Below are 117,336 nucleotides of genomic sequence, written 5' to 3'. Positions count from 1 at the left end.
AGGCACTTACCAGTGATAAAGGTAAATATTGGCTCTAAAAAATGTCAGACAAGCTATTACACCTCTGTGTTGCAAGCAAGCTGTACAGATTATTAGCTATTATTTTGTTTTATTATATCTAGTATTTAATAGCTGGGACTGCGTGTTTAAAAGATAACATAAGTGATGCTATCAGAAGGTATGGTCAGTGCAAATGGCAAGCAATCATCCATTTTCTTCATCTCGTAACTATGGCTGGAGGGTGTTCATCACTAAAGTAGAAGAAAACTTGCTTCAAGGTCAGCGCAGTGAAGGATTGTGAACAGAAACCAACACAGCAGAAACTGAAATGTAATGCATCATGTTCTCAGTCCCAGATCAAAAAAATACTAATACCGGTTTCTGTACAGTAACAGAGAGGCACTTGCTTGAGATTTCAGCTTTGCTACTTAACATGTTAAGCAGAGTTCCAGCATGTTACATAGACCAGACACACTAGTTTTACCAGTGTATGTGAAGAAAATGAGGACACAAAATTTGCCTGTACACCACCAGAAGGAATTGAAGGGTACAGGTTTTGGGCAAAATCCTAAGTCTTAGTGTGGGGCTCAGTGTGTGGTCCCTTGGAAGGGGAAACCTAACCCTAACCCTAAGCAGCATTCCTCACAGAAATCATAATTCCCTATGACAGAAAAAATTCTTGCTTAATGTGCACTGTATTAATTTGATGATTTCCACAGTTGATAAGTTTCATAAAGGTCAAGAAACCATTAACATTGGATGTACACTGAAATCACTTCTCTGTCCAAGAAACACATCAGACCTCCAAAAGTGAAAAAACACACAGGACAGACAAGACCACAATCTGTTGATGACACTAACTGCTACCTCATGATGCCTGGGATTTAGGAATAGAACAGAATAGAACAGAATAGAATAGAATAGAATAGAATAGAATAGACCAAACCAGGTTGGAAGAGACCTTCAAGATCATCGTGTCCAACCCATCATCCAACACCATTTAATCCACTAAACCATGGCACCAAGCAGCCCATCAAGTCTCCCTCTAAACACCTCCAACAATGGCAACCCCACCACCTCCCCGGACAGCCCACTCCAATGGGCAATCACTCTCTCTATGAAGAATTTCTTCCTAACATCCAGTCTGAACCTCCCCTGGCACAACTTGAGACTGTGTCCTCTTGTTCTGGTGCTGGAAACTGACACATTAAGTTTCTGTTCAATTCTGCACAATGAAATGAAATAGATTTACCATGGTCACATCATTATAACTCAGTTGATACAATCCAGGGGCTTAACTATTGTTTAGCTCTCCAAGAACCTAAACCACTGAGTCTTATTCTGGGTGAAGGTAAGTCACTTTTCCTAGGATTGAATTTCTTGTTGGTTAAATGGTGATAATAACGATGCTGAACTGTTTACTAATGCTCTGAATTCATATTTCCCTTTTAAACAAGTAAAGGTTGGGAGGAAGAATTATCTTTATTCATTGGGTTTGAAGGAATTGGGCAAGGATCCACTCACTGCTCCCCTAGACTACTTGTATGACCTTTAGAGTCTGCTGAGAAAAATGTCATGTATCAGCTAGGTATTACTGCTATTTGCTGTAACAGCAACTAGAGTCTGCAGTGAGTGATTTGGACTTCTCAGCAGTGACTGTTGTACAAAAAGGTAAGAGATAATTAGGAAAAAAAGGAGGAAACCAGAGAAATCTCACCATGCTAATATTTATGTTTGTGTATATTAGCAGTCTCAGCAGTGGAATGTGCTATTGATAACCAAACGTCTAGCTCATGCTAGACAGTACTGTACAAGAATGCTGTGACTAAGGCAGTTTTAAAAGAGAATTTTAAATAAAACAAGAATATACTTTACAGAGACTTTTTTTTTTTCTAATAAAACCCCCTGATATTTTCAAGACAAATTGTTCTCACGCAGTTTCTGATATTCTTAAAAGTCTAAATGTGATCAAACCACTTTGAGTTGTGTACTCACAGAGTAGATACATTTCCTGTCTTGCAGGGGATTTCTTCATAGAGAAGAAAGTTTCCTAAATTTTAATAACCCCTGTGGTGACTGATTTCTAGCCGCAATGTATTTCTAAAGAACCATTGCAATTGTCTCTGCTCATGAAGTTGTCACTTCTGATGTCCCAGAAATCACCAGTCCGACTTAGATTTCTTATGCTGCTTATGCCACTGCTGGCCAGTGCAGTGCAAAAGGTCAAGGGGCATAGTTGTAAAGATATGCCAAGATGAGAAAAATCAGTTTGGGAGCCCAAAAGGCAAAAGTACTGATGCGAAAGATTATACTAAATACAACCAGTTGCCTTATGGCACTTGAGTCTTCCAAGGACAAGACTGTGAGGTTGCTGTTGAGTAATATGAAATAAGATCTTCTGGCATGTCAGAAAGAATAAGATTTAATTTTTTTCCCCCTCAATCCTTCTAATTACAGTTTCCTTGGGTGAAAAATGTTACAATGTGTATCTCTATAAAACACATTAAAAATATTTCTATGGCTAACATTATAGAATGAGTGAAAAACCTGCTGACTCTTAGACAAATCTGCATCAATTCTGGCACTCTGACAAGGGCAGAATATCTTTGGGGAAAAATAACTTTTAAATACATAAATGTAGAGCTTAAATTGTGGGATAATGAGGGGAATCTCTCACTTCTGATAAAATAGTCCTAAACTTCTAGTCAAATTGTTAGAATTATATTAATTTTTGGTTTTTTGGTTTTTTTTAATGTAGATATATACACACACATATATATAGTGCATAAGTTGTACCAGGGGAGGGTTAGATTGGACAGTAGGAAAAATTGCTTCATGGAAACAGTTGTCAAGCATTGGAATAGGCTGCCCAGGGAAGTGGTGGAGTCACTACCCTTGGAGGTATTCAAAAGCTATGTAGATGTGCTGCTGAGGGACATGGTTTAGTGGTGGACTTGGCAATACTAAGTTAATAGCTGGACTCAATGATCTAAAGATCTTTTCCAATCTGAACAATAGAATTCTATGATTTTTTCAATTTTCTCCCCAATGTCATGCAGTTGTTCTTGCTGCCATAGCTTCAATGTTAATATGCACTTAATCTTTGTTGTCTGGTCACCTACTAAAAGAACAGAATTCATGTAGAGGGTGCCATATTACATAATTTCCTGAGAAGTGTGAACACTGCCACAATTCATCCTAAACTTTGTAGAAATCAAAGGAAAGTTTGGGTTTGGCACCCACTTCCAACTTTCCTTTTACCCCCCCCCCCCAACAGTGAAGTGTAGTTGGAGCTTAGGTACAACATTCCACTCCTCAGTTGCTGCACCCTCTGCTAAGTTTTGATTTATGAAATTTTACTTAAGTCTGTTAAATTGTTTTCACAGGCTTCAATAGCAAACCATTACCCTTCATCTACTGAAAACAAACTACAAGATTATCTAAAGACAATTTTTCTGATACAGTGCTTATTCGTACCTAGTACATTTAAATATCTTCAGTACTTGAAAACAGTGTGCTCAGTGCTACTGAGACAGAAGCATAACAACCATTGTCACCAACGTATCTTCCAACCCCATTTCATCTACACAGCTGGAGTACACCTCTGATTTTCTATGAATGTATTTGGCTGAGAGCAAGCCGCAAGCTTCAGCACAGCTGGGGTGAATCAATCTCTGTATTTGTGGCCTGAGCTGTAACCAAAATTTCAAATGAGTCAGAGTGAGCACCCCATGAGTGATGCTCATCTCAGTAACCTCCAAAACTTTGTTCCAATATCCCATGGAGGAAAATTACGAGCTATTCAAATGTGTGAGTGGCAGTTATGTACCTAACCTAGAAGCCTGATTTTAAATAGATTTTTTCAGCTTGTGATAGATGCAGAGCTCTTCATTCTGCTTCACTACATTCATTTGCCACCTTTTTTCCTCTTTCTTCCACAAAGTAATTGTCTTATTATATGGACATACTTAGTTTGCCAGTAAAGGTGTTTCTTATACACCTGTTTTTCAAGCTGTGTTTACTTAGATAGAGATGTGCCCCTTGAACAAAGAATAGTAAGGTGAGTGAATCTGATGAATGGGAACGTGATGGCCAGATCTTTCTTCCTTAACTGTGGTTAACCTCTTTAATGTGGGTGCCTAAACAAATATAGGTCTTGGATCACATAGGCTGAAATGTATTAATTTTAGAGTCTCGATATATCTTCTTAATATATCATCTTCCATCTTAATAAATCATAGAAATATGTGATATTAGAAGAGTCTTTGAGCTAGAATTTCCTTGCAGATTCCCTCTATTTTGCTTAACATTCAATTACCTACTTTTGCTTCATTCTTGATTTTTGCCAAGACTTGTTAGGGCTAGTTACAGGGAGCATATTCAGGGCAAAATCAAGATGACAGATTTTTCTGTGCCACAAGGGACTGTGGGTTTCAAAAACACAAAAAGCTTGTGGAAAGATTTAGTGGCTGCAGGCAGCCTATGTCAGGATTACAGAGCAAGAGTCCTGGGACAGCAGTGCCCCAGAGCTGTGACTTGTAACAACTGTATATGGCCTAAATGCCAAACATCTCAACCACCACCCACCTCCCCCCATTTAGTCATCTCAGATTTACTCAAAGGAGACAGTAAAACACTGAAAGGAATAACCAAGTAGCAGCTGCCTTCATGCCCATTCTGAGCACCTTATCTGGAACTAACATGCCTTTGGATTTGACTAAAAATAAGCTTTTAGAGCAAAAGTGTTTTGTTACTCTCTGATCTCTGTAAGATCTTGTATAACACTGCCATCACTGAACTAGATCTTTGACATGACTATTATAACCACCATGGGTACTCACCCACTCCCCACCCCTTCTCCCTTTTTTTTTTTTGCTATGTCTTTTAATATAGTTTTACTTGGACTCGATAAATTAAAAAGAAGGTAGGAAGGTAAAAGAAGATCCCAGCATTTGCTTTGATTATACTGTGAAATTACCTCAGGTTCCACATTGATATCACACCTGTAAGTAGCAGTCCTTCTACAAGAATCCAGTAAGTGAAGCAGTAATTTGCAAAGACAACAAATGAGGAGGGAAATAAGGGCTCATTCAGTTTCACTGGGTGAAATTTTTCAGATAACCGATGTTTAGTCTTGTGTCATTTGTGATCTAACAATGCTAACATCCCTCATTGTAAAGAAAGCAGTAGTTGTGTGTCTTTCATAGATCGTGATTGACACATTTTGGTGCTGTTTAAGGACTTGAAATGGTAAGATATTTAGTATTACAGCAAAGGACAAGATATTTCTGACTAGATCTTTTAGAATGCTGTTTTTTCCTGGTGCATGAAAGGGGATCACCACTAGTAAGTGCTGAACAAATATTGGAATTTAGTTTTATTAGATCATAACTAATTAATAGGTACTTTGAATATCAAGGTTCTTGGAGACCAAGTTTTTATGAGGAAATAACGCACAGTTTGAGAAACCAAAATGAGGTTGGATTTGATGATCTTTGAGGTATTTTCCAACCTTATTGATTCTATGATTCTATGTACTTCTAGTCTAAAGCAAACACATTGCACCATATAAGACTGAGCTACCAGTATAAAAATAGCCTGTTAAAATCTGAAATACAGAATTTCACTGGCTGTACTCACAAGGTTTTCTTTCTGCAGATTTAAAAAGATACAGATGTACTTTATTTTGTGCAGTATATTGCTCTAAAAGGATTCTGATGAGGATTTTTATTTCAAAGTGAATAAAGGATATAAGATGCTATGAAAATCAGTGTGCACGTCTAAATATGATGACTAAAATGGAAGGCTGATAATGTAGTAATATTTTTAATGTAGTATTGAATGATTCACAGAAAATAAGTGAGTGTTAAAAAAGTCCTGCTCATCTTCCATGAGTTAAAATTTATTGCAAATGTTAGGTATATACTGCTATATAAAACAAACTCTCACATCTGAAGTCTGTCTTGTACTTTATACTGAATAGTATGAAAAATGTACTATGTACAAAAGACAGAAAAATGAGCAGTGAGCCCTGCCAGGGAGAAGAAGTAAAAAAAAGGAGCACAGAATTGGATTTCAGAGATGTAGCTGGAAAGGAAAGTACTAAGAAGTGAAAAAAACCCTATGTGAAAAATAAAATATAAAAAGGCAGAACAAACTCCTGTCCCCCAATAAAGAGATCTGAAGATGTTCATGTACATTCCAGGGCTTTATTATTTAGCTGTATTTCTGTGTCTTCATTTTTGATTCATGTTGAGAAACCAAGATCTAATTAGTGATTTCATCTAAGAAGTCAGGCGCTTCTCCAGCTACATCACAAACCTTTTGTTATTGTAGTAATTGAGCCAACATCCATATAATTCAAATTTTATTTAACTCCTAATTTATTTGGAGGAAAGACATCTGGAAAAAAGAAAAAAAACACTCCTGCACCTTAATCAAGGTAATTGCCAAAAATTGTCCAAAAGATATGATGAGAAACTGCAACTCTAATTAGGAAAATCGGTTTGAACCATCCAACTTTAGACATGCATTCAGAGCTGGAAATTATGCAGGATATAGCTGTGGGCTTTTTGTACCTCAGCATTGAAAGGAGATTTGAGTACCTTAATACGATTTGCAGATTGCTAGAATGATGCTGAGTCATGTGGGAAAAAAGTGCATGCTTGAATCATGCTGGGATAGAACTGAAAGGTTTTTAGTGAAATAACATTTTCAACTGCAGAGATATAGAGGATTTCAGGGAGGTTCAGTGGCCCTATTCATAACTTCAGTGGCAGTTTTTAAGTAAAAATCTATCTTCATAATCTTATGAGGTGATTAAAGACAAAGCCTCAATTAATGAGGATTGTTATAATATGATTTGAAGTGGATTATAGTATCGTTTTACTTCCTGGGCTTAGATGATGGAAATAGCAGATGAGTGCAGATCCAAGTAGGATCTTTTCATTTAGCAAAGAAAGGAAAACCTACAGAAAAGCAAGAGAGAAGATTACTATCATGATGTGTAGGTTTATGCTGCTGCATACTGACCAGGGTAGGGATTTGGGAATTACAGCTGAAAAGGTACAAATTCAAACCAATGCACTGCTGTCATGAAGGATGAAAATGGATATCAGAATCAAAGCACCAAAGGGATAGAGGTGGAATACGTATAAGAAAAAGAATTGTTGGTTTTCTCTTTTTTACTACCACATACAGCACCAAAATCTTATTCATCTCAGAATGAGAAGAAAATTGAGACCAGGAATGAGGCTCCCCAACAGTAACTGAGTAGTGTAACTAAATGTACATCACATTACTTCATACTAATCAGAATTAATTTTTTAAATACATTAAGCTAAAAATAATGATAAAGTGTCTCTGATAGAAAAGGTTAAAATGTGTGGCAGGAACATGGATATCTATGCAGCAGTTTAGCCAACTGAACATAAAACGATATGTTACCTGTTTCATTATGAAGCAGTAATCAAGCAAGTTAACCAACTTAATGTTATGCAGCAAATTCAAATGAATTGCCTGCTGGGATATTTTCTGTAAAGGCAGAATTATTGTTTATAAAAAAAAAAACCAACAAAAAACACATTCCTGATCCAAACTGAAGGAAATTGATCTGCTCCATCATCAAATCCTGCTGAAATGCAAAGTGTAAACCCCTAAAGAGTTAATTTTTTTCCCTTTTGCAGACTGGTGAGAAGCACAGAAACAAACCAGCCTTGTAGTTTTCATCATATGCCATCATGATCAATGACCTCTTGATCTCGAGATACTGTAAATGTTTATTTAGATATAATTGTTTATGTGGTCTGCCTTGGGTGAAATGTGAGTTTCTGTGGGCATAATAGATAGTTGAGACCACCACACAATACTGTGCCATAGTTGAAACAGGAACCATCCACATGAGAAGTCTTTAGGAAACTGACAGATGAGAGGAGGGCAGATCAGGACAATTGAGAGAAGCAGATTTTCTGAGTCTTGCTCAGTGTCTCCTCTATATGATGCTGTCTCCCCATCATACTTAGAATATAAAAGTTATTTCTTAGGTTCTCCTTTTTTTCTTTCCTTCCTGTCCCAATTACTGGTTTTCTACTAGACAACAGACTGGAGTCATGCTTTCCAGCTTTGCTAGAACAATCATCCAAATATTTGAAAGGGATTGTATACAATCTCTATGTAAAATTAATTTCCCTCCCCCTAAAAGACCCTTGCCACTCTGAAATACAAAATAAGTCTCTCCTGAATCCCCACAATAATGAAAGTGCTACATCCAATGTTATAAATAGATCTAAGTGATCTCAGCTCACTTGTTGCATCACTCTACCAGATAATAAAAAAAGGATTATCATAAATGACCTGAAAATCTGTGTTAACCCACAATGTCTCCAATGTTGTTATAGGGTAAGAGAACTTAAAGTAGTTCCATTGGTAACACATATTCATAAAAGGAAAATCTGTACTTGAGGGAGTTCCTTTTTCTAGGTGTTGGGGTTTTTTTTTCTCTCTCCCCAGGTCTTATTTATCTTCTAGAACAGGGATATTCCTAAAAAGCAACAGATCCTGTCTACAAACAAACAAATTCTTTAAACACTTCCTTCTGAATTTTTATTTTAAGATACCAGAAGTCAAGGTTAGTTCTAAGGCATTTTCTTCAGCATGTAACAGAACCCAAGTTCCTTGTGCAGTCACACTCCAATTACTTTGTGATTGACAGCTGTCAGGCTGGTTCATAATCAAGATACTGTATAACAGATATTTAAAGAGACTAAAGAAGAAAAAAAGCCACAGAAAAGTGAGTTTTAGTAAGTATTCAGGCTACTCTTAGTTCATTGAGACTTTTTTTGTTGCTGCCTCGTTGATTTCTAACGCAGGCATGCAAAGTTGTCAGCTTTTCCATACCAGAGAAGCCTCTAGGAATGAAAAATTAAATGAATTCACTTAACAGAATTACATACTTCAGAAAGATTCTGCAAAAGAGAGTAAAATATTGAGCACAGCATATGCAAAGACAGCAAATGTATGCAAATATGTAAACACACATGTCTAAGTAGAAGTTTACCAAAAGTGGAAAGAGATCTTAATACTGGAAATGAACATTTCTAAAATTGCAAGTGCCTTGCTCTGCCAGATTTCTGACGATGTAATATTCTGTTTATTCAAACAAAGGGGAGCTAGCAGCAACTGCCACCTGTTCATCCTGAGTGTCTCATAATTCATCCCTGAGATTATTTATTTTCCCTCCATTTATTTTTATTTCTATCACAACCAGGGCCCAGACCGAGGACACGAGTGTGGTCTTGGTGAATTTCCAAAGCCAAAGTCCAAAATTAGTACCATCTGTTTTGACGCACAAAAAGAAGCTGTACGTTTAAGGATCAGTGCAGCTAGCAATTGCCAAACACATTTTCATATCTTCTTTAACTCTCTGCCTGCAACAGTCCACAATGTTTAAATTGATGCATTTTAGCAGTTCAGTGCTCTGAATCTGGCCACCAATGACTGGTCTATGAGAACCAGGTCACTCCTCAAAGGAAACAGAAAAGCTGTCATAGAGTAAAAAATGCAGTTAACACAATCTTATGCTGGACTGAGAATAATGGCTATAACTATGACTTCCTTTACTTAAAAATCACTTCTGTGCTAGCCCCGCTCTTCCATGCATTCTAATGTGGAGAGAATAGACTAGACTAGACTAGACTAGACTAGACCAGAATAGACTAGAATAGAATAGGAATAGTATCACATTATCAGTCAGGGTTGGAAGGGACAACATGGATCATCTAATTCCAACCCCCCTGCCATGGGCACCCCACACTAGATCAGACTGGCCAACAGAACGGAACAGAACGGAACAGAACGGAACAGAACGGAACGGAACGGAACAGAATAGAATAGAATAGAATAGAATAGAATAGAATAGAATAGAATAGAATAGAATAGAATAGAATAGAATAGAATAGAATAGATTAGAATAGAATAGAATAGAATAGAATAGAATAGAATAGAATAGAATAGAATAGACCAGACCAGGTTGGAAGAGACCTTCAAGACCATCACGTCCAACCCATCATCCAACACCACCTAATCAACTAAACCATGCAACCAAGCACCCTATCAAGTCTCCTCCTAAACACCTCCAATGATGGTGACTCCACCACAAACAACTAAGTATTCTGGAAGGTGACAACTGCACAGTTTGGGAATGACCTTGTCTTATTGTGTTGATTTCACTGTGCTCCTAATTGTAGCGTCAATAGTCATAATTAAAATGTCAGCAAGAAATTAAAAATGCTCCTACTCAGCAATACAAATAAACCCCTGTTTATTCAAGCAGGAGAAGGGTTTTTGACACAAAATATCTATCTCACCCATTTAATGAGCTCATTTTCTAGGGAGGATTAACTGATAGGATATTTGGGTGAAACATAATTACTCTTCGTGAGATAAAGTAACAAATTAGGGTAGAATGTGTGGATTAGTAAATAAGTAATTTATTTTTTATAATTAAAACCCAAGTTAGAACATCAAGTAAGATGGGTTGTGTTATCATAGACAGCAAACTACATTTTTCCCAGCATTCCTAAGTTTCAATATGTTAATTTATAACCCAGAATGTAAGGGCATTAAAGGAAAAGGAGAGGATATAGTTAGAAAATAGGTTAAAAAATGCTTTAAGTTTTCCTGATAAATATTTACCTATGAAGCAGGATTTATATTCATGTTTCAAAAGTGTTTGAGCTGAAGAGGCCCTATTATTTTCAGAATCACAAGAAGACTGTTCTGTTGTTTATGTGAATTTATTTTAAAGAGGTAAGTCTGAAATAGCTGAATCTATATAATCACAAAAAGATAGTAAATATGGATTGCATAATTGTTCAAAACCACTAGTAATACTTCAATATCACTATGCATCAGCGTTCAGTATCTAGTCACAAGGCCAGAAGCCTTAGGCATCAATTCTGAAATTTTCCCACAGTTTTCTTGCTGCAATTTTCAAGCCCTAACTTTCATGAAATGTTTCAGATCAATGAAGGCTCTTGTTTTAGTGAGATCACCTACGTTCAACTTGGGTTTAAATTGCATTTCCACAGATGGAATGCGTAAAGCACAGCACTATGGGACAAACACCAAAGCATGCTGACAAAAAAAATGGGAATTTTTCCTGTTCAGTTTCATCTGAACTGAAACAGACCCATAATTTAAAGCCTACTCCATAACAGCATTAGTAGTCATGCACTTAGAGCTATCCATGCCTTGGTTAATTTAGGACTTAAAGCAAACAGAAGAGATATAAGCATCCAAAGCAGCTGCCATTTTGCTCTTTCCAAGGAGTCAGAAGGACCATGCAAAAGCAGGTACACCCATTGTCAGTCAATAACACAAGTTCATTTCCTAAAACTCACTTTGAGGTACTCTGTTAGCATTTACATTTGCAATCAAGCTGTTAGTTGTCAGTTCTGAAAACAAGTGCATAAATAATGATTGATCATGTAAATTAGAACATCTTATAATCTACATACAGTTTAAATATATCATAGCCTTCAGATGACCCATACCAAGAAGCTTGGGAACGTCATACTGCTCCCAGTGCCCTGTACTATTAGAATCCAAGGCTGCAGTACTGTTCCAAAATCCCTTTGATCTGCCACACTAACCACTGCAGAAAGGAGATACCTGCTGCCTTTTGGCATCAGGAAGACTGCAGGTTTTTTAAATCCTCAGTTATTTAACTTCAGATTTTTTCCTCCTTCTGGTGTTTTTCCTCAATAAACACTGATTAACCTACTGTGACATACAAATATTCAAATAATGTTAGCCATAAAGGGTATAAAGACAAAGGGTGTATTTGACATTCACCTCTTCCACTGAAACCTTGATCTCTAAATGACCACATAATCTAGATGCTGCTTCACTCTGATATTTCCATACATTGACTCTAAAGCTTCTCTGAGTTTAATCATCCTTGTTTGTTTTGGTCCTTGCAAGTGGATGTAATGTCCCGAAAAGTAATTACTGAAGTTGCTGGTCTGTTTGATTCGTTCAAGAGATGACACAAAACTGGATGTCAGACATCATGTCTGTATTAAACAAACTATTGGCCAATCAGTGAAGTTGCAGAAAGGGAGGCAAATGATTGACTTACAGTCTGTTTTCACATTGTTACCTTCCTTCTTCACATGTAAACATAAATCAACCTTACATGTTATTGTTTAGCTTAAATCAGTTTGCATACTCTAGTCATATTTGGCTGCATCCAACTGGAAAAATCTTTTTTTTTCTGTTTATTTTATGGTGAGCAACAACTCCCCTACTACAAAATTTCATTTCAACAACTGTTATTTTGCATTCTTCTGCTGCTTCTTTGCCCTAAAGCTTCAATACTCTCTTTTCAGATTTAGCTGGAGCCACTCAAAAATGCCTGATGTTTATACCCATAGAACTTGTTTTCTTAAGGCTTCATGCTTGACAACAGCAATTACAAATAAAGAAGAAGAGTACAATCCAGACACCATAGAGAAGGTAAAACAAGGACCACCTTGGGTTTTGGCTGTTCCATTACCATACTCATTTCAAAGTCTACCATAACCCTTCAGTCACCAGTTCTCAGAGACAGCAGCCCATTCTTGCAGACTGTGACACATTGTATTACTAGGTACCTAAACCATAATAAAATGCATACAGCTTCTTGCATATAATTCTTTATTGGTGAATGATCCTATTCTTTGATTACTGTCTTTTTTTTTCCTGTCTCATATGCAATGTCTGTTATGTAATTACTTTATATTCTCTTCTCGGATCACAGAAATGCTATGTCTGTAAGGAGCTGCTGTAGGAACTCATTAAGAACACATTCTTTCCATTATCTACATTTTATTTCCTACTTTTGCTGAAGAATTACTAGTGTGTAATTTGGAAAAGTAACTTCCAAGTGTCCCATCTTGATTTTCTACCTTAACAACTTGCAATTAAAAATACAGTATACTACCAAGCTAAATACCTTACACAAGCCAAGTAAGACATCGGAGTTCTGAGCAAACTTTACTTTCTGTAGCTCTTTAGAAAATGGTATTAAATTCTTTAGCTATTTGAAAGTCTTATTTTTGTTCTGAGGAAAATCTCCTTAAACTGGAGTATATTCTGCAAATTCTTTCCTTTGAAGTGGTGTTCTCTGCTTTTGCCAGATATCTCTCTCTGGACATCATAGACTATTTTGCTCTTTTGTTGGGGAAAAGCAAACATACATTCCAACCAATTTTAGTTAGGAACTCCCCCAAACAGTTACAACATATTACCTTATTTTAGAGAGAATCTTTGTTTGCAAAATCCAGGCTGCAGGTCTAGGTTTTTCCCATGGCACAGTTTATCTTGTGTATATGGTGTATTCTTTTTCTTTCATTACACTGAAGAACTTTATCATAAAGAGCAAAGCTGCACATTACAAGGTGTGTAATGATGACATGCTTGCAATAAAGAATTTCTTATCAGATAACTGTATAATGTCTTGCCCTCCAGAGAAGTGAACCTGCAGAGATAGGCTGCAATGCAGTTATTTAGACTGTACGTGCCTATGAAACCTTCCCTGATGAACTCCTTATAACAGGTACAAAATCCCATCTTGAGCATAGAAAAGCAAATTAAGCAAATGCCAAACACAGAGGAAGGGAGTAATGACAATTGATTAATGGTGATATTGTTGTTAACAAAAATCCTAATTGAATATTGGGCAGAGTTACAGAATCAAACAGATGTGTCAGTGACCTAAAACTGATTAACCTGATTTCTCTGACACTTTCTGTGTATGTATGGGAAGGCATCCATTGATTTAGTACAGAAATCATGATTTCATGTAAAAAAATAATAAATAGATTCTAAATTTTTTTTTTCCCTCCTCAGCCATGGTTTTATTTGGGACAGCAAGATCTGCACAGGAAACAACTTTAATTTCTCCCAGTATTATGATAATTCAAAAAGATAAAGAACATCTAGTCACCCATCTTGCCTAACAACTGCGATGAAAACCACTAGCAAGGCTCCAGGTTGAAAAATTGTTACCACTAGACTCAATACCACCAACAGAAAGACCCTGCCTATGAGGGCCAAGAGCTGCCGCCTTGAAGGAGCACAGAAGGCTGCTGGCAAGACCTGGACTTGTCAACCCAACACCACCATGCCTACTAAATATTATTTCAGTGCTTCTGTCTTTGGTGAGGAAGGAAAATCAGAAATCAGAAAATTTAATGGATTCAGAAAATTTCAGACATATCTTTTGTGATCTTTCTGTGCCCCAAAGCCCTCAAATACATGATTGATAGTCATAGTTCTATGAGTTTACAGTGTAATATTCCTATTTATAATCTGAAGCAGAATAAGTTAGATGAGGCTGAGCAATCAGTGACCCTTTTCAAAGTGTTGTTATTCTTCACTGATGCGGTCTGCTCCCTGCTATCTCAATGCAAGGGAAATTCCATTGACTTGACAGCCTTTTTCAACCCTATCTCCTGGATTGATATAGCTCACCTCTGATTTTTCAATGAAAGGGACTTTTCAGAACTAAGATTTACTGTCAGCTCTATTCAGGGTGGAGGGACCTCATCGCATCTCATTATAGGCTTGCTGAAGCACACCAGCTTGTAAAAGTCATGCCAAACTTTACAATTCAGAGCCCCACAGAATCACAGATTGCATCAAGTTGGAAGGGACCCTCAAAAGTCATCTTGCCCAACTACCCTGCAGTGGGCAAGGAGACCTCTGAGAGGCTGCCCAGGGCCACATGTCTCTTGAATGATACACTAACAGCGTTCTCTGCTTCCCCATTGTTAAAGGGTGAGTTGGGGGTATAAATGAAATTATTTTACAAATGTGTTTGCCAGTGGCTAATAAATCACTTGAGTGTGTGACCCTGTTAAATTTGAACTTCCCCTCAGAAGTAAAGAAAAGTCCTTTAAGATCTGTCTGTGGATTTTGCTACTTTTACCATTCTCCAATTACATGTGGTCCTTTCCAAAACAGATCTTTCTTTAGTGTCAGCACTGGTTTTATCTCATGATACTACAGATTCAGAGCAGAAAGCAGTTCATTGTTCATTAATCCTGACTGAAACTGCCACATCCCTTTAATAGCTATCACTAGGAAGAGATCCACCATTTCAGCAGTTTATAAATATCAGAAAAAAAAAAAAAGAAAAAATCAATTTTAGTTAATTTGAAGAAATGTAGCAAAATGTAGCCAATTAATCATGTGACGACATTATGAAAAGACCAAAGCATCCAAGGCTGCAGACCATGTGGATTGTTTCTAATATTGAAATTATTGCTAATTTAAGTCAGTGTCTTCAGGAAAAAAACTATTGCTTATTAATATTAATCCCCTACATGAGATTGTTTGGTGAAAATGGTGATTCTACTGAAGTCAGCCACAAATTATCTCTGACTTTGAGTGAATTTTGTGCCTCAAAGATGATTGCATGCATACATTTGTAACGTTATTCCTGAATTTCCTGTATGTCTGTAGGAATAGGAAGTATAACAGGTAGACTGATCTTCATATTTCTCAGATGGTCCTTCAAAGATTTTTATGTCTTTGAATATTTAACTTTGAAGTGTTTAGATTCAAGGGAGCAAACATGATTATTCTCTGAGAGACTTTAACCATCTTAGGATTTTTTTTCAGAAGTGTTCTACTTATAGCAGTAAGCTAATTATATGCAATTAGAACATAGCAGAAGACTCAGAATAAGAGAAGCTGATAGAAAGCTACAAAATCAAAATAGAAAGAAAGCATAGCTATATTTAAATACAGAGTTCCATCTCACAGTCTTGACTTTTAAACCCTCCATTGCATAAAACAATGGCATGATTTAACATTGCCAAAGGAATATAAATTGATACACATGTATATTTTCAATGAATTAGCTTACAACTTTGTGTCTGCTTTTTGTGAATATTCTAGCAAGTGGCCTAATAGAAAAAAATACTGCAGAGGCTGCAATGTCAATATGAACATTACAGAACACTAATAAAAATGTGATTGTCAAAGGAGAGTCATACATCTGAACATCACTTCAAAGCAGTTCTTGGTATTTTCCCTATTGAAAGAGAAGTGTGTCTGTATCTAAGTATTTGGGGTCAGAGCAGTTGGATTCAAAAGCAAGCAGAACTCAAGTGACTTCACCACCTCCATGTCAATTTTTTAGAAATTCACTATTACTTTGCTTTCCTAACACAGTTTTACCTGAGTCCATCCCAGGTACTAGTAATGGGATACACACTGTGTGAGAGATTCAAAAATGACCTAGTGAGGTAGCCAGTTTTGAGAACCTGAAAACCATGTATTAAAATCCGCAAGCCAAACTCCAGCCATTCACTTACACCCCAAAGCTTCATGATGTTTGCTGTGTAACCACATGCATTGTTGCCCTCCCTCAAAAAAGTCCAAACTATTGTAACTCACATAAGAAAAAAACCCAACCTATTTGTACAATTTCACTGATTTCAAAGAAGACAAACTCACTAAACCCACTGAAGCCTCTACTCCACCACTGCATCTCAAATAATGACATGAGAGGAATTACAAAAGAAGAAAAACTAGCATGGTAACTTTCTTATTTAGGCTGAATACAGACATTTTCAACACTGCATTTAAAACTAATACTGTCCTTTAAAGTTCCTACAACATATATAATTATAGAAACACAATTTTTCTATTACCATTAAGAAAGAACCTTGGGAAACAAAACAAAGACCCTGCTGTTGGCAGAGAATGTCTCTGCTGCTCTTCGCTCCTTGATGCATAGGCTGGTATTGAAAAATGAAAACAGTAGCCTGTGGGCTGGGAACGTCATCTGTCTTCATTAGCCACCATCTCGAGTGCTATGGACTCGGAGATAGCCTGAGGGGAAACAAAGTGCCACAGAAAAATCTCTTCCAAATAAATCACATTTTTAAAGAAACGAGTCAAGCACTCAAAGAAATGGCAGGCAGCTGCTAGTGTTAAAAACAGAAATCCAGCCTTTACTTTATATGTGTACTTTTCATAGCTTTTCAGCTTGTAATGGGGAATTATTGCCATTTGGAAAGAAAAAGCAACCAGCAATAACAACTCTATTTGGCACCATCTTATGTCACAAATGGGAGTTTATTGGAACAGGTATATAGTTTACTACTCTCAACTTGAATCAGTAAAAACACTCTAGATGTAATCATAAGTACATGATAAAAGGATTTTAGCACTGCACAGTTTGATGTCTGCTTGCTCTTGATCCACGTTCCCAGAAAATTTAAATTATGGTGTTTGGTCAGCAAATGATTCTTCTTAAAAATCCTTCATGTTTTCATTGTAGGAAAGCTAAATGAATGAACACTGCTTGATGGCTTCACAGAGTGCAATGGGACCACCATAACATTCAAGCTTGACTTTATGTAAAATGTGAGGGCACCTTACTGAGGCATTTTTGCCTCAAGCATATGATTTGTTTAGAAAGAATGATTTTTTCCTCAGAAATTTTAGGTATCTATTTCTGGTTAGAAATCAATCCCAGAAACTGTAAGATATGAAGTATCACCTTGCCTTCCAAAATAAGGTTCTCTAGAGATTAACTATCTGCCCCAATAAAAAGTCAGCCCTGATTTCCATCCTAGGTTTATGCAGTCACATTTCCCACATATTAGCTCTACTGGATTATTCCCCTAATATTCAGATTTTATACATATGCTTAATGTTTCTCTCACAAATATTTCCATCTACTTTTTATTTTCAGAAGTGACTTCTTTTAACTCCTTTCAATTATCTCATGAAAAACAAAACAAAAGGATTAGCAAGCTTTTTCATGTACAAAAGATTAAAACTCTCAAAAGTTCTAATAAAGTGTTGAACAAGATGTAATAAGTTGTGCACTTGCTTCCATTAAAAACAAAACAAAACAAAAAACCTAACCATTGTTTCTCTTAGATTTTTATTTCCATTCTGTTTGGTAAAAAAACCAAACAAACCCACCCTTTTCTAACTGATATAAATCTTGGTACACTGACTGTAATTTTGGCAGCTCAATATTAGATGTCTAACTCCATTTAGCTGCCAATCAAACGCTGAAAGTTTCTGCTTACTCACGACACTGAGCATAGCTTTAGGATTCCTTTAAAGCAGTCCAGCTTCCAAATTCAAGTGACTGTGCTGTTCCTTGCTTTGAGGAAGTCACTAAAGACCAGAAAGTTCTCTGAGCTGGAGATCTCTCATTTACAAGAAAATGTAGGCTTGCTGCTCATGATGAAAAATTGTTATTTGGAGAACATGTTCTCTGGCAGCCAACAGAAACATGGCTTGCCTCTAATAACAAACAGTTGTCATTTCATGGACTGAGAATGAGCTGTGCTGAAAAAGCCCCAAACCCCCAAATCCTAACTTTGTGTATTTTAGCTAATGTGATAGTCACCTCCGTATGACTATGTTTCAATGCTCAGCACAGACACACTACCTACTCCCACACCCAGCATGTGGCTGTGGAGATGTTTGCTTGATAGCTTAAACACTGCTTATTGCAGAATTGTCCCTCAACATTTTCTAGTGTTCAAAAAAAAAAAAAAAAAAGACAAAAAATCTCTACTGTACTACAAATGGGCTAGGAACCATCTTCAGACATTCAGTAAAGAGTCACCATCTTTGCTGTACTCCTAGTTTGTCAGCTCAAAGTGTGTGAAACATCACAACCCAGCAGTTTGTTTTGCTGAATGAAGTCTTAAGCTTAATTTTCAAAATAAGACTGGATAACCTCCCTTAGTTTAATGAAATCAAGTCGGATCTGACAAAAATACAGAATCTGTCAGGAAGAGGAAGTTTTTACTTTGTTAAAAAATAAATAAATTATCCTTTCTAACATTATGACAAACTGCCAAAACCAAGATGAGCTTCTAAAACATCAGTCTTTTTGAATCATATTTCCCCAAACCCCCAGATTAAACCAAGAATCTTACAGTGCAGCACTCCAGAAATAACTATTGCTGTAGTTTGCAAAAGACTCTGAGAAATACTTTCCTCTACGTATGCCTGGCTCTTTTGGAAGCCTGCTGTTTCTAAAAGTAAGGAATCTGGTCTGAGAATGGGTAAGATAATATAATTTGACCATAGCTTCACTTATTCCGCAAACAAAACTATCTGCTAAATCATGTGTGAGTTACTGACTGACAGCAGCAGCAGAAACAGGTTTGTCCTGGCTAGTGGCACTGCACAGAGCTGTTGGGAATGCTCAAGAATGAGATCGAGGCACAATGAATACAACTTCTTTCAAAATTACATTTAATATTTTTAATCTAAGATTCAACCATACTTAATGTAAAACTTTGCTTTGCATCTATAGGTTTTTTTCCTATTTAGATATTTAAAATATATATATAATCATTCTTTGCAACATCTAAACAAACTATTATTAACCAGAATTTTATATGAACTAGCCACAAGCTTTGCACAGCCTGCATCTTTCATTACTTTGGCTGCACCTTTTTTTTCCACCAGTCACAAATTCCTGCTGCAGTTAGGAAAAAATGGCAACATCATGATTTCTGTTCCCAGCCAATCTGTAGGGTGGGTGCAGGACTGGCTTCATGTCAGCTAACTCGTGATGTGCGTTTGAGCTCTCAAGACTGAGAGAAAGCTCAGTAAAAAAAAACACAGTGCAGCACAGAAAGAGTAGAGCAAACGTGTTGCCTATCCTTAGAGGGTTGCAGTTTCCTTGGGGACCCAAGAGGAGACTAACAGAACTTGCTTTAAACCAAGAAAGCAGTTTGAGCGTGAGTCTAGAGAATAAATACTTAAAAGATATAAAGGACAAGTAAATACAAAAGGGTAAGCTTTAGACATATTATGCCTCATTCAGAATCACAGAATCATCTCAATTGGAAGAGTCTTCTAAGATCATTGAGTCCCACTGCCAACCTAATACAACCATGGCCATTAAACCATGCCCCAAATTGCCATGCCTACATGTTTTTTGAACACCTCCAGGGATGGTGACTCTACCACTTCCCTAGGTAGCCTGTTCCAGTGCCTGACCACTCTTTCAGTAAAGAAATTTTTCCTAATATCCAATCTAAATCTCCTCTGGCACAGAGAACCCCAAGTTCACAGTTTCAAAAAAAATTATTCAGCACTATGGCAAAACTGTTGTGAAGCCTACACAGGGTTTTGCTCATTCCGAGTTTCTCACTGTGAAAGATAAAGTCTAGGGGATCCCACTCAAAGCTTGGCCCAGACTGAGTCTTAGCACGGAGATTTTATCATGAAGACATGCAAATATCATTGATAAGACTTTGTGCTATGGGATAACTGAGATATACCTCTAGAAACAAGAAAGCATGGCATGCTTAATGAAAGCACACTACAAACATTTAGACAATTAATCACTTTCCATAAACTAGGGCAACTTAGAATGATGTTTGCTACTTGCTAGACTGACATGCAATTAAGTGTGTTTCTCACTCTATGCATGTATTTACCCAAATAAGTCACTTCAAAGGCAGCTTTAGAATGTCTAAATAAGTGGAATCAAAGGTTAGTGTGTGAATAGCCGAAGAGAAAACAGAACAATCTGGACAGATCTCAGCAGATCAAGTGAAAAGTGAGAAGTCTGACAGGTTGGCTAAAGCAACAAGTTCAGGAGCTTTCTAGTACACTTTCAGTTCTCTATTTCTGGCACTGTCTTCTATGAACAGCAAAAAAAATATTCAGCTGACAGTTAAGTCCAAAATCTCTGTCCTGTACATCCCTCATTTAGTCACTTTGGGTGAAGAGGGATTCCTTTAAAGGGGAGTGAGATGTGAAGAGCCAGCTTATGCTCTTTGGAGAATCAATCAGATTATTTCATTGTCATTCATATGCCTAAAACATAGTATCGCATGGTCCTTTGTAAGCCAAGACCTACTCCTTTTACTCTTGCAGATATTGCTATTAAATTAAAAGAGAAAGAAGTTTGATAAAAATCACACTGCACAGAACACCCTTTTGGCAAAAGGAGTTCTCTGAAGTACTTAGATTCAAAGTTTGTAGCTTTACTTCTACCACACTGAAAGCTGAAGCAACAGCTGTCCTGATTTTGGCCACTATTTGTAAAAATGGTACAGCAGTACATATAGACCTTAAATGTTGTTTATTGTCATGCAGGAAGTGATTATACAGCAAATACCTTGACTTGACACCGCTAGTGGCAATTGGAAGATTTTGCTTGTCTCAGCTCCTTGCCAATTGACTTCTGTTCTTTATAGAACAGAAAAGCCCAAAGCCAGTCACTTTGTTGTCAGGATGCTGGTTGAGGAAAGATACCAAAGAATACCATGCAGGGTATGCTGGAAATGAAAATAATTTATTTACAGAAAGTTAACTGTTGTTGGAACAGTCATCCCCAGCCATGCCTTGTTTCATGTTTGTGCAGTTCTAAATGGACGCTTGTGTAAAATAAAACGCTTTTCCCCAAAACTATGCTGCAAGGTTCTGAGAATTAGTTGTACAAGTGCTTTGAAAATGGGCAGAAATAATAGATGATTGGTGAAGAGGAGGGTGACAAAGAGAGAACAAAGTTAGACTATAAAGTCAAAAGGGAAGACTTGGAAAAGGTCCTTTGCACAAATGAAGAACGGAAAAAAAACCAAAATAAACTGTCCTAATAAGAAGTTATTTGTAAAAATAACCCTAATTTTTCATGCTGCTTGGTAGAGATATAAAGATGATCTTAGGGTGAACTGGTAAGTGAGAAGTACTTTGCAATTAAGTACCAATGGAAGTTAGTAACTAGTAGATCCCACTCTATATGGTTAGTTTTGAAATGAAAGTAAGTCATCTACTGCTTTGTTCTAGAATTGAAGTGACCCACTCCAGTACTAGAATTCGACAAGTTAATTGTAGCAAATATTGGTTTAATTCATGCCTTTAAATTAATAGATTAATTAATTGAACTTACATCTAAGCTATACAAATTTGTTCATTTAAAATTGTTTACCAAATGGTTTATGTGCCATAATTACACTGAATAAAATGTAAATGTTTAAGTTCATCAACTAGGCACCTTAGACATATTGACTCTGTAAACAGAATGACACAAATGTACCTTAATTTTGTTGGAAGTGGCCTTCTCCTAAAATGACTAGAGAGGAAGTTTATGTGCCATTCAAATTCAGGTGATTAAAATTAAACAAATGAATTCTACTGCAAGTCACTCCCTCTGTGAATGGAGATTGAAGAACAGAGATCCTTTCTCTGCAAGAGATCTAGCAAGTTGTAAGGCCTAAAACTTGGTAAAAATGAACACTGAGGAAATCCATATTAGATGTACCGCATCCTTATTCAAAGACAGAAAAATTATACCTAATGGTTATCCTTTATTGTATTTGTGAAGAATGCATTAACACTATTTCTCAAAGACCTAGAGCTGTGGTTGTTGAAGAGCCATGAGCTGATGGGACAGTGTAACCTGCCTTGTCTGAATTTGGTCCTTCTTTCACCTTGTCCTCTGATATATTTATTTAAATATCAGACCATTAAGGAGACAACTAGACCCTGTCATAGCTCAGAGTCAGTTCTCTGGATTTCAAAGAAAAGTGAAAACAGAATTGGGGCTACTGTGACTTAGCTGAAAATCACCAGCTGTCTTCAAACTCTGACAGCAACATATGCCATTTTTAGATGTCACAGCCACCCTTCTGGAATATGCAATACCCAAACATATATATAAATTTTGGCCAGGGAGCTAAAAATATCCATAGAAAAAAAGTTAGTGAACAGATTCGGTTTGTGTTAAGTCTGCTTTCTGTCTTGCACAGCTCTCGATACGCAAATTAGATAGTGATTATCTAAATAATGATATACATCACAGGATTCCAAAAAGAGGTGGAGAATCTTGCCATAAAGCCATAAACACTTCTTTTGACAGCCTTCAGTACAAAGACATCAGGTATGAACAGCTTTGTGATGATGTCCATCTGTTAAAATAGCCCCTCAGAGATTATCACAGCTGGATGTGAAACAGCAGTCCCTAGGGAGCTCTTATTTACACCTGTGATTGAAGTGCCCAGCAGTAACATTGTGATAGAAAACTGCTTTTGCCATAACTGCCATCTGTTTCTCTGCCAAGTGTAGTTCTACTGATTCAGACAGCCCCTAAAACTTACCATACTCTTTTGTACAAAATATGAAAGTCTTCAGTCATAGCTTATAGAAATTGCTTAATAATAATTCATTAGCTTACAATAACTATTTTAATAAGCTGTGATTATTTCCAGTGTATGTCAAGGTGCCTTTGCTCTATATTAAAATGAAGGAAAACAAAGAAACAGAATAAAAGCCTAACTCTGTCTCCCTATCAACCTTTACCAGGCTGCTGTACCCAGCCAGCCCATTCTTTTATTAGCGACAGCTCGAATTAAAACACGTTCATCTGTTTGTTGAGAACATTTTGTCAACTTAGATTAAGATTCTGTTTTGTCATCCTTACCCAGCCCAGTGAGTAGAGGCATGCGTTCAGCTGAAAAGGTGAAATAGGACTGGAATCTATAGGACTGGAATCTATGACTTTATTAAAAGCCAAATACTGTATATTGAAAATAGCCTGACCATCTTTTCATTGTGTAAATGCATACTGCACAGAGATTTGACTTTGCAAAAGAGGGTAGCTTTGCACTTGAGTGACTTCATGCTAATACAGTCATAAAGAAGATTCATTTGTGATCAGTTCGTATGTTACTCTGCCATTCCACCCAGACACCCACTCAAAATAAAACGCCACCAGCTTTTGCACACATCTGAAGAGCATTAGCACACTTCAAGTCAGGGAAGTGTGCTAGGGACTTCACTCTGGAAAATCATTTGCAGAAGAAAATTATACTTTTCTCTGCAAAATTGCAAACAATATTCTTCCAAATAAATATGTACAAAAGCCTTGCAGTATCATGACAAGATCTTTCAAATGAGGCAACGCAGAATAACAAATGCCGGGATTTTTTTATATATATACATTTTTTTTCCCCCCTGTTAGCTCCAGTAGGAGGAGCTCTTGTAGTATTTGGCCTGGACGGGATTCCAGTTTCTCTAGAAACATTCAGACTAACCAGTACCCAGTAGAAAGGGCCTTAACGCAGCTTGAATAAGCCAAAGTGAATATGCTTCAGGAAGTGCGACTTCACCCATACAGCTTTCATTAATATTAACCACAGACAACAGTCTGACCAGTAAAAAGCAAAAGCCCACTACAACAAAGAGTGCTGCTAATGTTTTTGTGTTTCAAGGCACGAGACATCTTCAGACACTCCCGGAACCAGCCTTAAAAAAGCATCAGATATAGAATACATTGGTAACACAGAAAAATGCTAAATCATGAAATACAAGCAGAGTGACTTAGAGACCATACCTTTTGTGTGACAACAGTGAAAAGATATCTCCAGGAAAAAAAATTGAATGACATGTCCTCACATTACAACATATAAAATAGTATTGCAGGGTCCAGTTTCTGGGATGTTTGCTAACCCTATCATTTTCTTTGATGGCATTGAATTGGCAAAGTTCAGTGGATAACAGTACAAAGGTGTTTCTGAGACATGAAATGAAATTCATCCAACTCTTACCAAACAAAGCACAGGAACATGTGTGCAAAGACTAATTTCTGCACACACTAACCATAGCATAACCATAGGATCACTACATGCTGAATGCAGGAATGAGACAAGTTTGGTACCAGAACAGATTATTTCAGCACTACGGCCTTAAGCAGACTTAAATTTTTTTTATGGTTATTACAACCAAGCATATCTTTCTCTACTCATTTGACTTACACAAAATCTGACACCTCACGAAGGAGGAATGGACCCCAAATATTAACTTCTGAGCACCTATGGCAAGTTGCTTCAGAGGCACAACTGTGTGTAAATCAAAGGACAAAAGACGGAATTCTAGGTTCATTTAACAGTCAACTAAGAGATATGTAAATGCCAAGATACATTCTCCAGGGCTGGAAAACTACTTAAATTACCTAAGGAAGGAAGTGTGAACCTCCTCTTGTGTCCAACATGTCAAGATGCAGCAGAAGTTACTTAAAAACAAATGCAATGTAATATTTAAAAAAAATAAAAAGTAATTCATAAATGTTTCAGCTTTGGTGGTGGTTATGTTCAAGGAAATACTTACCTCCATGGTCTTTCTTTTTAGGTAAACTTCACATGAGTGTCATGCTGGTTTTTCAGTAAAATAACATATAGTATACCGTTTAGATACACCGCATCTTAGAGCTGTCCAGTCTGCTGAAAACAATACGGTGACATTTTGGCTAGTGCTTCAGTTTTCAAACTTCCTCATCATAAGTTTGTTACAATAAGGATTAATACTAAGGAAGAACAGTGTGGGGTTAAAAAAAAAATAAATCAAAATGCTGGAAGCTGTTATAGTGATGCTTCCTGTCTTCCCCTGCCTTGTTTATTTTTCTTCAATTGTTTCTGATACTGTATTCAATTCTGTAGAAAAATTTCAAGGCAACAGACAGTTTAATTTCAGGCTCCAAATAAGGGTTCTGTTTCCATATCATAAATACTGAAACACAGACCTGAGCTAGCTTAGCAGAATGATGAATAAATGGGACAAATTGCAGGTGAAATTTGATTTAGCACTTCAGTAGTCCCAACGTGTGTGCTTCCCATAAGTAATGCATGATTTATTCACACAACTTAATTCCTATTTTGATTATTCCACAGGAAAATGTTCTAATATGATTATTACTTCTCCCTAATTGCATAGGTATAATTTGATAAAGAAAGATTTATGTCTGGACAAATATGTAATGTCTGCATGGTCTACACATTCTCTTCTTTAAAATTACTGGCTTATATATTATGTGTGGTGTGACCTTGGGACATAGAAATCCTTTGCAGTGTGCAATGCAGCAAGGTCTACTGCTTTGTTCTTCCAGACCTTTCACACCACCTAAGTGATGCTTCACATTGTTCCTGGGAAATATCTACAGGCTAAGATGGAGAATGAAAAATTAGACCAAGTGTCTCACAGCACTTTGTTCGGCACCTGCCATCTGCTATATTTTACTAAATCTCCACAGATTTCACAAATTTCAGTGATTTAATCTAAAAAGGAAAGTAATGAAGGGCAAAATTTTAACAGCTTGTCCCAGCCACTGATTATCTTGTTCTTTTGTTGTGTTTTGTTGTTGTTGTTGTTTGTGTTTGTTGTTGTTGTGGTTTTTTTAATAGTATGGGTATCTTGTAAATAAGTTGTGGGATTTTCATTTTTTTTTTTTAATATAGTCTTTTAAAATACATTTTAAACACACCTCTTAATCTTCTGCATACTAAAGAGGAAGCAACATTTACAGCAAGGAAAATCTGAAATCAAAATCTGCAATACTGAAGGTCTCATTTCAATGGGGGGAAAAAAAATATCATCTTGTATCTGAAATATTTATAAGCAATCCTGCAGAATACATGTACATTTCTTTTCAAAACCAATAAAACTAAACAATTTTTAAGTGATTCTGTTATTAGACCAAAAAAGGAAAAATGACTGAAATTCTAGCCCTTCTACTGAATTAATTTACTCTTGTTGGGTCATAGTAAATTTTTAATGAAATTTTAATAGAAGTTTTATTGTCTAGTGTATATAAATAACCACAATGTTAATTACTTTCAAATGCCCCATTAATTTTAAAAACACCAAATATATTGGCTGGGCATAAATTATTAATGCAATTCAGTAATCTGAACATCATTTCATAGCAAGTGATGAAGAATGGGAATTGCCTGGGTGCTATTTTTTCCCTTGATTTAATGTTTCCTTTGAAAATCCTGGGTCATTTTATGCTTGATAATGCTTTTTCAGAGTCACCTTTTTCATTTATTAAATAAATGTTTCACAGAGACAAGTCTAACGAGGGATTGTATGTTGTGAGACAAGTTAAAAGAATAGCTCAGTTATTTCTGTAATTAAGGCTCTTCTGTAATTAGATTTATATATAGTATATGTAGTGCCATCATCAAACATAAATGGAAGTAAAATCTCTAGTCAAAGGAACACTGGAAGAATTATTTAGATTTATCCAAACCCCTTCAAAAGCAAGAGGACGGTGATATGCTTATGTTCCTGGGCGCTAAAAAGCTTTTGACAGAGAACTCTAAACTACAGTATTGAGAACTTTGACAGAGACTTAGAAATATTAGGACAATTCCGTTAGGAAATATTAGGCCAATTCAAAGACTGCCTCTAAGAGCAAACATATAGTCAATTACAGGTCATATTTATAAACTTAATTCAAAGACATTTTACATAACAATGCTTCACATTTCATAGGTTCTGAGTCTGAAATGCTTGAGGACAAACTAGCAGTAGTTAGTCCATCAGCAGCCACAACATTTTAGGAAATTACCTTTGTGTTCTCGTGAACCATTTTGTGAAGTAAATTAAGGATATTTATCCATGACATTTTTCTCAGTAATAGTTTTCATACTTCAGAGTTGATTTGGTAAACTTTATATAAAGGAACAGTTGACAGATAGATCTGTCTACTTGAAAAATGATGAAAATACGAGTTTAGACAGAGGTGTGAAATCCCCAAAGTAGTCTGCTTGAAGAAATTGTGCAAATAAGATCACACCCAACAAAACAGCAGAAAGGTGACAGTAGAAAGGTGTTAGTGTTTTGTATTCAAATAATGGCATTTATTTCTGAAAGATTAACCCCCAAGAGAATGATAGCCATGCAAGGGAACATTTGTTCAAATATGTAGATTAGAGGCTGACATCAAGGTGCAGGATGTGATGACTGATCTCTTAGCGATGACTGACAGCTTACAGAAAAGGTTTTTTCCATCTGTTTAGTGAAAATAGAAACAAGTATTTTCTATTTGGTGAAACAGAAAAGAGACAAGGTACATGGTAATGAAAGCAATTACTGAGGCAAATCTCTTTTTACACTGGTGTTCTAGACCGTGGGTTTAGGATAAAGGAGAGGATTACAGCAATCAGATGCCAGAGGAAGAGTAGAGAACGGCCTTACTGATTGCCCAGATAAGAAAAGCCTATCCTACACATTTTTGTTTACAATAAGTATTGTGATAACCTAGACATGAAGGCATAGATAGAAGTCTGAGCAACAAAGTGATGTACGGGAGGATGGAGGCAGCAAAATACAAATCATGCTTGTTTCTGCCTAAAGAGGAGATGGATTCATCTGTGAGGAAAAGTCAGAAAAACACCTTATGATTTTACTTGGAGCAGGTGGAATCATGTTGCACTGTCATCCTAGAGGTAGGTTGAAATGTTTTGCTTGCAAATAAGAGCCTCCAGAAACATGGCAAGAAGCTAGAAAATTAAAATAGCAAAAAGTTTGGGGACATATAGAAACATGCTAAGGAAATGAGGGACAACAGAATAAAGTCAAGAGAAGATTACAGTGGCAAATAGGAAGGTAAAATTTTATTAGAAGGAAATACAAAAGCAAATGAATATTTTGCTCTGTCACATTCCTACTGTAATCTACTAAACCAATTTAACTACATTTAATTAAAAATACCTAATATTTAATCAAATATTCCTAGAACTGTTTATAATTGGAATATTCCAATTATAATTCCAATTATTTTCAACTGTTATTCTAATAAATACATTTTTTTTTTCCTTCCCTTTAGCTTACACACAACATTGGGGAAGCTAATTGGATACAGATTTTCCTTCACAGTGAGTAATTATTGTAGCATTGTTGGTAACCCTTGTAACAATTTTAAAGATTTAAATATTATTTTTCATGATGCTTCAGAGAACCCTGGTAACACAGATACTATCACAGTCACTTTACAGATGACTAAATTAAAGCAGGAGTAGATCACCATGGTAATCAACCAGCTAGACTAGGTCAGAGCTGACTATGAACTTGGCTTTCTTAGTCCCATATGTCCACTGCCAGCCACTCTTCGAGGAAATACATAACAGTAACACAGCTCTTAATGTCTTGTAGTGCTGTTGCATACATTTGAATGGAACCACATATAATTCCTTCAAACATCCTACTTAAGACCTTGTTGCAATGAAAACATTAGACCATTAAACATATCTTGGTGAGATACCTACTCAAGTTATACTTGAAAGTGAGTGCAAAAATAGCAATGGAAGCAGCAAGGGCGTTGATTTAAATGGAAGTTTCATCCATGGTGTTTACACCAAGAATGACAGGAAAATTACCAAGTAACTTCAACGTTCGTACATTTGGGTAGCTTCAGGGTAGTCAGTATAACAGAAACAGAGCTTGTGCTAGACAGTTTGTATGCTGACATCAGAGTTCAAGTGATCCCTAAATAAACAGCAGACCTTTTTTTTTCCTTTTTTTTTCTTTTTGCTCTTTTATTTTTTTCCCTGTAATTAAATTAATTTTTTTTTCCAAGTAGAGGAAAATACCAATACAATATAACACATTTTACAAGAGTCTGATGTTTAGGAAATAGCTGGATATATGCTTACAGCACTTTCCCCTACTTGCTGAATCATCAGTTATGCTATCAGCTAGACTGGTGTCTAGCTACCTGCAAACAAGTGACACTAATAAAAGGTCTTTTTCAAGACCTCTAGAAGCAAAAATAGCTCATATTTATGTTTCTCTTGAATTCATAATTTAACAAGAAGGAGCAGATAGTCCATGACCTGAGAAAATTTGATTCATGAAATACTGAAAGCAAAACAGTAATTACAGTGTAAGAGAAAAAGTGTAAACTTGCAACTTTTGGTCTGTGTATTACAAGAATTATTTGGAAAAGATAAGAGAACTTCCAAAGCACAAGCAGTCACTGGACAAAAAACAATTCATCAGGGAGTGACCTTAAATATCAAGCAATAATCCCCCCCAAAGGAAGCTAAACTTCAATTTAGAAGTAAAAGAAAAATGGATTAAAATTCAAAGATTGTCTCATTGCATGCATGGCTTTATTCTACCAAGAACAGGCTTTGCCAAAGGAATAAATGAATCAGGCAGACACAGAAATCAAAATAATCTTTTGGATGTCTATTATTTAATAGTGTGGAATGTTCTCTCATCAAGGTCACCTAACTGTTGTATATCACTGCTGAAGGGGAACATTAATTAAAATCACTGATGATGAATACTGCATCTTTAGATGTTAATAAATGAAACTAAATGCTTGTTAGATTTTCCAGAAGTCAATCACAGCTTTAAATTAAATATTGCACTAAATACCCCAAAATGGCACACGGTGCTTTACTAAGAGGAGTACCAGAATACAAATTCAACAGAATGGTAGATTAATACATCATGCTCAGCAGATATTTTTTTTCCTTTTCATTTGGATAATTCTATTTCACTTTTTTTTTTTTCCTTTCATATGATAAATACATTAGCATTATCATTATCATTGTTTGCCATTAATCACATATCTAATGAATGGAATGTCCCTCTTACCCTTGGGCACAGTACTGTCATGTGGGTTGTGATATTGCTATGGAACACTATATGGTTTCCATTTATGCCCTGTGCCCTTAGAAAATTAATTCTAGAGGCAGTACTAGTTTATCTCTTATTTCTTTTTATTAGAGTAAAGGTTGCAGAATACTCCTTCTGGTCACTTCTATTTTTTGCTAAGATATGAGACATTCAGTGGAGTTAATGCAATACAACTATCCCACTTTTCATTCAGTAGTCTATTGTGATAAGTGCAGGATTTAATTTTCTGGAGCCTAAGAAGTATATCCCATCTGCACATACAATTTATTAGAGTACTGGAGTCCCAGTGAATGTGGCAGGTAGTTACCTTCCCAGTTTTTAATTTTTTTAAAAGTTATGTTGGTTTTGAGACCTGAAGCAAAATCTTAATCCCAAATCCAAAGCAGTGAATGAGCACAAAGACAGATTCTGCCTTAACAGGGAGATACCATGCCCATAAATGCTTTAACTAAACTTTAAGTGTCTTAAGTCCTTACATTTCCTAACTTCCAGTGCATCACTTTGCTCACTGAAGTTATTACACAACGAAATAAAAATAGGGTCTATTTGTAATTTCCCTTCCTAAGTGTTGGCTTTAAAGCAGTCTGGCCCACTTTCTTCTTTAATGTGCCATATCTCTTGGCCATTCAACCTCCCTTCTTATTTTATTGTTATTTTTGTTTATTTTATCCTTATGACACCACTTTTGTCTTCTTATTCTTGATGAGCACAAGCATCATTTACTTAGTGTATGAAAGAGCAAACAGTTAAGAGAAATAACCTGCATTTTAAAGAACAGAGTAATTAATAACCTAACAGCATATTTGCTTTCTTTTATTATTTCCAGACTTCCACCTTTTACTACACCCTTGTATCAGAACTCTGGCACCTGTGGAAATTGGTACTGCTGGCCTCATACTTCTTAGAAATGAAAGACTCCACTTTTTTATCAATCAGTTGAGAAACTAAAGAAGGGGAACCTGGAAGGAGCCAGAACTAAGGTCAGTTGTCGATAGAGTCACTTAGTTCCCTCCATCCTTCACATGGTCACCAGGACCACTGCTGTGGGGAACTGCAATTGTACTTGAACAGAAGTATTTTTTCCTCATTGAACCACAAACTTCTGATCTTGTCAATGTTTGATCAATGATATGTTACTCTTTTTTTTAATAAGTGGACCCAGCACTCTCCCTTACTCTCAGGTAGGTGCCTCCTAATGACTCAGAAGGAAAATCTTGCCATCTACCAGGAGATCAAACAGTCCTCATGAACTTGTGCCCCAATGACAAGGCAAAGCAAAAAGGACACATCAAATCTCATAGTTTACTCACTCACTGCATAGGAAGAAAGACAGCAAGATAGAAAGGACCTCAAATTGTTCATAAATAGAAATTTGACAGAAAGAAACAAATGTGATTTTTCAATACATTATCTAAGCCCTCAGCTAAGTCACTGACCATCTGGCACTTGGCAACATAACTCATGAAACTACTTTGGTGAAGCTAGGGATTGAAATACTGCATTCTTTCTCTCTTTTACTTTCAACTGACTCATAAAGCTGAAGAGCTTACAAATTCCGTCACAACAAATGTAATAATGACTCCTATCCTCTTCACCTTCTTAAATTCATTTTTTAAATAGTGCTTTTCAGCAATTCACAGTGACATGCTGTAGGTGGGCTAGTAGCTCAGAATAACTTTTACATACCTTCTGATTTTGTGAAGCATTTGAAATAGAAGCCTGTAGGAGGGAAAACCCTTTTCTGATATATTATTTGCAGGTCATGCTATATATGCCCCTATATAACTACAGGATGACAGTGTTCACAGTGCTAAAATTAGGGATAACATTTCTGGGGGACACACACACACACACAATCTGTATAAGAGGTTTAGCAGTTTCAGCTTTCTAGAATATCATGTGATTGGCAGTTAATACCAAGAATACAGGAGATAATTTTAAACATAATCTAGAACTGAATTTGAGCTACAAAAAGAACAATCAAGTAACATACTGCTGTAGACATTTGAACAATATTATGCTCCCAGCCAGCAAAACAGGATTTTATATGTTTCTCTAACTTTTAAAAAGAACTGATGAAGTTAGACATTGACTAGTCAGTTATGTGGAGTTATAGAGATTTTTTTGATGAGTATGACAGCACTTGTCATTTTGGAAATTCCTTCCATATTTTTTTTTTTAATGATTTGCAATAGCTTGTGTTGAAATACATTATTAAAAGTAAAATAAAATTGTCTTTAAAGAAAAAAGCACTAAAAGTGGAGTAAGCAGCAGAAAAGCAAACATGTTATAATTGAAATGTATAAACAGGAGTGGAGATGTGCAGACTAATAGATAATTTAGGTTTATGGGTTGTAAAAGAAAAATGTCACTGATGAGTAGAATACATCCCTTGTTTTATTGAATTCATCAAAATTTATATATTTACAGCATTATATATTTATTTTCTTTCAATTATTATTCAGGTTGGCTGTACTGCTGCCTTGTGTGCAAGCCTTTGACAAAGTAAAGCTGGAATTCCTTCTGTGCTAGCAGAGATCCACTCATAGACTTCTAGCCCTCTGCTCACCTGCTTAATGTTTTGACCACTGCCCTCTTAACAGCGAATCATTTCATTCATCTTTCTCAAAGGATGCACAATCTAATATGTTGTCAACTCTTTGGCTGCCACCTGCAGATACTGAGAGTTAGTACTGCTCTCACGATCACGATTGCCTTTGTAAATGTGCTTGTAACACATGACTGGCATGTTAGATAACTAGAAAAGGAGCGAACAAGGCCAAAATGTTACTCCATATGTTCCACTCTGGGGTTTTTTTGTGGGTTGGTTTGTTTGTATTTTATTTTGTTTTGTTTGGGTTTTTTTGTTTTGTTTTGGTTTGGTTTGGTTTGGTTTGGTTTGGTTTGGTTTTTTAAACTTATTTTAACTTAATTTTAAACTTATTTTAACATAAATGCTGAATGACAGAACCAAATCTAAGTGTACAGATGTTACAAATGCTTCAGGTATGAACCTTTAGGATTTAGGTTACTGAAAATCCAGTGCAAACAGCTTCCTAGCACTTCTGCAGGTAGATTACCCTCATATGATAGTTCTCAAATCAACTTGAGAATTTGCAATAACTTCCTTGTATAAACCCACAAACACCACCCTTTCCAGTAAAGGACAAATAAGCATCTATATACCAAGAATATAGCACTCAAAGATCATAAAATATATATAGATGAAGCTGTGAATATGGCTTCCTGCTAAATAAACATTTCTGGTTTCCTTCTATCTATGATTAAATCTCTCCTGTCAAATTAATAATGTCTGTGGCAGCTGAGGCCCTTTATTTGCAGAAAGTAAAATTCAACACTTGTGCAACAAAGGAAAACAAACCCTTGCTTGAAAGTCCTCCATAAACTGAATTGCTGGCATTTCTTATACATACATATCACTAAAAGAACATATATTTTGTGTTTAATGGAAAGAAGTTATACAATAATTTATTGAAGTTGTCATAGTACCAAATACCCTGCACGTTTTCCTGATCTTTTCAGTCACATTGAACAAGAAGGGTAACACCTTACATTGAATGGTGTATAGATACAGCATGAAAAACATTTGAGTGCAAGGCCTGAGTGTAAAGAACAGTGCTTCCATTTGCTCACATAAGGCTTGTAGAGTCAGCTTTCAAAACTGATACCACCCAATGTCACAGTGATAGCTGATAACTCCAGAAGAAACCAATAGGATCAACTGGCACATTCACACTCCTTTTCTTCCCATTTACTAGCAAAAATAATTAGTCACAGTTATTGTCAGAACTGCCTCTATGAGCAAAATAATTCCTCAATGTCAAATAAAAGCATAAGTCAGATATGCCAGAAGTGGTGGGAACACTTAAAAAGCAGGTAAAGAAAGGAGTAAAACTTCAGACCTATTTTGTTACACGTGAGACAAATGTGCCAAATACAGAACTTCTGTCATTATGTCTTGATTTGTATTCTTTGTGGAAAACAGAAAATTATATGCTTGTTGTGAAGAACAGTTCACTTAATCATCAAGATTACTTGTAAGTGTCACTTAATAATGCTACCAAACTTATAGGGGAAATGATGCTTTGATTATAAGTGGCAAATCTGCATACAGTAACCCTTGTCATGATGTCACAGTTGTATTAAGAGGATCCAGATTAATTTCAAGCTAGAGAGCTACTGTGATCCTATGTACAAGAGGAAAATGCAAATGGTTGACTAAGATTTTCTAGCACTAATTTGATTTAAATTCTAAATTCTAATTTTAAATTTAAATTCTAAAGCCTAATTTGATTTTAATTCTTCCTAATTAATTTACTCATACTACAATAATGCTCCCAGCTTAGAACAGACCTGGTACATGTTATTCATGTGAACATCAAGAACTGGTTATATCTTCTGAGAGCCAACAACATTGAAAAGATAAAGAAAAACATGCTTTTTTACCTAATTTCACCAGTTTTCTCATAATGTCTGCTTGTAATGGTTGCTAAATGTTAAGACTCTTCAAAACATCATTGGATATTGGTTTTGTATCAGGACATGCATGTTCTATTACCATGAAGCACTCTTCAAAAAGCAAGATACCACTACAATAGCTACCACAATTTAGACAGGTCTTACATGGATGAAAAATGACCATTTAAAGGCCTTTTTTTCCAGTAAGGCCCACTTCTAGGTTCAGTAATATAATGGTAGATTCTTCACCTTGCCTTGAGGCTTGTTTATTGTATTTCCACAAGATTTTTTCCTCCATGTGATAGGATTAACATACATTGCTGTACAGCATAGCCTGAAGGAAGTTTATGGGAACATATCTATCAAAACTACTTATACTTAACAGATAATGCTATTTACAGTTGATTTGGCTTCAGTTTCAAAATTATTGATTGATTTGACTTCAGTTTTCCCTCTCTAGCACTATCCTAAATAAGAATTATTTTGCAACAAAATAAAATTGTTCTCCCTGGAAATGAGCAATTTACATTAGTGTGGCCTTTGAGGAGGTGATTATTTGTACATAAAATAATAGTTCAATAGATATTTGTCTTAATTCTGATACATTTCTCCTTCTAGTGTTACAAAACTGTATCAAGAATAAAATAAAGTAAAAAGGTTACAAAGACAAATACATCAAGTCAGACATGAAAACACGCTTAAGCCCTATACTAATTCATTATGGACAGATTTATTTATAGCTTCACCTGGAATTTGATGAAATTTGATCACTCATTTAGAGTACATAGTTCTGGAACTCATACAAGTATTTTTCAGCTAAGCTAAGACAAGTGAATAATCACATGGAAAAATAACATCAATATGTTTAATCTACTCTGAGACATTGCTGATAAAGAAGAGATATTTCAGGGTTGAAGAGCACAGTATTGTCCAAGAACGTGGATATAGAAAGAAAACTTTGCAAAATACTGCAGGCAGGAGAAAAAAACTTTGGTTGAGTCTAGGCAGTGAGCTGTGTGCTTTTTAAGGTTCATTTCCTGATGTCTTTCTTCCTATTATGCCTCTGATGCAACATAAATCCCCCACAAATTAATGGTGTGCTTGATTTTATCAGGGTAGCTATTTTTTACAGACTCTTGCCTAGACATTAAGCAGCAGAATATTCACAGGAAGATTTAGGAAGAGATTTAGAATTTATTTCTGGAATATGATCCACTGTGTCTCAAAAAGCTGTTGAATGCATGTGAAAATATAGCTCTTAAATTGAATTTACCAGCAGTATTCTGTCAGCAAGTAGGCAAGCAGGCCAACAAAATGTCTACAAGAAAGATTATGGAGATAGTGAAAGATGCCTAAAAACTGCTAGAGAACCTGAGAAATTCTTCCACTGCTGTAGTTTAGGAACACTAGAGGTTCAGCTGAAGTGAAGCTCTGACTGCAGGCTGGTCCTGTCATCTCAGAAGTTCTGGTTTATAATGCCCATTGGTTTAGTCCTTAATATATCTGTTAAATGAACTACACTTCATCCAGCTAAAATTTGTTGTCTGTGTTTTGTCTGAAATGAGCTCTCATCAATGTTTGCTTATGTTTTTAAACAAACATGGCTGACATAAACATAAAAAAATCCAGAGAAAAGTATTTTTCCTATTTTTCCTGATGAAGACAAACTTTTAAAAGGAGAGATGGTTTCTTTAGACAGCTAAGTCAATTAGTTCTGAGCTTCATTCACAGCCCTCTTTAAAATTATATTAAGAAAATATTTAATTATCCATTGTGTATTTGAAAATCATCCTTTGAAGATATACAATAAGAACATGATAGTACATGTAACTACAAATCCAAAATATAAACTGTTATACATAAATGGCTTATGCATTCATTCTCATTGCCTGGGTGAACATGACCCAGCATAGCTACTCATGGAAGAACTTTGATTCCTAAGATATTTTGACTAGCATATTGCTAGCAATATATTATTTGAATGGCAAAGATATCAAAAGGTAAAGGAAAATGTTTATTTATAATGTAGGGGAGCATTACTTTGTTTGAAGCTGAATGTAATAAAACTATCTGATTTTCTGTATGAAATAAGCATAGTCATAAAGAGGCTGATGGCTACCTTCTGAACAGCTGCTCAGGTCTAATCTAACTGGAAAGATGCACTGTAGCCAAACGAAATGGCTCAGTGAAATGTGTTTAATACTTGTATTAAACATTGCTTTAGTCAGGAGACAGCATATCTTAAATGAATAAGAAAGAAAAGTTTCTTAGCTAATAAATTAGTGAAGAACTGACTTCAGTGGTAAATTTGAACCACCTGAGGGTGTAACTCATATTGTGTTTTGGACCTTAATGGATTTACTAAAATGGTCAATCTTTCATAAGTAAAGACATATTTTAGAAGCTGTTTTTCATTTTACTCTTTCTTCACCCTCTGTTCATATTCAGTGTATTTGTCCAGACTCAGAAAAGGGACCAGAAGGGAACTTTCATTTCAGGTGTAGGCACCTACGCTCGATGTGTGACCAGTCATACAGTTTCTGTGTGACCTTGATGAGGCCCAGATGTTGTCAGCAAGAGGTTCCTGATGCTCCTGATCCTGCATTTACCACCAGTACCTGCTTTGATCATATCAGTTCTTCCTAATAATATCAATAGTATACTTAACGTCCTGTTCCCAGTCTCACCCTATTCGCTTAGGCTGGTCAATGTTTTTGGAGCCCATGCAATAAAGACTGTTTTGCTACATTTCAGATATGTCTGATTTCTCCTTTAAACCAGATATGCTTGCATATTTCAATTAAAAAAACCCCAACTTTAAAACCTTAATTTCTGTTAAAGGTATGAGTCGCTCTTCTGCTTAAATAAATTCAAATCTACACTGCACACCTCCAAAAGGCATATCCTAACCAGCTGCCTAAAATCTAAGTACTCCTAAATACTTCAGTATTTTGGTGTGCGTCTTTCTCAGGCACAATGCGATGATTAACCAACAACCCAGACCATTTTCAGGATCTTTGCTTCTCTGGTACTACTCTTTACCTGCATTTTGAATATGACCTGCATTCATTAATCTTACATGGAAAACTGTGTTTTGATATGATGCTAGTGTCAATTTAACAATTATCTGAGAATCTGTCCTGTTTCCATTTTACATAATTCACAAAAAAGTTTTTTTCTAGTCCCAGGCACTGTGTTGAATAATCTTTAACTGTGCAGGATATGCAGGTGACTCTACTGTGTTTTTCTCTTGACACAATAAAATAAGAAGTGCTGCCTGAATTCAACTGGAAGCATCTTGGTAATGCTACAAAATTTTGGGTAATAACTGAGCTCCTTCATAAAGAGTTAGATATTGGAGAAATTAAGCACGAAGTGCAGTAGACAGCTTCAAGCCAGAAACGAGGGACACTCTTTTTTCCTCTGGATACACACTGTAGCACAATATCTCATGAATATTACTGTGAATTAAACTTGCAAATAAGTTGTGCAGATCTGATCATGTAAAATAATAAATATATTATTTCAAATAAATGCCACAGTCTTAAAAAGTCACAAAGGACGGATACAAATAATTATTGTAGGTATCCTTGCAATTCCAGTTTCACTAATTAACCATTTTCCTGTTGGGATTGGTACTATTTAGCAGTATGATTTTCAGTATTCTTATTCATACAAGGCAGAGAGATTACCATTTATTTAGGCTATCTATGTACTTTAGATGAGCTTGGGTAAGGGAGTATCAACAGAATATTTCTACTCTTAAAAAGGTTGCTATTTACCTTTCTAGTTTCCCTCCTACCACTTTATGTAATATAGCATCTAAAAATGCTAACTTAGGCCATCTGTTCTTATTCCTATTTCCAGCATGCCTTTTTTTTTTTCCTTTCCCCTGTTTCATTCCCCCAGTTTAACTCATTTTAGCAGTACTAGAGCTCATTCTGTGACATTTTGCTACAGGAAAATCCATGTTTATTTCCATACAATTTAATAGACCAAATCAAACAATGAATATGCAAATCCTGGAAACAGCAAGACTTTTGAAAAAGAGAGCTGTGAAGGAAAAAAAAAAGAAGCAAACTGTCTACATATAAATACAGAATGAAAATGCTAGAGAGCTGCTGCAATGAATGTTGCAACAGAGAACAAGTATTATAATTAGCATCTAGATACTACAAAGCAGTATGTGAGATACTGCCCAGATCAACGAATAGAATAAAGCAAATATGATTTAATTACACTGCAAAATGAATGGGGACAGAACCAGAACTCTGTGCAGTTTTACAGATTACTAGTCTATTCACTGCCAAAAGCAGAAGTGACGAGAAATACTCACATTTGTCATGTCAAAAAGATAAAAAGAATTTACATTTCAACATTTGTCTTTCTGTGTTGGTAGGAAGGACAAGAATAAGTGTAAAAACACCTGGACTAAGCTTGGCTGGCATTACTTTTAGGATCCTGATGCCAAGAATTTCCCAGCTGCTCAAGTGAATTTCTGTCTGTACTTTGAAGCAGCATAAAAGAACTAGGGTTGGGAACGTGATCTGACAGAACACATCTGAAAAGTCAGTTAAACCATCCATAAACAAAACGGACGTAACTAAGTAAACATGCTTTGTATATAAATAACTCTGAGTCCTTGTGCAGTCATTTGTCTGTTTAAAAGAGCCTAATTTATTTGTTTTCTCGGATTTCCTTTCACAGATGCTGTAAAGAGCTTCCCCCCCCCCCACCTTCCTCTGTCTTTCTGCAGGATTGTGATGGCAATGTCCATTAGAGAGGATTATTCTGAGAAATAGTCTCCCCATCTGTTGTCTTTTTTTAAACAGTGGTAAGTAGTATTTTTCCTCCCTGTAAAAACTGTCCATGTATTCCATTAGCGCTGTGCAACAGCAGGCTGGAATGAACACCTAGGAAACACTAGGTGTGGGGCAGTCTCAGAGAAAAATGTTTTTTTTAACTGAAAGTAAGAATGGTCTTACATTCAGATAAAAAAATATACTCCTAAATGTAAGGGTGCATCTATTAATGCTCTATGACCTGTGGCTCAGTCTCTTTATTTATCTCAGCAATACACTCAGCAAGAAATGCCACTTTTTGTTCTCCTCTCTGCTGAAGCTTTAGTGGAGAAGAGTGGGAGCTGGCAGCATAGGGGCACAGCAGTGCTCTTTCTCATCCTTCAGGAAGAAACTCTTCAAGAAGGACAAGGGTAGCTGCATATTCTCTACCTGTGTACTTCAAAGCCCAACACTAGGCCTAGGGTGAGCTTACCTATTTCAAGAGTGGAAAGAAAAAAAAATTGACATCTAAAAAAACTGATTCCAGGGCCAATAGGATAATCAGCTACAACATAAATTAAAGTTTCTGAATTTTTGATTTAATGTATCTCCACTGAGGTCTGTGAAATTTAAGTTTTGAATCCAAACTTGTGAGCTGTGCCACACCTCCCTGTTTTTCCTAGAATCTGTTTCATAGCCCCTGATGAATAACATATAAATAAATGAATGGTTTGCTGGTGGTTATGCAAACATGCTGCCTCATGGATACTGTGAACTTCAGCACCACCAGAATGAAGTACTGCATGTGAGAAGGTCTAATCCTCAGGGTTGTCTGGCCAGGAAACAGAAAGAAGCAGGAGTACTGAAGGCAAACGATAAGGAATTCATAATTCACCTTTATCTGGCCTACATCAGACCTCATCTGGAGCATAGTGTCCTTTTTGAGGGTCCCAGTAGAAGAAAGCTTGAGTGAACCCAAGAGGGCAATCATAGTGGCTGCACACAGAACAGCTCTTCAGGATCTGCAAGGGAGTGACTAAGAAGGCAGTGGCAGAGAAAAACGTCATAAATCAAGGTGGGTTATAAAATAATCCTCTATCAATATAATTAAGGAATGGAATGAATTACCCAGAGAGGCTGCAAAATCCCTTACCTTTGAAGCTTTTCTTGAACTGGCCAAAGACTGGTTTAAATTCAGTCAATGCTGACACTGCTTTTGCATATCAAGCTGGATGACAGACCTCATACAGCCTCTCCCTGCCTGTGGTCTGATCCCATGAGTACATCCCAGCAATGTAGCCAGGCCTCAGGATTCAGCCTGTAAGTTACATCTTTCTATGACAGGTTTTTAGAGAGATTTTGTGTTCTCAGTTCCAGTTCTGAGAGCTTTATAGTGCTGGGAAGAATCAGATACTAAATTCCTGCCGTTTCTGTACTTCCTCTCACTGTATGCCCTCAAAGCAGCTCCTGAAGCCTCTTTTAATCTGAGAAAATAAACTGTAGTAGTGAGTTAAGGACAAAGATGTGAGTATAAGCCTTCACAGTAGGGGAAATATTTCTTTCAGTACACACTTGACTTACTAAGTAGCATACATGGATGATATAGAACTAGATCATTTTTCCTTAATGAGTCACTGCTTAAAATACATTAGGAAGTTTATGTTTTGGGGGCATTAGGGTTCCTGAAAACTTAAAATCAGAGAGAAACATTGAAACAGCCATCTGTTAACATAGATAAAACCCAGGACCTAGTCTGAAGCTGAGATCATTGCACAATCTACATTTCAATGGAGAAGGGATGATTCAGATCTCTTCTCTTGGTTCTAATACGGTCCATATCATTATAGGTGCAAAAGAGGACACTCCAAGAGAATGATGATACCCTTTATTGCTTACAAAACAAACACACAAATAAGAAAAGCAGACAAACAGGAAAGAGGGATAAAAGCCTTACAGGTCTCTTTGAGGTCCCAGCAATTTGAAGACATTTTCAACACAGTCACAGTTCTCAGTGTATTGTAAGTAATACCAGACTAAATGACATAAAAAGTAATAAGGTTCAGAAGTATTGTCCTGAAAGTCATTACTTAGCTGTGTACTTTCATGTCACGACACTGAACTTGAGAGACAGAGATGAAAAGAGGATATGAACTTTATAGAACATCCTTGGAAATAACCTTTTTTCTTTCTTTCTTTGTCATTTGATCTTGTAAGCAATACTCCTAATTTGCTGTTACTTTTTCTCCATTGCTTTTTAACTCATATATTTGATTTCTCATTACCTTTACTATTGAAAATAATGAAAAATGCATTAATCATGTTTTCCTAGTCTGTGAGAATGTCCCTCCCTTTGGTACTCAGTCCTGTTTCTGTGTATGTTGCATTTCTTCCTCTCGTCTCACTAAATAGAGACTATATGGAGTTACAAGTTCACTTATGCCATGCAGGTACTTAAAGACAGTGTGCAAATAGGATGACTGAACACTGTTCATAATCATACCCAATGGAACTATACTGGCACTGCTGAAAGTACATATTGTGTGAATACAGGTCCCTCGTACCTCCATGTAAAGAGTCTGACATCATCCTACAAGTGAAAACAGCATTGCCTGTCTGCTATCCCTCACTCTTTACCCTCAGAAGTGAGAGGAGAACAACCCCAGCATTCTTCTTTCTCCTTCATTTCACTGCTTAATTGCAGAGACTGCCCTCCTGGAATGGTTTCAAAAGCCATTAGTCTTAAACTTAGAGATTTAGCACAAGCTGTTGTTTGAAACATGGGGTTTTGACTGTGTGCACGAACCCTACTAAATACTAATATAGATTAATATACATTCATATATGCTTCCTGACAGCGGTGGTATTTGTGGAGCAGAGACTTCCCTTAGGTGTTGACAGAACTGCTCAGAAAACAGCCATTATTGTGTTCCTCAGAAAGTATCTGAGTACAGTGCTTTCTTCACATAGAACTGGGTCCTCTAGGTTGTATTACATGGTAAGAAAGCATTTGCATGTCAGTGGCAGGGAGCTGTGGAGAGTGTAGCTTACTGAAGAGTTTGATGATAAGAAACTCTAAGATGTTTACAGCACAAAATAGCATTTGTTAAGTCTGTTGCTGGCAGGAGCTTGTAAATCTAAGTACAGTGAGAGCTCTTAGCCAAAAACTTGTTTTCTTCACTGTTTCAGCACAAGATCAAAGCATATAAACAAACGCTGTATTCTGGGTTTGTGTTTTGGTTGTATTTAGGCTACCAGCATTTTTGCTTGCAAGTCAAATACTCAGAATGTGATTCCTTGGAATAGAAACCTGATAAAACCAGTCTGAAAAAAAATGTTCACTGCATAAACCCCTGAAATACCACATTATATATTATATATATTGCAGAAGTAATTACTTTTTTTTTTCCTTTGTTTTTTAATTGCTAAGCTCTAAAATAATTATTTTTTAAATAATAATTTCTCAAGCATTACAGATTTTGGCTTTTAAAAAAAATTCAGGAGCTTGAATCCTCTAAGAAGCTGACTTCAGCTTGATGCCTTTCTCAAAAAAATTATTACATTTACCTTTTCAGTTGTTTTGGTTTTGCTTTTTTATTTATTTTTATATTTACTTTAAATTGTTATTCTGACAGCTCCAGTGAATCACCTTAATTTTAATAAATAGCTCTGAAGCAATGGTTAGCTGATACTTTTGCAGTAAAGTCACAAAATCCATCTGGAGATCTACTTTGCCAGTCTAGAACATCCACACTCTACACAATGAGAGGTAATATGTCAGACTCCTCCATCCAATACTTAGCAGGGAAAAGCAGCAGTAAGAATTTTCGATCTAATAGATCTAAAATAAAATCTAAACTAAATCAATATAGATAATTAGATTTAAATGTCAAAATAAACAGATCTGTATTTAGGATACACAATGCCCTGTAGTTTTGAGATAATCTACTTAGCAGTGACAGTAATGCATGAATTCATGCAGTCGCAATAATGTTCAGGGAGATTGTTTAAGAAAACTGTTTGAAAGGCTGAGATTTCGTGCCCATTAAGAAGTCAATAATCAAATCTAAACTATGTTTTTCAGACTAGCACTAAAGAGTGTGCTTTCTATTCTAGTCCAGCTCCATAACACTCCTTCACAAAATATCAATATTTTGTGTGCATGAATTAAAAAACCTAGACGTCTAGGTCTTTTATATGAAATACCCATTCACAATCCCTTGACCTGGCAGTAAACAGTCAGACCTGGATTTTCCCGCTCTAGTACAGAATTCTCTTTATCAGAGAGATAACAAACTAATCAGCTAACAGGAAAACACACTTCCCCTCTCATACACATCTACAACCACATACATGCATTAAAAAATGTAAAAATATATGAACTACTTTTCTTCTAGGAGCGTTGCAACATTCGTTTTTAGCTGCTTCCAATTTTTAATATACATTTATAACCATATTGATAAGCCAAAAATGTATTATGGGGTAGGCCATGCAAAAAGTGAAAGATTGTATCAAATCCTAGAATTCCATCTAAGAAATGTTGTATATTGGATGCGGTTTTCCTCAGGGATTTGGTATTGTATTTCCTCAGGGCTAGAATATGCTAGAAGGATCTTGGATGAAACCAAAATTTTATTAGTGTTATTACTACTGCTGTGAAATACATGCTTATCTATAGCTTTGAACAAGCTATTTTTAAGAATATATGGATTCATGCAGTTCAAAAGGCCTTTTTCTAATAACTACAATCTTTTCTGGATAAAAAAAAAATGAAACTTTTCATGTATTTCTTACACATCAGAACATTACTTTATAGGTAATTAACAGTCTCCTAAATCATCACTAGACAATGTTGCTACCTAGGTCTTTCCTTCTTATGCCTTTAAGAGACTATCCTTAACAGGGCCTATAAAAGCCAGTCACCTGTTACCCAAATCTTGTGCCATTTGAAAGAAAGTGAAATTAGCTTTTCTTTTTTTTGCCTAAAGCAACACAAGGAGTTACAAGCTGAAACAGAAAGAACTTTCAGACTCAGTCATGATAAAAAAAAAAGGAATCTTTTTTGTGGATAACTTGCCAATCTATTGACAATTAAATAGTGACATTGTCCCTTTGAAAAAAAAAAACTATCTTTTATTACTTTTATTGTTACATTTGCTTTTTTCACACATCTTCAGTCTTCTTTGTTAATGTGTGATGTAATATTTGTTACACAGGAAGAGCTCTGTTTTCTTTGGGCTAAAAGATAGAGACACCTAGGGAAATCAACAAGAGCTGAGAACATCCTTGTACCTGGACAAGCTGTCTGCTAAAGTACAGTAGAATACTTTTGCAGATATTATTCTGGTGTCATATAGAATTCATGGGTTTGGAACAATCACTTCTGTGTTTAATTATTCTTCATAGGACATTTATTCCAGAAAAAAAAACCAACCTGTAAGACATTTATTGTGAAGATACTGCATTTGTGCTCAGGGGCAGATTACTACGTGGGAATGGTTTGGCACACAAAAGGTGTCAGTAAAACATTTCACACTAGGCAGTACCCTCATGTAAATTTAGGGGTTTTGTGATAATTTATTATGATGGAATATGTCTGATCCAAGCTTGTGGGCATAAAAAAGCAGAACTCTATTCTTCAAGCATAAAATGGGCTCTTACACTTTTGATTTCTGTAGCAGTTATATCTGCTATAGACAAACAATTTTTTTCTAAGCAAAGGTTATCATCATAAACAGAAATTTTAATATTGAAATGCATTCAGCATAAAACCTGGCTTTGTTTTCTCTTCTTTCAGACCAAGGACACAAAGAACTGCAAGGACTTTATCATGTTGGAAATAACTTACAGCCAAAATTACTATTGCTTGGTTATTGGTGGAAGAGTTTTATGGATTCTGGTCACATATTTTGATATCTAAATGATGCTAGCTCTGATATCTAGCTGAAACACCTTCCCTGGCCTTTGTGGGTCCTTTGGCTGTATCCGAAGCAACCCTAATTCCCACTACCTTAATTGTTGCCTAAGTGTCAATTGCACACATCTGAAAATACAACGAAAGCAGACAAACCAGAGATGAAAAACTGATTGTAAAAAGGTGATGGAAGTTTTAACATGAAGAAGAATCTACACAATATTCAGTGTATGACTATCCATCAAAACCCATTGATAGCCAACTAATAATATAAATGAAACCACAGTTAATGAAATATCAGGAATAACAATTATCAGTGGGTTATGTCTCTGTACATCTTAAAGAAATCTAAGCATTCAAAGATTAGTGATACAGCACCTAACTCCTTTTGACATATCCTGGCCATGATAGGGAACCTGGGAAAAAGCCCTTAAGATTTGATGCAGCAGGTTTCTCTTCTCCTGCTGACCCCTTGCCTCTCAGGAGTAATGAGCTGAACTTCTGCTATCTAACTACATAACAATTTTGTATGAAGTCCGGAAACTATTTTCAGAAAAGAGGTGTGAAACATTTTGCCATGGGACAAATTTCAGTAAACAAAGTGCAGGATAAAAGTGGCACTCCCTATGTGACAAGAAACATAACTATTATAGCTAAGACAATAACTATTTGCACAGTTCACATTCTTAGCTAACAACAATATAGTTTCTCTCATCAAAAGATACACAGCATTATCAACCTTGAAAGAAATGTTTTGATAACTGATGAGAAGTATTACAGGAAGGAAATCACAAAAGTGTCATGTTCCCAGGTAATGAAGTGAACCACAAGCAAGTGTTGGTGGTTGAATATGCATACATATAGATACATTGAGAGAGGGAGAAGGAGAGAGCATCTGGAATATTTAATAGATATTCATCTCTGAAGTATCTGTATTTAACAAGCTGGTGAAGTGACTTAAGAATAGGAACATTAGCACCATTGACTGGAAATATTAAGAAACAGGTTTGTAACTTGTTAATTGTTTGGAAACACTGATCTTGAATTATCGTAGAAATATTCAGGAGCCCAGGTGACAATAATACTGATTTAAATAGTAGTTAAATATATCACATCTGGAAACAAACAACATCAAAAAAACCCAAAACAAACAAACAAACCCAACAAAACAAAAACACAACAACCCAAACCAAACCAAACTTGATGGTTGAAGGCTGGCTCCATGTCTTTTGAGAACCTGAGACAGCCACTACTGAAACTAGTTTTGACGGATAAATTTCATTGTGTTTGGACATTGGAAATTACCAGATTGATAATACCTGGATATCAGTAGGTGTGAGCAGGATCCAAGTGTCAACTTAGGTTCAGATTAGACTAAGCTGAGGAGGAAATTCTGATGTTTTATTCTATTGGGAGCATTTAACTTTCTCTCAATTTAAGTATTGTTGAGACAAACTGTTTCTTTGTTTCTCCCTTAAGTTTTATAAAGATGGGCTTTGAACTAAAACAGTGTTAGGTTACATCTCCCAGTCCCAAATGATTTTATGTGTGCACAAAAACCTCACAGTTTTTGAACACCACTGGGGAGCTCAATGTTGTCTGCATTTGCTTTGGGCTTAGGCAGAAAAAGTTTGGGAAATAAAATTTCGTTAATGTAGGTCACGGTCCAAGTACCTATTTTAGACTAGGGTGCTCTTAATCTGCGAAATCATGATATTCCCTGATTTTTTTTACTTCACCAGTAGTTGCTAGATTGCATGTTTGGACAACGGAACCCGTGGTTCTGGTTTCAAAGTTTGGAAAGATCCAGCCTTTCTAGCCATCTAGTGTTTCCTCTCTGCCCAGGAAGCATTTCCTGTGTTGGTGTAGCCTAATTTTATTAGGGGGAGGAGAGATAAAAACCTTGCATGGTCCCCTAAATTCTATCGCACAGTAAATCACCTCATTCATACCGACTCCACCAATGCTGCTTTCCCCATTTCCTGAGTTACTTAGCAACAACAATCCCTCCCTTTTCCACTCCCCCATCCATCCTTTCATTTTTTTCCCCTTCGCAATCACGATTTCCAGGCTGTTTAGAAAAATGAGGATGCTCAGCAGCATAGGGCAAGCTTTTCCTTCCAACCTCCCTTTTTATGCCTGCCAAATCCTTCTTGCCTCCAAAATGAAAATCCAGGCTGCCTGCATATGTGTAATCAAAGGTTAAAAAGCACCCCGGCTGGCACCACGCATGTGTTAATCTGTGCTGCAGCAGAGTGCATCATTTCCACTTTGACCTCAGAGTTAATCTGCATTCAGGCAGAAGCTCCACCGCTTTATTCTTTCTTTTTCTTTTATTTTCTCTCATTTACTCTTTCTTTTGCTTTCATCAGATTTTGTAGCAAGTGTGTGTGAGTGGTTCTGCAAATATGTGCATGTGTATGTATTTTTCCTTTCCTTGACTGTTTTTATTCTGTGAGTGTCTATGGTTTTGGTTGGGTTTTTTTTTTCCTTTTCTTTTCCCCCAATTATATTATTCCCTTAGATTTGGAAGCTGCTGCCTGCTGCTTGAGCTGACGTTTTCTGATTATATCTGCAAAAGGCTTGTGCAGATCTAATTTCTGTCCCCCTGCATATTAATTCCCGCAGCTGGGCGCAATGTATCATCCCACTGACGGGACCTGGTAGGGAGGGGGGGAGAACCACTACCAAAAAAAAATTAAAGAAGGGGACGGATCCATCTGCAACCAAGAGGAAAGGGGAAAAACAACTGGGGGGGGTGGGGGGGAGAAAAAGAGACGATTCCTTCCAATCCAACAAGCCTGGGGAGCACTGCATTCTTGAATCCTGCATTTTCTCTCAAAATGATGGTGTGGGCACTTCTGTTCCTCTCGCTCATCCAGTGGTAAGATGTGCTTTCTGATTCTGTTGGGGGGAGGTGTGGGGGGGGAGAGGGAGGGCTAGGGGGTGAAGAATCTGTTTGCAAATTTGCAGAGCCATTGGTGAGAATGTTAGAGGTTTGTATAGTGGCATTACATTAATCTATTTCCTAGAATCCTAAGATCTTGCAATGTTTTATTTCTCATACAATTGTCACTGGAATGAACAGGGAGGGTAAGCAGCGGGTGTGTATGATGGTGGTACATGCCGGGCGGTTCATAGACTTTGATGCCATATTAATGAAGCCTTTTATCTCTGAATTATTGTTCACTACAGTGCATGGAGTTGTCCTATACCTGTGTTTTGTGGGCAGAATGTCAGTGCATTCCTGTTTGTTTTCACCTAAGCAGCCGCATCATGGCTGTGCCCAGGCTGTGGGCTCCGGAGCGTGGCTGTTCCGGCTGTGCCGAGGCAGGGCGAGGATTAGGGACCAAGGACAGGGATGCGGATCCTGCACAGCCCTCCCCAGGCAGGCAGCGAGGTGCTGCCCGCCTTCCCTAGCTCCTGAAATGCTTTTAATGCTGATGAAACAAGCAGTGGGATGTAAGAGTGCTTGCTGATCATATGAGAGGAATGTTTACAATAGAATTTACCCACCACCACTGACACACGTACTGTTTGGAGACAACCTGTGCATGTTGCATATGTGTATTCGATATATCAATGTAAAGAGGAAACAACAGCAAAGAAAGAAAGGAGTGATTTGTGGATGAGTAGAAAGTAGCAGGGGGGAGGGGGGGAGGAGAAGTGAGTACTGCTGCAGTTCCAAGCATTACGCTGAACTAGGCATTCTCACAAAGATGTGTGGACTGTGCATTTAACAGGTTAGATGAGAAAGTATCACTGCATGGCAGAGGACCTGGCCTTTCAAGTGAGAATAGACTTGCTCACAGCTGCATAAGCCATATTATCACTGATCCCTTAGGGAAGTTTGTGCCCACTTTCTTTTCTTTCTTTTTCACTATTAATGCCATATCCATCATTACTCCTCATTCAGATTTACTTTCTTTCTTTTCCTCTCCTTTTACCTGGACACTGCTATACTAAAAACTGGGTTCTTAGCCAGTTGTTTCCTTTTTCGTTTGTTTGTTTAAGAAAAATCAGACTTTGTAGCTGCAGACTTTTAGTTCTAAGCGAAGTTATTGACCAGGGAAAGAAAAAGTTTCTGGATTTTAGAGCAATTTTTTTCACACAGGAAAGACTTTGTGAAGAATTCCTGTGAAAAGAAACTTAAAGTGGTTGAAAATTGAGTAGGAAGTGGAATAAAACTTGGTGAGCTCACCATGAGGGATACTGAGAAGTAACTGAGAGTGGGACAGGTGCAAGATATCTCTGATTCTTATAGAATCATTTCTGATTACCATGTGACTAGAGCAATGGAAAACGAGCTTTTACAGGATTTCATGAACACAGTGTCTCAGATTATTTTGACATAAAACTTCCACTAAAATAACTCCAGATATTTATTTTAACACAGTTCCTTCTTTTCACTCATCTTTCAGAATAACATAGAGGAATGTTGCAAAATTCACTCATAAGCTTTAAAAGAAACTCTCCATAATGCAAATTAAAGTTTTCTTTCTCTTTTCTATTCATAGCCATCTGATAGCCAAGATGGTTTTCTCTGACAACTTCCTGACCCCATAATTTTAATGAATAGGCAATATGCAAAGAGCTGCAAGGAAATGGGGAAAGTATCCTTTAGTGCTTCAGAAAAACATTTTAAATGAAGCAACATGCAAATACGATTTTAATTCTAATAATCAAGGCACTTTTCTCCTTTTGCTGTGGAAGAAACCTTACTGCAAGTTTTGGAAACTAATGGAGAAAGTCAGAGTTACAGAAGTTGAACTTAGATACAATTTATTTCTAGTCAGGATTAATTTTTTTCTGTGTTAAATATTCATTGAACGCTTCCAGAGGAGAGGAATATCACTATATTATGTGTTGCTTGCTTTGGACTGTTAAATTCTGAAAGGCCAAAGCAAATGGGCACTAATTCATGTGCTTGTATTATACATGTGAATCAATGAGTTGACATCAGTCAGAACACACATGAAAGTTTAAGTATTTGCAGAATCTGATCTAATTAATACATAAAAAATTGATTACCAATGCTGTTCAGAAGTTTTTTCCCTATTAATAAAAAAGCCCAGCTATATAAATTGTTGCACAATTGATGCTATTTAGAAGATTGGAGAAAGAAGAGGAAAATTAAGTAACTAACATTCTGGCATAGACTTCAGCAAAACATGATTTGAATTAATTTAGAACAAATGTCTATTACAACACTGCAGTATTTTACCTTTACAATAATTGTATAAATTTGTTATATTAAATGCACAGAATAAATCCTTACAATTGTGCACACTGAAGTTTCAGGAAGAGCTTTCATCTGATTATTTTTTTTTCTTGACATTCAGAAGCATACTGCAAACTTCTTGCATAAAGTTCCCTCATTGTCTCATCACTCAGACTGGGGTAACAACATTGTGCAGTCCATTGTACGGGCTGAAGCTGTGTTTCAGTGACACTGAGTCAAACCAGCTCCTGAATTTCTGAAAGTTATGTAGTATGGAGTCTAACTGGAACTGTTTGATTACCTTTGTTGAATTTTTAATAGGTAGGTAACATGCTGCATGTAACAGACTTCACTCACTAGCAAAGTTTCAAACTGATTTAAAGTTACGCTCTGCACACTATTTACATAGAGATTTTATTAGTTATTTTTGCATAGTCCTTAGCTTTAACAAATCTGCATCAAAAAATCTCATGAAAACAGTGCTCAGGTGTGAAATGCCAGACACTAGCTTCTTTTTGTTGTCCATTTGTTAGTGTCCAAGTAATGCCATGGCAATGTTCCTATGCTGCAGCTAGGTAACTGAAACAGCAAACCGTCAAGACTGTGTACATGTGAATATATGTATTTTTACCAGTATTTTACTGAACATTGGAGTAAATAAAATTGTTTTAGTCTTGTAAAGCAGTAGCAATGTCAGCTGGGTTCTTCCACTATGGTAAGTGATATAACAACAATGATTAAAAGGGGCATGAATGTCCCTGAGCTGAACAGTCATTTAGAATTACTGTAAAGGTTGCTAACATTGGTTTGGTATTAATCCTGCAGCTGTAGTTATTCATACAGTAGCTTATACACTTTCACCCAGTGTATAGAACTAATGTTAAGTCAGAGGTTTGATTGCAGTCACTTGGGGCATTATTGGAATTATGCGTTGCTCAGCAAGAGGTATTTTCTCATCTAACAAGGAATGGTCTCTTGTAAAGAAAAGTGCAGTGACAGAAGATGTGAATCTCTGTGTTGTTAAATGATGACTTTATCCTTGTCTATGGTACTATGAAATGGGGTATTTGCTGATGACTGGCTATACACTATGGTGCCTCCTTCAGCAGAGCTGAGGCTGTGGGGACACAGGACCTCAACTTGAACTTTCAAGGGTAGCAAGAAAGGCAAAAGTGTGTTTGTGTTTCTCTTATCCATGTTGCATTTCCTGACTTCTCCCAGTTCCAATGCTTGAATACAAACTTGGAACAACTATTATTGTGTTAGAAAGACCACCAAACCCACTAATCTAAAGTAGCTTTGAACAATTAAATAAAATTCTCATTAGCTCATTATTAGTAACTTGACGGGGCAAAAAAGATTACACTCTTTCCCTACTTGCAAGTGTATTTTGATGTGAAGATGTGGATTAAGCCCTTTAACTAAGTACTTTAGTGACTATCACACCTAACCATAACCTGCATGCCAAAACTCATGTATTCCAAAATACTGGAATGAGTGTGCAAAGTGATGTTAGGTGGTCTTTCAGAAAGTTTGATTTCTTGAAAATCTAAGATGTGCTTTGATGTGCTTTACAAACTATTGCCCCTGCAGCCTCAGTCACAGTCATGTATAGAAAAAAAAAAGAAAAGCAAATTTTGTGAGAATGGCAGTGAAGAAAACTTAATATGCTTGATAGGAATTCAGGCTTAGAAAATACAGACATTAAAACTAATGACTGACATAAGGGTGTTGGAACTGAAGGGTTGGTTTTTTTAATTTTCATGCTTCATAGTCTATCAATCATTGTACTTTTAAAATGGATATTTATTTCAATATAAATTCCCTTTAACAGATGGTAAGGTTTGATTGTCCATGTTCCCAGTTATATCTGATCAGAAATCACCATCCTTACCCTAACCCTATTACTGAAAAACTCAGCAGTTTGTTGCTGAGGAAAAGCCAAGACTTATACAGGATCAGTTCTTACAGGTAGTTTTGTGTTCATAAGTAAGAGCTGGAAAATAACCCAAAGCTAAATTATAACTCAGTAAGAATCTTCAGGAAGTGTTTCTTACACTGCATAATGCTTTTACTTTTTTTCAGAAAGCTCTCACCCTACATTTCAGCTAACTGATTTGCAATACCTCTAAACACTTTTTCTTCATCTCTTTTCCTCTGTATAATAGATCAGCTTAAACTTACACTCCACTTCAGTGCACAGACTGTAATGTAAATTGATCTTAAGTGGCTCACAGGTATTTTCCTGGCCCTCTGGACATATTGGAATTTCTCCATTAAAGAACAGAGCTTGCATACTGTGAGTGGAAGTTCCAAGTAAGAACTAGGGAGCCTTTGTGGGAGTAGAAGAGAAAGAGACGTGTGTATTTATCTCTTTTCTGGAAATATATGACAAATGATGATAGAAATGGACATCCAGGTTACCTCACTGGAAGTAGAGGCATGCTTCTGGGCTCAAACATGGGGGCTGTTTACTTACAACAAGACACATTCATCACATGATCAATAAAAAAACTGTAGAAAGTACCAGGAAAGAGGTATAAACTGCAGTCAGGTAACTAGACTCATAAAATGAGAGTAAACCCAAACTTATTCAGCCAGAATGAAATTAAGGACAACAATTGCACAAAAAAACCCAGGATGAAGACTTGATTTAGCTGAAGAAGAGATGAGAAAGGAACAGAATAAATTGTTCATTCTGAATGCTCTTAGGTTTTAGAGTCAATATAATGAGTGACTTCTGATGACTTAAAACTTAACATTCATTGCATGCTTCCTTTTTATTCTGGGCTGTGGCCCAAATTGTCATGCTGCTAATAAAAAGAATACCATCAGCTTCTGAATTCACCTAGTGTGTACATCTATAGAGGTATATTGGCTTTACTGGTATTTTATTAGGCAAGCTCCTGACTGCAAGCTTTGCAGTTGCTTGAATTTAGTCCAGTTGTCTGTTTCTAATATCCAGAAGTAACCTGCTTGTATGTTTCTTCCAATTATAAGAAATTCAGTTTTGCACTAAGACAGAAAGAGGAGAAACAGAATTCAATTTTATCTTTGGAAACAAGAAAATAATTTTTTACTTTTAAACTTATCATCTGAAGTGGCATAACCATCAATGTGAGAAATTCACCAAAAAAACTTCTTTTTTTTTTTTTTTTTCCTCTTTTCCCCCATCCATATGAAAAAAGAGTGGGAAGAGGGAGATAGTGGGTACATATTTTTACAAGTACCAGCACCTGCCAACTGGCTGAGACAAACGGAGGTAAAAGAGGGGCAAAGATGGTAGTCTGAAGAATGCTACTGAGAGAACAGCCAGGATTACATCTAGTGTGATTCTGGGGTGTTTGTATAGTTGAGACAGGAAATTAATATGCAAGTCTTGTCAGACTGAATATTGGGTATTCAGTCTGACACAGAGTGATATCCTCTTATTTATATAACAGGGTAATATTTTTAACACAACTACTGTCAAAAAAGGGAGGCTTTAATGCTTTTGAAAACCACCAGTGACTGCATAAGCAGAAATGTAGCAAACACCTTCCCATGTAAATGACTACCTCAGCTGCAAAATGTTTTTTTTCATGTGATGTCCTAAGCAACACAGAAAAAAGTTGGCTAGAGAAGCATTACTTCTTTTTTCTCTTTTATAAAGAACATAAAGGACACAATGAAATTAACACTGGCTGCTGGAGAACTTATGAAAATGGTTCTATCTAATCAGTGAGGAAAATCAAAGCCCAAAGATTTATATAGATTCAATACAAAACAAGATATTTCAAAGACCATTAAACTCAGTGGTAGCATTTTGTTACAGGAAATCTCTAGATGCATGTTTCTGAAAGCAGAGAGATTTTACAAGGGAAGTATCATTATATTCTAGCTCTGATCTTTTGTTCTTAGCTTCTGGCATTGGCATCTGCCAGATGCAAAATCCATGGCAAAATATATAGCTGGTGTGACCCAGCATAATCATTATGTTATGATTACTCCAAAGTGATACCAGGTAATAGAACTTCACTAATTTATAAAAGAATCTCAATGCAACAAATTATTGTCATTAAGGAAGAAAATCACTAAGTCAGATTTTCTTATCTACAGAATCAGTTATTTTCTTTCTTTTTTTCTTTTTATTTAGTGGAAAGACATTTTCTTTCACACATATTTAGCAAAGTACAACACAATATGTAGGCCTAGCTGTGAAATTTGGTCATTGTATATGAAACTAAATATTAATCCTACAAGACAGGACTTTCATCTGTTCACAGACAGTCAGCAAAAACAGTAAAGAAATATCATTTTTACAAAACCTAAGTCAAAACATAGAGATTATTACCAGAAATAAAACATCAATATACAGGGGGGGGGGGGGGGGAAATCTGTTTCAAGGAAGTGAAGCATTTGGAAGGAATGGAATGAGAAGAAGATATTTACTTTTTATGCTTGCATTAGCTCTTTCCAAATGATGCAGGTAATCATGTATGAAATTGTATTTTTCACTGAATGTTGTCCTGGAATTTGGTGTGAACCCTTGAGATGAAAGACTGACTTTTTTTTTCTGAGCTATGTATCATCTCAAGCTTTTTGAATGCGTCATGTTATATAGAAAAATACCTGTGGTTCTATACACTGATGAGAAATACATCTTCAAAAGAACCTCATGCATACCCAAAATAACCTTCTAACAAAATTCCCTAGAAAACAGTGGGTGATTTAAGAAAATGAATCTTTTCCTTCAGCAGCAATTCAATGTTGTATTGTATAACACAAACAGCATGTCTTGGTCATATGAAGCTTTTGTTAATCAGTAGCAAGATATCTTCAGATCTAAACAGAAATCTGCCTCTTGTGACAGATTGAGGATTATCTACTGAATTCCACTTTCATTTAATTCCCTTAGATTATTTTGTAAGAGAGAGAAATAGAGATAGAAGGAGAAAGAATGAGAAAGAGAGCAGTATAGAACAATATTAATGAAGTAATGCTAGAAAGCTTTACTAATCAATGTATTATTCAATATACTTATCATGTGATAATCTGATTCTGGGACCTACTGATCCACGTATATGTTGATAAAACTGGAGAAAGCATGTCACCAAAACTTAAATTATATTCATAATGGTTAGCTAAATAGATCAGTCCTCTCTTGGCCATTGCAGTTACATTCCATGAAAGAGTGGTATAGGATGCATTCTGCTTTTCCTTTCCAAAAATGGATGAAGACACAAAAGTCTTCACACTATAGATTAACACTACAAGGGCTTCAATCAGGTGTACAGCAGCAACTGATGCAGGCAAGGGAGAACAGTTCATTAAAGAGTCTTCAATCATCTTTATTTCTGCTATCCTGAACAATGTTGCTGGTTTCTACCTTTATAGGCCTAAGAATAATTCTTCCAAAATGTAAGCAAACTACCTCTGTGTGCAGAAAAGTAATCATCTGACAACAAAAAATCCATAATGTAATTCTATATGTAGATCCTTAGCTCATGGTTGTTTGTCAATGTTTTCAAAACAGTTGTGAAGCTACTGCCCAAATTGATAGTACACATACACAGAAATGTCAGTGAATGAAAGCTGTCACCAAATAATAAATAATTAAATTTACAGTCATCTTGACCTTCTAGAGATGAATCACACTGATAGCTCTTGAGAATTACTTAAGAGTAAAGATTTGAGCTATGAGCCCAGCAATGCTGTACATTTACTGTGAATAGGAGGTATAAATTAAAGAGATACATAAGTGAATTATGAAGCCTGGAATCATACAGCATTTTTAATCTGTGACAAGAAGCCTGCTATCACCTCAGACAGAAAACAGATTCCCCAAAATGAGTTATTATAATAAAAATAACAAAGATGACAAATGCAGGGGAACATTTTGCATGAAGTGAAGGTGGCCTGTGATGTATGTCCTGGATGTTAGAGACCAAGGAAATGACACACTCACACAAGAACACAAGTGAGAAAGCTGGTAGTGGCTCTGTTACACAGCAAAAGGAGAGTGAAACAGAGGAAGCAACTTGCTTACTACAATAACTAACTTTGGTTGGAGGAATGATCATGCTGTATGATGGCTTAGAAAAGAAGGTGAGGTGTGTGATCTATGTAATATCTACACTGCCAAGAACTGTCTTAGCAGCTAAATCTGAAGACTGAAAAGACAACTTTTAGCTTCTGTACACATGACTAAAATGATGAATTTTGTTCCTACAGCCTGCGAGGGCTGTGAACACAAATATGTTTGAGTATTACAATTTTGGTTTGTAGTGTAGTAAAAGAATCACAATTTTCTTGGAATGTTAGGATTTGGAAGAGGGAAAAGTTAGCAGTAGAATACTTGAAGGACCTTAGGATACAATCACACCTATTACTGCTTTTTATTGGACCAAAAAAATTAACTAGTATCAAAGATGGCATCATATTGAATAAACATATCAGATATTTGTAAGCTTCTTGGGGCAAGGACAATTAAAACTATATTAATAATGTCTTTTGAAATTTTATTACCCTGGTTTCTAAAGGAAACACTAAAAAATCTCACTAAGCTGCTTTAAAGACTTAAAGCATGCACTTGAAATGACTGAAAAGCTTAATAAATCTCTTACGCAGCACATGAGATTAAAGTCACCACAAACTGTCAGGGCCAAATCCTTCATGGCCAAGTACAGTGTAACCAATGAAGCTCTCAACACCATATTTAAGAGGCAGTGTTGAGCAACATGAAAATATTCTTCCCTGCTAGTGGCTGTTGTGATACAGATCCTTAACTCTGCCTTGCTGATGTCAAAATGTAAATCTGAGATATCTCTATTTTATCCAGGTGAGGACAGCGTTTCTTTCTTGTCACGACCTGCCTCCACTGCCTCCAAAGAAAGCTCATTGTTCAGAAATTAAATTAAGCAATTCCAACTGATTTGCTATTAATATCCAACTACTTTTAACCACTTTTATACCCATTTAACACAGTTAACCACTTATTGTCCAATCACTTTTACTCTGGGTATACGTCTATGTAAGGATTATTCCTATAATGGGTTCCATAATTTACTATTCAGTCATCTAGGGATTATATGTGTGAAAACAAACCCTAAATAGATTTGATTTTAAAAGGGAATAGGAATAATTTTAGCATTACAGATTTCAAAAAGTGGATTTTATTTAAAGCTTTGAAATAAAATTAATCTTTGGCCAGGAACCAAGAATTCTAGCTCACATGGTAATTTTGAAAAACTTCTGAGTATGTGGTGAAGGGTTTTGGAGAGTGTTAGAAAATTATTTGCAGCTTTAATTAATCAATTTGTTCAGGAAGTTAAAAAAAAGGGGGGGGAAAAAAAAGGAAATGTTATATCTGTAAAATCAATTCTCCTGTTATGGACCCTGAAGCACTCTTTTAGTCTCTCTGGGGTAGATAAGCAGCAGAGGTGATTAAATTCAATGCAAAATATATTCAGATTAAAACTTGAGAAACATTTTGTTATCTGCAGTTTTCTGCACATGCAATATCATAGAATCATAGAATCAATAAGGTTGGAAAAGACCTCAGAAATCATCAAACCCAACCTTCACCCAACAACTCCTGACTAACTAAACCATGGCTTCAAGTGCCACATCCAATCCCCTTTTAAACACCTCCAGGGATGGTGACTCCACCACCTCCCTGGCCAGCACCTTCCAGTGGCAAATTACTCTTTCTGGGAAGAACTTTTTTCTCACCTCAAGCCTAAACTTCCCCTGGCACAGCTTGAGACTGTGTCCTCTTGTTCTGGTGCTGGGTGCCTGGGAGAAGAGACCATCCCCCATCTGTCTACAACCTCCTTTCAGGTAGTTGTAGACAGCAATAAGGTCTCCCCTGAGCCTTCTCTTCTCCAGGCTAAGCAACCCCAGCTCCCTCAGCCTCTCCTCACAGGGCTGTGCTTGAGACCTCTCCCCAGCCTCATTGCCCTTCTCTGGACACATTCAAGAGTCTCAATATCCTTCTTAAATTGAGAGGCCCAGACTCAAGAGCTCTTCAAAGTGCTTGGCAGAGCATGTGAGCACTATCCCATATCCCAATATGGTGAGCTCGTCAATAAAACAGCAATGACTGAATGAGAAGCTCCAGAAGCTTAATGGACAAATTATGTCCAATTATACATACTGCATATTTTAATCAGGAATTCTCATTTTGCTTGCAAGAATTCCAAACAGCATGTGAAGAATTTATTTCTTTAACAGATGTCATATTGGTGATGACACCTTGGGAAACTGACTGAAGCACCTAATCTGGGGTTCAATTCTGCAAGCTTTTAAGCATCCAAGCCTTCATCCAGGAAGGCACCTTCATTTGAGTTTAAATGTTTACCAACACAGTTTTCCGCACTTGGGACGGGATCCTAAGCATTTGACAGTACGAAAAGTGAAATCCTGGAAAGATATAAGCTGAAAATGCCAACTTTGTCAGCAAGTGCATTCTAGTTATGTCCTCTTTTCTAAATTATTGAATTGGTAATCTCTCCTGGAAAACTGTAGATCTCAGAATAGCACCTGTTCTTTATTTAACAAATTATTTTGAGGTATGTTTGCCAAATTCCCGAGGGATTCAAGAGTTTTGCTACTGAAGTTTTGCTTCAGTAGCTTCCAGGGGAGTTTCTTCTCATCAATACTCTACCAGTTATTCTGCATAAATTTTTATCTCATAAAGAAGCTGCTGGAACTGTAGCAAGGGAAACCAAAGAGGAATTTATCCATATGGGAGATATGCCATGATTACTAAGACATCTTTATCTCTCCTTAGCTACTGCTCACATTTCATTAATTTCAGGGGTTTACCCTCTTTCCAAATTCTCAAGTCTCCACACTCACCTGAATGTTCCCTCTGGCATCTGATTAAGTCATGAGAAAACTCCTGTTTTTTGAAAAGGTCCTGATTATGCATTTTAAATAAGATCCACAAAGGACCAACAAAATCTCTGAAACATCACGGTGCCTTCTCAGTACTCATAGAAAATGGGGTCTGAAACCATTTGCATTTAGCCAGTTCCCTTATTCTCAGTTGCCATGATACTGTGTGTGGCTAACCTAAATATCTTTGTGACTCTCTTCAGTACTCACAAATAGTAAGAGTCTCCATAAATGACAGCACATGTGGCTGATGCTCATATCTCTTAAACTGAGCCTTCACAGCTGGGAATGAACTAATTCAGGCTAGCCTAGTAATGTCAGATGCCTAGCAGCTGCCTATCATGCTTGATCTTGTATAGATTCACCTTTAAAGCTTATTGGTGTTGTGCCATGGTGGATGCTCCACAGAGCGCTGTGGACTGAATATACGGATGTCTTGGTTTACATCTGAAACATTCTCTGCAGAAAATTTAGTGGATCCTTTGGTTTAGCCAGAGTAAAGAGCTGCAGTGAAGATGAGGAGAAAAAAAAAAATCCTCTTGTAAAATCTTTCAAACCGAAGGAAATATTTTCACCTTCGTATGTCTTTCTGCGCTTTGTAGAATTCTCTGTAGTGTATTCCATTGATAAACATATTTTGAGACCCTAGTTACATGAATCTACGTCTCCTAGAGCTTAAGGTGGTTTCTCCCCTTCAGGAATTTCAGAAATGAATCAGTAATAGGTTTATCTTATAAACTTGGTACCCAATGCAATTTGTCAAAATAATGGTTTTGGAGTATGTTCATGGCTACATCCACTGCTAGTTCTGACCCTTGCAGCTAGTTTCACATATTAATCAAACACACTTCTAGCTTCTGCTTATACTTGGTTATTATTCAGATTCCTGCCTTCTTTTTGAATTACAAGGCATCCATCTTTCTCTACCCCTGAACACCATCTACTTACATAAGTTTCTAGTAGCTTTCACTTTAAAGGTTCCTTTCCTTTCACAAAGACAATCTTCTCTGATCATAATCAGAAAAAGAAAAAAAAAAAAGAATTTTATAAAATAAATTCTACTATATGGATGAGAAGTAGTGAAAAGGGGAAAAAAATGTATGCCAAAATATTTCTAGAGGAAAAAGCAAAGTCTGAGAGTTATATGTTTGTCTGTGTATGAAATAGAAATTGCTCCTGTTCTCCTGGTGTTTTGACTAGCCTTAATAGACACACTTAAATATAAGGGATGGGAAGATAGGCTTTGCAGTCATTATTATGCCTAGCCCACTCAAATGTCAAACATTTCAGAGCTAGGTAGAATTTGCATGCTATGTGCCTGTTATTTTACTTATTGGAGACTGATAAGAAGGCCAAAATGAGATAAATGTATTAGCTGACTGAACACATATACAGTTTCTTTGCATTAAAATAAAAGTTACAGTCATCATGTTATTTCTTACTTAGCACCATTACAACAATTCACTGTTTTTCAGAAAAAAATGTTGAAGTTCTTGCATAAAAAGTTGAATATACTTTATAGTGAGTGTGTGTTTTACATTTCTTTCTGAAATTGTCTTCCAAAACCTTTAGCATTGTGTGGCATAATTAAGAAAGGAAGAAGAAGCAGCTTTATGTGAATATTTACCTTGGGAAAAATATTTGCAAAGTGTAGGGTCTAGCCCTTCAGCACAACATTGCCATTCCTAATGACAGGCTGTAATCTTTGCACTGAGCTTGCAAGGCCTCAGGACAGGGGCTTGACAGTCCTGCTGAACTTTTCTTGACCTGCTCACAGCTTTGTTTTACTTGGTTGAGCTGCCACAGCCATTTTGCTAATTGACCAGGCATCTATGGCTAATTTGTTTAAGTTTTTGTATGGCACAACTATAGATTTACACAGTCAATAGTAACAAGCAGTGACTATGAAGAATGAGTTATTGGCATCGTTATGTAGTGTGGAGAAATACAAATCGAAATACAAGAGGTCTTGAGAAGAGGACATGAGATGCAGCACAGAGGGGTACAAGCGTGGAGTGACATTGCCATTGAATAACCCTGCCTGGGTGCTTATTACAGCAGAGATTCTAATGATCTTTATACAGAAGCTAGGATTTTCATATAACCCTGCTGGTAACAACTACCAAGGAAAGTCCATTAGAATTCCATAAGAAAATCAACACAGAAGTTTTCATCAAAATAGATAAATTCCATAGGGGAAATTCAGGCACACTTGTTGACAATTTCCCTGCTCAGCTGACACAAAGACATTAGCTTACCACTTCCATTCTTAATGTATCACACATTTACCCTGTTATCAGAACTAAATTTCACATCCGCCCCTGCACAGTCTGTTTTATGAGCATGAGTGCAAACAGTGTCTTGCATGATATAAGTTGGTTTATGTGGGAACACATGGGTTACTATTGGTTACCATGCATTAAAAAATTAATTTAAATCAGAGGCATTGTTAAAAAAAACACCACCAACAACAAAAAAACCACACCCAAAAAAACCCCCACAAAACCCCCCAGTTTAATTTTCACCATTTGTTTATACTCATTTTGTGAATGAGTTATCTTCATGATGAGTTAAAGACATGTTTCCAGCAGCTCTATTCATTCAAATCTTTCCTCAAGACACATTTCTATCTAATAAACATTTCAGTAATGAGACTTCCATGATCTGTAAGAATCAAGAATTAAGAATATACTCAGAATAAATTTATACTGGTTTGAAATTTATTTTTGACTGGTTCCCTAATCATTCAGGGTTTACCTCACTCACTTGATTTACCAAAGTTATGGGTTGTAATGTTGGGGAAAAGTGTGATGGAAGTGTGATTCCCAGCAATACAATGCCATTTTCTGAGGCATGGTTAGTGACTATTTCTTTCTCCATAACAAGATGGTTTACATGCATGTCTAGTCTTCACTCAAAACAAGTAAGGCACATTTATATGCCTATTCATATTGTAAAAATGGTTTATGCTTCCATGCAGAGATGACATAAGTGGTTTATCATAACAAGTAGAACACTGATTGTTTAACTGGATTAAGCAATGTTCCTGATTCCCAGCCCAACATTGGGAACACCACATTATAGTGCTTTGCTGTGTACTGAGACATAGAAAACAAGAATGAAAACATTCCCTGTCAAACTTAATTCTAATGAGGATTTAACTTGAATGTAATGCTCAGCTCTGTAGACCAAAAAAAACCCAAAACAACAAACCACAACACCAAACCCAAAAACCAAACCCAAAAAAACACCAAAGGTATTTTACACCTCAAAATATATCTGAAGAATGCTACTCAATAAGCAAAACTGCTGAATTTTCTAGAGAGTAATGTGAAGATGAACATGCCTTCAATGATTGATTCCAGAAGCAGTTTCTTTCTGGGTGAAATTGCTATGCTGACAAAACACAGGAAAAAAAATGTTCTGCAAGTATTCTGAAAAGCTATGAGTACCTCACAGGGTATTACAGGACAAGAAACTTTACTCTTTCATTTTTCAAATCTGATTGAGAAGTAGGACTGGGGGTTTTGAGTTTATGTTGCTTAAATAGATGGGTGAAGGGCATCCATGTTTTCTTAATCTTACTGTGAACAGAATTAAGTTGGGTTTTTTTCGCTCCTCTCATCACTTTGTAGTGATATTTTAGAGCAATCCTTTCTAAAAGCAATGTACCTTATTGAGGAAGAGGAATTACATGTAACAGTAGCAGATGACAGTTACATACAGTAAAACATGGCCAGGAAGAAAGAAGAGATCTCACGCTACAAAAGACCTAGCTAGATCACATTTCAGTAGTGGCCATTAAACTTAACTCCATCTCTTGAGGCTTCCCAGCTATAGAGGAAATTAGCAGGAGCTGAGTAATAGCAACAGGCAAAAATCATGTTTCACATGCAGAGATGCAAACAATTTTAAAAGAAATGAAAAAAAATAGAAGAGGAAGGGAATGGAAGGAGAGACAAAGTGGAGAGGAGAAGTAAACAAGAAAGCCAACCTTCTGAGGTTCACATAATTCCAAAGTTACACATTTACATTTACATATAACTAGATAATTTAAAGTAAATCAGAAGGTCAACTCAAGCTAATCCTATGATGCAGAAGAATATCTGGATATGTTTCTCCCTTTTTCTCCCTTTTCTGTTTGTTTCCACCTAATCCTTTCCCTTGCTTGCCACTAAAATGAGTAGTTATAACTGCAATAAAAGAGAGACATGTGAGTAGATTATATTGCCTCCTGTAAATAAAAATAAATGTAAGAAGACATATTAATATGTCTTAATGTCTTATGTATTAATATTAATACAAAGTTCCATTGCAAAATATTGTGAAATAATCATATGTTATGGAGGCTTATCTGATCACATCTCAGACTCCTCTGAAGTTCAGGATATTCAAAAGGATGATGTGTGCTTGTTCCTACAAGCACATAACTTTTGTTCCTTTCTGGCTACACAAGTTTGTTTCATCTCCCTATGTTTTCACTATCCCTCCTTGGGAGGGATATACTTCCTCTCTCTGCCTACAGGTTTTGCATTGTGGTGTAATGCAGTCTTGGTCCTGTACATTGCTCTGATCTGATGGATCTGAAGATGGAAATCCTTTGTCAAATTATTTAACTAATATGCCTCAACTTTCTGTTGGAGAAACTGATTCTAGACTGGGTGCTATGTTTCAGCTTTTGGTTCTTTGCCAGGACTGCTAATGTTAGTTCCTGTTTTTGGTAATTCTGGTGACAACTGGCCATAAGCCCACTTTATTAGTACTTGAAATATTTTTTTAAGGGTCCATAATCCTCATGCTCACTCATAACTTGAATGCAAGCCATTGTGCAACGCAAGAATTGTGCTGCAATTTTTTGTGTGTGTGCGATGCAAAACTTGTGCTGCCATTTTTCAGTGCAGTGAACTAGAAAAACACAGCAAATACCACAAACCCCAGACATTTTACTGGTAGCATTCCAAAGGGCTTTTCTAAAAAGCATTTTCACAAATTAACAAAAAAGAAATAAAACTGAAACCAAGTTCAATTTTTCATCATTCTTTGTAAACACTTGATGTAGCCACACTCAGCTGAATCACAAATATGGAAGTTAGATTCTTTCACTAAAACTGTGAAGGGTTAAAATATAAGACATGATGAGGTGCAGTAGTTGATGTGAGTGCATGTCTTGGGGAAGATGTAGAAGGACCGTTAGACAGTGCTGCTATGTGAAAAAGCAAGCCTTGTTGCAGGCCTTCACTGGGAGGTAGAAAACATTGGTGCTTTAGGTGGAAGACTCCCTGAACGTGTGGATATCACAGAATCACCAAGGTTGGAAGAGATCTCAAAGAGTCCAACCCATCACCACAGATCTCATGACTAAACCTAAGTCTTTGCTGTAGGCTCCATAGGTTCTATAGCATACTTGCTATAGAAGATTAAATTGGTCTGGCTTTTTTGACAGTTAATCTGAAGTTTTTAATTATAGTTAAACTAATTGGTTGTTGGCTAATCAATATTGCTACAGGTGTTTTTCTTTAGGCACTTTGTGGCTACTCTGGTTCTGATTGCAAACAGCAATGCAATAGCAGGCAGATTCCAGCAGGGATAATTGACTCATGTGAAGTTTCTTAATAGAACACTTGGAATTATTTAAAATTCATGTTCTATATTTAGAAAAATGAAGGGACAGAGCCACAGCAGGTACAAATTTAGCATATCTTGTTTAAAGTCACTGTAATTACAGAGATTCTGCCTAGTGAAACAGACCTCACATCTGAATGTTGAAAATCATGGTAGGGTTTGGCACCTGAGAAGAGCATCGATTCCCTTCTACTAATTGTATACTCTGTGGACTAGGAAATATTTACCTTATTTTGAAGGCATATCCTTTGTGAGTTATTGCTGACTAATGAAAGAAGATGTGCACAATCTGTCCCTCAGTTTAGACTAAAAAAATATTGCTGCTGCCTGTCATTTTAAATAACGTATAGTGTATCTTTACCAACATATGGTAGAGTCTTCAGGAAGTTACATTAGAGTGAGTCTAATATTGAGATGTCATGGAAGAGCAAAGAAAAGATGCTGAATCTATTAAAAGGAGGAATGGATTCCCAAACTGTAATATGGACTTCCATGGGTTGGGACTGCTGGGAGAATAGTGTAACAGCACATTAACAAAACCTTTGACAAATGGGCTTTGCTGTGTCATCTGGACAGGGTTCAGAAAAGAAGAAGGGAAAAATATTTTCCTTAACACGCCATTGATTGCTCAGTAGAGATATCCCTGAGGCTGACTGAACTAATGTTCTATTGTATTAACATGTTTTCAGCACAGAAATCATGCCTTTAGTGATAAGGGGTCTGTAAAAGATGCTATGCCAATGAACTAGAGCATCTTTTCATTAGTTCTTTATCCCTTGGTTGGTGACCTCAGTTCTATCTGCAGTCAATACATCTGCCCACAGAAGTTACACTTGCTCTATGAATGATTAAGTATTGCCCAGATGGTATTGAAAAAAACTTATGCAAGACATGCAGCAGCAAAGATATGGATAATCTGATCCTGAACATTTAGTTTGTGTAATCTCAATTTGTACTAAAGTTACACCTCAACAATGAGCACTTGAAAGAGCTATATAAATGATAAAAATCAGTTACAATTAATGTGCATATTGTAGAGAGGAAGATAAGAAACGTGAGTTAAAACTCTTCTTAGCACCTGCCATGTTAAAAATCTCACTGGCAGGATTTTTTTTTCATGGTATTGTAGAGTGGGATACAAGCTCATCGATTTTTTAAAGATTTTATAAAAAGGTTTTGTGCTATCATCCCTCCAAAATACTGTTGTACTCCGAATGATTGGATGTTCCAATCTAAGTTAATAAATTCTTACTAGCATGTAGTGATTTCTGTCATCTATCTGCTTTGTGAAGATGAACTTCAAGTAATTTGACACATACCAAGAGCCCCTCAATGTTAGGCACTCTTGTGATTATATCTATATATGTGTGTGTATATATATGTAGGAAGTTACAGTTATGGCTACCTCACGCTTAGCTGGCAAATTGAGCAAGTACTGAACCAGGTGACCCCCAAAAGCACCTTTTAACTTTAATTACTCTACAACTTGAAGCTTCAAGTTTGGGTTCTGACTCTCTTAAGCTGTGCCTTTTCCAAACAGGGAAACAGGATTTTGCAGAGCAGTCTTGCACACAACTTGTAATGATAATAACGTCAGAAGTGGGAGTATCTCAAACAGTGAGATTTTTGTCTCAGAGTTTGAAACATTAACTTTGAAGAACTTGTTCTGTAATCAATGAATGGGCAAATATGTTTGTCTTTGCATATAACTGTATTACTAGATTTGAAAACATACAGCAGTCTTGAAAATAAGAACCCATTTCAATATGCATTGGGCATAATCTGGGCTTTGTCGAGTTTGTCCTGGACATTAAAAGCATTTGCAAAATTTAGGCATATAATCAGAAGTACTGATCTGAAAGCCTTAAGGAAATGAAAAGGGCTTTGTCATTATAACTTTCATTAGTATTAATGGCATTGCACAACTAAATCCCTGATTATCTGGATAAAGGTGCACCTCTGACTGTTCTGACTGGTGTGCAGTTTCACACAGACAGACATTTAAACAATTAGACATGCATGCTAAATTACGATCCACTTGGAATTCAGATAAAAGCTGGGATTCAATGACCCTTTTCCCTAGTTTCATTAGCCTTGTTTCCTCTTTCATCTCTCCCAGTAATCTCACTAAGCATTTGCTGCTTTTGAGGTTTGAAAGGCCAAAATGGCTTGAAATGGCAGAAGAGCAAATAAATAGCTATTCCTTTCCTATAAATAATTACCAAGAGGAATTAGAAGTTTTGGTGACTGTGGGCTGCTGTTCAACAAGGTTGTTCAAGATTTGAGAGAAATCCAAAACAAACACATCTTTTCATTTTCTAATCTTGCATTGTCCAGTACACCAGACTCTGCTGAATAGCTGTTTGACTTTTGAAGCTTTCTCATCACATTAATATTTAGAAACACCTGAATGTTAATGCCTTGTGAAAGAATGTATTTGGCTTACTTTCTCTTTTCCATTCAGAAAAAAAACACTTTTTTTTCAGAGAATGGATGTTTAATTGCTTATAAAACATAAAGTTAGGGGGTTTGTGCAGACTGAAAACATATTCTAGTGCTTTCCACTTGCAAAGACTTTATTTAGAAAGATTTCCTTTCCTCCAGGAGGATTCAGTTATGTTCCTTCGAATTACAATTAGGTCTTTGAACTCCGAAGAGCTGAATAAACAAACTGATCCTGGCCTGTTCATCAGTACCAGCACAATCTATGTAGCACACTGTCAATTAAAACTCTGCTATTGATTGCCAGTGAACCACTACAGGTTAAGGCTTGTGTAGCCAGAAGGAGGAAATTGGGTGGCGTACTCTTCATTTGGGAACCTGACACTCCCAGATCCATATTGCTGGTGTAGCATGAATTAGGTGGTGCTTGGAGTGGTGCTGACAGTGGTACTCAGTACACATAATGGAATTGTAGATTAATCCACCTTCACTAGACTCTTCCAAGCTCAATTCAATACAATGCAAGACTGGCTTTCTCGTGCATGCACTCCTAATTGCTACAGCCCTGTGCATAGTCTCAGGCTGCTTAAAATTTCACCATACCTTCACTACCTCCTGGGAAGCAGAGTCTAATACAGAAAGGCACAGATGCACTGTGGTTCTTTCCTGTTACACTGTGCCCATGGGGAAGAAAGAAGCTAAAGCCTCCTCTGTCCTTAAGTTGTGTTTGTGCAATTGGCATACAGCTCCCAAATGCCAAACATGGGAAAGCCTTCAGGCCATCCACACTAGGTAAGTATATAAGCAGGATGCAGCAGAATAGCACTGTTGGGAGGAATGGGCAAGACCTCATCTGAGTGAACTAAACAGCTCTCTTCCACTCTAGGACTAGTCACCCCTTCACTAGTGCACCCAAGAGCATGGTCTGCTTTCAACCTTGTGTGCCAAGCATGAGCTCCCACCCCCAAGAGAATCTAAGTCCCTGTGCTCTTTTCTACTTCTGTATGGATTCCAGCTGAAACAGGAAAATAATTAAATCTTTTGGGTTTGACCTGTTAGTACACAAACCCCACCCAGTGTCTTAAGATATTGTAGCATCATTAAGACTTTTCATATCCATCAGGGTTCAAACTTTGTCAAAGAATGCAGCCAGGAAAGAAGGGCACTAGCATATTATGCAAAAATTCAGCTGATTAGCACTGACATTCAGAAATGAAAATAACTAATGATGTCATATTCTAAAGTAGTTTCTGTGTTCTCTTCCAGAACTGCAGGCACAAAGACTTTAAGAAAACAAAACATTCATTAAGGCTAGTCTACACATTTCAGATTTCTAACTTGCCCTTTTTACTGTGCTAAGCAGGCTCAATTATATTAGATCTGCTGTCATACTATTCAGTAGCAGGAAAAAAAAACCACTAGGCAGATTACTGTCTCTTGGTTCTGTTTAGCAAAAGTGAAAATGAAAACTACTGGTAAAAAATATGTGCTGAACTTTCCAAATGCATAATAAGCTCAAAGTTCATCAGAGTGGAGAAAAGCTGTGTGACTGAATGAATCTAATTATTGGTCCTGTCAGTAATGTGTTGCATCAAATTGTTCTCTCAAAGACAGTAATGAAACAACTGTGTATACACAGTAAGTGATATTTTGGTGGAGAGTTGCATAAGCTATGTTACAATTAGATTTGTTTCATAACAGATCCCACCTGAGTCAGTGTGAGAAAAAATAGGCATGCCAAAGGTGATAAGCACTGATGTTCCTTTGAATAGACAGAATATGAGCTCAACTGTACTAAAAGGAAATGCTACTAAAGTGAACTCTAAATTCAACTGTTATGTGAATTTTCTCTGTGAGTCTCCTTTTATAAAGCAAGAAATTTTTCAGTGCTAGTACTGTAAAACCCTGAATTAGGTGTATATTGTCACCAAACAGGTTGCCTACAAATTCATATTTTTCAAGGCTTTCCATTTCTTCACTTTTATTCTTTAACAGTTCCATCCAAAAGGGAGATGATGATTATGAAGATTACACTTCAAATAAGACCTGGGTTTTGACTCCCAAAGTCCATGAGAGTGATGTCACTCTTATTTTAAATGGCTTGCTGGAAGGATATGACAACAAATTGAGACCTGACATAGGAGGTATGCTGCCTTTTAGTTTTTTTACACACTTTCAAGCAATGAAGAGAAAGAATTCTCATAATTTATCAAGCTAGACAGGAAGAAAAATTCATTCAAAGTAGTTATGGAAACAAAATGCAATGTAGTAAAAGATCAGTGGCACAAGAAGTGGTCAGAAATCTCAAGACTGACATAAATTATGATTGCTAAATCTATCTATAAGACTGTTGTGATTTGGTGAATTAGATTGTTTGTAATGATGCACCTGCAGAGGATGTTTGGAACTTCTGGGCAATTAAAAAGCAAGTTTTTATCTTTCTGTATATCTAAGTGAGGGTGGTAGAGAATCACATATAATATGTTGGAAAGGAAGATCAAAATGATGGTAACACAGCCTGATCTTCACATGATGTGATGGACGCAGAGCCTCCAATAGCAGCAGGCCTGCATTGAGTGATGTAGCACAAGTCCTCATGTGCATGGCAGGGCAAGAAGTGGCTGGGGAATGGGGCACATAGGAGGAAGTCCATAAAAGAGAACTGCAGGGAAGTAAGGCCAACTTTCCTAGATTTCCCACACAGCCAATAAAAGTATAGAGGCCCAAGCTTGGGCTCACAACAAAAGTCTTTGATTTTGAATAATCTTTTGCAGGAATCTGCCTTTTCACTGATCACCAAGGGAGCTAAAAGACATGTCCCCCTGAGCTGCTGCAAGTCAGTCTGAGACAGCCCCATGTGTGCACAGAACAGGCAGACAATACCTCTGTAGAAGAGGATACAGCAGCAGTAAGATTATAGAGAAATGCAAAGAGAACTCTTGGATGAGGCAAGCAGAAGAAAGCAGAGAGCAGGGAGGTTAATGAAGGAAGCAGTTTTTAACATAGAGGCTTATAAACTCAGGATTTTTTCACAGTGAGGGATAACATGAGTATTTAACCCTCAATAAATGTATATAGTGTAAATTAGCAGGGGAATTTGTCTTATTTTCTCAGTCCAGCACCTTGGAGAACAGAAAGGAATTAAGTATTCATAAAAGCATCCAGGGAAAAAACAATCCTATTTTAGTCAAGGGGTATAAGAATGCTAAGACTACAAGAGAATAATTTCAAAATAATTTAGTCTAACAACTGTTTTTCATCCCTGTTTTAGAGCCTTGAGTATTATTTTTGCTTTGGGCTCATGAAATTGCTATATACCTACAGCCATCTCTTCAGGCAACAGCAGTCATGTTGCATTTTGCATTATAATGTAAAATGAGTGATGCAAGACATCATAAGAAGAATAAGTTTGCTTTTGTTGATAGCGTTTTGTCAGATCTGTTGCTGTGACCTGACACAAAATATACTGTCAGTCAGATATGACTCACTCTAAGGTAATGACACTGGTTTCACTATTTGTTCTCATAGCAAAAATTAATTTGTTCTGATAGAATAAATAAGAATTTGTCTTAAAGTGTCTCCAACTGCTTTCAAACTGTTGACATCGCTGCAAATTCATTTTTATTGTACAGGCACATTAAAATGTGAGGTAACCATAGCCTTATAAGACAGAGATTACAACAATTCTTTTGCTTTTGTTGTTTGACTTTTATCTAGTTGATTTTGACCTTCACTTATGCTGCTGATTCTTGTTTCTCTTACAGTTAAACCAACAATAATTCATACTGACATGTATGTAAATAGCATTGGGCCTGTGAATGCTATCAATATGGTAGGTAAATGATTGCCAATTTTGTTATAAGGCTCCCATGCTTTTTGACATTACAAAGCTTCCATTCATTTTGATGTTGTGCTATACTTATTTCTAAACTTTCATTATTACTATTATTATCATTATGGATGTGAGGACTAGGTGAGCTATGAATCTCTACAAGACAGGGAAACTTAGTTCTATGCTGAAGAAAAAAACCCAAACAATTATTATTACTGCACTTTTATGTGCTCTACTTTTAAGTGCTTTGAGACAGTTTAACTTCTGTAAAACTGAGTTTCCAGGTTGCCTCAAAAATGAGGAAAAACTATGCAGAAGTGATATTAGCTCTTTCGCCACCAAGAGATAAAAAGGGAAAAAAAGTGTAGATACTCTCTCCTCTCCTCTTTACAAAGTTTCTGCAGAAAAAATTATCTCTATCTTCATATAGGTGAGGGGAAGTGATCTAGCCTTGGCAAAATGTCTATTTCATTGTAATTATCATGTGTAGAAAGAAATCTCATATTGCTCTTTACTATTCTATAATTCACCTTGCAGCTTCTGGCTGCCCAGTGATGCCAAGGAAAGTGAGACTTCACTTCTGATAAATATCTAGGGGACAGAGGCCATTCAGGCAGCCAAGTCACCTCAAATTTTTCCTGTCCTAAATCCCAGGGAATAAGTAATTTTTCTCTCACCTAATCAGGTTTGGGTTGAAGTGTGAATACACAGAATTAGAATGGTGCTTATACCCCCCAATTGTATGTAGCTTTAACCTGTCACTGGGAAAATAAGAGAATAAATTGGTTTTAAATAATAATTTTAAGTAAAACATGCCCTCAAAACTTGAAAAAAAAACCTGGTTTTATCAGTTTTAATATCATCTTCTGTAGTGGGTTTTTCTTTTCATATCAGCTTAAGGAAAGCATATCAGGAGTGAAATGCTGAGTGCTATGTTTTCATCAGTATTTCTGGTTAACACAACAGGAATATACAATTGATATATTTTTCGCCCAAACGTGGTATGACAGACGTCTGAAGTTCAACAGCACTATCAAAGTGCTCAGATTAAACAGCAACATGGTTGGGAAGATCTGGATACCAGACACATTTTTCCGAAATTCCAAGAAAGCTGATGCCCATTGGATAACAACACCTAACAGGATGCTCAGGATCTGGAATGACGGCAGAGTGTTGTACACATTGAGGTATTTACACCTGACTTTAATTTCAGTTTCTCTAGGGAAAGACAAAGACAAACGTCTTGTGAATTCACATCATTTGACATTAAATTGAAGGAAAAAAAAGATTGGGATTTTATCCTATTTCCTTATGCATACAACTCTTATTTTATTTCTTGCTAGAGGTTGTGTCTTGCTCCACAATAGTCACCCTCTCAGCCTAAAATTAATCTAAGCATTTTTACAGTAATTCCTCATCATTTTCAGGTATGTTTGCTTTGGACCATTTCCTTTTTTATTGGGTTAAACTGATTAATTTGAAATATCTGTAAATTAAGTAGATGGTATAAAAGGAGGTATTATATACACTAAATACATCATATCCTGAATTTATTACAATTTATCTTTGTGAAGCTTCACCCTACAAAAAGATTTAATTCATCAAATATAGAAATAAAATAATTTCATCATTGGTCATTTAAGCTTTAATCCAAAACACACATTAATTTTCAGGAATCTGAACTTGATATGCTCAGCTCCAAATGTATCAATCAGAATAGAGTTTTTATTTTGTGACAGATTACCTTTAAAAACTGTTTTATTGTAGAATCATAAAGGTTGGAAAAGAGCTCTGTGATCACTGTCAACCCAATGCCACCATTCCCAATAAAGCATGTCCTAAAGTGCCCTGTCTACATTTGGTTTTTTAAACACTTCCAGGGATGGTGGTTCCACCACTTCCCTGGAAAGCCCTTTCCAATGCTAACTACTCTTGCAGGAAAAAAATGTTTCCTAATATCTAATCTAAACCTCCCCTGGCATAACCTGAGACCATTTCCTCCCATTCTATGTCTAGTTACTTGGGAGAAGAGACCTACACCCACCTCACCACAACCTCCTCTCAAGTAGTTGTAGAGAGCAATAAGGTCTCCCCTTAGCCTCCTCTTCTCCAAACTAAACAACCGCAATTCACTCAGCCAATCCTTAAGTTACCTGTATGCCTACCTTTATATAGACCATGTAACAACTCAGATATCATGTTCCCCATGACCATAAGCTAATTCCTAAATGTGAAAATCCCAAATGTATTTTCTTTTCCTTTTTCGTACATGTGATATAATATTTGGTTCTATGCAAAAGGTTGATAAAGACAGCATTTGTTCAAGAGAATTTATACTTTGAAATGAGAGTACAGAATCGCAGATGTTAGGACATAGGACCACATAAGTTTTACACTGTCTTTCTCAAAATGCCTTTTTTTCAGCTCTTGTTTTGTTGGGCACCAACAAATAAAAAGTTTTGAAGGTACACTCAGTGTAATTTTAATGAATAGATCTAAAGCTTTCATTAAGAAAACCTTTTAATGCTGCAACTGTCTGAATTACAAAAAGGAGTTTTATTTCATAGTTATTTCACATTCATTACACATTGAATTGCCAGAAGAGATAAGAGAATGATCGGAATTGAAACCCAGTGCATATCAAAGCCAGTCTGATAAAGAATCCTAGGTCCATGTTTGAAATGTTAATTTTGGACATAGCTATACTAGTGTCCCTGTGGATTCTGTTACCTTTCTCTTCAAACCCCTCTGTTTCTCTCATTAGTACATGATATAACTGAGAGAACTTAGAAATATCTATCTGTTATTAATGCATAGTTGGCTTTTCTAGATAGACTAAGAAAACACCAGAAAGGATTCAACATGGATTAATCCAGAAGTGAAATTTGATAGTATCACCACAGATCTGGGATTCTCTCTTGAATAGGTTTTCTCACTCACCTCCCCCCACGCTCAAGAACAGTCCATCTTAATCAGCAGGAAATCAAGCAGTTAGCAGGCAGTCTGCATGAATCAGCACAAAGCTTCTGACAAAACTCAAACAGGAAAAGAAAATGTATGAAAGGTTGAAGAGCTGAAAGGTGACACACTCAGAGACAAGGTTTGAAAAGCCAAAGTTAATCTGCAGTCCAATCTGACTAGAGACATGGAAGCAAGAAGGATTTCTACACATGCATCTTAAGCGAAAGGAAGTCTAGGAAAAGCTTTTCTTCTGTGCCACGAATAGTACTTCCCTCAGTCTCAGAACAAATTAGGTCTGTTCCTAAATCCTTAATGTATAAAGATTTGCTTTGGCCATTGTTAATCTTGCAGATAGTGGTCACAACATTCGTCTGCATCCTACAGAATGAGAGCCAGGGGCTCATTTACTAACAGCACCTACATGCAGGAGCCAGGAGACAAAACCAAGCCTGAACCTACACTTTTCCTAGTGTAGGATGAAGTAAACATCACTCTGCTATTTTATTATTTATTTCCCTCTGTCCCCCCACCTCCTCCCTCATATCCAAAGTCCAAGTATCATGTGGCTCGTGGCTGGGCTGGGACTAAGCATGGACTATCAACAGTTAAAGGACTGAATGAAAAATGGTGGAGTTTTTAGGAGAAACATCAGGAGATACATCTCATCTAATTTTGGATGTCTAAAATTACATGTCTATACCTGATCTATAACACCTACACCACCTGAGTTATCATGGAGAGTTTCCTGATAGTCAGTTGAGAAAAACACCTTTCAGTACATTCTTCTGATTTAATATAAAGGTCTTATTTTGGGGAAAAAAATTAAGTATATCCTCAGAGCACCTTTCGAGTAGCTATGAAAGTAGTCTAGATGGATGTCTTGGATGCAGCTGTCTAAATTTGGACTCCTATCCATCATTTCTGAAATAGAATTTATGTCACACAAAATACATTTTCCTAGTGCATTATGGCATGTTGTGACACAGAGATTTGTCATTGCTTGTGAGATGACTTGTATATCTACTACAGATTTGCCAGTCATGAGTAATGCTTACATTTCAGATGCACAGGAACAGAACTGTAATATCTTATTCTATTACACAGTTCAGAAAGTTGATGATTGGGATCTGTGTAACTAAAAAAAAAGAAACACTGCTTATTAGTAACCATGTCTTTCTATGCCTGGAGTGTCCAAGTGAATACATGTACATGTATACTTTAGTTTTGATACATAGATAGATAGATAGATATTATATTTGCATATTTCATAGTCAGGTTCCATAGTAGCAAGAATCTCATTTTGCTTGCCATGGTGTTTTCAGGACAAACTTCTCAAGTGTGTTCTGTATATCCTGATCTCTTTCTCCTCAGGCTGACAATTGATGCTGAGTGTCAGCTACAGCTGCACAACTTCCCAATGGATGTCCATTCATGCCCTTTGGAATTTTCAAGCTGTAAGTAACATGCTTTGATATATACTTTTTCTAACTCACACTGAACCATTTATTATAAATTTATATTTACATACTTAGAGGCAGTGAGGTTTGTATTCTTAACTAGACATAGTCCAGTGGCTTCCAGTTTTATTAGAACCTTATTTTCAAGTACATAAATCATATATCTTCACAAATTTAATTGAAGAATGCTATATAAAACATGATACAATTTCTGGGACCTATGTAATTAATTTATGCTTTCATCTTATTATAACAGAGACATTTTTACTTTCAGTATCAAGGTCTCTTGGACTGATACTTTTTCTTTGTACATGGGTGTTTTACCGTTGCAATAGTTGGAGACAACTATTTGATGTTTTGCAGTCAGACCAAGGTATGATTTTTCTGGTCCAGCTTCATACTTCTGGCCATAATTAAAGGACAGGAAAAATCATATCCTATTGGGTCCACAGAAGTGGAAAATTTGAAAAATGTGTCTGAAGTGATATTTTAATTTATAATAAAGAAAACAAAATGTGACATTAAGTAAGAGGCACTACTAGGTAACATGACAAAAATATGTCTATAATTTGCTTGTAATATGCTTCTCCTTTTTTTTCCAAAACCAGAAAATAGTCTTTTTTGTCCCCAAAGTATACTAAAATCCTAGCATTCTGTATTTTTCGTTGCAATAAGATGGCTACCCAAGAGAAGAGATCATTTACCAATGGAAGCGCAGCTCAGTGGAAGTGGGGGACACCAGGTCCTGGAGACTTTATCAGTTCGCCTTTACGGGATTAAGAAATACAACTGAGGTGGTGAAGACTACTTCAGGTAAGATGATGGATCTGTTTACCTTTAAATTAATTAAATATTTTATTGACAGAAAGGAAAAAAAAAAAAAAAAAAGAAATCTCCACTTAGAACTAAGCTTTGGTACTGAACAATTACAGACTTTTAAATACCTATGGAATCATCTCAACTTTAATATTCCTGAAGAACTCACAGGAAAGAAAGCAAATTGCTGCCTACTGTCCATTCCTATCCTCCAAGAAATACCTAGAACTGTCAGTAGACCTATGCTTTAGAATACAGCACAGCTGAACCACTAAATGATAATTTGATCCTGATTTGAATGTTTTACAATCCCCTTCCAGAAGCAGAAAGTAGGCCTGCACAGAAATGAAATTCAAAGTCCCAACCTTACATCAGCTCCAAGCTTATTTTGTTCCTGAAAACAGATCACATTCAACCCTCATTAAAGAGAACAGCCTTACAAATCAGAGTCTCAGATGATTTTCTTGTTTATTTCTGTCTCCTTGGAAACTTAAAATTACAAATGGGGAAGTACTCAGCATTTAATAAAAATAGTAATTTTATCCCTACTAACTAAGCAGGAAAATACATTCCTCTAGACACAGAGAATGTTTATTTCTCAGGTGAAAGAAAATCAGTGAATACATGAAAGAATCTGAAGAGGAATTGCATGTTAAAATTCGTGTATATGCATGATATCTCTTTTCTCTGACATCTCACATTCTAAAAGAGCAGTGAAATAAGAACAGTTTTTATTTTAATGTTGCTTTGGATGTTTACCTTACTTTATTGTTCTGGCAAGTACATTGATTTAAATTCAGACATCTGTGTTCATTCTAACCAGAAGTATCCCTATCCATTTTATTTCTAAAAGGTCAGCAGTGCTGTTATATTCAAAAGGCCAGTGAGATAGGCTAGAATTGAGAGGAGCCTGCTGTTAATCACACTGGAGAGCAAAGACAGACATTGAGAATTAATTCAAGTTCCAGCTCCTGAATCACTGGACATGACATGAGCACCAATGACATGTTAGGTCCTATGAGCAGGGCAAAAATGGAATGAATCCTCCAGTCTGTAGATGGTTTTACCTTATGGCATCTTCTGCCATTTTAGCTGAAGAAGCTGTGCAGGCAGCTATTCAAGAAAACATTTGACTTTCCCAGGAAAATAAAAATAAAGTTACAGGAGAGGACAAGATGGTGGCATATGCACGAGTCATAGCTGTTAATAACCACCATTACACACAACAGGGTGGAATTTCCCTCACAGTAAAACTCTCACCTTGGACAGTCACTGCAACAGGCCAAGCACAAAAGGCAGCAGTCTACCTAAGTGCAGTCTAATGTATTTCACCCTGCCCAGGTTTATTTTTCCTTCATTTGAGTTGCTTTTATTGGGTCTTTTTCTTTCCCTTTCTTCTGGAGCCATTCTCTAATAAACTTTTCTTGTACAGAGATAGAAAGTAATAAAATCCATACATGCTACAAGCTTCAGGTCCACTGTTTCAGTGCAGCTTGTGCTGGTGAATAAAAAGCACTTTCTAATGTTCTGCTAATGTGAAGAAAGTACATACTGGATAACAAATAGTAAAGAACAGAAAGCAAAAAGATACTTTCACGTGCAAAGAAAATTTTTTTTCTTCTTTCAAAGGAGTGTTAATGCATTTGAAACTGGAGTAAAACCTATTTCAAGTCGAAGTCTTGTTTCCAGCTTCATGCCTCCCAGTGACTAACATATTCTAGTCCTTAAGGGCTACGCTTGCTAGGTGACTGGGACAGAGAAGAGAATCAGAAATGATGGCTGAGACTTGGTCATTACAAACTCCGTTACCTCTCTTTCTGTCATGCCATAGCTAAACATTTGCAGTCTGGGCTGAGTTATTGGCAGAGAAGGACAAGGACGGTTTAAGCGTAAGCTTCATAAGATCTGACTGGCTTACCAAAGTGACTACATTTATCTGCATGCTCTGCAAATGTATAAGGTTAACCGAAAGGGCCAGATGTCAGCTTTCTGTTCCTGATAAGTTAGCAAATCCCAATAACAGCAGGAAAAAACAACTGGAATATTGCAAGCCATCCTATCTGTTTCTCATATCTGAAGTGAGTCATCCTGAATTGTCAGCTTATTTCTCTCCAAACTGAACATTCACATGTGACACTAATTTTCCTTGAAAGTCGCGGAAGAAGCAATAAGGAATAACTAACTAATGAAATCCAGTGCCCATTAATAAATAGCTGAGACTGTTAAGGAATGTTAACTCTCAAGATTCTGCCCTATGACCACTTTGTTAAAATGACTAAATAGTCTGTAACTTTAATAATACATTACATGTGCATATTCTTTGGCTTTTGCTCTACAACCTACAATGCATAAACATCAGTGGTTTGGTTCAGTTTAGTTCATGTTAAGACATGGTATTATCTTAGTTATATAAACTACTACAGCTGACCTCACACACTTATAAGACAGGTTTGAGATTTATTGTATTACTGAAGTATGCCCATGATCACTGTTCAAACAGTACATGTCTCTGTAATTTATTAAAGAAGCTAAAATATATTCAGTTATTTAAGGGGGTGTGATTTATTAGACATATGGTCTATAGATGGGACAAATATAAAACTACCTCACAAATGTCACTGAAAGTTGGCAGCAAAGGAAGAAAAACAGGTTTTTTTTCACACAATAAGCCAAAATAAGAAAGAGAAGAAAAGTAAAAATGACTGTTCTAGCACAGGATGTATTTTTACATGCTCCATATTCTCATTTAGTATTGCACAATGCATTTAGTTCAAATAAATGGCAGTTCACTTTTTTTTGTATTAAAACCTATTCTGTATCAAATTTGTGACCTTTTATATTCACTCTGGATTAAAAATAAGAAGCAAATTAGTTGAGGAAATAGCCCAGCAAGTCTACTACATATGAATCATATCAGCAAATGCTTCTGTTCTTCACTTTTTGGATGTCAAAATGAAAATATTATAGAGCTTAGAAATAATGATTGTAGAACAAAAGGTGCCTATTTCTTAGGAGGGACTTGAAGGATGTTTTTCTAGTGCACTCACTCAGCTCAGATTTGAATAGGAAGAAAGATGAGCTTTAATTTCTCTGATTCTTACTGCAGTGCAACAAGTGATACAGAAGTGTAAGGTCTGGAAAATACAGCACACAAGTGGATGACATTGATCAGGGGCATGTGGCACTTTTTGAAAAGAAAAATAGGAAAATTCAAAAATTTGTAATCAGCTATTTTAAATTAATAGTAAAATAAAACAGGATGTACATAAGCAAATGCAGAAATGATTAAAAAATAGTAGTTGTATTAAAAAATTCTGAGGATTGTAGCAATCCACAAACACACAAGCACAGAGATTGCTGTTAGGGTTTCAAACCCCCCATCTTTTCTGGGATGCATGGTCCAGAATGTTGCAGGTAGACTTGGGAGAAACAATCAGTGTTCTAATCTGAAAAACTGATGTCAGGTAATTGCTGCACTTTGCTTGTTTAAAAAAAAGTTCATTTTTAAGAGCAACTTCTTAAGAGCAGGGAGTGCAGGAGATTGTAGTAAGTCATGGGTTAGAAAGCATCATCTGTGGACATATCTGGAAGTATGGAACTAATCTGGAATAACTTGTAATTGTTGTCAAAGGAGTAAAGTAAAAATACTGGGTTTGTGCTAACAATAATCAGCACAGACACACGGTATTTAGTGGCATCGTAAAAGCCCTAAGATAAGAGGACTTATGAAATTATATCTCAGACCAGGACAAAAGGACAGCTTATATCTTGAAATTCTTTCCCTCAACAAGTTTTGATGAATTTCATAAAATTACTAGACAAACTGCATTTCTACTCACTATTCCAGCGTTTCTGAAAGTACAAAATACTGTATTATGCAAATCAGTTTGTGAATGTGTAATTATTTAGGACAGATGGAGCTTCTGGTATTCCCAGTTCTGTGACTGGGTAGTTCTTTTTTTAGATCAGACATTGTGCATTGCTTATTCACAAAGCCTGTCCTGAATTTTTATTTAGATACAAAGGCATTATAAGACTAATCAATAAAGAGCAATTCAATAAATTGCAGAGGATCCACAAAACTGGTGAGCCAATATCTGTAAATTCTTTTCTTTTTTTTTTTTTTTTCCTTCCTGTTCTGTGTTTCACAGAACTAATCGGTGCTGTGCAGCAGAGACAGTGTATTGCTCAACAGTGTCAAATTGGTAATTATATATTTATCTTGCTATGCATCTATTAAGCCACATAAAAAATTCTGGGTCTGGTTTCTGTTTTATGAGAAAAATGTGGTCAAGACTATTATTTTGTAAATGAGGCAGCAGGCACCAGTACAGGTTAGAGGTTTCCCTGCTGGAGAGCAACTCCACAGAGAAAGACCTTGGAGTCCTAATGGACAGCAAGTTCTCCATGGGACAGCAATGTGCCCTTGTGCCAAAAGGGTCAATGGTATCCTAGGGTGTATCAAGAACAGTGTGTCCAGCAGGTCTAAGGAAGTTCTCCTACCCCTCTACTCTCTCCTGGTGAGAACACACCTGGAGTATTGTGTTCAGTTTTGGGCTTCCCAATTCAAGAGGGACAGGGAACTGCTAGAGAGAGTCCAGTGTCTCCACTGGAGGATGTTTAGGGGACTTGTGCACCTCCCATATGAAGAGAGACTGAGAGACCTTGGGCTGTTTAGTCTGGAGAAGAGAAGACTGAGAGGAGATCTGATCAATGTCTATCAATATCTGAGGGGTGGATGTCAAGTGGAGGACACCAGTCTCTTTTTGGTGGTGCACAGTAATAAGACAAGGAACAACAGATACAAACTTGAACACAAAAGGTTTCACCTCAACATGAGGAGAAACTTGTTTACAGTGAGTGTGACAGAGTACTGGAACAGGATGCCCAGGGAGGTTTATATAGTCTCCTTTTCTGAAGACTGTCAAAATCCACCTGGATGCATTCCTGTGCAGACTACCCTGAGTGGTCCTGCTTTTGGCAGGGGGGTTGGACTTGATGATCTCTGGTGGTCCCTTCCAACTTCCAACACTGCAATTCCGTGAGGTTGTGTTTGCAGATTTCATATTTCATTCTAATGCACTACCATAACGAATTGAACTGTTGGCAAGCATGCAGTCCCCAGAGGGTTCATAATGCTCTGAAAAAACAAGGAGCCTCCTCTCTATGTTTTATTAGGTAAAAATATGATATGACAGGTGCACATCATAGCTGAAGATTAGTGTTGGGCACATCTGAAATGCCGTTGTGCACAGAAAGCCCTGACAGCCCCATACATTGCTCTAGGTTCTAGTCTAAGTTGATTACAGCATATGGCAGTGGCAAGGAGATCTCTAAAATATCCTAATAGCTATACAATAGAATTTTGCTCCTAGTGTAAGTATTCTTGTCTGTGTTTCACGAACATGTCTTCAAAGCGTAATGATTTAGTATAATTCCCTCTCTCACATACCTGTAGTACATTTCACATTTTCTTATCCAAGTTGGATAACTGTGAGGCAAATGAATATTTATAGATGAATTCACATGACTGCATAAATGAACTAATTCAGTAAGCCGGCTTTGTGGTTCCTGACATCTGTGTACATGCACTTAGAACCATTTATCCTTATAGAATTCCTTTGAGGCAGACAAGAAGATAGGGATAAAATGAAGTCTTCTTAAGAAACTGGACAATGAGTTACAAACAAGAGGAACAGAGGCTCCTCTTGCAATGCATTTGGGTCTCATCTGTACTAGCAGCTTCCGTCCTTGGCAGAATATCAAAAGACCTGAGAAAATCGGTTGCCTTCCCACTTCCTTTATTCATCCAAATGCCTCTCTGTCACCTGGTTTGTACGTGGTTTTGCTATCATTATGAACCCATTCCTGTGGCAGAAGAGCAATAAGAAAATCCCTGCCACCTTAACAGTATAGGCCAAAGGGCAGGGACACATCCAACAAGAAAGCCTATGGATCCAAGGAATACATAGAATTAATAGCTAGTTTTGACCTGGTTTTCTGCTCAGTTATGACCACCACAAAAAAGATCTTTCCACTTTAGTTGGCAAGTGTAGTTTGACTTATATGAAAAACACTTCCATAATGTTGATGCAATGCTCCTTGGAAAAGAGCTTAATTGTAAGCAGTGAGAACTGCAAAGCCATGCCAGTTACATAAAGGGCCATCAGCACTTCGGTGTTAATGAATAGAGCATCCAGAGCCCAAAGACTCCTTCACTTTACTACCTCTTTCACAGTGATAGGTTAGATCTTTGTGGTTTAATGGGCATAACCCCCACCACACATGCACACACACTCTAACACACTTTTCCTGTGGAATCCATACATTTCAAAATAGTGTGGTTTCTATTCAGGTTTGTATCTGTATAGCTTCACATTTAAGCATTCGAGCTCACCTGCTTCTATCTAATCATATAAAGAATTGAAAGGCTCTTTGATGATTATTTTTTATCTTTTGAGAGGGGTTAAAGGCTTTCTTAAAATTCAGTGACAGTAATTTAGTACTTTTTTACTCTCAGTTTTTCCTAGACTCAATGTCAAGTGAGTCATCCCAGCAAAGTGAAATCCTTGACAAGAAGGGTTGTTGGGGCCTGAAACATCTTTCAACCCACCCCAGTGTGACTTCCCAGTTGAACAAAGACTCTTGAGGGTCAATCTATTTTCCTGAGTTTGTCTTTCTGAAGGTTTGCTGTATATGAAACTTGTGACTGCTACAGTTTAAACTGAGCTTTAGAAAGGTCAGGTAAGGATGAAAAAGATTAGCAAACAAGTAAACAAAGAATAAAGGGTAATGTGGAATCTTGGAAGTATTTACACTGAACCTAATGCAAATTGCAATAAGCACAGCAGTTAAAGACAAGATTGATTTTGCAATAAATACAGTGTTGTAGATATAAAATAACAGTAGCTTTAGAAATGGTTTGGTTATTGAGTAGCAAGAAAATAATTAGATCTTCTGGGAAGTTTAAATTATTTAAAAAATAAAGAAAAAGGAATTTGAGCTGGAGTTAATTATAATGAATTGTGCTGAGAAATATTTCGTTCAAAAGGATTAGACAGAATGGATTAGTAGTTAAAGAACAATGTATAATCACAATTCTTTTAGCATTAAAATGACTCCATATATTGAAAGTTTTCCTCACAGTGAATAACTAGGTCTAATAATATATTGATTTAAATAGAGAAATGTTTCATTGTGCTGTTTAAATAATTAAACTTCATGAAATCCAGTGATGAATTGGAGGGTTCCTGAGCACTTCAGCCTTTTCTGTTGTAGAGTCACAAGGTAATCTCCACAACCCATAGACGGATCAACACAATGTTTCACTTCTAGACCATTTTTGTGTTTAAAAATACGTTTGTATGATTTTAAGATAATTTCTTTCACATTTTTCCCCCTTCGCTTTTACCTTAGTTGGCATGTTCCTGCTTTCAGTGGAGGAAAACAAATTTGTTAAGGAAGTTTGAAAGTCATGACATGTTCATGTTCATGATGTGTATAGTGTATAGAGAGCTCATTTAAAATAAGTTTGGATTCGCCTTGGGCACATATATGTCCTAAATAATAAACATATGCCACTAAGGCTGTTCTTACACAGTTAAATCCATTCAGTTTGCAAGTGCAATTTCTAGTTTCTCAATCTCATGTCATTGCATAGCATTTTTAGTAACCTACTTATCTAAGATGCTGTTTTGTTGGGGGAGGTTGTCACTGTGTTTGAATAGATATAATTGAAAGGCTGAGTGCAAGTAAGACAGATAAGTCTGTGTAACAAGAGTGTCTGAGTCAGGCGGCATTGATGGGAGCTAATAATACTCAAATCCAGCCAAATATCCCATTAAAAAGCAAATGAAACTAATTTAACACCATTAAAGTTTAAGGAGACCTTCCCAGTCAGCTTTGATTTCTAATTTCTTGTATCATATAAAACAGGAGAAACATAAAGCAAATAGGCAAGGGTGCTAAATAAAAATGTGTACAGTCTGTACAAGCTTGCAAAACTCCCTGCAGTACCTTGTGATTATAAAATGTTCTACTTATATTTTTAGATATGTGTTGTCTATAATTCCATAAAACCATCCTGTAATGTTGACAACACAATCTCACAGAGGAACATAGTAGCATAATGTTAATCTTGATAGTAATGTTCAAATATTTGATGTTTCACAAACATTAACTCCTTCATTTTTACTGCTAAACCCAAGCTCTTAATTGTAAATAGCATGAGGTTTAATACTGCCTTTTGGAGCAAGGCATAACTGTCCTCATTTTGATGTACATTATAGAAGCTATAAATATGCCACTTATCTCAAAAAGTGATACAGTCTATTAAACGAGTTCTGTGCTACTCTCAAGAAGACTGCATAATTAAGGCTAAAGAGCTGCAGGATAAAATTTATGTAATAATACTTTCTTGTATCATGCCCTACATAAGAGAATTTAAAAATATTTTTCAAGATTTAATGCTTAAAGTACCACAACACCCTTTGTGTGTCTTGATGCTAATGACTGGAAATGATCATGAACCTGTCTGTAAATTGATAATTTTTCTTTCCTGTATGTGGTTATAGCACTGAGAAAATTGGCAAAAGCTTGACTATCAGAAATAATGCATTCTCATTGATTGTAGCTCCATTTTTCATCTTTTTATCTTGAAAATATGACTTTGAATATTTCCAATCACCCTTATGGTTTACCAGATTTTCCTTTCTCATGTCACTGTAGCAAACTACTGATCTGGAACAGAGCTATTAGATTGCTCCAGCTGCAAAATCATAAAGTGAAACAGCAATGTCTTGGAACAGCACATTTTGACTTTGGCTGTACAAGTGCAACAGCAATAACCAGTGCAATTTGTGACAGCATGCTGTCACTCCAGCTATGTTTGCTGTAGTGCTAAGGATCTGAGCTGTGAAATAAGAATTCTTGAATAACTCTCACCATTCTTAGTCATCATGGGAAAATCAACACTATTACTTATTATAAAGAAAATAAATTACTTTCCTGTTTTCTGTTATTATTTTCAAACAATGACAACAATAATATAAACAATTTTTTCTTTCTTTCTTTCTATTTTAAAATTGTCCAAACTCTATGACTAGATTTAATAAAAGGAAAAAGGAAGTAGACTTTCAAGTATAGTAAAGGAAGTCTCTAATTTTCTTCAGGTCTGGGACACACTGCAAGATAAGCAAAGAATTTCCCTGGGAGATTTTATTACTGGTGAATAGTACAAATATTAAAATACCATTATGGCTCTATAAGTCAGAGAAGAAAAGTGAAAGAGGAAAAGATCAACCCTCTGAATACTGGAACATGGAAACATGACATTTCTCTGAACTCAGGAACTGGTTACAGTTTTGTGTCAAGAGCAAAACCCCTCAGTGCCCCAGAGAGGAAAGACACCACAGCACATCCCACAGAGGATTTAGCACCTTGTGCTACCGTTGTTGGTCATGGTAGCGTTATTTCAGGGCTTTGTAATGACTAAGACTGTTGAACTTCCTACCAGCACCCTGACCTAGGATAACCCAGATGGCTTGCCATTAGATGCAGTACTGACTATCCTGTGCAGGAGGATGAATCATTTTATACTCTCAGTAGTTACAACAACTCATGTTAACATCTTGAAACAAGTCAATATAAAAGCAACTACAAGCAAATATTCCCCTGCTGAATTTGCCAGCTTTTGTGGCCACTTCATTAAATTAGCTTTGCAACTAATCATATCTAAATGTAATGCTGTGCTGATGAGGCACATGAGTTGGGTGGAAAATGAGTCTCTAACTTGTATCTCATTCTGGCCCATCTCATCCCTAGTACCACATCCTTAAGAGTTTAAAATAGATTTTTATTTCCAGGTGTGATAAGAGATTTTCTCTAGGGAGAATCAAGCAAGAAAAAAATGAATAGTTCTGTGAGCAGAAGGGCTGATTTTTTATAGATTTTCATCTCATGGCAGAATTCCCTACTGTCTAATGAACATGTAAATGTCAGTTTAAGCTTTCTCAGCAACAGAAGCATTCCTCACAGGTGTTGTCTAAGTCATTTCTCTGGAGTCTACCAAGAGCCAAATTCATGCCAAAACCTTTCTTGGGAGGTGTATGGAGTGGAAGCAGGGTAGCATATGACAGCCCTTCAGATTCCTCTGTGTTATTGACACCATACAACTTCTGTCTTAATAGTGACAATTGGTTAGTATTTCCAGGATTATAAAAAACTTAGCCTTCTGAAAAGAGCAATGAGTAATATTAGTTTTGCTATGGTGAAACTATAATTCTATAACTAGCTTACTTGAGGAATGCAGCTTTGGAGATACAAACTCTTTTTTGTTGTTGTTGTCTAGATGTAATTTTGATGGTAATGGAATTTTATAATCAGGGTTTCCAGCTCATGGTAGGTCAAATAAACAACAAATAATTTCATGTTGAATGCTGCTTGGACAACTTTATTTACACCAGTGTTCCTATTTTCAAACAGTCACTTTGCTTTCAAAGATATTCACATGGTGTTGTTAGGATCAAGAAAGAGGGAGGGAACTACACCAGTAAAACATGTCTTTACCCAAAACTATCATCAGTCATCTTCTTTTGAACTTATTCTACTTCTGGAAAGAATAAAATGTTTAAAATTCATCACGCTGGAAACTGTTGGGATGAAGTTTGAGAACACTGCTGTCATTTCCAACATAAAAACTGAAATTCTTGACAAAAAACAAACCTCCAACTTCTCTTTTCACGCTGCTGAAGTATTTCAAAGCTCTCCTGGCTCTGGCTACTCTCTCTCCCACCTGCCGTATGTGCATATGAATGACAAAGTGCTTGCTAGGAAATGGGGCCAGCAGAGCTGAACCAGGAGGAAGGCCAGCTGCTGGGCACAGCACTGTGGAGGAGTAGTGCTGCATTTGCCTAGTGGGAATGATGGTTTCCTGAAGGAAACTGGATGCCATTTCCACATCTACATCATTTCCAGCAAACTCATGAGCACCTTCAAAGCAAATATTGTTTTGTTTTGTGTAAGAAGTTATTGCATGCAATTTTATTGCTTTGCCTCTTGGGTTTTGAGCATCCTTCTTTCCAACAGATGACTGACTTTGTCTCATAGAGAATTTCTAGAACAAGCTACACATGCAGGATATGAATGTTCACTTCATTATTTCTGCATCCAGCCTAACATATCAATCCACAAGTCTTTTATGATAGCAATTTCCACAGAAATATAAATGCAAAAAACATTGAATGCCTCTTTCGAGCATATTAACCTTTTGTCATGCTTAGCACCAGCTGCAGCTTTATCTCTCTGTGGAATTACAAACACAGCAGCTGAACCTCTCAAAAAATAATGTAAGAGACTTTACAGAGATCTAGTGTCCAGTGACTTTATATTGAATCACTGGTGTGTGGGGCACACTCCAGCCTACATGCTAAAGCTTAACACACAGTTCCCTCACAACAGTCCTGTGGGACTCCAAATGCATCCTTCTGTGTATGCCACACAGTGTTTTACACCTAGAGTTGCCAGTTCATTTTTAAAAGCTTTCCAGGACATAACATTTTCAAATGTTTGAAAAGGAAAGTCTCAAAAAGACATAACCCATGGGGATTCACAGTGTTATAACCTCACTTTTAAGAAAAGATTAAGAGGCCTGAAAACATACAATGTGATGGTATTCACACTATGACATGGAATGGGGACAGGGGAACTTGTTTTTTACTAGCTGTGAACATTATCCTGATATGTCTGTTTGAGAAATAAATGGTTCTTCAAAGGTCTCCTCTTGAAAGGGCAAGCCATTTAAATGCCTTATAGAATTTGGACTAGGGTGATTACATATATCTAGAAGTTCTACCTTTATTCCTGTGAAGTTGGTAACTGAAAATTCAAGATGGTATCTGTAGTCTTTAAATAATTTTTTTTTTACATCCTAAGCTTGATCTGTTTGACTTCAAATGGCAATACTGGTCATAAATTATTCATGACTAGTAGCTGTCTCTTCTGAGACATGATCCTCAAACTAAGCATCCTCTTCATCTTTATTCTTCCCTTCAGGCCTGTTGCATGCAAGTCTGTGGTATGTCTTGCTCTTGGTATTGGTATAATTTGAAAATACCTTCTTGCATCTTGCCATTTTTCATAATTTCTCCTTATTTTTCTCTACCACTATCTCCAACACCTTCTACTTTTTTAACTCTACATTTATTCACTATTTTAACCATAACCCATTTCCTTCGGCTTCAGTGCCTTTATTTCTACTTTTTCTCTGATTTAAAAATTATTTTCCACCAGAAGCTTTCTTATAGCTTCTGCTTTCCTCCAACAATTTTCCTTTCTGCCTGATATCAGTAATATTCTCCAAGAAAGCTCAAGAGGTTAGAAATACACCCAAACACATTTGCCATCTCCTTTCCTAGCATGTAAATAGCTGTTCTATTAGAGGTAGTTTTTTGCAACACCTACTTCTGCCAGCGGATGTTTCTGCTGTTACATGTTAGCTGTGATTGTGAACAAGATTAATTTGCACATTGCTAAAGGTTTGCACCTAGTTTCTGCAAGACAAAACGCTTAAGAAACCGAAAACGATTTGGAATCTGCAGAGAGCTGGCACTGTCCTCAGGCAAACCAATAGCAGGAGGATAAGGTTACTCTTTACATCTCAAATATTACTCCAAAGTAGCCTTTTCTAGCGGCTCAAGTTGGAAATAAATACATTTTTGATATTTTTATTTAAAATTGTTCCAAGTGTTTATAGAACCCCACAGAATATTTTATTCTTAAAAGTCATAGATGTGAACTCTGGAGGCACTCTGTTCTAGGTAACTGGGCAATCTCCTACAATAATATAATAGTTCATCCACTTAAGAATATGGAACCAAAGGTCTTTGAAATTCTTCCACATTTCTCATTGTTGTAGTTTTAGGTTATGGTTCTAGTAAATTTTAGATGTGTAAAAAATATTGACCATAAAAAAGTTACTCTCCAACTAGTGAACCTAAATACAGATCCATATTCTTCTCATTAAAAACATGCTAAGCTTGTGTGTGTAATTTATGATATTTTAAAAGCTGTCTTGAAATGTTATATACATATGAACATATGTAGTAGAGCCATGCATTTAATATATTACTTATGTAATACACAAGACGTCACATCATGGATGTTATATAAATAATTTAATTCTTTTTAAGCTCAGTTCATGGCAAACTGTTACTCTGGAGCTCTAAATCCTAGTAGTTGCTGAGGCAGGTACACACCTTCCTGAAACATGTACATTAACAGGAGTCACCTCCTCCAACATAGCCATTTGCATGTACAGCAGGAGAAAAGTACAGCTTGTGTGGGAGAGAGCGTACTTGTGTGAGACAGCTCGTACTGCTCAGAAAGTAGGTAGGCAATAGATACATATTCAGTGTTGACACAGAAGGCTGTTCTTGCCATGCTTTGAACAGACCAGGCAAGATAAGGAAAAAAGTTTCATTCTTTTAAGCAATGTAGACCTCTGCACTATCCAATCACACCACATTTTTTGGGATACCTGTATTTCAGATTAGAAAAATTATTTCTCTTGAGCCACACTCATTCTCTTGGGTCAAAAGGTGCACTTTGAACCAATCTAGACTGGGTTTACTCTAGTATTGAGGAATTTGACAAGCTGAAGTTCTGGCTAGAAACTACGAAACAAGTTTAAATACATTCTGGCAAAACAGAATACACATTCTCCAGAATGACTAAATTCTGAGCAGGGACTAGCCATTTTAGTTCCCTGTTTTATTTCTGAGAGTTAAATGCAACTGGACTCAACCTATGTGAAGAAGTTAACTACAACCCTCACCTTCAGTTCTAGGCAGCCACATACTAACAAACAGAGGAAACCAGCAAGTACACTTCAGTGCACTTTAAAAAAGGCTCTAACTCACTCTTCATAGATCTATTACTGTAAAATATCTGGAGAGAGGATTCAAAACTGAAGTAGATGTATAGGTTACAGGCATAGGTAAGAAGTTCCTTTGCAGTTGAAAGTCAAAGAGACCAGTACTTCTGTCAGGTAACTGTTTCCAAGGGTCATTCTACCAGTGTCCATGTCTCAAAAAGATTAATCATTCTATTTGGAAACAGCGACATGGCATTAGCCCATAAATAAATAGTACTGATGCTGTGAACCCTGACAGCAGCTACATTTGGCTGTGGGTTCAGAACGGTGCCATACAACACCAGCGGAAGGAACACAGGGCTCACACTCCTCACATACAAATGTACACATTGCTACATAAAATAGTGGGATTGCCATTGTGATCACTAATATGATTTAAAATAAAAACATACATTCAATTAATGCTAAAACTTCACAAATAGTTATAAAAAGTAACTTTTTCTTCTTTCTTTCACCTTACATACAATACACAAACTCAGACACGTTCAAAGCTCATTCAAACAACTCATCTGGGTATAACCAATTAACATCTCCACCTGCTAACACAGATGAATGCTAGGCTATGCATTGAAAATCCTGCACAGTACTAGTCAATCTTAACAGGAAGCTAGTGTTAGAACTCAGTTTAACAAGGTGTGCGAGTACCCTCTCTTCCTACCCATGTATTTGGGTTTAGACAGGTTTCTGAAGAACTTAATATGGCCACAAGTAGAAGTGGAAAGCTGAATGAAAGGATTCCCTGAAGAATTCTGCAAGCTTTTCAACTCTGAAAGCCTTTATGATAAACCCATGAATTTTTAAACATCAGAATTATCTTTTGCCAAGTAATTTAATTCTAAGCCACTATTCAACAGAGGCGAATAACAGACATTTAAAATACATTTAGGTATTGCTGCCAGCTGTGTCTGTCATTGATAACAAACCCAGAAAACTGTGGCCTCTCTTTCTCTATGGCATAATCACTACCTCCCAAAAAGAGCTCCCAAACAGAGAGGGACCTGGGGGTGCTGATTGACAGCTGCCTAAACATGAGCCAGCAGTGTGCCCAGGTGGTCAGGAAGGCCAACGGCATCCTGGCCTGCAGTAGGAATAGTGTGGCCAGCAGGAGCAGGGAAGTCATTGTGCCCCTGGACTCTGCATTGCTTAGGCCACACCTTGAGTACTGTGTCCAGTTCTGGGCCCCTCAGTTTAGGAAGGACATCGAGACACTTGAAAGTGTCCAGAGAAGGGCAACAAGGCTGGGGAGAGGCCTTGAGCACAGCCCTGTGAAGAGAGGCTGAGGGAGCTGGGATTGTTTAGCCTGGAGAGAAGGCTCAGGGGTGACCTCATTGCTCTCTACAACTACCTGAAAGGTGGTTGTAGCCAGGAAGGGGTTGGTCTCTTCTCTCCAGCAACCAGCACCAGAACAAGGGGACACAGTCTCAAGCTGCACCAGGGGAAGTTTAGGCTTGAGGGGAGGAGAAAGCTCTTCACTGAGAAAGTCATTCATCATTGGAATGTGCTGCCCAGGGAGGTGGTGGAGTCACCATCCCTGGAGGTTTTCAAGAGGGGATTGGATGTGGCACTTGGTGCCATGGTCTAGTCATGAGGTCTGTGGTGACAGGTTGGACTCAATGATCTTTGAGGTCTCTTCCAACCTTAGTGATACTGTGATACCTGGTTAATGTGCTTACTTGCATTTTACTTAACTTCTAAATGAATTATTTGCTTACCCCTCATCAACATAGGGGTATCCATGTAAGAATCAGGAGTATTAAGAACTTCAGAATTGCCATAACCATTCAAGAACCCTCATCATTTGGTGGTTAGGCAAATTCTCAACAAGGACAAATCTTTCAGTGAAAGGTGCAGGGTTCCAGTACTAGACAGCAGTGAAATAATCTAACTCTCATACATGTGTCACCTTTAACACTCTCATTTTCTTGGAAGCCTCAGTGCATGAGGGTTTTTATCCTTCTCCAAAATTCTGTTTTCTGAAATTTGTTATCGTCTCTAGGTGTCACCTTGTTCCCATGTTGTATAAAAAAAACTTCTTCAAAGCATAGAGCCTGCTTTCATCTGGCAACCCAGAAACATGACAAGACATGAACAAGACAAAACTGAATGAAGTTTGGCTTTTTCCATTGTATTCTAAGAAAAAAAATAAAAATCTGGTAAAATGCAGAAAGTTTCAGACCAATCCTTACAGCACTGATTATAGGCTCTGATTTTAAATAGGATTAATTGTGAGTATATTTTGTTTTGCTTCTTTGAGTGATGATGCCTACATTGGTACTTTATAGTATTAACAGAAAAAGAATAATCAAATATTTTTTATTTTTCTTTTGTTTGAGATCCCAATAGAAAATATGTAGTAAGTATAAACATAAATCATAAATACTATGCCATTACAAAAATACTACTTTTTATTTTTCAATCACTCCCATTAAATAGTTCTACATATGTTTACAGCAGAATCTGCCACATGTCTTTGAATCATATAGCATACATATGTTCCAAAGCACCTCCAAGGAAGGAAAGATGGGTTGAGGAAGAGAAATAGCTGCCCTACCCTTCCACAGCTGTTCAGTGAGGGAGATGGGACTAGACCTGTGATATCTTGCCTGCTGCTTCAGTGTCTAATCAATAATCAACACTGCTGCTTTGAGATATTTTTAGGTTACGTTATTTTCCAGCAAACCAGTTTACTTTTCACTATGCATCTTTGCTGTGCTCTTTCCCTCAAAATCACCTTTCATTACTGAGCTGTCCTAGCTCTCTGAAGCCCATGGCATTTGGTAGCTGATCACACTGAGCTTTGAAGAAAGCTGGATTTGTTCTGCATTATTATTGTTCCTTTATGTTTTGCCCTCCAGAATCTCATACCCTGGTGACTTTCAGTCTTTTCTTGATTACTTAGATTGGCTTCTGGGGGCTTAAAACTAAATATTCACTGATGAAATCATCTGAAATATTTAAAGGAAGCCAAAAATAAATGGAACTATGTCCTAAAATAATTTAGATAGTGCTGGATGCTGAGCAATAAAGCATGCTGTATTCCTTCCAGCATCCCTCAGGCTCTTTGTTTGTGGCACTGTCTTTCCAGTAGTCTCACTGTGCATTCAGTGGAGCAAGATGCTGATGTTTGAGTGATATTCTTGTAAAAAAAATTTCTTCTGCTGGGGAGTACAAACAGAGTGATTCTGTGAAATCTGTAGGTCCCCTACAGAACACCGCCTCCATGCAGTCATGCCTTCTCTCCTCTGGAGAGGAAGCAGAAGAAAACATCAAGTTTTATTGCAGCCTCAGGTTGTGTAATAGTGTCTCCTGGCTCTGAAAATAACTGGAAACATCCAAATCAAAGATTAAATGTACTGTATCCTCAAATTCCTCTTCTCTCAGAATGAAAAGCTTTCAGAAGAATTCCAGAATGACCTTTGACATGCCAGAGAATTCATAAAGATGTACAAACAAATCTTAGCATGAACTGCATTAGTCCTGTGCAATCATTTCAGCAATCACAACAGGCACAAAGCTCATTAAACAGGGAGTATTCTAACATGTCCATAAGTCTGTTGACATAGAGATCAGAAATATTAAATGCTTTCTTTTCTTCCATTGTGGCATTCAACAAACAGGCCTCTAATTTTCAAGTACTTCTGAAATTTTAGGAAGCCTACAGTAGAGTACATAGATAACATGTGGGTCTCTTGTTCAGCCAGTACAGGAGGCGTTCTGTCCACAGATTCACTCACTAACCACGAGTCTTGATGTCTAATATCTGATTAGCTGAGGTGATACCATGAAGGGAATTGGTCCACCCAAAATCAGTCATGCTTTCATAGTTGTCTGTTCCCTTTGACCATTTGCTTCTAACTTTGTTATTTCAGGTATGTAATGCTAGCAGATTTTAACTTAGACCTCAAAGTGCCACCTTCAACTTCATGCCCATTTTTACATCTTAAATTTATGCTATTAGAGTTGCCCACACTCCCTTTTCACACGCATCCTTTGCATGGTTGTCTAGGAAGTCCAAATATGTGGGCCCACGATACAGGATAAGCACTGTGCTTTACCACCCATGTAAAACAAATCAAACCCCCCACTATTTTATGTTTTATTTTGCTGATGCAAACTGGGAAGTTTCAAGATGATAAAATTTACATAGCTTTGACAATTGTTATTTCATGCCATTTCATAACCCTGATAGTGTGTTTGAGCTAAAGTACCAGGTAGGTGATGTATTTCATGCTTTAAAATATGGAAACAAGCCAATTGTTTCCAATTATGTATGTATGTAAAAGCAGGCAGAGCTGGATGTTGCCAGGAAGGGAGTATACCATCTGGATACCTTAAAATGAATGAAACATAATAAAACATATTTCTTATTTGCTCACATTGGGGATTTCACTGTATATCAAGACCTTTATTATTATAATAATAGGTCATTGCTTTAAACAAGCATGGAGACCTTAGCTATAGGTGCATAATTCTTTTTCTTTTTTTTTTTTTTTTAAGCAGAAAGCTTTTCCTTAAGAATTCAGATAAAAACCAGACATCTAAAAGAGCCAAGGACACAGGATGCCTGACTGTGTCAGGCACAGCAAGATTTCTAACAGAACAGCAACCCAACTGGTTGTGTGGCCTGGAAATTGTAGCTTTCTACTTTCTCACATTACCTGAGATTTCTGTCATCCTAACATTCTCTCAACTCTTTGTTCCAAATTCCCATCACAGTATGTCAAATAGGTTCTTTAGAAACCTAACCACTCCTAAGCATTCAGAGATGAGAGGCTAAGCTTTTATCCTCAGTTGATGTTTCCTAGGTGGGAGGAGAGTGGGAGAGGGAGCAGAAGGTTCTATAATTTGTAGATTATTTACATGATGGAGCATAATGGTTCACTCACAGCAGTTGCAACCTATTACATCCTGCTGCCACATCTGAACACTTACCCTGCACACTAAAAAAATCCTCCTGTTTGCTAATGCCATTGCAATAGATTAACTGCCTTCAAAAACAAACAAACAAAAAAAATCAGTTGTTTACAATGATGTCCCAAACTAGGGAAAAAAAAATCATATGTAAATATATAGGGTCAGTAACATTCATCTTCCCTTTGAACTTCTAGTATTTGCAGATGGAACCTTATGAAAAAGACCTCTGAAGCTTGCCTTCAATTCCTCATTTCCACACACTGCCATTTTTCAGCAACAAAACATTCTTAGGGTAAATCTCGTCTCTGCGAATTCAAAGGGAAGGTGGGAACAACAGTAACAGATTTTAATTACTGTCTCATGTCATTACATTCTTTCCTCCTATAATTAGAAACTAATGAGAAGTGGAACACATTCCGTCAAATGAAGTAAGAAAATAGCACTTCAAGTGGAATGAGTGGCCAAGGACCAAACAAAATCCAGAACTGTAGGGCAGAAAGTGAAGTCATACATAAAGAAATTTCATTTGCTTGGATGGCTGTAATGATTCATCTTCTGCAGGAGTTTCATCAGCTGGGGTTGTCATTTCCCACAAACATAAACTAATTCCAGTTCCCATCTCCAGGCTCCCGCAGGAAATCAAGGTGTTTGATGTCAGGCACATTCACGTACCGGCATACACACTACTCTTTAAAAAGATTTCCAAAAGGCAAACTTTCCTCCCATCTCTTGCACCCTCTCGCCCTGCTGTGCAATGTAGTTAGGATTCATCCTTTGGAATGTAAATTGAAAACCAGGCTTTCACTATCTGAATCCCAGAGATAATCTTATATAAATGGACTATAGTGCAAGCTCTGTCAAAGTGTTAATATTATTTTCCTTCATTACATAATCAAACTGTAATCATGGCTTAGAAATGGATATTTAGAATTGGGGTGAAAGGACTTAGTAGTGTTGCTGTGCTCTGTCAATGACCATGAATCTCTCCATTCTTTATGTACTGCCCAGACAGAGCAGGTTTCAGCAGTCAGGTAGAGAACAGCACTATTCCAAGTGCTTCAAGTCTGTTTCAAGCAAACATCTACTATGCCATGGCAGATTTTCTTTCTTTGCCCTAAAGGCTAAACACTCACTGTATTTTATTTCACATCATGACTTCCTTATGACACAACAGTGTTGTTTTGCTGCTAAACCTCAGACGAAAAGACATTGTCAAGCATTTTTTAAAAGGAGGAGACTTACTTATCTTTTGGAACTGTTTGGTTCCTATGCAGTCTGAAAATGAGTCAATGAAGAAAAAACTGTGAAGGACAGAAATAATGAAAAGGACATTTGGCAAAGGATGGCATATTGAGAAGGGTTGCTGGTCAGAGATATACAGTGGACAGTGGTTTTTTTTCTGATTTTGCCTTTTCCAGAGACACTTCTTTTCTGGCTGTGGACACAAATGAGTGTCATAAATATCAGAGTATGATCAGCATTGTGATCAAATGTCTGTCTTCTTTTTATGAAAATTCACTCATGCACCCAGTGATCAAATACTTCAGCTGAAATTATTTTCCTCTGATATATGTAAAATAATATTGCACTGGAAAAGCTAATATCCTTTTTTTTCCATGGGATAAATAACCCATTTTAGAACTTCTGTTTCATTAGTACTAAACTAATAATTAAGAACTTTCTGATCTGTTTGAAGGAGGAGAAAAATACGTCAAAATTAGGTCATTTCAGGTTTTATACAAGAGAATCATTTGAACAGGTTAAATCTGAATTCTCATAGAAAACTATGCTTTTAGAAAAAATATGTTTTCCTCGTACCACCATAACATTGCAAGGCCTCTCACTGAACTGCATTTTCAGGCTGACACAATACCCTCACCAAGATAGCAAATGCCAGCAGAATTCCAAATATAGACCCTGTCAAGGCAAGAAAAGAGATGGCAACAAGAGCCAAACGATGATGCATCGGGACAAATATACCAATCTTCAACTATTTACATGTTTTTTCATCCTAGATTATAGCTGTACTGTACAATGTAGCCCACAGTCTGACACTGACTTGAGATGGGAGAGAGAAGTCTGACTGCAGTCTCCCATTCTCTTTTTCTGGGGACAGTAATCTGCATCCAGCTGGTGTTGAGCAGAGCATACATCAGACCTCTAGTACCATCACCTGTTTTGACACAAAAGAGAAGAGCCTTTGTCCATATTTTACCATTCTTAACAAAAAAAAGCACTTCTAGCAGGTTTTGGATAACTCTGCCAGGAGTGGAAGAAGGGTACACAATGGTAAGGAAATTAGGTTGTTACAGGCAACACCCTAAGAGATTACCAGCTGACTGTTATTTATTATAATGGAATGGCTGTATAAAAATAGCACCAAGCCTAATCCTTTTATAAAGAAGAAAGATGCATGTAGGATCCTTTTGGCCCTGTTTACTATTATTTTTATGGCAAGTACTGGTCCAACAGTTTGGAGTTCTAGTTAAGAGCTAGAAAGAATTAGAAGTTTGTCTGCACTTGGTAGGATTTGGATACATAGCTTCAGCACAGCAATGCAAGCACTAAACTTAGACACAATAATGGTGGCTCTAGAAAATGTTTCCCACTTGTTCTAGAGATGTGGGTATTGCAGATTTAGACAATAAGCCCTTTAGGTCTGGGATCCTCTTGGTTTCTGTGTAAGTACATCATGAAACAAATTGGCCAGTGATTAAAGCCTTTCAGTTCTGGTGAAATATTTTAGACATTTAATTTATTTTTTATTTATAATAAGTGTCTTTTTTTCCCTTTCTTTCTTTCTTTTTTTTTTTTTTAATATGATTAATTCAAAGGAAAAGTTTACTTAGAGTAGACAACTATGAACTTACAACAAAGCTCCTGCCTTAAAGGAGGTTTTTATAGAAGTCATATGTTACTCTTTTAATGGTCTTTCCATGTACCATGACTAAAACCAAGTCGACATGTAATTTCCATTAAACTACTATTTACCTGTTCATTCTCTTAAAAAACCCAAACAGTGTTAGCTTTCATCTCCAGCCTAACAGCAAATGAGACTGCTGGCCGTGTTAACAGTAAAAGAGAAAGAGAACAAGGATGTATCTATTAGTTATTTATGAGGAAATGAAGATAAATTCTGCTGCCACAGTTGTTCTTTATTAAAAATGTATGCAGTTTACATTCATTACTTGTATCACAAAGGTGACGTTACTTTGGTAATATTTCTATCGTACAAGAGCTGGTTTCATTCTTACAAGTGCTCCTCTATTAAGAGAGCCATTGAAGTCAGTTATGCCATTTCAGTGTTGATATAAACACTCAATGGGGAGAATAATTAGAAATGTTTAAGATTCAGTTTTCCACTGGCAGACTTGCAAGAGTTTTTAATTTCTATTCTGAGCTGACAGTGCCCTCCTGTGGCACTATTTTTTTAATATGTTGTTGTTTTTTTTCCTGTACATACTCCATCCAGAAAGATAAACTGGATAAGGCTTCCCATATATAAACAAGTAATTTATTTATGCACTTGTTTACACAAGTGAATTTTGAGAAGAGGCTCCATTTCTATTTATATTTTCATATGGTTCTCTTAACAAATCTATTAAAATTTCTTGCTCTTTTCTGTATGGTTTCTATATGAAATTAGAAGATAAAAACCCATGGAAAATCTGGTCAGCTGGTGTGTGTCTGGGACTGTATGAACCATGTGGCTGCTACTGGCCATGCTAGCAAAACCTGTGCCTGTTAGTTATATAAACTGTGACCTACGTCAAGCCTCACTGCTAGTTATTTGATCAGTCCTTAAAGAGCAAATGGTAGCCTCAAATTTTGGGAGAGTTTGGTTCATGCATTACTCTTTTCCTGTCTTTCTTTTCATCCCAGCAGTTTCACAAATCCATCTACTAGAGAAAAAAATTCAAGTTTTAAAAGATATAATATAAATACTTGAAAGCCAGTTATTGATTCATCATCAATAGTCTCCTTAATAATTTGTTACAGTTTAGATGTAGAAAGTGCTAAATTATAACCAGTATCTTAGAATAACTAAAACATACATTGGTTTTCATACTACTAAAAAAGGTGGCTAAACACATAAAAATCACAGAATCACAGAATCAACCAGGTTGAAAGAGCCTTCCAAGATCACCCAGCCCTATCCAATCAACTAGACCATGGCACTAAGTGCCTCATCCAGGCTTTTCTTGAGGATCTCTAGGGATGGCGACTCCACCACCTCCCTGGGCAGCCCATTCCAATGGCAAATCACTCTCTGTGAAGAACTTCTTCCTAATATCCAGCCTGAACCTTCCCTGGCACAACTTGGGACTGTGTCTTCTTGTTCTGGTGCTGGTTGCCTGGGAGAACAGACTGACCTCCACCTGGCTACAACCTCCCTTCAGGTAGTTGTAGACAGGTCTCCCCTGAGCCTCCTCTTCTCCAGGCTAAGCAACCCCAGCTCCCTCAGCCTCTCCTCATAGAGCTTGTGTTCCAGGCCCCTCACCAGTTTTGTCACCCTTCTCTGGACATGTTCTAGTACCTCAACATCTCTCTTGAATTGAGGAGCCCAGAACTGGACACAGTACTCAAGGTGTGGCCTGACCAGTGCTGAGTACAGCGGCAGGATGACTTCCCTGCTCCTGCTGGCCACACTATTCCTGATGCAGGCCAGGATGCCATTGGCCTTCTTGGCCACCTGGGCACACTGCTGGCTCATGTTCAGCCTACCATCTACCAGCACCCCCAGGTTTCTTTCTGCCTGGCTGCTCTCCAGTCACTCTGTCCCCAGCTTGTAGTGCTGTTTGGGGTTGTTGTGGCCAAGGTGTAGAACTTAGCCTTATTAATTCCCATCCCACTGGCCTCTGCCCTCCCATCCAGCCTGTTAAGGTTGCTCTCCAGGGCCCTCCTACCCTCCAACAGATCTGCAAGCTTACTGATGATGGACTCAATCCCTTCATCCAGGTCATCAGTAAAGATATTGAACAGGATGGGGCCCAGCATTGATCCCTGGGGGACACCACTAATGACTGGTTGCCAACTGGATGTGGCACCATTCACCACCACTCTCTGGGCTCGGCCCTCCAGCCAAAGTAATAAAGTCATCAAATATTCAAGCAAAATGCTGTTCAGACCCTGGGATCATGCACAACCACCTTCTGGGGCAGAAGAGTTCCACAATGAAAATCCCTGGCATTGTGGAGCCAGCACTGGATGAGGTACTCATGGGATGTATACTTTCAGCACAGAGAAATTCTGGGCATAGATAGTGGACTGTATAATGGAAAAAGTACTGTTTGAGTGCATCTAGCATCTACCTGTTTTTGATGGTCCCTTCAGCGCGATGCATAGCTTTGTAAGAAACAGAACTAGCACAGAGCTAGTAAGAATAAATTCTACTTATAATGTGTCTATGCACACATTGTTTTCCAAAACATTGAACTTAGCCATGAATGATTTTCACAGAAATGGCAACATGTAAAAAGGCCAGCATTTCACCTGTTCAATTTCCCTGTTCAAAACTCCACTGAAACTCTGAATTTTCTCCTCTCCAAAACTGGGAGAATGAACAGAAATGACATGTATAAATGGCTTGACCAGCTGCCCAGCACATACATTTTTTAAGCTTTGCTGCAGTTTTTTAAATAATTTAAATCCAGCAGTGTTTTAAACAACAGAAAACAGAATCTTATAATAGTGTGAGACAATCTCTACCATGTGTTGCTACCTGAACTATAATTAAGACACCAGTTTCCTGTGATACTATAAAGCTGTTCTCTTCTCTTCTCTACCATTCGTACTAGTTTCCAAATCACTTCCAAGTACAAATTAGATGCTTGTTTCCACAGTATCTTACACTTTGCACAGTCACTTAAACATGCATAAAGAGAGTACTAATGGGTATAATTTCCCATTCACTTTGCACAGGTATAAATGATTCCACAACCAGGAAGCAATGAAGGATCACATCCACTGTGCTGATTAAATCAGTTAAGTGCAGCATACGTTCCCCCTGGCTATGCTTCCTGGCACAACTAATTCCTTCTATTGAACCTTTGGGACTTAGGCCAGGACATATGCACAGATGGTTCCTCAAACCAGGAATTCACTTCCTCTTCTGTCTAACAGAGCCTGAATTCTTGTATTCAAGTGATTATATGAGACAAGTGTATCATAGGAGGAGCTTCCTGATTTCAAAAGTACACATAGACTGCTTTGAGTCTGTGTAAATTAGGATGGCACAGAACTGTTAGAAAGAAAACCTTTTGCAAGGGCTTGTTACAGTCATGACCACTAGACACTGATGGTATACATCTCCTTTTCAAAATATCTCCTACTCTACAACTGACTTAAGACCCATGCAGCAGGTATTATTACCTTCCCATTCAGAGTAGCAGCATGAAGATGTTTTGGCTCAAGTCAGAACCCTGCCATGCAATTCATGATCTTCCAAATGTAATTGGCAGGAATATGCATTTAGTAGAAAGCATTTATACATAGAGACAAACATGATCTAAATAACATTTTCTCAAGGGACAGCATTCTGGTTTAAAGATATGTCACTGAAGAAACTGATTAACAGGTTATTGTATTTTCAGACAAAGAAGGCTATGTCTATCTATCTAGGCATTCGAATACAGATGAATAAAGAAGAATAGCAGAAATACATATAATCAGAGAGACAGGTGAGGTCTAAATATATTAAGGATGACAAATTATGTTCTTTAATGTAATAAGATTATTTTTGCCAGGGAAATTTTGTATTTCTTTTAAAAATAAAAAAAAAAACCAAACAACCCTATTTTCTAGACACATGTAATAGTTATATATACCTTAGAATGGTGTCAGGACTGTAAAGTCTATGATGAAAGGCTAAGTAATCCAAAATCTTCTAATTAGGTGCCAAATGTTAAGTACTTAAGTATGTTGTCTTACAAAGATACTGCCAGGTTGCATTATCATTAATTTCTAGAAAAATCCAAAAGCATATTGGGGTTGCAAACAGAACTCTGGCAGTCTGAGAAGCTTTCTTGCTACAGTAGACAATATTGGATAAACATAAGCCAGAGCTCCAGGAAAGAGGAGGAAGTAAAACTGAAAAGACCATCAATTTGCTAGGTGAGGGCTAATGAATGACACTGTGCTAAGGATCAAGTCTGCCCATTTTTTTCTAAAAGAATGTCTTAGTTTGACAGCTTTGTGCAGACATCATACCAGCAGTGAAACATCACCTCTGGCAGAGAGATAATCTGAAAAACTATAGAGAATGTTTAAGATGGTCTCAGATGAAATGCAGGGAAGTCCATTAATAGAATCAGAAAAATGTGGATAAAACCACAGCTAGGGCAAGAGTCCATCATGAAAAGTGTGTTTAAAGCAAAGTACTGTCAAGTCCACATTCCACAAAGCACTTAAAGCATTTTACATTTTGGGTGTATGCATTATGACAACTGATAGGAGGTCCTAAAGTGGGTATCTTTGATCTTGCATTAATTTGTATGCTCAGAGTACTTTTCTTATTAACAATCTCAGAAGGCTTGCTCTTATGTCATTCCAATATCACTTACATAAACCAGGCAATACCAGTAAGATGCCTCTCTGGAGCATCCTACCACTTTTTACTTAATGGTTTCACAGAATCACAGTTAGGAGTTGGAAGGGACCTTTAAAAATCATCCAGTCCAACCCCTCTGATAGAGCAGGATCACCTAGAGCAGGTAACACAGGAATGCATCCAGGTGGGTTTTGAAAGTTTCCAGTGAAGGAGACTACACAACAGGGCAGCCTGTTCTGCTGCTCCATCACCCTCACAATGAAAAAGTTTTTCCTTATGTTTATGTGGAAACCCCAATGTTCCAGCTTGCACCTATTCTCCTTTACTTATTTACAACTGTTCATGTTACTTCAAGACCAGAAGAGATATCCAATACTTTACAGAATTATTGGCTTGCCTCATTTTGGCATTTCCTAATTCAGATTTGTTATATTTGTATACATATTTGTTACCTCTTACCTTGAAACAAATCATCAGTACATCCCACTGCCCAAAATCCCAGCCAAGTGAGGTAAGAAACAAACAAAACATCTCTCTGATAGTATTAACATTGTTTTCTTCTTTGTTAAGACTGTCTGAAATAGTGAAATTCACTCCACAATGCAACAATGTCTGCAGCACCAGCAGGTTTCCAGATTAGAAAGAAACATGTAATTTAAAGGAATTTATGTATCCTTGAATGATTCTTCAGACTGGTCGACTCCACACTGCGTGTCCAGCTACAGTTCACACAGAAGTTTTTACTTCCCCTGATTTCACTTCTCCAGTAGTAGAAACCTTAATGCCCACGTAAACTGTATATGGTGTATTGTGTCCTTGATCTTTCAGTAAAATGTTTCCAGTTCTACAAGACATAAAAACTAAGGCCTGACAGAATAGTTCTATGAATTTTGTCTATAAATATCAGGACCTGATACTGTGTTCCCTACAGATAGCTTTCTGGAGTATTTTGGATTTTACACATATACCCATCAGGAAATCTTTGAATGAAGAAAGGTGCCATAACATTCTTGAAGGCTGGACAAAATCTAGAACAATATTTATTTATTTGTGTATTGGTAACCTGTTAGCAGACACCTGTTATTTATAAACAGAATTAGTGAGGAAGTCCAGTATTAAAAAGAAACTTCCTGAGAAGTTAAAACGTGATCTACATTGATGGAGAATTCAGCATACTGTAATTTTATGACTTCAGTTTTACCAGGCTTTTGATAAGCTGCAGGGTTTTGTTTGGGGCTTTATTTGGTAATGCAAACTTACCTGTGAATTAAGGGGACAATCAGGCTGCAGTTATTAAAATTAATTGTTCATATTCAGCCATATCCCCTTGTAAACTACACCTACATGATTTGAATCAAACTAAAATCAGTTAATCCCTAGGACAAAAAAAACAAATCCAGCACCAGCTGAAAGATGAACACTGAAGTTTCTTCTGTGACCAGGTTCAAAAGAATTATTTGGGGGAAATTAAAATTTTAATTATGCCTGAAAACAGAGAACTCAATGTTAACTAAAGGTACTGATCTAAGCAGAATGCATATTAGCCACAGAGACTGTTTGATGACATTTGAAAACTATCTGACTCTGAACTTGCAAATCCTATTCTGCCTGAGACTTCTCTGGGCTTCATTTCATTGAATTACACTGAAGTCTTTTGTACCCTTGGGTTCTACAGTTCTTCTGCAATCAAGATTTCCCAGGAGTGCTGTAATCCAAACTAAAGATGAGAACTAGCCTTTTATTTTAGAAACCAAAATCAAAACAACAGCAAGAACTGAAACTTTGCTGTATTCCTGAATCCAGATGGAGTTTACTTAATAGTCTGAGAGAGTAAAAGCCCTGGAACAAGAATCACAAAACCATTGAACGAGAATATGTTATGCACATCAGAGAAACATATAGCCTGGCTTTTTGGGGCACTTAAGAGATGCAGGTTCAAATCCTTTTAGAGGAGACAATACAACAGAAAATTTACAGCCAAATAAAAAAAAAATTAATTATTGACATAGCCTAGCCCTGAAGAATAGTTGAGAACATGAATAATTTAGAAAGCACATCTGAAAGCATGCATTGTTTGAGAGCAGAGCTGAAAGCATGCTAACAGCAATAGTATGGTGACTAGAGGTGTGCTGGCCCACAACCACTCACTCAGTTGCTCTAAGAGGTCTATACCAGGCATGTGCAAGTCATGAGTGACTCAGGTAGAAGAAAACATACTGTGTAATGTGATGGAGGTTACCCTTGAAATCTGAAAGCACAACTTAAAGTGAACCTGCAAGACTCTTTACTTTCATAGTGTGGAAAAACCACCAGTTTTTGGGCTATACCAGTGATAAAGAAGAGGAATGAATGTGTTTGTCTACAGTACAACTGGTGGGTCAATTTAACATTTATGTTCCAGACACAGAATAGACGATCTCTAGATATTATATAGAAATTCTGTGTTGGGCTTTTAACATATTATTCCACCTTTATATGCTTTTATTTTACAGGAGACTATGTAGTCATGTCTGTTTACTTTAACCTGAGCAGGAGAATGGGTTATTTCACAATTCAGACCTACATTCCCTGCACACTTATTGTTGTGTTGTCCTGGGTCTCTTTCTGGATTAACAAGGATGCAGTTCCAGCCAGAACATCATTGGGTGAGTTGGGTTTTCTCCTGTTTTTTTCCAACTGTTAAGATGTTTAATTGACACCTCTGCATATCACCAGATTGTAAATATAAGAGGAGAGACAATTTCACAGTTGTTCCCCTCATTTAGAGGTATGTTGTCTTTTCCAAGGAATAACACAGCTTAGACTATATTTGTGTCTTTTCTTTTCTACTATGTCAGATCCTAACTCAAAGTATTGCAGGCTGTCTACAATAAAGACTTTTGCATCTTTTCTGATGACAGGAGTATTTTTTATAAAGAGAAAGGAGCTGGGGAATATTGCTGGATTAGAGGCAGGGATACATCAGTTTTATTTAATGTACTTCCATATCACAATGACTAGCAATACAAATTAAATAAATACCAAAAAGGAATCAATCATTCTATCTATCCATGTGCCAGAGTACCCTGACTTCTATTTTAGGGGCCAGCAATCAAATGTTGCCTTCAGGCCTGTGGTGGGTTAACGCCTATTCTGGAAAACAGGGTGGAGGGCTTGCGAGTGCTTAGCCCTCCCTGCAGGGCGTTTTCCCCCTGGGAAACTGAGTCTGTTCCACTCCCGCCTCCCTGCCCAGCTAGGGTGTGGTGGTAGTATCTAAAATCTTATACATGAAAACGTCACATGCAAATTAATCAGAATTAGGAATTTCCATGCATTTATCAAATGTTCCTCAAACTAAAAGGGAGACCGACTTAACCTTCTTGTGCAAAGCAGCTGTAGCTGCAAGAATTAGCTAAGGAGAAACATTAAACTACACATATTCTACTTCTGCATTAAATCCATGCAAGCGAGAATCATTTTAGTTTTTCCTTCTGCATTTTAAGTTCCTCACAGAACACTGGAGTGGAGAATGAGAGATGGCATTTTTATTCTAGATCTCCCATGAAAAAAAAATCCACAGAAATAGAAGACCAGTGGCTCCCATGGCAGAAACTTTTAAGCACTTTATGGCCTTTTTCAAATCCTATCTGAAAAAAAAGTTACAAAATCTGTTTTAAAGAAGTACAAAATTAATAAAGGCATTCAGCTGTTATTTTATATTTTACTAGATATACAAAAAGGACCAGTACCTCTACTGAGAATTAGTCTATTTGTAGAACTGAGCAGGTAAAATCAGTGGCATGAAATTTGTCCTATAAAGTGTGATGGATTTTAACTGCTCTGTTGCATTCTTCAGTTCTGGAAAGGAGAGGAGATGGTGAGGTATGTCACAGTACTTCTTAGTTATGTACTATGGTCATTTATGAAGGCCAGAAGAGAGAAAGCTGGCACAGAGAGAAATTGGAGCTCAATTGTAAGGAGCCCTGAGAGACCTTCCCTTACATCTTTGTGTGTAAGAAATCACTTAAATACTGAACAGTCAATAATTTGGTTTGGCCTCGCAGCTTTTACATACAACTAAAATGCATTTAAGCAAAGAAACAGTTTTCTTTATGTAGCATACATAGAAATCTCCATATGTTTTGTCCTGTTGGACTATATGCTTTCTTAAGAATTTTCATTAATTTCTACCTCATGGAATGTCTGCCATTTAATTGTGTCTCTTAAACAATATCATTACCCTGTAACTGAAAATAAAGCAAAACTTATCAACAGAAGAAGTAGGAGATTGGTCATGAGGTTACTCTGAAGAATGGAGTAAAGTGATTTTTATTCTTCACCATGATTTTCTTACTCTGACACAAGTTCTCTTCTCTCTTGCTCTGTTTAAAGGTTTGAACTCACAAATAAAAATAAAGGCCCCCATAAATAAACTACAAAACTAAATTAAACTTTGTAGAATCAGAATTCATCTAATTAAAGTATTCTGCAGAGCAGCATGTGCAATGACCATGGGGAAAACAATTCATACTCTGTGTTAATCCCTAAAGCTCTTATTGAATCCATATTTCACTGCTGGGATGTGCTGTTTATTATCTTTGCTGTATGTTTGAAATCCAGGTGTATTTCAGAACCGGTCAGAGAGAGAGATAGCTGGCAAAATCAGTTTGTTATTTGAATTAGTATTTCTGTTCTTTTCTCTCTGTCTACCAGGTATTACAACTGTCCTGACAATGACCACACTAAGTACAATTGCTCGTAAATCTCTTCCCAAAGTCTCCTACGTGACAGCAATGGATCTTTTTGTGTCAGTCTGCTTTATTTTTGTTTTCTCTGCACTGGTGGAATATGGAACTTTGCACTACTTTGTCAGCAACAGAAAGCCAAGCAAGGATAAAGACAAAAAGAAGAAAAATCCAGTATGTATCTTCTTACCAGCAAGGTCTGAAATTCAATTAGGGTCTCTTAGAGAGTGTTTAAATCTCTTTTCATGCTTGTACTTTCTTTTCAGACTTTGCTACTGCACTCATTCTCTTCCTCTGTATTAACAGAAATGCAAACATTCACCGTGGGAATGAAAAGATCATATATTATAGTTGTCTGGATGCCAGCAAAAGTAATTTGTTCAAATAAGAATCCTGTCAACCAAAGTGTTATGTAAATCACAACAATCACCAAAATAATTATTTATGCTATAGAGTGAGCTCTTGCTGTGAGTTTTATGGAAGACCTGTCAGTTTTTCTGTCTTAGCTTTAGCAGTATTCTCTGCCACTAATTTATGTCTATATTCTTGACATAACTCTGTTTTACTTATTATCAGGACTACAGTTAAACTTTTCTATTCAATCTACAGAGTGTGCTTTTCCTAATTTCCCCTTAAGCATCTGTTTCCTTTTCATTGTTTCCTTATCTTCTTTTTCTTGTATTTCTTATGTCCTTTATCTATTACTCTTCTTTAGAAAGTGATTTGGCTAGCAGTTTATAATGTTACTTATGGATACATGTTACACAATAATTCAAAAATTCATATACAAGCCACAATTTAAAAACAAACAAACAAACAAAAAACCCAATACAACTGGAAATATCATTAATAGCAGTTTGGAGGTCTGCCCAGATAGGGAAAAGCTTTGTTGTTTATTTTGTCCTGGACAGATGTATCCTTGCCTTTCGCAACTGTGATAAAAAGTCTCTTGTCTAGAATTTCTGAGGTGAAAAGAATTCGTGTAAAAACCTAGAGGGAAGGGTAGCCTAATTATCTTAAAAACAAACGAAACCCAAAGAAGAATAGTTGTGAAGTGGTTTATAATAATAGGAAGCATTTTCAAGTCCATTTCAGGCATCTAGGAATCAATTACATGACTTGGATTTGCTCCGCTAAAATCCTCAAGGACTTTTGAAGATGTTCTCTTTTGGTTCTAACATACAGCAGAAAACAAATACAAAAAATATAGTAAAGAATCTCTTATTCCTCATTATTGCTATAATTTCTGCTTTAAAATCTGTTGAGAACTCTAAAAAAAATATAAAAGAAATAGGTATCTTCAGTAGATAAGCAGACAGAAAAACAACTGTAAGAATACAGAGGAAGAATTCTTACTTAGCTTCAGCTATGCTGAAGTTGGACTTGATTATAGGCCTCTCTATTGGTCAAAATGGAAAGAGGCACTCTAGGGAGTGATGTGTCCTGTTTTAGTCAGAAATAAAAGGCCATCTGCGGACACCACCCGTGTCTTTCACAGATAAATAAAGGAGTAAAGGTTAACTATATCAACTTTAGTTGTCTCACTTAAAGACATCCACATCAGAGCAGATTGTTTGTTCTTTGCATCACTTGACTGTGAGCATCTGGGGACAAACAGAAATATAGATGATTGCCTAGATCCTAATCACAGAACCTATAAAACATCAGAGTTTTCAGGACCTACTCTGCAGGTAAAATGATTTTTTTAAATTTTTTTTTTTTTTTTCCTGAAGGTGTTTTTACAAACTGGGAATGGTCTCTTTCAAAACATTTCAACACAAAAGACAAGAATCCCCTGGGAATATGAAATCTAAATTGAGTTTGATATCTTATATCCTTGTCTCAGATTAGTTAGAAGACAGTGACAAGTAAGAAATGTGGGGGGTTTATATTACAGATACTTGTTTAAGTAACGCTTATCCCAACCTTTCTATAAATTTAGTTCTTTTTGACTTACTATGTTTTAGAAACATATCTTTAATTTACATTATTTTTGTCTCTTTCTTTCTTCCTTTCTTTAATTTAAAACAAAATCCTCTGATTCTCTTTTCTGTCTACAAAATGAAAGCTTCTTCGGATGTTTTCCTTCAAGGTATAATGTTTTTTGGAATGGAAATTCACTGCATGCGACTGCTGAATTTAACTATTAGAGCTTATAGGAGAGTGGTGCTTTGTTGGGTTTAGTTGTTTGTTGTTTTTTCTTAATGAGACATCTAAGCATTCTACTCGAGATAATGTCTGAATTAAGTAGAATTGTTATATATTTTGAAACTAGAGTTGATTCAGCAGCCCAAATAATGATTCACTATGGTTCTGAACTTGCCTAAGTTCAAGAGTGAACAACATTATTGGATCACATGAATTAAGAAAGTTTAGGCATTTCTTCTCCTCTCTTTCTTAATTTGCCATGGGATCCGATAGTATTAGAAACCTGCAATACACCCTTTTACAACTCAACTCTAACCTTGCCATTTTAACCCCTGCAATTTAACTTCAGATTATAAACCCAAATCTGTTCTAAGGTCGACCTGAACAAAATTCAGTGTCATCTTCAATTACTCAAATGCTGTTCCTTATGCAAAAAAAAAAAAAAAAAAGTCAGAGTTTTGAAAGGGTTTTAGATGCACATGTATTTTTAATGCTCTCACTGGATCAAAACACTCTTAGCAAATTAGAAAGTGTATCTAGCTATGTTCTGTATTTAAACTCTATTTTCATTCAGAAATGCAGAGATTTCATCTAGAAAAAAAACCCAAACAAAAAACCAAAACAACAAACACAAAACAAAACATAAAAAAACCAACAAAAATCATAGTAAAAAACACAGTTAATAAAAACAAGAAGTTGACATATAGAATGAAATTATTGCTATTTTACCCTGATATCTATCAGTGGGAAATTTCATCATTCTACTGTTCACCAAGTGCTCACATGTATTTTAACTGCTTTATTTGCTCAACTTGTTCCAAATATATAGGTAGATACATGTACAGCTACTACAAAAAATTTGGAACATGTTGAACCTTCCAGCTGGAGAATCTTGTATTCTTCTAACCTCGTTCAAATTACTCAGTTCTTGCCTTTTATTCCTATACATCTATCTGCTCCTCTCTCAAGACAAATCAGGTCTATATTAAAATCCTGCATTTCAAATTGAACACAAACTTCCCTCAGATACCAAGCAGTGATGTAAATTACAAAATACACATACAAAAAAAAATAAATTAAAAATGCCACCAATTACTTTCCTGAATGTTTCTTTTAACCTCCAAGGTTTTCTGGTTTGGCTCTAGAGCTAATTGTCCACAGCTGTTACTTTTCTATTGATTTATGCTGCTTTCCTGTAAAGTTAAAGTGTATGATGCAACGGATTTTAATAAGTTCAAGGTAATATTACCATTAGAACTCCTCAGCAATTTCCCATGTGCCCCACACAGAACCATCACTCACATGTTGCCCATTAGTCTCTATCTCCCTGTTGGTCTGCTGGTAATAACAGTCTCTCCCTCCTACCATCTTTTTTTCTTTTTTTTGCCACTCCACCTTAGGCACCTACAATTGACATCCGACCTCGATCAGCTACTATTCAAATGAACAATGCTACACACCTCCAAGAAAGGGATGAAGAATATGGGTATGAATGTCTTGATGGCAAGGACTGTGCCAGTTTTTTTTGCTGCTTTGAGGATTGTCGAACGGGAGCATGGAGGCACGGAAGAATACATATCCGCATTGCCAAAATGGACTCCTATGCCCGCATCTTCTTCCCAACTGCCTTCTGTTTGTTTAACCTGGTGTATTGGGTATCATATCTTTACCTTTAAAAGTAGAAGGAAATCAGTGATATGAGCCTTACTCACTGAATTTCTTAGAGAGATGGTTACCTACCACTTGAAGAATTAAATATGCGCTTTATAGTGGTCTGAATTCTTTAGTGCCATAACCCAGTAAATATCAATCGTATCATCTGTCCAAAAATTGCCATCAGGTCATTGTGAATTAAATGTCCATTCAACATGCCAAAATAATTTGAAATAGAAATTGCATAAATAGGTAATATGCAGCTATACCTGCTGGAATAGAAAGAAAAAGAGCAGATAGGGCAAGGAAAGCATGGCAACGTCCCTTAATAGTTGGCACTGCTGTTTCAAACAGGAGTGAGAGAGGGGAAATTTCCCAGGTAAAGTGCTATACAGTTTGTTAAGACTGGCTATAATTACAATATGGCTTTATTCTCTGTGGGGTTTTTCTTTTTTGGAAGAGTCATCTTTCACTTTGAATAGGTATTATTAAACTAGGAAAGTTAACTTCTACTCCCACCAAAATAAAAATAGACATCTCCCTTTGCCATCCCTTTAAGAGCACATGTACAATGCTGTAAATATTTCAATACCTTGTAGTACATAAAGTTTAGTGCATGCATCTTTTGGGGGCCAAAATAAATGAAACAAAGGTACCATGAAGTTTTGTCTTTTATTTTGTGTCTCTGGATGTGCTATTGTAATTGAAATGTGGACAATTATTTTTTTTTTTCCTTGAAAAATTACCCCTTTCCCTCAATGCATGGAAGATCCAAGCAGAGAGCACTTTCATGTAAGACATTAGAGAAGCCTTAAGGATTCAAATAAATAACATGTAGACAAATCTGTATGGCCAATATAATAGCTCATAAGGTATACTGTATGTGTCTGCTGCAGGTGTAACCTTCATTTCCCATTGACAATGTTGCTATATTTCAACTGAATTTCCAGTAATTATACATTGCAAGATCAGTTTCCATGCACTTTTATTGTTCTTTTCCCATGTGTTTGTGGGTTGTTCATTTGTTTACTCTTAATTCAGTTCAGGACATAGCTATTCTTCTAGATATTATTTTCACATATGAGCTTCAAGTTCATTTTGAAACATTAGATTTTGTATTATATATACACATCCTATTCTCTGCTCACTCATGTCCTGGATCAGCAATGGTTGTTGTCAGTGCTGCTTTTCACTCAGTGAGTACCTTTACTAAAACAAACCTTTACCATGGCTAGCACACAGTTTCTAGACAGCCTTGAAAATAAAAGAGGACAAATGGTGTCTTGACAACTAAATCACACGTATGCAGTTCATCTGTATTTAAAACCTCCAACCCACCTGGGTGAATCTTGAAAACCATCTATCCACTGGTTTTCAGGACCTGTATGATGCTCAATTATGCAACCTCAAGCACATGTAAATATGATTGACCTTTTTTCTTTTTTTTGTTTCTTTTGTTTTTTTTTTAATTTTTCAAAGATGTAAAATGTCACCTCCAGGAGGAAAGTGAGCTGGCAGACTGAAAAGGGAGATATATACATATATATATATATAAAACGTATCCCTACAGAATTATTAATAGCTGAAATGGAGGAAAAGGAAAGTTTTCCAATGTTTGTATAGTTTTGGAAATATAAATGTATAAAAAAAAAAGGACTAAATCTTGTTCATCAATTGCTCCTTGTCCAATGTATTTGAAAACATTTTAATAAAGGAATTGCACACACCTGTGACTTTTTCAATAAAACTGCTGCACTCAACTCCAGTTGTCTTGGGATCCGTTTGTTACGGGCACGCTTCAAGGACTAGGCTGCTTGACTGGTTTGATTCATCAGCTGCCTAAAGCCAAGTGATTATAAACCTTATAATCCTCTTCATTGCCTCGTTTTGCAGTCAGATGGTTGACCCCCACAAGTTTCAAGGATGGAGACTAAATCTTTCAAACTGTTTTGGAGATTAATTTGTCTTAAATAATTTTTTTTTAAAACTGAACAGGCAGCATCCTAATGAAGAGAGATAACCTTTATCTACTTAGAGAGTGTCTCTACTCACTGAATAAGTGTCAATCATTTCACATGGAAATGTACGTTGTCTTTTTTCCTCTTCCCCCCGCCCACTGGTCAGCGATTTAACAGCTTTCTGACGGCTCCTTGCAGGTAGTAAAAGTGGCTGAACTTATACATTAAAGGGTTTGGGTTTTATCTGGACCTTTTCCCTGCTACCAAATAGGTCCTAGAGAGATCATTATGAATCTCAGTCCAAACCAGCACTTTAATTCCTTCAGTTTAAGTTCATTTCAGTTAACACATTTAATCTAATTTTTTTTCTGAAGTTCTGTAAAATTAAGGATTCAGTGACACCAAGGATGTTACCCCAGTTCGATCACCAGATTACACATGCCTGCAGAAAACCAGAACTCACTAAACAATCAGATGCAATAATGAGGAACAATTGGCTCACTGCTAGTTGGTCTTCTCCTTCCAGCAATGGAAGAGTTCACTTAAAGACTGATACAGCTCCATCTCAATAATGCAAACCACACAAAATAGAAATGCATGCCACATCTGCTGTTAAGGAGTTTGAGTGAACTTTTCTCCCCATATAACACTACACAAAGTAAAGGAAATAAGCCCTTAATCAGTTGTTACCTGACACCTTGGCCTCTGCCACACTTATTTAGGTAATTTGTCATTTCCTCCTGGGGAAAATAGATGAGATTCAAAAGGATAGCTCATGGAAAAATGTAATTGCTAGTGAGAATATGACACCAAAGCACAGTCAATACTAACTAAAAAAATCTTGTGTTCCTCTGACTAGAGCTATTCAGCTCAGAATCAAAAAATGACCTTTGTATTGTAAAGCCAGACTGCCACCACAGCAAACAAAAGAGCAAGTGGAATAGTGTTCTGGTGTGATGAGGGCTATTATTCAGAATAAAATTGCTCAGAAACCAGTCTGTATAGATATATTCACACATACATATTATATGATATAAAATATTACATTTATGTATGTGTTATTAACTCTCCCAGTTACACTCTGGAGAAGAAATTAAATCCCAATACAACAAACTTGCTAAAATGTTTTCAAGCTCATGACACTGCAGACAGCTATTACTGCTCTGGGATATGTGTGAGGATGTTCAGATAGTCATTAAGAGTTTTGCCAAGTATACACTAGTGGCACAATTATTTGTTTGCTATTTATATTCCAAGAGTATGTAGATGTCCTGCCCAAGACAAGGCATTGTTTTCCTAGGGATTGTATGCTACACACATATCAAAGCAGAACACCCTCAAAGCATTTATAAATCTTTATGCCTTAATAACATTTACAAACCCTCGTTTGTAAATAAAGAGCCAGTATTCAGAGGGAGAATGTGACTTAAAATTTCTCTCCTATTTTCAATGTTAGTAGCCGCAAAAGACTGTACACAATTGTACACAAAAGCTCCTGAAGGTACAGTTTCCAGAACAGATTATACATATAAAGGAAACAAAGAGGCAAGTGGTATTTTTTTGAATGCACTCATTTCTACCTCATTTTGCCACATACACATAAACCCATCTAACACAAATAGATTAGTCAAATACACTGTGTCAGTTGCAATGACACTGCTACAGCAGCAAATACTGGCAGTGAATATTGGAACACAGGTGCTTCCATATAAACACAAGGAAAAAATTCTTCATTTCAAGGGTGGCAGAGCACTAGATGAGGATGCCCAGAGAGGTCGTGGAACCTCCATCTCTGGAGGAATTCAAAACCTGTCTGTACAAGTCCTTGTGTGATCTACTTTATGTGATCCTGTTGTAACAGTGGTGTTGGACTAGGTGATCTTCAGAAGTCCCTTCCAACCCCTGCTATTTTGTGATTCTGTGTTATATTGGAGATCCAAATATTTAGATTTCCTTCCTCCTGTGCCCTCAAAGCCCTGCAGCTTAAAAACATGGGTATAAAAGGGAAAATTACTTGTAAAATACTCAAGCAAATGAATAATGTGAGAAATGGAACAAGAAAGCTTTGTTAACTTCACGAATTGTAGTAGATATCATTGCTTTACATGGAAGAAAAAGAAAAGCCACATTTTAATTATACATTATCTGTTTCAACACAAAATCTGGGATTTGTAGGATGATGGTGGGGGTGAGCTGTAAATTGGGATTTGAAAGAGGATATGAAATAATTTTTATCAGGTTTGCTGAAGAGTTTCTCTTGCTACAGAGGAAAGGCAGGGCTAAATAACAAAGTCTTGCTGGAAGAAGATGGAAGTTGAGGAATGACACTAAGGCATGACTATGAACAGAAGCTGAAGTCAATATTGAGCTGATCTGCTCTATCCAGCCTGCAGCTGAGACTTGAATTAGAGATGCAAACAAAAGAATTTGCTGAATTATGTAAGATACACATATGTAATGGACTAAAAAGGCAGCCCAAAGCACCAAATTAAAAAGAGGAATTCAGAGGCACTCTGATTCATAAAAAACCTAGTAATTGTCAAGGCCAAAATAATGAAGGCTGTCGTTCTCTGAACTGAATAGAGCATGTTTAGGTTCCAGACTTCATCTGTGTAAGCAGATTTTGGTGATGCTGTGGCAGAAAGTTAACGTTATTTAGAAATTAATAGCTAGGTCCAAGGTAAGGTCCAAGGTAAGAACTTGAGGAAAAATAAAGCCTATTCACAGGCTTCTGCACTTGGAAGAATAAAGCCTTTTATTTTAAGCTAAGAGATCCATGACAGACTCCAATAGTAAGTATGGACACTAGAAGAAAAGCAAAAATATAAAGGAGACATCTAAATAAAACTCGATTACAGCCCAGGGAAAACAGTGACGTTTAAAAATGCAAGTGGTTTCCTTTCAAACAAAGTTTCAGCTACTTCACAAAGAGAATTTAATTAAGTCTTATGAAAAACTTCACAGGTAGATGAGTTTATTATACTCATGAGAGATCTATTGTTCCATACATAAAAATTAAAAGCCAATGCACTTCCGCTCCTCATTTGGAAGGATCCTGTAGATGAGAAGGCTTAGACTTTCTGCTTAATTATAGAATCATGGAATGGTTTAGGTTAGAATGGTCTCTACAGATCATCTAATTTCAACCTAACTGCCATAGACAGGGACACCTTCTACTGGACCAGGTTTCTCAAAGCAAGTCCCATGATTTAAGTAGTCAAACCCCTGGCTATGACATCAGTCCCGTAACCAATTGCTGATTTGAGCAGATCCAGCTGGCCCTTTTGAGTCCCTTCCCATTGACCATGAGGATTGATTGATTGATTGAAACATAAAACCATGTTTCTCTTCTTAAAGTCCAGATTTACATTGAAAAACATTATCTATTGAATACATAAAAGAAAGCTCATGACCTTTGAAAGATCTTAAATAGCAGCCATGAACTAAAGTATCTGCTTACAAGTCAGCAGACCATTTGAATTCCAGAATGTTGAATTATTTCATATTTTAAAAGGGTGTCTTGCTTGCAGGGGGAAAAAAACCCTCACACAGTATGATGAGACTGGATAAGATTTTCTCATTTAGAC

General features: G+C 36.8%; 1 protein-coding gene across 2 annotated transcripts; it reads left to right on the top strand.

Annotated features, from left to right (window-relative positions):
* Window positions 1–48,389: 48,389 nt before the first annotated feature.
* On the top strand, window positions 48,390–113,241 carry GABRG2 (gamma-aminobutyric acid type A receptor subunit gamma2). Of its 2 annotated transcripts, XM_009902319.2 has the most exons (10): window positions 48,390–48,526; window positions 69,803–69,951; window positions 71,572–71,639; window positions 72,606–72,826; window positions 75,972–76,054; window positions 76,733–76,870; window positions 105,759–105,911; window positions 107,959–108,164; window positions 110,059–110,082; window positions 111,539–113,241. In XM_009902319.2, exons 1-10 carry the CDS (start codon window positions 48,486–48,488, stop codon window positions 111,812–111,814), a joined length of 1,359 nt encoding a protein of 452 aa, XP_009900621.2. In that variant the 5' UTR covers window positions 48,390–48,485; the 3' UTR covers window positions 111,815–113,241. The 2 variants fall into 2 exon arrangements, with proteins under 2 accessions (XP_009900621.2, XP_054024306.1); XM_054168331.1 differs by lacking the exon at window positions 110,059–110,082 and having other exon boundaries at window positions 48,391–48,526.
* The last annotated feature ends 4,095 nt before the right edge of the window (window positions 113,242–117,336 follow it).

Source organism: Dryobates pubescens, chromosome 16 (assembly GCF_014839835.1).
Source record: "Dryobates pubescens isolate bDryPub1 chromosome 16, bDryPub1.pri, whole genome shotgun sequence".
Lineage (NCBI taxonomy): Eukaryota > Metazoa > Chordata > Aves > Piciformes > Picidae > Dryobates > Dryobates pubescens.
This window is presented reverse-complemented; position numbering and strand designations above follow the sequence as displayed.

Bases quoted from the DNA above. Each gene is read 5' to 3' on its own strand.
- GABRG2 (XM_009902319.2), top strand. From the start codon at position 48,486: ATGATGGTGTGGGCACTTCTGTTCCTCTCGCTCATCCAGTG. The intron at 48,527-69,802 runs GTAAGATGTGCT...ATTCTTTAACAG, and splicing joins TTCCTCTCGCTCATCCAGTG to TTCCATCCAAAAGGGAGATG. The intron at 76,871-105,758 runs GTAAGATGATGG...TTTATTTTACAG, and splicing joins GGTGGTGAAGACTACTTCAG to GAGACTATGTAGTCATGTCT.